The sequence below is a fragment of the Budorcas taxicolor genome, chromosome 19 (assembly GCF_023091745.1).
Source record: "Budorcas taxicolor isolate Tak-1 chromosome 19, Takin1.1, whole genome shotgun sequence".
Taxonomy (NCBI): domain Eukaryota; kingdom Metazoa; phylum Chordata; class Mammalia; order Artiodactyla; family Bovidae; genus Budorcas; species Budorcas taxicolor.
Window position 1 is genome coordinate 54,085,043 of NC_068928.1, and position 143,522 is coordinate 54,228,564.

At 48.4% G+C, this 143,522-nt stretch overlaps 1 protein-coding gene, 1 long non-coding RNA gene and 1 other non-coding gene across 7 annotated transcripts; 2 read left to right on the top strand and 1 right to left on the bottom strand.

Moving 5' to 3' along the window:
• Nucleotides 1-1,372: 1,372 nt before the first annotated feature.
• On the bottom strand, nt 1,373-49,275 carry SEC14L1 (SEC14 like lipid binding 1). Of its 2 annotated transcripts, none has more exons than XM_052657430.1 (17): nt 49,158-49,275; nt 46,711-46,803; nt 18,222-18,371; nt 17,969-18,100; nt 16,593-16,721; nt 15,628-15,862; nt 14,617-14,726; nt 12,782-12,971; nt 11,924-12,012; nt 10,785-10,855; nt 9,714-9,885; nt 9,271-9,405; nt 7,294-7,428; nt 5,076-5,327; nt 3,872-4,050; nt 3,619-3,720; nt 1,373-1,897 (listed from the first exon to the last, which is right to left on the bottom strand). In XM_052657430.1, the coding sequence occupies exons 2-17, from the start codon at nt 46,771-46,773 to the stop codon at nt 1,882-1,884; spliced, it is 2,160 nt and encodes a 719-aa protein (XP_052513390.1). In that variant the 5' UTR covers nt 46,774-46,803; nt 49,158-49,275; the 3' UTR covers nt 1,373-1,881. The 2 variants fall into 2 exon arrangements, with proteins under 2 accessions (XP_052513390.1, XP_052513391.1); XM_052657431.1 differs by lacking the exon at nt 49,158-49,275 and adding an exon at nt 47,822-47,867.
• A 44,722-nt stretch (nt 49,276-93,997) lies between these two features.
• Nucleotides 93,998-96,691, top strand: LOC128065040 (uncharacterized). Of its 4 annotated transcripts, none has more exons than XR_008201034.1 (5): nt 93,998-94,214; nt 94,425-94,547; nt 95,641-95,802; nt 95,904-96,161; nt 96,586-96,691. It is a non-coding gene; the product is annotated as an uncharacterized LOC128065040 (long non-coding RNA). The 4 variants fall into 4 exon arrangements; XR_008201032.1 differs by having other exon boundaries at nt 95,644-95,802; XR_008201033.1 differs by lacking the exon at nt 95,641-95,802 and having other exon boundaries at nt 93,998-94,296.
• On the top strand, nt 94,584-94,770 carry LOC128065740 (small Cajal body-specific RNA 16). Its single transcript, XR_008201117.1, has one exon. It is a non-coding gene; the product is annotated as a small Cajal body-specific RNA 16 (non-coding RNA).
• Nucleotides 96,692-143,522: the final 46,831 nt, after the last annotated feature.

Consider the following 143,522-nt stretch of genomic DNA (forward strand, 5'->3'; position numbering starts at 1 on the left):
TTTTGGAAAAGCAGGGGATACGTGTGTGTGTGGGCACCCGGGCGTGCTCAGTCACTTCAGTCGTGTCCAACTCCATGGCTCCATGGACTTGGAGCCCGCCAGCCTCTTCTGTCCGTGAGATTCTCCAGGAAAGAATCTTGGGAGTGGGTTGCCATGCCCTCTAGGGGATCTTCCCAACCCAGGTCTCCCGCACTGCGGGCGGATTCCTTACCACTGAGTCAATGAGGAAGAACCTGGAGTGTAAGTGCACATTATATATCCATTATACATGTATTCACACATATGTAACATCAATGCAGATCAATACATGCTAACGACTTGCTGGCCTGATACAAAAACCCACCGCCCACTGTTGATGCCTGTTTCCCAGAGGCTCTGAGGACAGGGACAGGCGGCAGGGGACAGGTGCTGCCGGCCCCATCTGCTTTTCCTGTTGCTGCAGCCGCCACCAGAAGCTGCCGCTACATTAATGGCTTGTAAAGTGGGCCCAGGAGACAGCAGAGCAGGAAGGAATCCGTGGCAAAAGTCTTCCCTCCCCTCGGGGACAAGCTGGCCGAGTCAGCAGTACTCCACTCGGTGCTGCTAACTGGAGCCTGTCTTGAATGCTGGAGGGAGGGGGAAGGCAGGCTCACAACCCAGGCCAGGCTGCGGGCATGTGGGCACCTGCAGGCCTTACCTGCTCCCGCCCTGAGGCCTGGGCAATCTGTGTGGGCACTCCCACTGAGAGCGGACCTCCCACAGGGTCAGACGCAGGCGCTGGGGACCAGGCCGCCCAGGCTTCTGAAGGCCCCTGGCCACCTGATGAAGGGACCCATTTTGTTACTAAAGAAATCTCCCAGTTTCTTCCAAAGCCTTTTTAAACTTCATCACAGATGATAAGTGAAAATGCAAAGTATCATACGTGTCTTCTTGCCTGTCAACTACGTAAACATTTTTGTACAATGAAAAATACTGGTTTGATAGTCCATGTGAAACTATCGGCATGTTCAGTTGCACCAGGTGTAATGTAGATAGAATCCATTCAGTTGCATCACGTGTAATGTAGACAGGATCCATCTGATCGTGCATTCTGGGGAGCAATCTTTAGCTAACAGTTTTAATCTAGTATATTTGTAAAAGAGAAACATGGTATCGGGTGTCCAGCCTGAGTCCTGTTTGACTTCTTGGGAGTTTGAAGAAAACTGCAGCCTGTTCTCCGTTGTGGGGCGGGGCGGGGCCACTGAGCCGTGCATACTGGGCCTCGATCCGTGCCAGCCTCTGGCTCCAGCATCCCCCCCTTCCTCTAACCTCTAGTCTAAGAACGTCATACTCTTCAAAGGAGGTTGCCATTCACAATAAGAAAAAGACTTTTTTTTAAAACAGTTCACATTTATTATTGATAATAATAAAAAAATCTTTTAAAGACTATCAGCATTGTATTACCAAGAGTGAGGTAATATGTTTACAAAACATTTACAGAATTTGATACGTAAATAATGAAATCAGGAAAGAAGGTGAATTAAGACACTAGTAACAGAGGGGAAACCAGAAGGACCGTTAGTGCTGGAGAAAGGTGGCATGACAGCAGCATCTGAAACAGGGCGCAGGGCGCTGAAGTACAGACGGGCCGCCGCATGAGCCCGCCCACCTGCCCCACAGCCCCTCCCGAGGAGACCGGGCCTTGCGCTCCGCTCCGGAGGGAACCCTGGAAGGTGTGTGCAGGGATGTGCTTTGAACTCTTAAAGTTACAGTCAACTCTGGGGATAAAATAGTGCCACTTCTGAGTCAACTTAAAAAGAACTGGTCTTCAGCCTGGGGGAAGGGGTGGCTGCAATTCAAATAGTTCTACAAACATCCCTGGGCTGAGGTGGACTGTCGAGTGAAGCGTTTTCTTGGCAGCTGTCAGCAAAATCGCCATCTGAGACAGAGAGAGACAGAGAAAGAGAAAGAGAGAGGGGACCATCTTCAGGTCCTTAGAATCTGGAAACAGGAAGCACTGACAGCAAGCAGTGTGGATCCACTAACTAGCCCTCCTGTGCTTTCTGGAAACAAGCCTCTAGGTGCCAAGGCTCGGCTGTGCTCCACACAGGCCCACGGCCCTGGGAGCGGCGGAGAGTCTCAGCGCGCCGCACCCACTGGGGCACCTACTGGAGAGCCGCGGCCAGCGGAGCGCGGCTCCGCCCCTCCCAGCCCTCCTGACCCCGCCCCCCGGCACACCGGGTCCACACAGCAATCCACCCAATGCCTCCAGGGCGGATTCATAACAATGCAACTCTGAGGCCCGGATTTCTGCACGCTGAAGATGGCGCCTGGCTCCTGGCCCAGATTCTTAAAAAGCACAGCCTCTGCCACACACACCACCACGTGACACGCCTTCATTCATCGTGGAGACTGACCCAAAGCAGCAACTGGACAGACTCACAGAAAACCTGCTTTTCCCATAAAAAGATGAGAAAATGATGGGCCAATAAAAAGGTAGACCAGGCTTGGCGATCAGAACCGTAAAGAAAAAATCAAAAGCAAACCAACTTCATAATCTGATCTGCTTCAAGGACATCGAATCCTCTCTTACTTGAACTAAGTTTCTACTCATCCCATTCCCTGCTGCCACACACCCACCCCTGGACACACAAGCTTGCGTGCACACACATCCACAGCTTCCTTTCACAAAGAAGCCGGGCTCCTCAGGCCACAGGCGGTCCTGGCACAGCCACGTGGTGAGAACGCTGGTCAGCTACAGTGAACGTGGGACCATTTCGAAAGGGCAAGTGGGCCTCGCTGCCCCTGAAACACCTCCAGTGACAGGAAGGACCACCTGGGCGCTGATGCTAACCGGCTGTGAGGGGCCCAGGGAGGCAAGTGGAGGAGCTCAGAAGTGACCCATGCAGGAAGGAAGAGCGGCACACCAGGAGGAAGAGGAAGAGGAGGCCCTTGGCCCACATTCACGGACAGAGAAAGCGTGCGCTCTAAGTACCAGATTTGAAGGGAGGAGAGAGAAAATAATGTTTAATGATGGTGGTGTTCTTCCTGGCGTCATGGGAGGTCCCCGAGAGCCCCCAGCCCCCAGCACCCACTGTACAACAGCGGGTCTGTTTGGTCCCAGAGCTGGGTCTGAGTCCTTCCAGTTAGGCGGCGACTACTCAGAGGAACAGGAACCCGGAGGGCGGCCACCGCCCTCGGAGGGAGTGCATCGACCACCGGCAGGGAGGAGGTGGGGGCCAGCTGCAGGCGGGGGACCAGTTGGCAGCTTCGGCTCCACGGAGGAAGGCGGGGCACCTCGGAAGGGTGGTGGAGGGACTTCATCCACTAAGGGACAGTGAGGAGGTGGCTGGAATCGTTTTTTTTTGCATCCACTTTGAGACAAAGTCAACCTCTTAATTGGTATATAAACTACTTTTCTTTGAAGAGAGCCCTTGTGCTCTGATTGGATTTTGTGCACACTGTATACAAAATCTATGGCTATTGAGTGAGAGTTACAACTACCTGTCGAGATAGCTTCGGGGTCAGTGACTACGTTTACCATCTGCAGAGCTATCTGCTACCTAGAGGGCCAGAGCAGTTCACACAACGTGGCCGCTCTCGGGCGGGTGGGCGGCGGTCCGAGGTGGTGGGCCGTCCCCTCCGCGCACTGGGCACTACCTGGAGATCATGGAGCTGGAGTGGGACTGGCTGGACGAGGTGGTGGCGGCACTGAGCTGCGAGAACCCGCTGTGGCTGGACTCCAGGCTGGTCATGGAGCCTCTGCAAGCAGCACGGGGAGGGGAGGCGTGAGGGCCCATGGTGGCCGCCCACTGCCTTCCGGCTGGACCCTGCCCCCTCGCTCCCCCCGAGGTCCCGCACCCCCTCGTGTGACGTCACGAGCTGCCCCGGCCTGGAACCCGGCCTCCGGTACCTGAAGTCCTCGGAGCCGATCACCTCGGTGTAGTACATGACTTTGCACTTGTGGGAGGAGACCTGCAGGGAGGCCAGCACGTCGTCCACGCGGGGCAGGCTGGTGGCAGCGCAGGCCGGCGTGCTGTGGAACTTCCACTGCAGGATGTAGAAGCCTGGCCACCGAGTCACGTGGGAGCCCTGGAGTGAGTCAGGGGCACAGCTGAGGACCCCCTGCTTCCCGGGAGCCCCCACAACAGGGACAGACACCAAGGGGACCACATCCCTGTCCACTCGGATCCAGTGTCGATTACAGACCCTCTCGGTGGGGGAAGGGGCCAGCTACCCTGGTTCGTGATCGGGGCCAGTCCCACGCTGCCTCCAGGGTTGGGCCCTGCAGCCAGGGCCCCATCTGCGGAGGAGGAAGCAGACGCCCACAGGGTGGGAGCCCCCAGGAGGGTCCTCTGCTTACCCTCGAGGGGGTGGGGTCTAAAAAGCTTTCCTAGACCAGCCAACACTCTGATGTGCTTCCAGTGACCTTACCAGCATATCCTGGGTTAAAAGGATGTCAGTCTAAAGTAGACTGACAATCTGTGAAAACTGCTCTCTCCCCTAATTGTGGAACTCAAGACTGTGTGATACAGCTTCAAATGTTCATTATTTTTAAAACTGAATATTCTCTTTCAGTGCTTCTAAGACTACCAAAACACTGACAGGCTTATCCCTGAAAAGTGTCAAGACAGCAAAATCATGCATCCTATGTGAAGGCCGGAAGCTCCCGAGAACTACCATTCTGAGCTCAGGCACTCAGAATAACTAGCCAACGTTTTAAATGAACTGATGGAACACTGCAAAGAAATGAGAATGCTTGGCAATGACAGCTAACAGTTCCCTATGTCCTTGTTTATCTCACTTCTATTCGGAGTGATTTTCTTGAAGGCGACCAATGCCACTGAGTCAAAGGTCATCTTGACAGCCGCCTGAATCCCAGCAGTACATGCACTGACTGCCCTCTCCTTCCTTCCGTTTGCTTCTGTGAAAACATCTCCAGAAATAATTCATGGCTCTAGACACAAGTCATGGATTCTGCTGAGCTGAGTTCTTCTGAGAGTCACTCGGTTTCCTGAATCACCCTAAGAGGACACATTGAACAGCCCGGCCAACACCCTAAGACTTCCTTCTCCAGACAGAAAACCCAGGCTGTGGGCAGGCTCAGGGGACCCTACCTGCACGCTCTCCCCTTCTTTGCAGATCAGGGGCGACTCCACCATGCTGTAGTCCCGGCCCAGCTGCCAGACTCTGTCTATCAGCTGTACGTTATTCCCTCCTGGGGAAGTGATGCTGTGCGCCCCCAGGGAGTCCTTCTTGGGTGGCTGTGGTGACCGCTTGGAGTGATAGATGTTAAAGACAATGTCCCCTTTGCACACATCAAAATCCCACGTGATCACTGATGAGGCGTCCACGATCTGAATGAGAATCTGGAAGGAGAGGTTGGCTGCATCAGCCCGCCACGGTGAACAGGAGCCTGTGAGCCAGTGCCGGGGCAACACATCCCCACCGCCCCCCAGCTCTCCTCTCAGCTGGGCGAGGGGGGTCCCAGCCCCCGGCCTCTTCAGCCAGGCTCCGCACTCCATCAAGCTCCATGCTCCGTTAGCTCCCCCTGCAGCCTGAGCGTCCCGCACATACGCTTTAGACGTCATTCTAAGCTAACGGGTCCTGGCTGTAAGAAAGGCCTTGATACAAAAGAGAAATAACACTCGACACCCCAGAAGTGGTTCCGAGGATTGCTCTGGGCTGAAGGGCACAGGGAAGGTCCCAGAGTAAACAGCCCAGGAGGGACAGAAAGAACCCCCTCGGGGAGGAGCGGAGGCGAGCACAGGCTGAGGGGTTGTTGCCAGCGGCCGCCAGGCTGAGTGGGAAGAGGGAGCCACGTGGCCTGGGTGGAGAAGGCCCCCGGTGTCGAGTGCCAATCTAAAAGCTGAATTTCGTGCAGCGCCCATATAGCTTCTCAGCAGGGAACGATCAAAGTTATAGTTTCCGAAGATTACTGTGAGAATTAAAACCAGCTGCAGAAAGTTATGTATTCACTAAAAAATCTCGGCAGAAGCCAACCCCACGCCCCACCTGCCCTGGGAGCCGCTTGCTGAGCGCTGCAGGCGGTGTGTCCGCTTCCCAGCCAGCAGTCTCTGGCCCTCCCCGCCGCTACTGCTCACTGCCTTGGCTCTATAGCTGCAAAGACTCTCCCAAAAGAGCAGACTCCACATGCACACGAGCCCTGTCCCAGCACAGTGGCGGCACCGACACCAGGGGCTCCACAGGCCGAGCTCCTTGGGACGCCAGGCCCCTCTGTGGACCGGCCCCTCGCACCTGCGTTCACTGCAGGGACAAGGAACTCAGTCCTCGTTTCACGAGACCCCCATCCTTGATGTGTCCCCTACTGAACCCCGAAACCAGAGCCGAAGTTTTCAGTGTTCTGACTAGAAATCCTCTCACAGATAACCCTGCGACCCACAAGAACACACCGCACACTGAGCTCCCTACCCGGGACGACGCAACCGTGACCTAAGCAGAGACAAGAACGCAGCCTCCAAGTAAGAAATTAATACAAATAATCCTTGAGACGCAGTTGTCTCCCCGCAGAGAGGCAGGGAGTAGGACACCTCAAGGCCGTCTCTGCTCATTCAAACCACAGCACCGTGTCCGCTCACCCTGGGAGGCGCGGGCAGTGGTGAGGGAGACACCCCGGCCAGGAGCATGGAGGGGCAGCACAGGGGCAGCTCGGCCAGCTTCAGCCCGGCTGGATCCCACGGCCCTGAGCCCCAGACCTCGGCCCGGAGCCCAGGATGGGCCGAGCCCACTCAGTGCACTAAGCCCACTCAGTGCACTAAGCCCACTCAGTGCACTAAGCCCACTCAGTGCAGAGACGCTCATGACACCAGAGCACACGCGTGTGTGAAAACAGGCACAGCCTTGCTCAGGCACCGCCACAGGACCGCAAGGAGAGAATGCACGCCTGTGAGCTTCTCCTCACTCCACAGACCAGGGAAACGGGCCAACTCCTTAGAAATAGTGAATAACCAAACCCAGTCAAGAAAAACAGAAAATGCCGAAAACATTAGACTGAGAAAGTACAGACCTCCCCCCAGGGGGAGACCCGCGAGGCACCCCCGTGTGTCAAGGGTCTCAGGTGAACCGGCGCGGAGACGCCTGCCTACTCTCCTCCTGGGGGCCCTGACCAAGGGCAACCAAGGTCTGCTCTGCAAGAGCCTGCTTGCCAGCATCGACAGTTACCTTCACTGCAGACCAAGTGTCAGCAAGACCCTAAAGACCAAGACGGGGAAAAGCATCTGATTCTGCTAAACGACCCCCTACTGGGGAGACCCACAGAAGAACCCCTGTGGGGAGGGGAGACCCAGGCCCCGTGGCTTCAGCTGGGCAACCTACCTCGTGCGGGGCCCCTTTGAAGACGCTGGCGGACTGGTAGATGGTTTCGGTCCAGAGCTTGAGGTCTTCGTTCTCCAGCTCCTCCGCGGTCCTGTACAGGGACTTGGGCACCAGGCCCCCCTCCGGCACCTCACACTAGAAACGTAAACACGGCCGTGAGAGCAGTGCCCACGGAGGCCGATCCCGAGAGCCGCACGCCAGCCTGACACGCACGACTCCGCGGAACCGCTTAGGAAATGGGAAACACCAGCCATGTCGTAAAGTACCCTGAACTACTTAGGCAAAATAATTGAGGAAAGCCACTTAAACACATGTGTCTCACTTTAAGTAAATGAGAACAAGCTGAAGCTGATTGGCCACAACATTCACAGTAGTACGTGTGTGGGATAGCATCCAGTTACTGAAGCTGGTTTATGTAAGAAGCGCTGGGTATTATATTGTGCTGCAAAGGAAAAACATTATGTGAAGGAGAGTTTTATTCTCTACAGCTACAGGCATTATTTCTATCATATGCAAGTATGGGCAAGATATATAATTAAGGGAGAAAATTTAGTGTCTACCTCAGGTCAAATGATCAGCCCACAACACCAGCCAAAAAACCAAAAAAGAGCGGCACCTTTTGAACTTGCTTGAAACAGGCTGAATTAGAATTTGCACATTCATGAATGTCCTAATTGACCTGGATATAACGACTTAACCCTCGAGTTCTTAAAATCCAAGCGTTTCCTGTGTTATCTGCCCTGGGAGGTGACTACAACAGGGAAGAAGCATGGCCGTCTCCGGCAGGCAGGGCAGCAGGACTCAGGGAGGCCGATGCGGTGACGGCAAGCTGGACGGCGTCAGACAGAGGCGAATGCGGCCTCCTCAACGGCAGCCCGACTGTGGCACAGAAGAGCCGAACCGAAGCCTTAAGAGCCTGAGTGGGGAGACCTCTGCTCTTGTGGGGGTAGATCTCTGCTCTTATGGGATTCTTACCATTGCTAACACAGCACCCACTCCAGCCCTGCTGCTTTCATTGCAACTGGAAGAGCAACCTGAGTCGTGCTCTGATACACTGCGTCTATGTGTCTCCACAGATCTGACCCCCAAGCTTTAATCTCAGGGGCGCTGGGTGGGGGTCCCTGGGTGGGGGTCCCTGGCTCACTAGCTCCCTGCACTGCACTGTGGTTCCATCCGCAACTCCTCAGAGTGGGACTGAAGGCCTGAGAACTGAGTTCAGCTCTAAACTCCTCTAAGAATCCCCCAAGATCCGCCCAAGTTCCCATCAGCAGCTGAACACGAGAGCCAGCCAGGGTGGCAGCACCTCCACATCGCACAGCCTTTACTGTGAAGGGGAGTGGATTCCCCGCTGGCATCACCTGCTGCGCCAGCAGGGCGAGTAGACCGTGCCAGGCTTGTTTCCTGGCCCTCACGTCAGGCCATCCTGCCCCCGGGGCCATGCGGTCTTCAAGGAGCTGAGCTTCTCTGGCCCATCATATGCCCCACTCATCCAGTACAGGAGCAGAAGTGGAGCCATCTGCCTGCTAACCCAGCCACGCAGTGTACTTCAAATCTCGCATCACGTAGAAGAGCTCCCTTAATTACCCTTTTTAAGATGTGTTCCTGACATTGTCCGTGGGGCAACCTTTTCGGAGAATCAGTTTGATTTTTTACCGTTTTAAAGAAATGCACAGCTGCTCTAGAACGGTTAAAGAATCTAATTTACGCAAAGCTGAGCGCATAAAGGAAGCTGCAATCACACTGATTCTAAAACAAGCTCTCTTTAGTATTAACAATGAAGAATGTGTATGTTATAAAAAATTACCTAAATGGCTCTGTTTAGTTTAACCCAGGATCAGACAGATGCCAGCCAAAACCCCCAAACTGAAAGACAAATAATCCAAACGAAAAGTTCTGAAAATCATTTGTGTCAACCACACCCACCTTCCCTGCCCTCGTGAGTAGTCAGACGTGTTACCTGCCTACGTAGGTACGTACCATGCACTCTCCACTCAGGAAATCTGGAATGATCTCTTTGTCAATGTAATCCAGCAGGCCTCCAGGCCCCTGGTAGTCATTTCCTGCATAAATCAGGAACTTCCTTCTGGTGTTGTCATCAATGAATGGACTAACCTACAAAGATTTGGAAAAGACCATGCAGTTATACTTGCTCTGCCGTCTGTACTTTCAGGGTGAGAATTGCATGCCGACATTGGAGGGGGCGGGATTCAACTTTGATACGCTCTTTCTGTAAAGTCTAAAGTGTATGACATGAGGACACTCGGGAAAACTTCCTTCCCTTAAATAATCTGAGACACTTTGATCTCTCCATGCTTGTCTTGTTTCTTAACTAGTTATACAACTTGGAGTCACAGACACACACAGGGACATGAACACATTCGTGCACGCCTTCTGGGCAATCACCCGCCACAGAGACCCACCAGCGTCCAGAGCACGGGAAATACGCGAGGGGCGCGCAGGATCAGCAGGCGGCCCAGCGTCTCGGGGTAGTTGGCCTCCACCACCTCGATGATGCGCAGCAGGGCCTTCACGCCCGGCCTCCACAGGTGCCGCATGTTCAGCCCCTCCAGGTCCACCAGGCAGGTCCAGGAGCTGCAGGTGAGACAAGCTCCGTTCAGTGCGCGCACACTTGGCAAACCACAGCCTAGAGTGACTGGCTTTCCTTTTTTATGTTCTATACAGTTACTAGTGTCCGTTTCCAAAAATACACTGGGTTTTAAAAATTACAGTGTAATGAACTCTACTGCTATCTGCCTGTATTAAGACGTGGGCCGCGGGTAGTAGGACCAATCCCCGAAATACCAAAGCCACCAAGGGCTAGAGAACCAGGATCAAAGGTGCAGCCGTCCATGAAGGGAGGCCACGTGCTGCCCTGGATCTGCTGAGCCCCCTCTACTGACCCAGCAGGGCGTGTGTACGGCGTTTAAATACACGTGTGACTGACCGGCGGCATCCTGGTCTTCGACAAACATGAATGAGTTAAGCACTGTGGCAGGGGTCAGGAACACAGGAGTGAACACAAGCCCTCCGAGTCCCTGCCCTCCTGGAGCTGATGTGCTGGTCAAGCATCCAGACCCTTCCCAGGAACCACCTCTGAACCACTGCACATCTTCAAAGCAGTCCACCATAACTGCAAGTTTGGTTTAAGAGCAGAGAATCATTTTTTTCTGTCCCACTTCCTCCGCACCAAAAAAAACAGCAAAAACCAAGCAACTGCGACCCTGGACTCCCAAAGACCATGAAACTACCGCAGGCCGACCCTCGCAGGCCCAGAGGACAGCAAGGCCTGGGGCAGAAACAGCAAAACCCAGCAGCGGCCCCACAGCTGACTGCAGCACACGCCCCACGTGTTTATCTGTCTCCCTGCTAGGACACCATGGAAAACAGGAACTACTCAGACTTGGTCCTAAAAACCAGAGTCTGGCTTTTTAGAATTCAGCTAGAAATACGTGACTCCTATTTCCAACTAGCTAGGAGGGAGAAGCAGCTACCTGATAGGCCGGCCGAAGACCTTCGTGTTCTCTTCACACCGCCGCAGGCCTTCTTCGTTGATGGAAAGAACCTGTGCACAAGAGCCAGAGACGTTCCCCATCAGCCTAAGGGGCTGACACGGCTGCATCCAGCTGCGTGGGTGACGGCAACCCCGTGTGCCTCAGGGAAGCGTGTAAGCCAAACGTCATCTACGTCCTGACACAGTCGTGTGCACAGAACATAGCGCGGAAGCAGCAGCTCGCTCTCATGGGGCACGAGCGACTGTCCTCTGCGGACCAGGGGGCAGCTCCCCGAGACGACAGGGGTGACCGGGCAGGCGGGGAGGGCGCGACCTGCTGACCCACGTCCAGAGCGAGTGCGTCTGGAAGAGTCGGAGGTGAGTGTCGGCTGAGTGGCAACACTGTGAAGCCTCACGCACCAGCTAAGAGAAAGGGCAGTGTGACAACCGGCCTCAAGTCTGGCTGAAGGGACCCCTTTGAGCTGGAGTAACAAGCCCTTCCCCGACAGACGCAGTCCACCCGCAGACCTGTGTGCACGTGTGCGGAAGCGCCCACGGAAGCACACGCACAGTGCTGGGCACCACAGAAGAGGCAACAAAATGCCCAGAGCGGGTAATTCGGGACGGTGGCTTCTCCATGTGCCTTTTAAGGTTCTGCTTGCTTGTCTCTACTTCAAGGCTAATATTCTTCTCCTCATGACTACCCACGCCGTGCAGGCTGCCTGGAAGGGTTCAGGAGACAGGGAAGGAGGTGCTTACAGCCCTAACAAAGGACGCTCAGAGCCAGGACCACGCTGTGCTGGTGCAAAGAGCACTGCTGAGAGGCCTGATCTGAGGCAGCCCCAGAGCAGAGCGAGGGTGGGGGCAGGACCCGAATCAGCCTGGGGGTGCAGGTCGGGGGAGACAGCGCCCGGCCCGGCCCCCGCGTCACCTGGAGCCGCTGTGCCCGTGGCTGTGTTCGTGCTTCCCCACCGCGAAAAACATTTTCTTAACTTTTGGGCCCTCTTTTGAAGTTTGTAGAATTTATGAATAGATCCTCCTTTCTAATTATGAAAGTGATACACGCTGCGGTGACAGGACCAGAGTCCTCTCCCACGCCCGCCGACAGAGAAGGAAGTGAAGCCAGCGGGCAGCACTCACGTATCTCAGCAGGGCCTCCTCGCCGAGGGCCCTCACCAGGCCTTTGGTGTCCATCTGCCCCAGCCGGAGCACGTAGAGGGGCCGGCCGTCTGCAGGGGAAGGACAAGCGGAGTGAGCACTGCTCCTGACCCGAACTGGGGGATGGACACTCCCGCGGGCCAATGGGGCCCCACGCACTCTCCCGCTCTGGGAAGCAGCAGCTGGCTTCGGCGGTATCCACAGGAGGCCCACCCGGTCTTTTCCCACCAGGATTGTCAAAGGAGAAAACAAAAGCCAACTGGCGGAGCAGGTCATTAGCAGGGCCCTGGAGACGCCCCGCCGGAGTGACGGGAGCCCCACGGAGCGCGGCCTCTGGCTCTACCCCCGCGCACTGACTGCACCTCACTCCACCTGCCACCAAAACTGAGCCAGGAAGCCTGTCCTGCCAGGTGTCATGTGCAGAGCAGTCTGATCAGATGGCCTCACATCTGATCATTCATTTAGGGATGCTGCTCTTGGTTCACGTTTTGTTCACTCCCCAGGTAGAGCTAAAAATTCTCCTGTTGTGATGTCCAAAATCTGGCTACACATTGTTGCAGACACCCTGCTCCTGAAAAAACTCAGCCTTCGAAGTTTTTAAAAATAAGTCAAACAAACATTTCCACCTGATTAAGGAACGAAGTGGAGCAAGCTGCTGGGCGGGGGGAGTGAGTGGCCAGGAAGCAGCGGCCTTGGGCCCTCCCTCTCCACTTGGCGGGGCACACCCAGGGCAGCGGTAATAAAACAGGCGCCCACTTGTTCACGCGGGGAGGGGAGGGACAGCGCACCCGAGTCCCCTGTTCGTCTCAGTGCGGGTCCCGACACCAGGCTCCTGGCTACCTTTGTCGTGATGGTGCCAGCCGCCCGCATAGTAGTCCTGCAGGACCTGGGGGGGGTGCCAGGTGTCGAGGATGTAGTCCACCTGGTGCTGCTTGCGCCAAGTCAGAGACTGACACATGGTCTCTCTGGCCTTGTCGATGTTGAAGTCCCGGGCGCGTAAGAACCGGAGAATATGCTCATCTTTCGGGATCTATTGAGAGGATATGTTTCTAAGCAATGTGAAAAGTTGCTAAGGGGAAAAAGCAAGTTACCAAGGGAATAAGACTCTAAAAAGTCTTACTTCTTACTGACAGCGAGCTGCATTATTACACTATTTAAAATTAGCCACTACCAGAAATACTTTCCTTAATGCTTTAGAAAATCTGCATTATTAGTCTGAATAATCTTTAGACTATTCCCGTTTTAGTTTCAGCAAAGGAGAGTGAAGGCGTAAGTAACTTCTTACACACCAGCTGCTTTGACTCACTGAGTAACCTGCCAGCTTCTGTGGTCTGGGCACCTTCCGGTACAGGTATTACATGCGACAGAAATGCAGGGTGCAGAGCAGTGTTGTTGGCTGACAGTGGTGCTGGTGTCCTGACACACCGGAACCTTCTTCAGGTTCCACTCCTGGCAGATGACAAGTCTGACAGGTTCCCCTCAGTAAAACACAAGGCCAAGACCGTGTCTGGGTCTCCTGTGGACCAGCTGTCCTCGTCCCCAGCCACGTGCCCACACTGCTGGTGCACAGGTGAGGGGGGCATGCGACTGGCACCCGGCTGCCCCACGTTGGGAAAATAAAGCACCGAGATGGCACGGTCTCAGAAAGGACTACCATTACATGGGAGTGGCTGGGAATGTTGGTCCCAGAACCAAGTGGCCCGGCTTCAAAGACCAACCCCAGGAGGCACTAGACGGTAAGGCCCCCAGCAAGTTACTGAAATTTGTGTGCACAACAGGGATGATAAAAATAGCACCAACTCACAGGGCTGTTTGGAGGAGTTAATAAAGATCTTAAACCAGAGTCTAAAGCATGGTCAGTGCTCAACGATGGCAGCTCTGACCACAGTGGGTGTGTTCTTGCGAATAGATACAAATGGTCCTTGGATATTGGACGCTGGAGACCAAGACCGACAGAATTAGACACGAGCCCAGCGCAGGAGGCCAGGAATTACCCAAACACACGGACCTGCCTCTGTCCTACACTGGTCCCCTGTGAGATTACAAAAAACCTAACTCCTTATGAGGCTACGTAACAAAAACCTCAAAATTAAAGCCTAGGTAATATTTTTAAGAGGACCTTTTTTTTTTAAAAGTATTGAAGTTGTAACAATACTGTTTCTGTTTCATATTTTGGTTTTTTTTGGCCACAAGGCACATGAGATCTCAGCTCCCTGACCAGTGACAAACCTGTGGCAGATGGCAAATTCTTGACCTTAACCTGGACCACCAGGGAAGTCCTGAAGCCCAAACAGTTCTAATCTCTGAATAACCTGTGAACTACTTCCAAACCTTCTGAAAAGTAAAATGAATGAATATTTGTGGTTAATTCTTACAATATTGCTTTGTAACTTGATACGTAATTGTTTTTAAGGCCATTCTCTGTAACATCTACAAATACACAGCTATTTATACACAGCAGGGCGTCCTAACTTGCTACGAAGGACTCAGATGCCGCACACGGGGTCACAGATCCACTGCCTCTTTGACTGAAGGGACATTCCCACCTACGGCCATCGGGCACATTGACTGCGAGTCACTCAAACAGGACCAGGCATCCGAGGTTGAACAACGGCACCCCTGCACATGTGCGTGGATGCACACATGCATGGATGCACACTCAAGCAGATGCTCACTTTGCCCTTGTGGGTCTCCTGGAGCCACTGGCGAAGCCGGATCAGGCAGCTCTCCTGCAGTGGGGTCAGGTCACCCAGGTATCTCTTGATGTAGTCTGCATCTAGTTTGTCTGGAATATAAATTACGGACGTTCTTAACAATAAGAACATTGGGGCTTGAAGGCTTCCAAACTGCCCCACTCAGTGACGTTCCCATGTAGTCCTGGAGTCTAAGAGATAAATGACCCATGGGGGATGGTGGACTCTAACCAGCCACCAAAGGGACCCCCAGTGGCTCTCTTTAAACCCAGGCACTGCAAAGCCACACGGTAACGTGGGCATTCCAAGACACACCCAACTGCCACCAGGTTACCTCTATTTGCCAAGTATCAACTCTATTCATGATATCACGGCTGTTATCGATATTTAATATTTAATTTAGAGGGCAAAGCTGAGCCACAGAGAAGGCAGGAAAAAATAAATGCCAATGATTCAACAGAACTTCTGAGGGCAGGATTTTCTTGTACTGTCTTACTTTACAATGGGCATGACACTGAGCAATCAAAAAGGGGGTGTGTGTGTGTGTGTCTCTGTGTGTGGGTGGTGAGACACACAAGAAAGGCGTGGAGCCTGCCATCTACAGCTGTGTCTCTCCATGAAAGTCATTTGGTTCCTCTGAGCCTTAGTTATTAACTCAGTTATAAAACAAAGACAAAAGCATTTCTTACCTAAAAGGGACTATTATTAAACGAGCAAACATTCACAAAGTGCTCAGAAGAGTGCCTGGCATCTAGGAAGCCGAAAATGGGTATGCTGATGATATAACTGTGTTAACCCCTTCCTGACCATTTAAAAAAAACTCGTTTCTTCATTCTAAGAAAAAAATAAAATGAATGTGTTATGTAAGCCAGAGGCAAGGGGACAGTGACAATATCCATTTTTTGTTCGTGTCACAGCTATGTGTCCCAAGAGGCAAGGGTTCCAGGTCAGCCTGGAGTCTTGCCCTTAGAATGAGGCCCCTTGCAGACTCACCGTCCGGGGTCCCTGCTGTGGGCTCGGGTGCCCCGCTTGGGGTGCTGAGGGGCTCACTGCTCAGCCCTTCCTTGAGCGTGGGGTCAGGCATGACGACAGTCAGTGATGCTGCTGGTTTCTTGCAGGACAAGGACGTCTCCAAAGAGGGGGCAGTGGCAGGTGGAGTCCAGCGGGGCACAAATGTGATGCCTTCTTCCTCTAATTGACGAAGGTAGTATTCGATGATTTCCTTCCCCTTGGGAGCAAAGCCAGTTTTGAGGTTAGTACTATTACACTGAGCTTTCAAGTTACTCACTCCTCATGGGTTTTGAAAACCATGATGAAAACTGACTGACTACGGAACAAATAGGAAAAAGAAAAGCCAAATGCTTTCGTGGGTTTTTTCCCCCCTTAATTTTACTTCCCCTTCTCTAGAGGTCTAGGAAACCGTGTCTCAGATGGCATTTTTATGGAACTAGTCACAAGCACTGGTCTACCACCCTGTGCACAGTATGTGCTTTGTGTCTCAATCCAAATGCTTTCCAGCACCTCTGAGAACAAGCCTTGGGAAAGTACCCCCTAATCCCATATGATAACATTTGACACCAAAATGCCATGCTGATGAGCAGCAACAGGAAAACAAGACGGAAGCTTCTTCCAGGGAAGAGGCACCTCACCTCCCAAGGCCTGGGACCCGAGAGGCCTCCCCCAAAGTGCCTCTTCAGGACAGCAGGGCCTCCCTCAGCGGGCCCCAGACTCTGGTCCCCACCTCTACCTGCAGTTCCGAGTAGGAAGCGCCTCAGCCAGCGGCTGCACACTCGCCGCTGACCTCCACCAGCAACCAGCGCAGTCTGCAGCCCCCACCCTCCCCTTTCACTCACCGGGACCCCTGACTGACCCACCCTCAGCCTCCTGAAGGGACCAGCTTGGACCATCTCAAGAGACTCCTGCCCACCCCGCTCCATGAAATCCCAAGGGACACTCACTTTTTTAATGTTGCTGGTATATTGTTTCATTGCAATTTTTTCTACTGTACTTTCAAAACCAAAGAAAGATTTAATATCTAAACTTGCTGACTGTTCAAAACAGGTCCAGTCTTCATTTTCAGGGTGAACCTGCAGGTAAAAGAGGAAGTATTTTCATTAATTATACTGACAACTGAGATATTATTTGCTCCTCAGTTCACTGGTACCAAGGGGAAGAAAAAACACTTATTTTACTAACAATGTTATTATCATGAAAACAGCAGAGGGAAAAATTACAGAGAGGTTCAGAATTATGAAAAGGCTCACATAATATTTTTAAAATATTCTAAAGATGACTATAAAAAGGAGAGCTTTATTTTCATGCTTGGTAGTGTCATTCATTTATTCATTCATTCACCACATTTATCGAGTAGTGTTCTCTATCACAAACAAAACCAAGATCCCTGCCTTGTGAAGGTTACAGTCTCGCAGAAGACGACTGGCAGCTGGCCATAAACACAATAGGTAAGAAGTTACTTCAATGCTGGAAGAGAAGCGCTATCGGAAACAACAAAGTTGGCAGCAGGGTTAAAAGGACGGGAGGGCAGTTCACAGAATTAAACAGGGTGCTCAGGGCTGGCTTTGTTGAGAAAGGCAGACCTGAGCGAAGCCCGAAGGAGGTAAGGATGGGCCTCGAGCGGAGTTCTGGGGGCAGAGGGAGCAGAGAGACCAGGGGCCCTTTGGGAAGCACGCTGACGTGATCAGAGACCGTGAGACAGCGGGCAGGCCTGCGCACGAGGCAGGCAGGACACAGAGGAGAGAGGAAGAGAAAATGCAGGGCCTTGTGAGCCACTGTGAGGCTTGAGGGTTTTTCCTCTGAGTGAACTGCAGACCCTGCAGAGCTCTGAGCCCTGAGAAAGCATGCCGTGGTCTGACACACTTTAAAAGGATCACTCTGGATTCAGTGTCAAGGATCCATTACAGGAAGGTGAGGGTGGAAGCGAGAGACCTACTGGGTTCTTCCATTACTCTGGTCAGAGAAGCTCTTGCTCTGGCTGGTGAGCAGGGAAGACAGAAGGCAGATAAACGCACACAGATCCAATCTCAGAGGGACACACATTTCAAAAGTGTTAGCGTGGGCCTGAAACGATGTGGTGTATTCCTATTAAAGAACAAACCAGGGCATCACTTGGCCACCTTAACTGTCACAACAATGTAGTCCCTTCTGCAGGACACCCCAGCTGCCACCCTGCTGATCCCACACATCAGAAACCAGTAACTTTGTGTGAGAGAGAACTGCCCTCTCAGACAAAGACACACACTGCCTAACGCAAGGGCCGGACGGCTCTCAGAAGACCACGCCCCCACCTCCCACCCCGCCGGGCGCAGCTACTCACGCTGTAGCAGCAGTGCTCGTTAATGATGACCCGATTAGAAAACGTTTCGTTATGGGCCTCAATGTGCAAAGTACGTTCCCGAGAGTTCAGTGAGTTTTTCTGGATAAAATAAACGTAATCAACTCCTGCAATCTTCAAAACAGAAAGAAAAAAGGGTTAATGAATAACACCCAAGTGCAACCAACAGAAGCAATAAGCACAAATTCATTTTGGTTTTGGGGGGATTGCCTTTTAAGGTGTCCTTTCCAGTTACCTTTTTTAGCAGCCGAGGAGCATCTATATCCAGCTTGCAGCGCCTTTCTATAACATGAATGGCCCCATCTTCACTCCTGAATTCATTCACAGTGTCACTGTCCACAAACATTGGAATCAAAGGACACGTAGGGAACCTCCTTTCATAGGCCTGTGAATACAATTTTGAAAAAAAGGAATTGAACAAAGATATAGCCTGGCAGTCTGGCACTGATGGTCTCCCTGGAATAAAGGCATCTCTTCATACATAACAACAGTTACATCACAGCTACCTTCATCTTTACACCTTAAACTTTCATTATTTGAAAAAAGAAAAAGACATTCTGTGTGCATGGACTGGAAGACTCAACACAGTAAAGATGTCAATTCTCCCCATATGGATAGACAGGTTTAACATAATTCCTTTAAAATCCCAGCAAGATTTTCTTTTGCATCTTATGGACAAGAGTACTTTAAAACTTACACCGAATGGCAAAAGAACGAAAATAGCTAAAGCAATTTTGAAAAAGAAGATTATGTTCGGAAGCTCCCCTTCCCATCTCAGTATGAATCCTCGTTCTGCGGCTACAGGAATCCAGACTGTATGCACGGGTGGAGGGAAAGACACAGAGCTCCGTGGGCGGAGCAGGGAGCCACAAACTGACCCACACAAATGTGCCCCCAACTGGTGTTCCCCCAACAAAGCTGCTAAAGCAACTCAGTGGAAGAAGGATGGCCTTTTCACAAATATTATTGGAGAAATTACACATCCACAGGGAAAAAAAAGGAACCTGATGAACCCCATACTTATAAAAACTATCTCAAAACGGATTATGAACTTAAATGTGTTTGTAACGTTGTTTTAGAAATTTATTGTCTTACTGCCTCATGCAGCTTCTAGGATCTGAGTTCTAGGACCAGGGATCAAACGTGAAATGTGGGCCCCCGGTAGTGGAAGCACAGAGTCCTAACCACTGGACACCAGGGAAGTCCCTGTAACATTCTTGAAATGACAAACTTATAGAAATGGAGAACAGGTTAGTGGTTGCCAGGGGGCGAGGGGAGTGGCTGTGACTGTAACACGGTAGCAGGAGGGGAACCTTGGGAGACGCTCTGTCTCTTGACTGTATTGTGTTGATATCCTGGATGTGATGCTGAACCATCATATTGGTTGTGATGCTGACTGACAGTCTTTTTGGATGTTACTATCGGGGGGAAAGTGAGTCAAGAGCATGTGGAATCGTTCCATAATATTTCCTGGGAATAATATGCTATTAATATCCTATAAGTCTATCATTATTTCAAAATACAAAAACTTAAAAGAAACAAGATTTGCTATATAATTTGTCCAAACTTTTAGAAAATGCACATAGGCACCAGATTTGGTTTGCTCCGTAGCCATACGTGAGGATTACTGATCTGAAGATAACTGAAGCCATCCAGTGGCTCGCAGGTGTGGATGAGCAGGAAACCCCAGGACACGGCGGTGAGAAGACACCTGAAAAAGGAAGCCCAGGGCTCGCCTCTCAGCTCTGCTCCCCATAAGGACAGGCACCGAGGTGACCGACAGATGCCACTCCCCTCTGAGGCTGCAGGAGAAACAGGACGGGGGAACCGAGACATCCCACCTGAAAACTAATGACAACCAAGCACAGATCTGAGGAAGAACCTTACCGTGCTGAAAAGATTAATCAGTGTGGAAGCGGCACACACTGCCCTGATTTTACCTCTGAAACAGTGGGAGCAGTTTCGGAGCACCATCATGCTAAAAAGTCGGCCTTCCTGGACAAGTTCCACAAGCGGTCCCAAGAGACCCCATGAAACACCAGCGCAACTGGGCAGCTCCCCCACCCAGGGTGCTCAGGACCATCTCATTCCAAGTGACTCGGTTTTCTGTATGTGTCTCATCTTCTCTCCGTCACATTATCAAGGTTCCCCAGTCTGAAACATGTATGCCGCACTCCTGCTGTCCACGTTATTTACAAGGCACCAAGCTAGGCAACAAGCAAGGGAGGGGAAGAGGAAGCAGACAGTTCGGGAAATGGAGTCAGGGAAACACACAAGTGTCCTAAGAATAGGCAAGCACTCTAAGGGCGCAAGGACAAAAGAGTTAACAGCTTGGAGGGGTGGAGGCTCCGGAAGGCTTCAAGGGAGAGGAGGCATGAACACTGGGCCTTAGCGTGGAAAGGTCTGTGCATGGTCAGTGATGAGGGGAGAGCACTTTCAGGACAGAGAACCCAGGAGTGGGACTTTGAGGAAACCTCGGGGTGAGCAGGGACCCACAGCCAGCAGAGGAGGGAACTGGTGACCTGCACTGTGACACCGAGACTGTCACGCTCTTGCTCAGCACCAACCACGTGGCCGGGCCCCCAGGGTGGATGCATGTATGTGTGTGTGTGTGTTTGGGGGGCGGGGACCAGGACCAACAGAAGGCCCTGCCTTCCTGGAGCTGCCCTCCTCGTGGGAAAGGAGCGGATGCCACCATGTGACCAGATGGTCTGGAAGGGAGGCAGAACTCACGTGGTGACCAACTGTATTTGCTTTTTAAACGTTTTTACTTTGGGACTTGAAAATACATTCTTCATACATACTTGAAAATACATTCCTCATACATACTTGAAAATACATTCTTCATACATACTTGAAAATACATTCTTCATACATACTTGAAAATACATTCTTCATACATACTTATCTACTCCCCTTCATTCAAATATATTCTGAATCCCATAACTGCTAGTGTGGGATATAAATCACAGGAAAATTCTCTTCATGCCTTTTATAATAAACAACATTTAAGAAGTTTATTCAACTGCTGAGATCATACCTCAGATAATTTAGGCCTCAATGAGGCCCTAAAATTTGTTAGTATTAGGCATTGCACACACAACTCTAGAGAAAAAAAACGCTGAGTATCCTTTGTTCTACACACTAACATTGTCTAAACTGACTTCTAAATTTTCCTACATTAAAAAAAAAGGCTTTTTACATTTCAGCACTATGACATGTCAAGAAACTGAGAGCGCAAGGGCTTCAAAAAGAAAACAGTTCTTCTTAAGTGACATAAAGGGTAGAGTAAGTGCTTGGGCAAGAAGCAACCTAAACTTGGTCCTCTACCACTTAAGTACCTGATATAACATTTGCAAAATACCCACAACATCCTTTAAATTCCTGAAATAGAGTGGTCAGCATAAGGCATTACCCACACAGGCTAGCCCTGAATTTAAAAGAGAAAAAACTTTCCATCCCCTGTAAATCTATCCCTCCACATGGACTCGTATTCGCTGAGACATCCATTTTCACCTCGGTATGCCCCAGCCAGACGGTGTTTGAGGTGTCCAGGCCAAAGAGCCACTAGCACAAGAATCGGCATGTTCCTCTCCAAAGCTCGGTCCGTGTGGAAAGTGGTTACTAAGCATCTGTCCTCCTCCCTCCACTCGGCTACAGGGCAGAGACCAAGTCCTACTTCTCTCTGATTATCCAGAAGGACCTTACTCAATGTCTGAAACAGAGTCACTGTTCAATAAACATTTTTTGAAATACGGAATAAGAGCTTCCTAAATAAATCAATGGATCCAGCTTTGTGTTTCTGTGCTCACTTACCCTGGCTTATCTTTAGGAGGTATGTGAGGTTATTGAATTTTGTGTACTGTTAGCACAGAAAACTCTAACTTTCTAGAGGATTAAGGGAAAGGAAGACTGAAAGAAGCTGGCAAAATTTTAGTCTCTGAAATTGCTCAGGATATCAGCAGTATTCTTGCCTGGGAAATACATCCCATGGACAGAGGAGCTGAGCGGACTACGGTCCATGGAGTGGCAAAGAGTAGGACACGACTTAGTGACTAAACCACCACCACCCTAGCTTTTCAGCACAAACTAAAACCTATAAAGTTTCTGAAGCCTCTGAAAATTAGAAGCATTCTAATTCTATTAAAATATTTTATTAAAAGCATTTACGTTCTAGCTCTATCTGGAAGGGCCTGGAAGATATGACACCTCAGCCGCAATAAGCACACTTGGCATCCAGTTCCTGTTTTCCAAATACCACTCCCTACTAAAAAGGAAGCTGTGCTCCTCGGAGAAGAGGCTGATTACAAGTCTGGAGCAAATAAAGGTCACGGTGAGTCTGAAGCATTTCTTACCAGAAACCAAGAAAGTGCTCAGTGACTGATGGGGAACCTGCCCGAATGGGTTCCCCTTATCAATCCTCGGACAACTGGAGCACCAGAAAGAAAAAAGGTGATAAAGCATTATAAACCATATAGAAATACTCAAGCAAAACGGGCAGGGAAGCAAATTTAACAGAAAAAGATCATCCAATAATCACAGAAGGAATGACATAATTAGAAAAACCACATTCTGCAACCATCAATTTATAATAACAGACTCACACAAGGATCATCAAGGGATTCTACAGAAAGGGAGTTGATGGAAGACACCACAGCCTCAAAGTGTGATCCTGCTGGTTGTGAGTGACACAGGCACAAGAGAGCCACTGTCATGGAAAGATCTAGAAGACACCACCTTTACCAAATGACTGTCTGGGACCAACCTGACAATCTGTGGGATGCAATGGAAGCACACACAAGCATGAGTCTTCATGATGCAAACGGCGACCTGAAGCTAATCAGGAGCAACAAGGCAGACCTGACCTGTGGAAGATTCTGCACGACAATCAAGACCTTTAAAAGAGAAAAACTGTCCATTTCCCTGGTGAGTCCAGTGCTTAAGACTCCGCCCTCCAGTGCAGGGTGTGGGTTCAATCTCTGGTCAGGGAACCAACATCCCATATACCATGGGAGTGGCCAAAAATTTGAAAAAAGGAAAACTGTCAATGTCTTGATGAACAAAGCAAGCAGGGGCGTGTCTGGCATTAAGACAACTGAGGAGACAGGATTATCGAACGCAATGCTGCCCTGGCTCCTGGAGTGGGGTAAACATCGCTCTAGCAAATAGTTAAGGAAACGTGACCACATTAATAGTATTAACTGCATATTAACGAGTATTATTCTATCAGTGTCTGATTTCTCAGTTGTGATAATGCCAGTTACATAGGAGAACATCTATTCTTCAGTATTTAGGGCAAAAGTGTTAAGATATACACAGCTTACTTTCAAGTGGTTCTATAGGAGACAAAAATGGTGTATGTGTGGGAAAGAACAAAGTAAAACAAATGTGTTAGTTTAGGTGAAATGTGTACAGGTACTCACTACCCTTTATCAACTTTTTTAATAGAAATTTTTCAAAATAGAAATTTGGGAAAAATATTAACAGGGAAAATTCACATGAAAACCAACGGTGCCTCTGCACATAACTAAGTGCAACACTGTCACATGTTACCCATGAAACTGTTTACGAGGTCAGGTGCGCCCACAGCCCCAGCCCAAGGCAGAGGCCAGGTGTGCAGTCCAGGGGGCCCTCCTCCCACGGGGCCGCCTCCCCTGGGGGCTTGCTGTCGCTCGGGCTTGCTGTCGCTCGGGCTTGCTGTCGCTCGGAGGTGAGACACAGGCCCAGGGAACTCAAGCTTCTGGTTTCTAAATCCCGATTTTACAAAATGACCCTATTTTTAAAACCCTGTTTGAGACTAAGAGCCCACACCTGCAGACCTTCAATTTTATTTCTGCAGGAGGAAATCTTCAGAAGTGAGGAAGAACCCCACGTTTTAACCACCACCAGGTTCCAATCACTGCATCAGAAAGAAGAGCCAAGGGAACTTTCAAATGCCTTTTTCTTTTTTTTGCCAACTATCTGCAGTGCTATCAAGTCATTTCCTAATCACACTCAATATTTATCTAATACAAAAACCAAGAAAGGCTGAAGGAAAGTAACTCTTCCAGAAGTAATTGCTTCAGAGGGAGAGGCATGTTCTCTGATGTTTCCTCTTAAAAGGAAAAATTACTTTTGGAAGAAAAATAACCACTGTAGTCATTTGCTGCCTCTCTCTAACACAGCGGTCGTTTCGACAGTAAACGCAGCCCTACGGCCTTTTCCACTCGCCTCTGGGAGGAGGGCTGCTTCTCAGTGACAGCTCCCCTCCTACCTTCCGACACCCACCCTTCCTCTTTCAAAAGGGATTTCTGAGCCTGCAATTTGGGAGCTTGGCAACAGTACTTTCAGCTTTTAACCAACCTTTGCATGCAACTGTGACATACTAAAAGCTAGTCCTGTGCTAAAGAAAGCCATATTTCAGTGAAGACATTTCAACCTGTAAATTAATAAGCTTAACACTGCGTTCTGCCAGGAAAACCCATCTGAAAGAAATTCCATTTAAAGATTAACCCACCTTTAAATTGAACTCTGTTCACACTCAATTTAGCCAACAAACTAAGCCAGCTGCTTTCCATGGAGAAACTTGGCTATCCTATGGCACCAGACATGACCTTCATAAACAGGTCGGGTTTACACTGGAAGAATCAGTGAGTGAAAAAGTTAACTGTCGCTTTACTCTCTTAGAAACTGAAGTCATGAAGTGAACTGTTAGTTGCTCAGCTGCGTCTGACTCTATGCAACCCTGTGGACTGCAGCACACCAGGCTCCTCTGTCCATGGGATTTTCTGAGCAAGAATACTGGAAGTGGGTTGCCATTTCCTACTCTAGGGGATATTCTCGACCCAGGGATTGAACCCGGGTTGCTGGTGCTCAAAAAAATATACAACCCATCAAGAAAATGTGACAAACTGACCCTAGTCCCTCAGAGTTATATTTCTATTAATTCTGCCTCTCAAATTACACATATGTAAAGAGGGCCTGTATATGCAGCCCTATGCCAAGGTTCTAGAGAACACACAAGAAGGAGACATAGGAACATGTGCCTGTACACAAGGCAGCAGGGGCCCCCAAGAAGAGGCGAGCAACACGGGGTGGGCTGACAACGCCCTGGCCAGGTGGCTCCAGAGGCTTCGCGGAGGCAGTAGTCTGCAGGGGGTCTTGAAGGGCAGGCAGCTTTAGAGAAGTAACCTGCAGAGAAGGGGACATTCCGGGTTGGGGGGAACAGGAGTAGAACCAAAAGTCAGCCAAGCTGGATGAGTCTGTGGCTGTAACTCAAACGCAGGATGTCCCTCTAAGCCAACTGCAGATATGAAAAGTGACAACGAACCAGGGAACCCAGGGGCCCTGTGCGGTCACAATTCAGCCCTGGGTGGGCCCTCACACTCTACCTGGAAACTGAGGTTCCAAATCAGATGCTACTTGTGAATAACTGCTCATACTTAACAAGATAGTAACAAAACCAAAATCTGTGGATATCTGTGCCCTTTGAAGGAAAGGAAAAGTTATAATTCAGTTAGTCATAACATACTTCATTCGTACAATTACTTACTGACAACCCAACCAGATTAGCTATCTTCAAAGCAGTACAAGAGTAGCAAACGAACCATGGTAAAATGGCACACACAACTCTATTAGGTAAGTTTTCTATTTATCCCAAGTCACTTCCCTCCATTCCCAGTCTTCAGATGGACCAATATATCAAGTCACAGCAACAGGACTGGAACCTGCTAATAAGATCAAACAAGAAAATATAATGAATACACTAAAACTACAAAGATACATATAAAAGTTTAATCTGCCCCAAGCTATTTCCCTCTCAGTTCAGTTCAGTTCAGTTGCTCAGTTGCATCTGACTCTTTGTGACCCCATGAATCGCCAGGGGGCATGCCAGGCCTCCCTGTCCATCACCAACTCCCGGAGTATACTCAAACTCACGTCCATTGAGTCAGTGATGCCATCCAGCCATCTCATCCTCGGTCGTCCCCTTCTCCTCCTGCTCCCAATCCCTCCTAGCATCAGAGTCTTTTCCAATGAGTCAACTCTTCACACGAGGTGGCCAAAGTATTGGAGTTTCAGCCTCAGTATCAGTCCTTCCAATGAACACCCAGGACTGGTCTCCTTTAGGATGGACTGGTTGGATCTCCTTGCAGTTCAAGGGACTTGCAAGAGTCTTCTCCATCACCATAGTTCAAAAGCATCAATTCTTCAGCGGTCAGCTTTCTTCACAGTCCAACTCACATCCAAACATGACCACTGGAAAAACCATAGCCTTGACTAGATGGACCTTTGTTGGCAAAGTAATATCTGTGCTTTTTAATATGGTATCTAGGTTGGTCATAACTTTTCCTCCAAGGAGTAAGCATCTTTTAATTTCATGGCTGCAATCACCATCTGCAGTGATTCTGGAGCCCAAAAAAATAAAGTCTGACACTGTTTCCACTGTTTCCCCATCTATTTGCCATGAAGTGATGGGACCAGATGCCATGATCTTAGTTTTCTGAATGTTGAGCTTTAAGCCAACTTTTTCACTCTCTTCTTTTACTTTCATCAAGAGGCTCTTTAGTTCCTCTTCACTATTTGCCATAAGGGTGGTGTCATCTGCATATCTGAGGTTATTGATATTTCTCCCGGCAATCTTGATTCCAGCTTGTGTTTCTTCCAGCCCAGCGTTTCTCACAACGTACTCTGCATATAAGTTAAATAAGCAGGGTGACAACATACAGCCTTGACGTACTCCTTTTCCTATTTGGAACCAGTCTGTTGTTCCATGTCCAGTTCTAACTGTTGCTTCCTGACCTACATAGTTCCCTCTAAGATCAAACATATCTGAAGCTTAAATTATGAATTCATCTTACACAACCTCAGATTCCATGATCCCAGTAACACACTTTTTCCAGAAGTAGTATTTAGTCAGAGAAAGATTTCAGTTCAACCCATGGTGCCACAGGTCCAAGGAAAGGGCATTTAAGAGACTCACGCAACCTAACAAAGGAAGCTGATTTCTTTGCTAGAGCCTTCTCACTGAAATGTGATTGTGTGACGACTGCGGAAGGCACAATTATGGCTGAAAGAACAGATGGTGAGAGCACAGCTCACACACAGAATGCACCAAAACGCTCGCAACTACAAATATTTTAGACAATTTTTTTTTAAACCAGGAACACATCCTTTTCTCCCAACACCTACCCTCACAGTTAGCACACAGTGATTTAACCAGCTCTGTTTACTTTTGATAAAGGAGCCATTTCATCGTGTATTACTCTACACAACAGAGGGGGACGGGCAGGCCCTGGAAGAAACGCTGAGGGATTTTGCATCAGCACATCACAGTTCCTTTTACTCACGTCTACCCCTTTGCTCCAAGAGTTCTAAACATGAAATGTTTTTGTTAAAGGAGAAGAACTTTTGTTAACACGCTTTAACAGACTGACAGAGCTACTGGATTTTCAAATAAAACTCAAAGGATAATCAGTATGCTTGACTAGCTGCATCTTGCGCATGTTAATTTAGATTAGAAACTATGGCCCATACTTGTCCAAACTGCTTCGTGTTTCTGAAAGATCTCAAGACTGACATTTCAGACAACAGCCTGGGGGCTCCATACTTCCAGCGGGCTTATTATCTTGAAGACAACCATGCATGACATTTCTGATCAGCTATCTGGAGTCATCTGTCCTTAAAGCACTGTCACTTGGTGCAGAATGCCAGAGGTTCCCAAATTTGGGTTCATGGCACCCTTGGAATTTCGACAACTTTTTCACAGTGCCCAAGGCCAAAGGAAATACCACTTATTAGATTATGGGGTCCAAACAACTTAAAAAGCATCTGGGTCTTAATAACTTAGTAACCACTTGAAAAATAGTACACTTCTTAAGTTGAAGGAGAAAACGTTTCTGCTTCAGCCCTAAATAGCGAGACAGATTTGAGGACGTGTGCGCGCTCCTCTCAGACTCACGCTGCCGCTGTTCTGAGCTCCTGCTGCACATAGTCGGTGTGCACGGCAACCACCGCGGCCCCAGCCGCACAAAATTCAGCACCATCGAAGGGAGCGCAGTGTGATCCCGAAGCCATGAGCTACCCTGAACCAAGAGTTTGCAGTGTTTATGAAATGTGGAGTATCACGGTGCTTCCTCAAAGACGGAAACTGTCCTATAGCCCACAGGTGCTCTGGGGTGCCTCAGAACACACTTTGGGAACTGTGGCTCCAAGGGCTCTAAAATTTATTCATTCGTTCACAAATTCCTCTGCCTATAAATACATTATTCAAAATACAAACAGGGACTTCTTTGGTGGTCCAGTGGTTAAGAAATCACCTTGCAAAGCAAAGGGACAAGGGTTCGACCCCTGATCAGGGAACCAAGATCCCATATGCGGCAGAGCAACTAAGACCACGCGCCATGACTGCCGAGCCTGTGCGCCACCATGAGCGCCCAGGTGCCACAGCTAAGACCAAGGCAGCCAGGTAAAGCAGTGACTGTATTTTTAAAATGAAAACAAATGAGCTTCAATCCAACTGATTATCCTCTACTATCAAACCTTCTATCAAATACAAATGGTCCAGTGTTCAAGTTAAATTTCCAACTTCTGCATAAAGGCCTTCAAAAATCTAAGAGGGGTGAGCAAACTTTTCACATAAGTGAAGGGCCAAACAGTAAATATTTTCAGCTTTCTGGGCCAGACAGTGTCTGTGACAAATATTCAACTCTGCCTTTTGAGGACAGAAGCAGCCATAGACAATATGTGAACAAACTGAATAGAGCTCGGTTCCAATAAAGTTGTATTTATAGCGACTGAAATCTGAATTTCATATACTTTTCACATGCCGTGAAACAGTCGAGAATTTCTCCCAACCACTAAAAAACATAAAGACCTATTTTAGCTGGTGTACAAAAGCAGACGCCGGGAAAACTGATGCTGGGAAAGACTGAAGGAAGGAGGAGAAGGGGACGACAGAGGCTGAGACGGCTGGATGGCATCATCGATGCGATGGACATGAGTCTGAGTAATCTCCGGGAGTTGGTGATGGACAGGGAAGCCTGGCGTGCTACAGTCCGTGGGGTCACAAAGAGTCAGACATGACTGAGCAACTGAACTGAACAAAAACAGACAGCAGGCTGTTGTGTGCCCACTCCTGATCTAAGTGATTAACTGTAACGGGTTCCATTTAATTATTTTCCCACGCCAACCAGTCAAAACAGTGAAGGATAAAAATTTGAAATAAAACAGAAAGGGTTAAGGCCAATGGACTATCACTTGTACTTAACTGCTCTCTGTTACACAAAGGAGTCTCAACAAATGCACTTCTAACTTACACACACAAATCTGACTAGGTACACTTAACCCAAGAGAGAAGTGGGGAGGAGAGGAGAGCATGAATGTGAATAAGGAGGGTAACCCCGCCGTTCTACTCAATGAGCAGATGCGCTCTAGAGCCACCTCTTCCATAATCTGCAGCCGCCAACCACACATGGCTATTTACACTTAATTAAATATGAAACAACATTGAAATTCAGTCCTTCAGTCTCACTAGACACATTTCAAGTTCAAGAAGTTGCTCTGATCTTCTTGGCTGACTCACAATGCTAACTTAACTATGGTGATGGTCTCACAGGTATACACATGTCAAAACTCATCCAATTATATATCTTTAAAAGATATAGTTTATTATTTGTCATTTACATCTCAATAAAGTGGGGAAAAAACAATAAAAACATAAATCCATATAGTTTTAATTGGCAGGCCAACTCTGGGAAGCATTTCTAATAGTGACCAGTATTTCCTGATAAAGAAGCTTGATTTGCCGTCATCAGCACAGCAGGAAAACTCAAGGTTAAATGAAAAGGAAAGCAGCACCAAGACATTATTCATAATTGCCAAAAACAGGAAGCAACCAAGATGTCCTACGAAAGGTGAATGGATAAACAGTCTGTGCGTGGTATATCCACACAATGGAGTCTTATTCAGCAATAAAGAGAAATGAACTATCGAGCCACAAAAAGAGGTGGGAGAAACTTAAACGATTACAGCTTTGAAAGAAGCTTATGTGACAAGGCTGCAGACTGTATGATCCCAACTCTCTGATAACTGGAAAAGGCAACACTACCGAGAATAAAAAGACCAAGGGCTGCCAAGTGCTGGGGAGAGAAGGTAGGGATGAAGGATGGGCACAGAGGAGTTTTAGGGCAGAGAAACCACTCCAAGGACACTGTCCTGGTGGACATGGGACGTTAGACATTTGTCAAAACCCAAAGGCCTGTAAAACACACAGTGAATCCTAATGGAGATGATAGATTTTAGTTAGTAACAACATATAAACACTGGCTCACCGATGAAAGAAACACACCACATAAGATGTTAATATAGGGGAAGCTGTAGAGGGGTGTACAGAAATTCCATACTACCTGCTCAATTTTCTGTAATATAGACCTAAAACTGCTCTAAAAATTATAATCTATTAAATATGAAGAGAAAAAGGAGTCGAGTAACACCTTGGCCAAAGGGAATAGCCTATGAACTACCTGAGCTATTGGAAAATTAAAAAGTTCTTCTAAGAAGAACCTAGAGAAATTCATAACATCCTTTACTCAACATTCTCTCCCATGACAGGCACTGCAGAGCAGGCACCTGGGATGCAGGCGGGAAAGACCACGGCCGTCTCCACCGAGAGCTCTCACGAAGGGGCAACAAGGCAGGAGCAGCCCCCATGCCGCTCGCCCAGGGGCGCCTTCACAGCCACGGCAAGCGGGTTCACAAAGGATAACGCACGCGCCAGGCCGACTCTTGCTGCAAAATGAGCTTCTCCCCACTTTAAAACGAGGAATCAGAGGTTGAGAGAAGTCAAGCCCCGGAATCTGAACCCAGAGCAGCGTCACGTCTCAGGGGATGGGCCCTGGGAGAGGAGACCCAGCTCCAGTCCCAGAGAGGGCCTTCCTTGGGAAGCTTACTCGGCATCATTGAGTAACTCATCTTCTTCATCTTCCATTTCGTCTTAGTTTCTTCATTTTTGATGTGCAGAATTGTAGAAGATTAAGAAAAAGAAAACGGAAGAGTGTTTGGCAGCCCTGACAAAGAGTTCGTACAATACTCAAAGAGAGAGGAAAAGGGTGTCTGATCAATAAGCAAAGACACTGCCACCCACAGTCCAGGAACTGATTAACTTGGCACAGAAAGAGGAAGAGAATCCAATGTGAATGGCTCAAAAAAAAAAATTTACTCTCAAAATCCTTGCTCACCAGGCTAAAATGACAATTTTATCTTCCATGAGACTTGGCTGGAAACCATTTTAAGTTTATAATTAGCCCACTAAAAAAAAAAGAAAAAAAAGGAACCAGGTGTGAGTATCATAGAGGTCTGCTTCTATAAGGAAAAAGAAAAAGTCAACAGAAATAAAAATAGAAATGATACCACTTCAACTTAGGGACTGAGAGTAAAATACTCCCTCTGTAGTATGAAGAAAATACAAGAAATATATTGATTTAGTTATATAACTCATTAATTCTACACTAAACTCAGTTGCTAGAAGCAGATATGGCCCTGAAGATTAACACGATCAAAGCTGAAAGAGAACTTTCATAAAATAAGTGGGGGGAGAGGGACTGCTGAGGAAACAAGGCGTTCCCTGAAATGTTTTGGTTACAGGGAGCCCTGAATCAGGCTTAACGCTAATGCTAGTAACATGTTCCACAGAATGAAGAAACACAACACACTTGGATGGGAAAGAACTCCCGTCAGGAAACCAATGGCTCAGCTCCCATCTCGGCCTGAATGAATGTAAACATTAGACTATTCCCACAGCCCTGGAGAGTCACCTACTGTTTGAAGGACAAAGCCCTCGCCGCCGGGCAACCTTGTATAACTGTCTAACCAAGTGCACCAGCACACATGGCCTCAAACTGTTTTAAACTCACAGCTCCTAGCAACTTCCGAGCCACTCCCTCCCCACCGCCCGCCACCCAACTGTCTGGTACTGGACTGAGCCAGCCCGCAGCGTCCCTTCCCTCCTTGCCTCCAGCACTGTCACTTCAGGACAAGACACTAACCAGGGAGCCAGAAGGCAGAGCCTGGGCTCACGTGTCAGCAGGCCCTCATTTGAATCTCAGTGGTACCACCTACAAGCGCCAGCCTTCTGTTACAGAAAAGAGGAAGACTGGCTGCGAGCCCAGGGGGGAAGCTTACTGCCTGGCTGGGAACCGGGTCAGTACAGATCAGGCAGGAGGGAGGAGGCGGCGGGGGGAGGAGGACTGGGAGGAGCCTCAAAGCAAAGGAGGCAAAGTGGCTTTGTCCAAAGTCAGAGAAGCCCAGGGTCCGCGGCTGTCCTGCTGACAAGCGAGATCCGGGTTTGCGTGGAGGTGACCCAAGCTGCAGGTGGTCTGGGCGTGTGTGCGGCCACGCAGAACCGTGGCACCTGCACCACGGACAGTGGGCGAGGCAGTCAGGGCAAACTGCTTGCCAGGTCACTTGGCAAGCAGTTTAAATCTCAGTTTCCTCATTTGTAAAGTGGAATAAGAGAAGCACCTACCTCTAAAGTTAAGTCCCAGTTGTAAGTCCTGGGGATGTAATATCCGGCTTGGTGACTCTACTTAACAACACTGTATTGTATACACCTGAAAGTTGCTAAGAGATCTTAAAAGTTATCATCACAAGGGAAAAAAATGTGTAACTGTGAGGTGATGGATGTCAACTTTTATGGTAATCATTTCACAATGTACATAAAGTACTACACCTCAAACAAACACTAAGAGTTTCCCAGGTGGCGCTAGTACGAACCCGCCTTTCAATGCAAAAGACGTAAGAGACACGGGTTCAATCCCGGGTCGGAAAGATCTCCTGGAGAAGGAAATGGCAACCCACTCCAGGATTCATGCTTGGGAAATCCCACGGACAGAGGAGCCTGGCGGGCTACAATCCATAGGATCGCAGAGTCAGACATGACTGAAGTGACTTAACACACACACAAACACACACAATGTTTATGTCAATTACATCTCAACAAAGCGGGCAGAGTGCCGAGAAGAGCCTACCCACATAAGCGTGAGCCATGAGTGACACAGAAGCACACTGAACCCCATACAAGCTCATCCTTAATCCTGGAGCTTTTAGATGTTCTTTAAGTGTTTCTTACACGGTGGTTCAGCTCTGGGACCCACAGGGGGCCTAGCAACCAGATCTCCCCAGTGGGCTGTACACTGGGTTCAGCTGCCCACAGGGTGCCCACGGCCCTGCACGGAGGCCTGTCCTACCACTCCCCTCCAGGAGAAAAGAAGACCCCTGAAGGCAGAACTTGTTTGGAAATTGCTTCCCGTCCCTCTGTGGCTCCAGCCCTACTTTGCCTCTGGTTATACAACTAACACTCTCTAATGAAACAGACTAAAAAGTTTTAAGCTTTAAGTTCAAAACATAATACAGTTGATTTGAGGACTTCACAATCGAAAATTTCCATCATGAAAAAGAAACGTGACCACGAGAATCACAAAGTTCACAGAAGGACGTTTCCCCGCCCCCACCATTCTCCCGCAGGGTGATGAAGCCGAGTGTCAGTTCCCACAGCTCTAAGTCAGACGCGGAAGTTGAAGACACTGCCATCCCAAGTTTCCACTCTTAGCCTCACCAGTCAATACTCAGTTAAAACAACTGTCAAAGAGCTATCACTCATGACCCACCGTGTGGAAGGGCTGCCCACTACTCCTGAGAATGGCTGAGCCAACATGCCACTCAACTGGATGTTTATCCCCCTCTCCAACCTCTGGTTGGTTTCAACCTTGGTTGCGTATCAAACAAAACCCAGTTTAAGGAGCTGATGGATCTGGAATTCATGAAAGTATAGCCAAACCTCTAACTCAAAGAGAAATGGCTTGAGTAATCCCTTTTAAAAGATGGACCTTTGGACCAGTTATTTTTCATTATAATGTTACTTAAAATATGTACAAACTAGGCAAAAACTCATACCATTATAAAACTCAAACTAACACAATATACGTTTAACGAGAAGGATGACAATTTGTTGAAGACGAAGTCCTCCTTCAACATGGGACTGAGCAGCAGGGCACAGCTGCCTTCAAACCTGGCAGGCCCTCACCAAGAGATGCTGGCAGGCCCTCACCAAGGGACGCTGGCAGGCCCTCACCAAGGGACGCCTTTGGTGATTCACCACTCCTACCACTTCTATTTAAGTCTTTATTTGTACAGCCCCCTGTCTGCAGAGGAACTTAGCGTACACTTGGCTCAAACACATCATTTACATATTAATTCCATCTCTATTCTTTTTGTATTTGCTTTCAACCATTAAACCAGTATTGTTAGGCAAACAACCACAGTCAAAAAATGGGCACAAGACCTCAAGAAACCTAATTTTCTTCAAAGACATATAGATGGGCGACAGGCACAGAAAAAGATGTTCAACATTGCTAATTATTAGAGAAATGCACATCAGAACCACAATGATATCACCTCACACCAGTCAGAACTGGCCTTCATTAAAAAGTCTACAAATAACAAATGCTGGAGAGGCTGTGGAGAAAAGGAAACTTCCCTGCACTGTCGGTAGGAATGTAAGCCGGTGCAGCCACAATGAAAAACAGGATGGAGGTTCCTTAAGAAACCAGAGTCGCTGTATGATCCAGCAAGCCTATTCCTGGGCATGTATCTGGAGAAAACTATAATCTGAAAAGATTCATACACTTCTAATGTTCACGGCAGCACTATTTACAATAACCAAGACATGGAAGCAACCTAAATGTCCATCAACAGATGAACAGATGCAGAAGCTAACGGTATATCAAAATGAAAAGCACAACATTAACCAATTCCAGTTAGAAAATTAAAGGATACCAGTCAGAAAACACAGAGGTACACACATCTTTCAGTAGATCTTTATACTTAAGATATCTGTCACTGTCAATAAATCTTGAAGGACAAATGTTTCACAGGCCACAATTACTTGAGCCCTAGGCAAACAAGAATGTCTGGAGTGTTACGAAGGGTTTCTCTTCTCTTAGTTTTTTCAATTTACAAGTCAAGTGACTGATTCATGATCCAACAGAACCCAAAACATGCCAGGACTTTCCGAAACTATTTCTAATCCATAAAACTTTCTAATAGCAAACTGAGTGTATGTGACAATAAAAATAGCAGTTCTGCATATTCTCCTTCAAATGAAGCTGGATTTGGCAGAGCGCTGTTTCACTTTTCCAGAGTGTAAAAAATGAGTCCGTGGACTTCAGAAGAGCATTTGGTGTTCCAGGGACTTGCAGCTGTCAGCTTTTATAGATGCCATGTGTTTGCCCACATAAAAGAATGTAATGAGCTATGGAAATATTATCCGGCCTCATGAACCAGAATAAAAGCGCCTTCGTCAGTAGGCTGATAGCAGGAGTCAGCCTACTCCATCAGGAAAGTATCTATCAAGCACTGTTTATTAAACGCCTATTACACAAGTTGGGCCTCACGGACAAGTTGGGCCTCACGGACCGTGAAGTGCTCGTTTCTCTTTTCTCTACCACATCCCTTCCTTTATGGTGGGAGCCCCCCCACAGTGCATCCCCCCAGCTCATCATTCTACACCTGCTCTCAGATGCTGTTCTTTCTTTGTTATGAACTAACGGCAAAGGCAACCGTGAGATGCAAACTAGAGCTGTATCTTGAACAGGTGGAATAAAATACAGTGATTAAATTCAAAGACAAAAAAAAAAATCTATAGAGACGTGCAAGTATTTTGGCTGATATAATAAGTCAGCTAGACTTTAAACAGTAAACACAACAGCCGAACAGTGGAAACAGCTCAACTGTCCACCAAAGAAAGAATGGATACACAAACCGTAGTGTGTATGTGTGTACACACACACACACGTAAGATTACTCAACTTTTAAAAGGAAAAAAAATTTGACATGTTACAACATGAAGGAGCTGTGAGGACAATACGCTAAGTGAAATAAGCAAGTCACAGAAGGATAAATATTGTGTACTTTCTCATATAAGAGGTACCTAGACAGAAAGTAGAAAGGGGTGGGGATGGGGAGTCAGTGTCTAATGGGGGCAGAGTCTCCATTTGGGAAGACGAGAATGTTCTGCAGATGAATGGTGGTGATGGGCATACAACCTGTGAACGTCCTTGAAAGTGAAAGTCACTCAGTCGTGTCCGACTCTTTGCAACCCCATGGACTATATAGTCCATGGAATTCTCCAGGCCAGAATACTAGAGTGGGTTGCCTTTCCTTTCTCCAGGGGATCTTCCCAACCCAGGGATCGAACCTAGGTCTCCTGTGCTACAGGCGGATGCTTTACCAGCTGAGCCGCAAAGGGAAGCCCGAGAATACTAGAGTAGGTAGCCTATCCCTTCTCCAGGGGACCTTCCTGACCCAGGAATCGAACTGGGGTCTCCTGCATTGCAGGCAGATTCTTTACCAACTGAGCTATCAGGGAAGCCAAACTGTACACTTGGAAATAGTTAAGATGGTAAACCTGATGTATATTTTACCACATGATAAAAAGATTATAAGTCTTTTTTTATACTCCACCTGAAAATTAGCAAATAAAGCCACACAAATAATTCAGTTAAGACAGGCACATGCTTGTTAACGTAGTTTTGGAATCACTAAATACACTCGCAAAGAACAGTTTGGAGAAGCACATACAGCAAACAGTCTTTTAGTGCACGCCAAATCCTTCTAAAGAGTATAACCAACGAGTCTCTACTACACAACCTGTTAAAAAAATCTATCCTTTCCAAGATTTTCAAGTAAGGAAAAGCTATAACTGAAACCAATTTTCTTTCTTCCTACTCCATTCGGTACAAATCAAATTAAGGACATCCGAACCAGTGGTCCTCCAACCCGTGCAGGCATCAGAACCGGGGCTTGTGAAACCCGACTGCTGGGCCTGCCCCAGAAATCCTGACGCAGCCGAAAATGAGAATTTCGAACCGTCACAATTTACATCCCAGACCAACTCTATGTTAAATGAAATAAAGATAGGATGTGTTTGGGGAAGAGCTTTCTAAATATCAATAGCATAAATACTGCAATACAACTATCTCTTAAATTACTTCTTAAAATATATACCTTGCAACTTTTAGTTCTGAACTTGGTTTTTAAGACAGATATAGGCACTAAACTAGGAAAAGAAACACATTTTATGATTAGAATTACCTAATGTTACAGAGTAACTAATTCAATTAAGAAAAAGGGTCATGTAATAACCAACCTCCAGGTTTAAACCTATAGAGATAGAAAAAAGAAAATTAGAATACCATTCTATCAGAGTCAAGAATTTTTAAATGAATTATATGTTCTATAGGAGAACCACGGAAAGGAAGTTTTTTGGTCGCAAAGAGTCAGACATGACTTAGTGGCTGAACAAATTCATCACTATGGGAAAAAAGCCACTCAAACACTAAGTAATACATAAAACCAGGACACATTTTTCAGACAACGATAGTAATTATAAGCTTCTGTTCACTGAACATAAACTCGATTTTACTCAAAAACCAAACTGCATCAGATTCCTTCAAAACACAGTATGAGTAGTAAGTTCAACCAAAAGAATATGTTCCAACGCGACCTTCTGTTAAAATTTTCACTCCCGGAAGCAGAAGTAATGGCAGAAGCGAGAGTGTGCATCTCAGGACTGGCTTATTCTTCAGACAAATCAATTTCTGAGGCTTCTCTGCAGGCTCAGGAGAAAAAGCAAAACATTCTGGTTCCCCCACTGAAGATGCTTGTGTGAAAGGAGAGGTGACAAGCTGCAGGGACCAGCCAGGTGACAGGAGGACAACACAGCACAGGGTGGGAACTCCTCCGAGAACTGATCTGATCGGTGAGGGAAGGAGGGAGAAAGGCCCTCCAGCACAAAGCCAGCAACAGACGCACGCTTGGTGAACGGCCAGTGACCCCAGAGACGCGACCAGGGAGCACGTGGGGGCCTTGCCTGTGGAGACGAGGCTACGAGGAGGCTTAGAAGCCAGGACGGAGCTAAGGATCTGAATTCATCTTGAAGGTGGGGTGCAGCTACTTGAGAATTTTAAACTAGCAAGCAATGCGGTCAGACGTCCAACTGGGAGACTCGGTGTCAGCAACCCTGAGAAAAAGCGAGTGGGGCAGACAGGGTTGGGATTCAGGGTCCAGAGGACGTGAAGGAAGCTGTGATGGAGGCTGAGCCCACACCATCAGAGGGGACGACTCAGACCCAAGCCAACAGACACCCTGGACGGGCAAGGGTCCGGCCATCACTGGGGTTGGAGGGGTGGGGGCTTTCAGGGGTGCCTGGGCTCCGGGTCTGAGAGTCGGCACATTGCGGTGGCATTCCTCAGAAGCCGCAGTTCAGAAGAAAGGCAGAGCTTTTCAGAGGAATGTCATTGTTTTTAACGTGCTTGCGTGTGTTCCGTTGGGTGTGCTCTTTGTGTGGGCACAAGGAAGGGTGGGTACTGTTCAGACCTACTAAGTCTGCCTTGGAATGGCCAGGTGGGGCTCTCCAAGCACAGAGCTGGCTAGACGCCTGGAAGCGCCTGTGTGTAGGCTGAGGGTGAGCCCTGAGAGCTTTGGTTTATAAACTGACAGTTGAAGCCATGGGTTTAGATGAGGCTGGCCAGGAAGGGATGTCAGGTAAAAGAGCTGGATAATACAGCATCAACCACAAGTTAAAACTGTGACATCCAGAAAACACAAAGCTAGTTGGATAACTAGGGGGTCTTGAAATAGCAAAACAAGTTATCATTAGAGGAAGAGCCCATCTGTACCCAAGGCAGCAAGGAGGTGAGTCGAGTAAGAAAAAGAGCAAGGGTGACCAGAGGGAGGGGCAGAGAGCCAGGAGGAAGAGAACCACTGCCAGTCACCCAGCCAAACACACGAGACGCTCGGGCACCGGACGCTTCTCACTCACTCAGACTCACACTACGCGTGTGAACAGTGCACTGGGAATATTCTAATGCAAGCCGTGTAGGAGAGAGCTATGAAATGAACATGGCAGATTTCTGAATGGAAAAAGGATTCAGCACACATCACGATATATACAGCAATTATCTTACAGGGTGATAGTTACATAAATCTACAACAACAACAAATAAAACAAGGCCAGTACTCTCAAGATCAACTGTACCTTTCAAGGGAATTGTTACTGCAATACATGTCTTCTGCTGCAACATGTAAAATTATCCCACTAGAAGCATATAAAACTGTTTTCACTCATACAGACTAAAAATCAAGAAAGATCAATGATCACACCTGCCCATCAAAAATTCTCTCTTCAGCGAATCTCTGAGCACTTCCCAAACCAGACTGACATCCCCATCCAGGGCTGTAAAGCAAGAAGGATGAACAAAGGACAGGCCAGGGTGTCCGGGACCCCTCCTTGCACCTTGGTGGTCCCCAAGCTCTTACCATGGACACTACATAGGGAGCCTCTTAGTCGGATCTGCCAATAAATGAACTCCCTTCAACTGCTCTTTATGAACAGTAGGATCAACGAAGTGGGTTTGGAAAGACCCAGTTTAATTTGAGAAAAAATGCTTTGCATCCTATTTGCAACTTAAAATTACAAAGGATAATCGCTGGCTTCAATATCTATCAGCAATATCAGCAAATGTTTAGACAAAGCTGCTAAAAAGTAGCTGAACTGACTGACTTGAGGTCTGTGACTCCTCCCGGTGCCAACTGGCTGTAATGAACAATTAAATCAGCAAAATGTTAAGGTAATTGAAAAGGACAAATGACCCAGTTTCTGTAACAAAGCGATGACACGAGAGGAGACAAAGGGAGAGGAGGATGTGAGGGAACAGGGGAGGCTGAAGAAATATAAGAACTGAACGCTAAGGTTTATCTGAAGGAGAATCCAAAGAAGGTTAAAAAAAAAAAAAAAGACATTGCGTTAGCAGAGAAAGTCTGAACAAGGATTTGGCGCTGGATGATGTCAAGGAATTATTAGTCCTTCTCTCGGGTGTGATAATGACACTGTGGTTACTTTTAAAAAGAAAAAGGTCCTGGCACTTCCCCGGTGGTCCAGCGTAGGGGACGTGGGTTCGATCCCCGAATGGGGAACTAAGACCCCACAAGTGCACCAGAACTAGAGAGAAGCCCAAGTGCCACAATGAGAGACCTGACGCAGCTAAGCCCATACATTAAAAAAAAAAGAAAGTCTTTACAGTGCAACGTATGTTTCAGGATGAGTTAACAAGATGCCTGAAATCTGCTTTTTATATACAGCAGCAGGAGGAAAGCGGAAAGAATAAATGAAACAAACTGGCAAAACGTTGATGCTTTCGGAGCTACGCCATGGGCAAGCGGGCATTTATCAAACCTTGCTTTCTACTTCTGCATACTTGAAGTTTCCATAATACAAGGTTTACCCTTTTTTTTTTTTTTTTTCCCTTGACAAAAACAGGTAAATCAAGAAGGCAAGGAGCTGAATCAGATCCTGCTTTATTTCTTGAAATATCCCCTTCTGAACCACGGCTGTCTTCACTCCAGCACATTAAAAGTAATTCAGGAGGCATCATGTGTTGGGAGAGTGGGTTTAGGAGAAGAGAAAAAGCCTGATTCTGTACAAAATAGTGTGTGATGGAAGCACAATATGATTGCTCATCGTCAAAGCTAAGTAAATTTGACCACATTCCAGGTTTTACTAAATGGAACAGAATTTACACTATGGCATTCAAAAACTTGATAAATGAAAAGAGTACAATCTCCCTCACTATTAATAAACTGACCAGGATCCTTAATGTAGCAACAGAAAAACTGGATTGTTTCTCTCCATTGAACAAAACTTTTTAAGCTGGTGACCCCCAAATGCAGACTTCTTATTCCTTTGAGTAAATATAAATTCTATTGCATACTAGGCTGACTGAAGATATAAGTATATCTCCAATAATGAAAAAGATGTATTTCAATAACACACCTAATTATCAGAAACTTGGAAAGCATAAAAAGGCTCAGGGATAAAATCTAGGATGAGAGGCAGAGAACATGCTTCGAAAAGAAAAACAAAAGATGGGACGAAAGTATTTCATAACTAAAATAAAGGTACAAACCAAATAGGTCAGCGGAAGGAAACAAAGTCAGGAAGAGGGTCAGGGGCTCCTGGGATCTTCGGGCGAGGAGGGGCGGATGGGCACATGGGGCTTCAGGGGGCAGCCACCTGCCTCGGAGCAAGAAGACAAAGCCAGATGGGCTCCGGCAGGACAGAGGGACAGCCCGGAGACGGCTGCAGGCGGGGGGGGGGGGGTGGGCGGGCTCTACCTTTCAGATTTCTGCGCACCTCGCCCTCACCCTAGAAAGAGCAGACTGGACTGCATTTGGTGTACAGCCCCCCTTAGACAGCACTGCGATGCACAAGCCACCCAGGGTCCCCCACATGTCTCCCCAACTGTCCTGATGCATAAACTGAATGGATGAAGAAAGGTTTACATATAAATACAAAGGTCTATTTTAAAGAGACACACATTCATAGTTCACATGTCAACAAATGACTCTGCTGATTCATTTCACCTTGCATTTGGGCGTGGGACAGGGGCTGGCTTTCAGAAAGGGAGGGGAGAGGCCATGGATGTTTCCAGGCCCTGCCTCTCCCACTGGCACATCTATGGTCTGCTTAGTTCTACAGACCTCCCAACAGTCTACACGAGTGACCAGTCTAGTCACTAGGTTACAGAGCAAGTCTGAGACAGGGCCCAACTCTGCACCCAGAATCATAGCAAATCTTCTTTCATCCTCTAGTCTTGGTAGGAAGACATGAGATATCTGAGGAAAGAGGAAAGGAAGGAAAAAAACCAGAGAATAAAACAAACCAAAGGAAAGCAAGAAAATGAGAGGAACAGAGGTAAATGCTGCTGTGGGAGCCACTCGGTCAGCAAGTGCACGCTGCAAAAGAGGGTTTCTTGGTTACTCAACCTGTAAAAGCATACCACTTAAACTACTACAAAATCTGTCAAATGGGTTCTGCATAATTTATGAAGGTGTTAAAAAAAAAGCCAACTTCATCACAAAAGGGCTTTGCTCTTCCAGGAGGCATTGGTTAATTGAAGGCTCACAGCACGCTACTTCTCTTCTATGGAGAAAACACAGAGCCCTTGTCTGAAGACAGATCACAGATCTGAGCTTCAACCATCAGACCTACCTCCCAAGTCCTCACACGGAGAGCTCAAGGGAACAAATGGACAGCAGCCGATCAAACATATCTGAGTGCCTACGCGTGCCTGGTACCAACACTGGAGGGAACAAGGGAAAAACAAAGTCTTTCCCCTTGAGGAACACATACAATAGTTAGAGAGCAATACTCGGGCACCTTAGAGAATAAAAGAAACTAACCACCTACCACTGTCTGCACCATGAAGGAGTCAGAGGAAAGGGCGAGAAACACGAAGGGCTTCTTAGCTGCCATCAGGCCAAGGGGTGGGCCAGCTAAGATCAAGATTAGATGGGGTGAACATCTAAGGCAAGGAAGGAAGTGTTGAAAGGAAGCGGGTGGGGGGCCGGAAAAGACACAGTGGCAAACAGGGACAGCACAGAATAGATGGAAACATTCACGCTGGGAAGTCGGCGCAATTATGAAATAAGCTTGAACAGGGAAGGCAGGATACGAAGGGCCTTGGAGAAAATGCAAACCGGTTTACAACAGATGTGACTGATAAGAGCGATCACTTCCCCAGAGGGCTGACAGGCGGAACCGTGTCCAGCAGGAGGACACAGGCCCAAAGGGATGAGCCAGGCCCAAAGGGATGAGCGTGTGAGTGAGGAGGCAGCGCTCAGCAGAGGGAGGCAGACAGCTGTGACTCGAGGGCACCATCTGGAAGGTGTGTCGGCTAGGGATCCAGACGGCCAACAGGGTCTGGGAGCCCACGACAGGATGGAGAGAACAGGGAACTCGGGGAGTGGACGTGAGCAGAGCTGTCGGGTGACAGGAAGCCCATAGAGAAACAGGGCTTGGGACTTCCCTGGTGGTCCAGCTGCTGAGATTCCGCGCTCCCAACGGGGGAGGCCCGGGGTTCAATCCCTGGTCAAGGCACGGGATCCCACATGCTGCAACTAAGAGTTCATATGCCGCAACTAATGATCCTGCGTGCTGCAAGGACCCAGGCAGCCAAAGAAATTAATAAATAAAACGGGGCTGCACAAGATTAGCAGCGGGGCCTCTGCCATCACGTGTTCCAGCAGTCCAGGGGCAGCTGTCCCAGCCGAGAAAAGCATCAGAGACCTGTCCTTGCCTCCTCGCCGCCGTGACCACAGAGGCATGGCTCCCTCGGCCTCACCTGCACCCTGACCCCCCTTTACACCCCACACTGACCTCTGCTCCATGGACTCACTCTCCTCTGCATCATGCGTGAAAGGCCATGAAGGCCAGGAGGAAGGAAGCCGGACCTGAAAATGTTTACGCTCTGAAATCAGTGTTTTATCTCAGAACTTTCCAAATGAAACACTCAAATCCAAGCATCTCAGCACCACACCTGCCGCCCAAGTCCGTTCTCGGAGGTAACCTCACTAGGCCAGGGGAGACCACAGATATACCAGAGGGCACAAGCGACCGGAATGTCCTTCACAGATTAAGCTCTCCTCCCACAGGTTGGGCAGAGCAGCCCCAGAAAACATTTCTGGTTGAGCCTGGAAAGGTCACTCTTCAAGGACAAAACCCTCCACAAACATTCCAGGACACACATTCTAAAAAAAAGAACGGCAAACGTTACCCCAACTCCCTGCGGAAGCTCTCTCTTCTCTGAGCCTCAGACTCCTCACCCTCAAAGCGGGCTCAGCCGGGGCACTTCTCAACTCACCCAAGCACCAACCATTGTTTCTGGGCTCACATCTAACAACAGAATGCCCCTCAGATGCCACAAATGCCTGCTGAAACACCTGCACTGCAGTTTTGCTTGTTTACCATTAACTCTTAGATGATTTCTTAATTCTATCAAGTATACTGACCCCCAAACAATTGGTAGATTGTCATTAAATCAATCAAAATAATTAACTTACTTGATACCTACCGTGTACCGACTACTGACACAGGCACTTCCCACCTCATATTCTGGCAGTTCTAAATTACAACAGAACTCTTGGTTAAGACAGATAGAGGCTTTAAGTGGACGGCATGGCGCTTCCTTCCACGGTCGTCACAGGACCCTATAAGTCAGGACTTGGATCCCTGTGAATGCCACAAACTGGCTACCTGACGAACACGTCTGTCACTGCCACTTGCTGTGGCTACCGAAGCACAGTCACTTTCGGAGGGTCTCAAAAATAGTTCTGTTCAAATTATAGTTCTGTTCTTGCATTAACTGAACGCGTCTTCGCTCACTCTGAATAAACTGAAAAGAATATTTTAGAGTAACTCTTTTGTACTTCTGTTTTTCCTCAATAAGAGAAAAGTAAAGCAAGGAAAACGCTGAGGATTTTATTACATCGTACAATTACAGTGAGAAAAGCACAAGGGACACCACAAAAATCACTAGACTTTACATTCTAGTTTCTACCTACATCTGGAGGGAAAAGGGTAATATATTTCATTTTCAGATTAAAAAATAATTTCTTCCAAGTCAAAAAATTCTACTACTGCTTAAAACAGAAGCGAGTGAAAAACCAGTTAATTTTAAAAGATTGAGGAGTGGCTGAGAAGTTCAATTTCAAATTCTTTTGTAAATCCCTGCATAAATATGACAAGGCAAACTACAGCATTTTGAAAACAGTAAAGAAAGGAAAATAAGGAAGCTGAACATTAGGCAAGCAAGATACCTCTTTATTATCGAGTGTTTGCCTAAGAGACTAGCCTTTGCCTCAAATGATCAGGGTTGCAGCAATATTTAAAAATCGTCCTTAACATAATAGAAAACGTAAGGCAACAGTCCCATGCCTGTCCCCTCCACCCTGGGGCATCTCCCAGGCTCACTGTCCTCCACTGCCCCACACTTATCTCCTAGCACCACCAGCCCCTGCCAACCATAAAGGGACAGGTGACCAAGCCCCACAAGGAATCCACAGGCCAGCCAGCATCCTGGGACCGGATTGGGCGGCGGGGAGGATCAGATCAAGTATCTCTAGAATCTGAACTATGAAATGCGAAAAGAATTGTTCACTTAGAAACTGAAAGAAGGCAACAAGAAATGCCACAAAGTCAAACTGGGGCCAGAATTCTGACCAGCTGAAAAAGCATGTGAGCAGTCAGTGGCAAAGGCAGAGTCCCGGGGTGAAGGGTGAAGTTCCGGGGACAACTGCTGCTGGGAACACCCTCCCTTCCCCCAAGCCAGGTTCCTGGAGTTCAGCCCATGCAGGCTCACATTCCTGGATTTCTGCATGATCCCATCACACACAGCATGTGTTCCAACAACAATATCCCCTCCTCTTAGGCCACAGTGGGATCTCTGCTCTTTATGACCAAACAACCCACCCAGCAAACAGGAAGCAAGTCTTCCTGGTAAGCCATTAACATAAAACACTGAACAGTCCTAGTACTGAAGGAAAATACAGAAGTAAAAAATACACCCCCCCACACACAAACCTCACACCTGACAGAAAAGGGGCACCAGGGAACTTTCTGAGGTAAAGGAGGGAATGGGTCTGCATCTTGACAGAGATCCATGTCACTCCCTGTCAACACTGATCAAACTGTAAACCTAATGTGATCATTTCACGGTCTGTAAATTATACCTCAATTTAAGAAACAGACGCCCTAAATCTAAATTGTTCCCTTGAGAGGACCTGAGTTTTGTTTTCCAAAACTAAATTGATCTGGATAAATCTCACAAATGATGCTCAGCAGCCAGCCAGATGCAAAAACACTTGAGTTTTTGTACACAGAACAGACACAGAAAGTCATCTCTGATCAGAGTCAAAATAGGGGCTAACTACAAGGGACCAGGAGGAGCTGAGGGTCTCTCATTGGGCTGAAAGGTTCTGGTTCAGACTGGCACTTTCATCAGGGTGTATTTCATGACCAAGGTATCCTCCAGTCATATATTACACCGTAACGGTAACACAAAAGAGACAGGGAAGAAAAAGGACTCGTTGTTGTTCAGTTGCTAAGTCGTGTCCAACGCTTAGCGAAAAGAATTGTTCACTTAGAAACTGAAAGAAGGCAGCAAGAAATGTCACAAAGTCAAACTGGGGCCAGAGCCAGAGTTCTGACCAGCTGAAAAAGCACATGAGCTGAAGCCATGGGGAAGGATGCCTTACAGTAATCTACAAGAGACTGGAAAAAGTTTGTCTGGGGTTTTTTTTTTTTGGCCTCTAATGAAATTATTATTTCGAGCCAATCTCTTTAGGTAAATAACAAAGAAAATTAAGACTTTTAATTACCCCATTTGTGGAATTCTAATATGACTCAAGAATTTAATATTAGTGGAGGAAGCTCATTTCAGCACAGTCCTTAGAATCCTGTAAATTAAGCTCCATCCTTCAGTGCTCAGCTTCATATAGTGAATTCACCCTCAATCTAAACGAGCAGCAGAAGAAAAAAAAAACACTCTTCACATCCCTTTTCTACTTAAACAAACAAAAAAGGAGCAAAATTCAGAGGAAGAATTATTTAGTCACAATCCCACTTCTGTATTTTCAAAAGGAGAATTGACTTAAATTCACACACAACCCTGAGATAAATTTTTTTTAAAAAATGCAGATTTTGATTTTCAGAGACTTATAGTTTAAAAACAACTTCACAAACTTGCAAAAGTTCATAAGCATAAAAACAGAGTATGTAAAAGTGGAGCAACAGATAATCAAATTTGGACACCTAAGAAGATAAGATGCAAGAGAGTAAACTGCAAAGTACTTACAGCCATAATTAGTTCAAAGGGGTGTTTATACACCCTCACTGGTGACTGGTATTTTTGCACCATGATTGCAATAAAACAGCAATCCTTTCACACCTGCAAAACACAAATATTTGTGATAAATAACCATGATATGGAAAAAATTTGCATTTACACAACATACTACAGTCTAAGGAACCTCAATAGATCACAGTTCTATGCACACAAAAGTCAAAAGATGATGCTTAATTATACAAGGGCAAGGGAAGGCAGGAAGACAGGAAGAAAAGGTGAAGAAAGTCCAAGTGGAGCGAGGAAAGGAGCACTGGTCTGAGGGCTGGAGGACTCAATTACCTTACCAGCCTCACCACGTCTCCTGGGGCTGCCCTGGGTCCTTTCCAGCAAGTGAAATGCCGAGATTCAATTATTCTAATAACCCGTACAATTAGTTCTTGAATCATTTTCTCTTCAACTTCCATAAGAAGCCAAATAAAAATGGTGGCACTTCAAGATATTAAGCCCAGAACACACAAAAATACAAGTGGAAAAAAAAAGATACTACTGTGTCTTAATTTATGGGATACTCCTCAGAAGCTATTTTCAAAGGAAACTTGTCAATCTCCATTTTCTAACTGCACAGGCTACAACTTCAGGGATCAGTCTTCAAATGGCAGACACTCCAAGCCCTCTGGCTAGAGGCTCCACTGACTTTTTCAGCCTCAAATAGCTGTAATATCAGGATGCAATCAACTAGGTGTTCAAGCCTACTTCACCCATCAAGAATCCTTCTCCAGGGGCACATTCAAAGGCTGGCTTCAGCCTAAACTGGATTTTTCTGAAAAACACACTTTTATTTGGAGCCCTCTATGGGACTTCACTTCCCTATTTAAAAGGGAGAAAGAAAAATAAATCCAAAGAGCCTACCTGTCCTGCTGAGGATAATCATTAAGAAAGTTATTTTATGCTAAGTACAATAAGAGGATATTCAAAAGTAGAAAACGGAATATCCTCAAGGAGCCCAAAGTCTAGCTCTAATAAAAGAAAAAATTACAACGGTATATTTTATTTCATGATTCCTACCCATATTAATTACATTTAAACAGATCTACAACTTCCTCTGGTATGATTCACATACCTCTCAGAAAGACCAGGTTCTGGCAGCAAACAGCTACATCTGGCAGCTAAAGAAAAACTGCTAAAGAGTAACTCGGGGTGACCTCAAGCAAGTCATTTGACTTTCCCGGGACTCAGATCCACCTCTGTGAAGTGAGGTTCAGAGTGAGATAACACTGTAAGACTTCCAGCTCTAAAAACAGGAGTGAAGTGAAGTGGCTCAGTCGTGTCCGACTCTTTGCGACCCCATGGACTGTAGCCTACCACGCTCCTCCATCCATGGGATTTTCCAGGCAAGAGTACTGGAGTGGGTTGCCATTTCCTTCTCCAGAGGATGTTCCTGACCCAGGTTTCAAACCCGGGTCTCCCTCATTGTGGGCACATGCTTTACCGTCTGAGCCACCGGGGAAATCTTAAAATCAGGAGACTGAGAGCCAGAACTCCTGAATCCACCACAATCAACTGGAATGCCGTCATTAATCTTGATTCTGGGACTGCCAGGTCCTGGTGCGCCGGGATAGAGTTCTGTTTAGTTTTGCCAACCTGATAATGCTGGTACACAGCAGGAATTCGATAATCTTTTAAATTTTTAACTAGGAAAATTTAATTTTAGGGTATCTTCCACAGAAAGAGAGGATACTTACTGGGTATGTAAAGGGGTTGTAGAGATGGGGAGAGAAAAAAAAAAAAAAAGAGGAATGCGCGGTTAAGACTCCCGTAACACCCATTCGGGATTCCACTGCCTGGCAGAACCCGAAGCGACTACGCTCAAGAACCTGGTAATTCCCGAGCTTCTGAACTCCTGCCAGTTCCCAGCTTCGGATGCTCTGGTCCAAACCAACGTCCTATGTGGGAATCCGGAGTTACAACGGCCAAGCGGCACCGTGGACCGGAGCAGCCCTCTGCTGCATGACAATCGGTGCTTTAAAATTAGCCAATGGCCGGACTCAACGAGTCCACCCCAAACAGGCTGGAGGGGCGGCCGGGCCGTCGGCTCCATCTGGCGGAGGGCGGGGGTGGGGAGGGTCCCGGCGCGGCGGTTTCTCGGGCCCCCAGCCCCAGGGAGACCCGGGGAGATGCACCATGGGGGGCAGGCTGGGAACCCAAACTCCGCTTCCCCCAGGAAAAGGGGGGTCTCCGGGGCGGGAAGACAGGGGGTGATGGGGGCGGGGAGGGGGCGACTGTAGGAGCCTCACGAGACGGGGCGAAAGGAAGGCCCGCTCCCGATCCGTGCGGCGGAGCTGAGGCAAGCCGAGCGGGGCCGAGGGGCCGGGGAAGGGTGGGCTAGGCCGGGAGGCCGCCCGCAGGGGCCGGGACGGGGGGTGCGCTCGGAGCCCGCCGCGGAGACGCGCGCCTACCTCTCGTCAGAAAAGCCGGGCCGGGGAGGCGGGGCGGCCGAGGGCGCTCATGCCTGCGGCTCAGGGGCGCCGTCGCCGTTCCACTGCCGGCCGGCCGCAGCTCCGCCGCCGGTTCCGGGGAGTGGGCCGGGGGGGTCGGCGGGGGCGGGAGCGGGAGGGGCCCGACGAGGCTCGAGTGGTTGTTACGGGTGACGGGGAGGGCGGGGCCGGGAGGCCGGAAGGGGAGCGCGTGCGCGAAGGCGGCCTAGGGGCGGAGGCGGGCGCGAGGACGGTTGCTAGGGAGGTGGGGAGGGCTGACAACGGGGACCCAGCCGAACTGCGCAGGCGCCGACTCCGGGCCGGGCGGACGTGGGCGGTGCTCGGAGCCGGCGTTCGCCCAGAAGCGCCGAGGGCCAAAGGCGCCTGGCCCCGCCCAGGGTTGCGTCAGGGGGCGTGTCTTGGGTAAGGGGCGGGGCCCACAAGTAGCCCCTCGGAAGTGGCCGAAACCAAAAAAAAACCAAACCGGTGGTGAGCCGAGACCCTGGGGAGTTCCGCTGACTTGAAACTGGAAAGTCTGAGAGGCTTCAGAACAGCTGGGGCCTTCCGGCTTTGCTGGCGCCCACGGCCCTGGCTAGGCCCCCTGCCCGGAGGCCCTGCCCTCGGTCTGATCGGCGCAGGAGGCTCTCCGAGCTTCCTCGTTTTTTGTTGACTTCTGCAGTGCCCTGACCACATTCTCGCCGAGTAATGCAGATGAGGCAAATGCCAGGGCTGGGGAGGGGCTGGGTGGGACCCAGCAGCATCTTGTCAACACGTCCAGGCTGTGCAATGGAACTAAGCCAAGCGGATCTGGCGTTTCAGCGAGAGCTCCAACTTCGAAGCACAAGTGTGATACACATTGAGACCTTTGGGGATTCTTAAGAAGAGCTAATCACTAGAGACGGACCGCACGCACGTCCACCCACACAACAAGGCTGGTTTTATAGCCAACATACAGTTTCTCCATCAATGTCACTGTTGTTCCGTTCCCATGAGTCACCCTGGGTGGCTGTGCATTTGACGCTGCCAGGGCAGAGCACATATTTGGAACTGTTTTAGAATTCCGTTCAGGGCCAGTTTACCAGTCACACAAGAAAATCATTCATTACTTGATCACACCTTGTTTTTCAACTCAAACCATCATTCTCCAACATGATCACCTACCCTGCTTACTAGACTCATCTAGGAACTGGCTTTTGCCTGTTTGTAAACATCACATCCATCTTCAAAAGATGCTGGGAAAAGAGACAGCCCAGTAAACAATAGCACTTATGAAATGGTCTCACCCCAGAATTGACCTCATCTGATAAGGCTCTAGATGCAACCAGAAATTTACAGGAAATAGAGAACAGAGCAACATGTTAAATGACACCAAGGGGGAAATTATCAGCCAAGCATTCATCATGGGAAATGCTGCATGACAAATATATTGTTGATCAAAGTACAATGGAAAAATAGGATAAAGGCCACACTATAGATCAAAAGAGACTGAGGAATTTATTAAGTCATACACTTATAGTTTGTGTGCTTTCTATGTATATTTATACTTCAGTGAAACTTTTTTTACACATAAAATTACTTTCTTGAAAAATCCAAATTGTAGAAATCTTCACGTGGACTTCCCCGGTGGCCCAGTGGTTAAGAATCCACCTGCTAAAGCAAGGGACACAGGTTCAATCCCTGGTCGGGCTAGATCCCACAAGCCTGACCTAGATCACATGCCCACCCTTGAACCAGTCTTTTGATCCAGAGAGCTCAGTGTCCAGTTCTGGGTCACACAATCCCAACAGCGAAACCAGGGATAAGTCTCCAGTGAAACCTGGTGCACGTACAGTGACAGAACGTGGTTTAAAAAAAGAAAAAAGATACATGAACTGTATCTTTAAGCAGTATCATCAAGATACATGAACAGATTCCCAAGGTGAATAGACTCGGGAAGGGAGCAACACTCCTCTAGATGCATAAGGTATGGTGTGTTTGATTGTTTTAAAATCAGTTCCATTGGGCAGATATCCAAAATCTATAAGAAACAGCAGTGAACACCACGCTGCAGAGTTAAGCAAAAAGATCCAGTCCTTTTAACACACGTGCACAGAGTTCTTATTATATGTCAGACGCTGGGTGAGGCGTAAAGGTGAGCAGAGGAAAAGTATATCGGGATCAGGTTTGGCTGCCAGTGACCAAAAGCCAAAGTAAAAGTGCCTTGACAAGATAAGTCTGTGTCCCTTGCACATGAATCAAATCCAGGAAAGTCCAGGGTGGGAATGACACCTCCCTGATCACTGTCAACTGCCGACTCCCTCAAGACCACCTGAATGTGGATGCAGGTGGCCTCTGGTCTCGTCATCAGGGACATAGGTTCCTTCTGTCTTGCTGCTTTCCCATCATGATGATGTGTCCTCTACCTGACGTGAGCAGGAGGAGAGGATGAAGACCAAACGTGCTTCCTTGAAAGATGCTTCCTTGGAAGTAGGGTGTGTGCATGCAGTAGTGTGTGTGTGTGTGTGTGTGTGTGTGTGCAGTAGTGTGTCTGTGTGTGCATGTGTGTGTGACAAGCAGAGCAAAGGACAGGCCTGGCACAGCAGCAGGGCCCCACCAAAGACCATCCTGCTGCTCCTATCTTCCAGTGCACACCGGCTCTCTTCCTCAGACAGACTCTTTAAGGTCATATTATGAGAGTCTCTGAAACGCCTTGACTGAGTCCCTAGCTTGAGGAGCATCTGTGTCCCTCTTACTTGTTGGATGGAAGCCCTGATGGGTGCTTTGTATAGGCCATTTATCAGATGCCTTTGGAATGGAGACAGAGGATGGCCGAGCTCTGGCATCCACAACGAGACACTCTGGTTCCCTTGGGTAACTCAGCTGAGTCCCCACTAGGAGCCTGAGTCTGAAATTGCCATTCCTGGTGGTCACCTCTGGCTGACAACAGGATGTGGCATCCACAACCTGGACACAGACCCTCTGGCCCGTTACATCTTCCCCAACAGGACTAACCTGAGCTGGGGACATGGTTACTGGTCCCTCTGACCACATCTTCTCCACCCATCTTAGTGCTCTATCAAGAGTCATCTCAAGTAAAGATCAGGAAGTTGTTGACACCTAAGAGGATCGGGGGTATGGATTAAAGGAAGGGTCATTGCAGAAAGGACACTGGGAGGCAAGTGATTGTCTTGGCTAACATTTCAGCCTGCTGAGCCCAACCTCTTGCCCACAACAGTGAAATAAACAGGAGGTAAGTCTGAACGAATCCTTTGAACGTTACTAAATCTCAAGGTCAGTGAAATATTTAGGCTGTGCTGAGAGCACTTAGGCTTCCCTGGTGGCTGAGTGGTAAAGAATGCCCCTGCTAAGGCAGGAGGTGCAGGTTTGATCCCTGGGTCAGGAAGGTCCCCTGAAGAAGGAAATGGCAACCCACTCCCAGTATTCTTGCCTGGGAAATCCCACGGACGAAGGAGTCTGGTGGGTTACAGTACACGGGGTCGCGAAAGAGTTGGACACGACTTGGTGACTAAACAGCAACAAGAGCACTGAGTTCTGATTCTCTGGTGGCCCTACCCACCTCGGCATACACGATTTCTACTTTGGTCAGATCCTGGGACGTGTCGGGTCTCTTCCACTTCTGGAAGAGATCACTTTCTCATTTGGCAGTAAAAGGGTAAAAGACAATCTTGCAAGGCATGACAGTTTCTCCTGACGTGGACCATCTGGCAAAGTTTCTGGCCTGGAAAAGTACAAAAAATATAGGTTACCCTACAGGCACAGTTTCTTCATTGAGCACTGGCAGTCATCCCATGGTTTTGAGCTAATATCATTGCATCACTCCCAACCTGGGAAAACTTCAAGCCAAGAAGACAGATCTGCAAAAGCTATCATCCAGCTTTACATTTTTCTAAAATATTTCATTTCAATCTGGAAAGGCAAAGCTCTCCATATCTTAATTGGCTTCCCCCTCCTCCAAGTCTTCCCTCTTCCAAGACACTCTCCAGGCTACTGGCAAATTTCTCTTTCAAACACACACTCACACACACACAGACTCTCACTCATTTGCTCAAAATCTAACACTGGCAATAGAGATAGATTTCAGCTTCAAAGCCTGCCATCCGAGATCTTATGTAAATCTTTCTTTTGTTCAGAATGACTTTACTTTCATCTCCCCTTTATCTGCTCACTTATTCATTCCTTTGTTAACTCAGCAAACATTTATTCAGCCCCGTAATTTATTCAGACACCTTAGTTAGCACAGGAGTGTGGGAAGATCCTCTCTATAAAAACAGATTTTCCTTCAAGGGGCTCAGCCTACTGCATGGGACTGACAAGTAAACAGTGACAACACAGCCTGTTAAGTAAGCTCTGTTCAGTTCAATTCAGTCACTCAGTCGTGTCCAGCTCTTTGCGACCCCATGGACTGCAGTACACCAGGCTTCCCTGTCCATCACCAACCCCTGGAGCTTACGCAAACTCACGTCCATCGAGTAAGCTCTGTAAACGCCCCCCCCCCCCCCCCCAAAAGCCTTTCCTTTTGCCTTTTCTCCTCTGTGTCTGTGTACCTGGCACTTCCATCATAAGGCACTGATGGAGCGTCCCTGGTGGTCCAGTGGTTAAGACTCTATACTTCCAATGCAGAGGTCTCAGGTTTCATCCTTGGTTGGGAAACTAAGATCCCACATGCCTTGCATGGCAGCCGGTGGTGGGGGGTGGTGGTAGGAAAAGGGCACTTGTAAAAGAATTGAGTCTTTCTCTACCCTCCACTTGTAAGTTGCTTGGTTCTTGGAATCACATCCACTCATGTTCTTCTGCCTCTGCACTTGGCATTTTCCAGAACCCTGTTAAATACTGGTTGGGTTGAAGTGATGAGTCTTAAATTAAGCCTTTATTCTGAGAGCGTTAAACATGTCTCTCTGGCCGCTGCACTGAGCTGATGCCTCCTTGGGAGCGATGCTCTCAACCCCTCCCCCTGTTGAGCTGTCTCCTGTGTCACCCAGTGAGGACATGGAGCTTAGAGAAGCAGCCCAGCTGAAGAAAATTGCTTAGCCGTGTGCCCTGGACAACCTAGCGCTCATCCGATGAGATTTAGGACAAGAAAGGATGACCTGAGGCCTTGTAGCTTCCGGCTCAGAGGAGTAAAAATAGGCACCCCAATCAGACTTCTTTTGGGTTTCTTTCAAAAAATATTGTCCTTGCTTCTCCTATCCGGGTGCAGCTGTGTGGTGCTTTCATAGACCAGATGGGGACTTAGATTAGCAAGTCAGCCACTTGCCCCCGGCTACTCCACTTTGGGTCAGCTGGGGTGGATTGGGGTCACCTCACAGAAAGGAGCGCTAACAAGGGACAGACCAAAGGCCACAGAACAAGGTGGGACCTGGTGAGGATAAGATGCAGAGCACCCAAGTCTGATTAGGAAATCATTTTCCCCAGGGCTAAACAGGGAAGAGAGTATTTCCACCTTCAGTTCTGTGGGTGGAGACTGGACCGCACAGGGAAGAGACAGACAGGGGCTGTCAGGACCCAGAACTCCCCAGTTCCTCCTTGACGTGGATAATAGACAGGGCCACTTCAGACCCCCAAATCTCCTGCCCCCTGATGGCTTTTTGTCCAGGGTTTGTGCTTGCCTGCTAAGTCACTTCAGTCATGTCCAACTCTTTGCAACCCTATCGACTATGGCCACCAGGCTCCTCTGTCCATGGGATTCTCCAGCAAGAATACTGGAGTGGATTACCATGCCTTCCTCCTGGGAATCTTCCCGGCCCAGGAGTGGAACTCCGGTCTTTTATGTCTCCTGCATTGGCAGGCAGATTCTTTACCACTAGCGCCACCTATCTGCGGGGGGAGTATTTATTCAGGGATGTATTCCACAGCCAAGTATCTTACAGCTCTGCCTCCAGGTTATTCTGCTGAGAATCACCCTTCTGCTCATTTCACAGCTGCAGAAAATCCATCTCCACACACTTCCCGCCATGGCAGATCCTGTGTGCCATCTCAGTAGCCCAAAACAACTTTTCTAAAGGGGAAAAAGAAGCACTTTTTTTTTTAATGGGAAGTTGATGCAGTTTGATGTCAGAAAACTATCTCACAGGGTTGCTAAGCCTGGATAAGAAAATGTTTGTGAAAACATTTTGGAAATGATTAGGCTATTTGCAAACACTGCCCACAGCCGGCATCGTTCACAGCTCTGCTTCTGAAATATTCTCTAGGCACAGATTATTATTCTCCTACCTACCACTGTGATTGCTTACTAGCATCGTCCTCTACTATTTAGAGAAATCCCTCCCCATCTTTGGGCTTCCATGGTGGCTTAAACAGTAAAGAATCTGCCTGCAATGCAGGAGACCTGGGTTTGATCCCTGGGTCAGGAAGATCCCTTGGAAAAGGGAATGGTTACCCACTCCAGTATTCCTGCTTGGAAAATTCCATGGAGAGGAGCCTGGTGAGCTACAGTCTGTGGGGTCACAAAGAATCGGACCTGACTAAATGACTAACACTTTTTTAACACACTTCCCCATCTTCAGTTTCCCCAAATAGAAAAATAATAGGAAGAGTATTGTTCAAAAGAATAGTCCTCTCTTGAATTGCTGTAAACACAGACATGCTGAGAGATACAGGGGTCTTTCTTGGGAAACCACTTGCTAAAATTACCTCGGACTTGAAGAGATCGGGGGATGCATGCAGAGATGATCATCTTGCTTGGCTGGATGCAACAGCCCCATGCCACCCTCCAGCCTCACAGAGCTCACTGGACCAAATGCCAAAGTGTGAACGCATCACTGATGCTAACAGGGATGTGCCTGCCAGCCCTGCTCCCGCTGTTACCTCTGACAGGCACTGTGCTCCTGCCAAGGCATGACCCTTGGCTGCCTCCGGGACACCAGCTGGCCTTCTGCTGCTCCCCAGAAAGGTGCAACCACTAGGACGCCAAACCAGGAGCCTGCTTGCCCTGGGACACAAGCGACACCTCTGAACTTCACACAGCAGGTTCAGCACATGGACTCAGGAGGCACCTGGCACTGGAGTGATGGTTTTCTGGGGCTGTCATAACAAACTGCCACGGAGTGGGGGGCTTAAAACGATAGAAATGTATTTTCTCCCAGATCTGGAGGACGGAAGTTCTGGAGGAAAGTCAAGGTCCAGCTAGAGCTGTGTCCCTCCTGAGGCTCCAGGGCAGCTGTGTCCTGCCTCTCCCGGCTTCTCAGGGCCCCGGGCACCCTGTGCCTTAGCGCTGCATCTGTGTCTTCCTGTCTCTGTCTGCCTTTTCCCTGCATTTCTCCCAATGTCAAGCCTGTCTCTCCTTTCTCTCTGAGGACTCTAGTCATTGGATTCAAGTGTTGAAAGTGTTAGTTGCTCAGTCATGTCCAACTCTCTGCGCCCTCTCTGCGAGGGCTATGGACTGTAGCCCTCCAGGCTCCTCTGTCCATAGAATTCTCCAGGCAAGAATTCTGGAGTGGGTTGCCATACCCTCCTCCAGGGGATCTTCTCAATCCAGGGAGAGAACTGGGTCTCCCACATTGTAGGCAGATTCTTTATCGTCTGAGCTACTAGGTCCCCCCGAAATCCAGGATGATTGCCTCTCCCCTCCAGACCCTCAACTGTGTCTGCCAAGACCCTATTTCCAAATCAGGGCATCTCCCAGCTACCTGGGGTCGGGACTTGGACACATCTGTTGGGGGCACCCCCATTCCACCCTGTGTAGTTAGCTAGAACGGAAGTCTACTTGGAGGGACGGGGGCACTTACTGCTCGCTCCCCTTCCACCATCATTTTAGCCCAAAGGTGAGAAGAAGGTGTTTGCAACCCACAGAGTGGGGGGGCACCAGGACCCCAAGGGCGCGTGCTCTTGCCTGATCCCAACAGCTGTGGCCTCTAAGGAAAGTGAGGCCAAAGGAAGGACAAGGCAGAACTACTGTCCAGTTTAGGGCCCAGGCCCTGATAGAGTCAGAGAACAAAGACCCTGCTGTCCTTGGCCCTCAGGGGCAGCCTCTATGTCAGCCAGGCCTTGCTCAGAGACTCACCATGTTCATCTGCAAAGGAGCTCACTTCCTGGGACCCGTTTGGCAACACAAAGGACTTTTCTGCAGACCAGCCTCTGGACAGTTCAGGGGAGCCTCCTAGGAACCCCTGTGATCCTGGCGACCTAGGCTTATTCCACACCCAGGGGAACTGAGGTAGTAGAAGGGTTGCTTGCTTAATTAATCTCTACAGAGAATTCTGATCTTTGGAGCCAGGGGGCGGTACCTCTCATGTGCTCTGGTAACTGAATATGGTGCCCTATTTAATTTACCCTGCATTGGGTTTCCTTGAGGGTTCATGCAGCAAAGAATCTACCTGCAATGCAGGAGACCCAGGTTTGATCCCTGGGTCAGGAAGATCCCCCAGAGAAGGGAATGGTTACCCACTCCAGCATTCTTGTCTGGGGAATTCCATGGAAAGAGGAGCTTGGTGGGCTACAGTAACTGAATATGGTGCTCTATTTAATGTAGTACTGTTTAATAACGGCTTCCTTTGCTGTGCTAAGCACTTAACATGCGACATCACAGGTCCTCATAAGAGCCCATTTTGCAGGTGCGAACACCAAGGCACACACATGGTAAGTAACTTCCAGAGCAGACTGTGACCCTAACACTGATTCCAAAGCTCACAGGAGTATTTCCCTTGCATTAACCTCTCTGCTTCACCCCCAGTTCTTGTGTTTTTGCTCTTTCTTCCAGCTCACCAGGATCAAAATCTGAATGCCCAGGTGTCTTGGTGAAAAGCCCATCACCCCTAAGCATGCAGGCATGTGGATGCCCAGGTGTAGTCCGACTGGCCATGTGGGAGCATGTGATGGACAGAGGCACCTGTGTATCCCAGGACATTCTACTGTGCCCATGAACCAGGAATGTATCTGGCCTGAAGGTATTTCCATATGGCCTCTGTAGCAGTCAAATAGGCTTGACTCATAAATTCTTTAAATAGCCAGTGGCAATAACCTGTATGACTTTTTAACGTTCCATTTATTCTTCCATCCACTCATTGTTCTGAGATTTATAATCATCAAACTCCCGAGTTCCTAGAACATGACGTAATGGAGGCAAAAAAAAAAAAAAACCCTTGATAAAGTTCAATGCTGAATGAAATTAAAGGTACCCTTAACTTGGTGAAAAAAATGGAAAGTTTTTTTCCCTGTCTTTTTCTTTAAATCTACTTATTTTCATGCATCGAGCAGCAAAGACTTTGAGGTCAATTTGGGTCTCGATACAAAGCAAAGCTTATTCTCTGATAGAAGACATTGAGCCCTCTGTCTTAATTTCTGTGTCGCTTGCATTAGACAGTTTAGCTACTGTGCAACAGCCTGAAAGGAACCGATGACTTCTCTGCAGCTGGTTCAGACTTGCTACAAGCAATGCTGAGAAAGTTATGGACGCAGGAAAACCCGAGGTTACCACAAGTTGCTCATCATATCCCTGCCCTCAGATTTTCAATGCAGGAATCCAAGTCATCTTCAGGACCATTTCATTCATCTTGTCCAAGTCCTTAAATGTTTAAGAAGACATGACTGGATTAAGAAGATCACATAATATTACTCAATAAAATAAAATATTACTCAACCATATAAAAGAATGAGATAATGCCATTTGCAGCCACATGGATGGACCTAGAGATTATCATATTAAATGAAGTAAGTCAGACAGAGAAAGACAAATATCATATTGTTAGGTAGAATAGGGAAAAAGAGTCCAAAATGGCGGTGGCTAAAAGACAAGGAAGGGAAAAGCCCGCGAAAATGGAACAAAAGAAGGTCCGAGGACCAGAGTGAGGACCTCAGGTAAAACAAAGAACACTCCTGGCTGGCCCAATTTACATAGGACAGGCCCAGGGAGAGAAAAACATACAAAAAGAGGAGCCGAAGCTAGCTCTCTCTCTCTCTCTCTCTCTCTTCCCCGCCCCCCGCCCCGTGCACTGGGGCGCTCCTCCTCGTGTCTTTGGATCGACGTGCCCTCACGTCTCGAAGATGGATTTTCCTGCTACCTTCTGAATAAAATAGAGCTGTAACACTGAGCTGTAACACTGATTTGTCTAAGAGCTATAAGATGGTCCATTCGAGACCTGAGAGCTATAACACGGTCTATCCAAGACCTGAGAGCCATGACACCCCAAGGGGGCTTTAATGTCCGTCACTCCAAATCTTTGTTGTGACGAGGCAAAGAACCGAGGAACATACACTCGTGTGACAATATGATATCACTTATGTGTAAATTCTAAAATAATGGCACAAATGAACTTATCTACAAAATAGAAACAGACTCATAGACATAGGGAACAGGCTTGTGGTCACCAAGGGGGTGGGAAAGGGATAGATTAGAAGTTTGGGGTTAGCAGATACAAGCTATTATATATAGAATGGATAAACAATAAAGTCCTACTATACAGCACAGGGAACTGCCTTCAATACCCTGTGATTAAATCATAATGGAAAATAATATGAAAAAGAATATACATACATACATATATAATATATATATAACTGGATCACTTTGCTACTTTGCTAAACAGCAGAGATTACACAACATTGTAAATCACCTGTACTTCAATAAAATAAATTTTAAAAATTTTAGATGTTTAAGAAGTCTACATCAAATACCTTCTGATAAAAGCTTAGGACTTTTCATAGTTAAGGACAAAACTTAATTTTGAGCCATGACACCTAAGAAAAAAACTTTATTAGCAAAGTAAGTAGCCCCAGTCAGTGGTCTGGCTGGCGTGACCTAAGTGATGGATGCACCCGAGGAAATCCCAGCCCTATAATGACTGGCTGGGACCTGTTCAGTTCTTGATGTCCCCAGGAAAAAACAATATCCTGAAGCAGAAAGAGAAGAAGGCTTTTGTTCCTGCTTAGGCCATGATTGCTCTCCATGAAGGAGCAGAAATCTTTCATAAACAGAAGAGACCCATCAACATCAGTTTAGTTCAGTCGCTCAGTCGTGTCCGACTCTTTGCAACCCCATGAATCGCAGCACGCCGGCCTCCCTGTCCATCACCAGCTCCCGGAGCTCACTCAGGCTCACATCCATCGAGTCAGTGATGCCATCCAGCCATCTCATCCTCTGTCATCCCCTTCTCCTCCTGCCCCCAATACTTCCCAGCATCAGAGTCTTTTCCAATGAGTCAACTCTTCGTATGAGGTAGCCAAAGTACTGGAGTTTCAGCTTTAGCATCATTCCTTCCAAAGAAATCCCAGGGTTGATCTCCTTCAGAATGGACTGGTTGGACCTCCTTGCAGTCCAAGTGACTCTCAAGAGTCTTCTCCAACACCACAGTTCAAAAGCATCAATTCTTCGGTGCTCAGCCTTCTTCACAGTCCAACTCTCACATCCATACATGACCACAGGAAAAACCATAGCCTTGACTAGACGGACCTTAGTCGGCAAAGTAATGTCTCTGCTTTTTAATATGCTATCTAGGTTGGTCATAATTTTTCTTCCAAGGAGTAAGCGTCTCTCAATTTCATGGCTGCAGTCACCATCTGCAGTGATTTTGGAGCCCCCAAAAATAAAGTCTGACACTGTTTCCACTGTTTCCCCATCTATTTCCCAAAAAAGATGGGACCGGATGCCATGATCTTCGTTTTCTGAATGTTGAGCTTTAAGCCAACTTTTTCACTCTCGACTTTCAATTTCATCAAGAGGCTTTTTAGTTCCTCTTCACTTTCTGTCATAAGGGTGATGTCATCTGCATACCTGAGGTTATTGATATTTCTCCCAGCAATCTTGATTCCAGCTTGTGTTTCTTCCAGCCCAGCGTTTCTCAGGATGTACTCTGCATAGAAGTTAAATAACCAGGGTGACAATATACAGCCTTTTCCTATTTGAAACCAGTCTGTTGTTCCATGTCCAGTTCTAACTGTTGCTTCCAGACCTGCATACAGATTTCTCAAGAGGCAGGTCAGGTGGTCTGGTATTCCCATCTCTTTCAGAATTTTCCACAGTTTCTTGTGATCCACACAGTCAAAGGCTTTGGCATAGTCAATAAAGCAGAAATAGATGTTTTTCTGGAACTCTCTTGCTTTTTCCATGATCCAGCGGATGTTGGCAATTTGATCTCTGGTTCCTCTGCCTTTTCTAAAACCAGCTTGAACATCTGGAAGTTCATGGTTCACGTATTGCTGAAGCCTGGCTTGGAGAATTTTGAGCATTACTTTACTAGCGTGTGAAATGAGTACAATTGAGCAATAGTCTGAGCATTCTTTGGCATTGCCTTTCTTTGGAATTGGAATGAAAACTGACTTTTCCAGTCCTGTGGCCACTGCTGAGTTTTCCAAATTTGCTGGCATATTGAGTGCAGCACTTCCACAGCATCATCTTTCAGGATTTGAAATAGCTCAATTGGAATTCCATTACCTCCACTAGCTTTGTTCGTAGTGATGCTTTCTAAGGCCCACTTGACTTCACATTCCAGGATGTCTGGCTCTAGATGAGTGATCACACCATCGTGATTATCTGGGTCATGAAATCTATTTTGTACAGTTCTTCTGTGTATTCTTGCCACCTCTTCTTAATATTTTCTGCTTCTGTTAGGTCCATATCATTTCTGTCCTTTATCGAGCCCATCTTTGCATGAAATGTTCCCTTGGTGTCTCTAATTTTCTTGAAGAGATCTCTAGTCTTTCCCATTCTGTTGTTTTCCTCTATTTCTTTGCGTTGATCACTGAGGAAGGCTTTCTTATCTCTTCTTGCTATTCTTTGGAACTCTGCATTCAGATGCTTATATCTTTCCTTTTCTCCTTTGCTTTTCACCTCTCTTCTTTTCACAGCTATTTGTAAGGCCTCCCCAGACAGCCATTTTGCTTTTTTGCATTTCTTTTCCATGGGGATGGTCTTGATCCTTGTCTCCTGTTCAATGTCACAAACCTCATTCCATAGTTCATCAGGCACACTGTTTATCAGATCTAGGCCCTTAAATCTATTTCTCACTTCCACTGTATAATCATAAGGGATTTGATTTAGGTCATACCTGAATGGTCTAGCAGTTTTCCCTACTTTCTTCAATTTAAGTCTGAATTTGGCAATAAGGAGTTCATGATCTGAGCCACAGTCAGCTCCTGGTCTTGTTTTTGTTGACTGTATAGAGCTTCTCCATCTTTGGCTGTAAAGAATATAATCAATCTGATTTCGGTGTTGACCATCTGGTGATGTCCATGTGTAGAGTCTTCTCTTGTGTTGTTGGAAGAGGGTGTTTGCTATGACCAGTGCATTTTCTTGGCAAAACTCTAGTAGTCATCAACATAGCGCCTGCCAAATTCCTCAACTGTGGTTCTAACCACAAGAAGGGTAATTTATTTCATTTATTTATTTAGTACTTGGCTGTGCTGGGTCTTCTTTGCTGCTCGAGGGCTTTCTCTAGTGGCAGAGAGTGGGGGTTGTGGTGTGCGGGCTCCTCATTGCTTGGCTCCTCTTGCTGTGGGCACAGGCTCTGGGGCTCAGACTCTAGTTGTGGTTCATGGGTTTAGTTGCCCTGCAACAAGTGGGATCCTTCTGGACTAGGAATTGAACTTGTGTCCCCTGCATTGTCAGGCAGATTCGTAACCACTGGACCACTAGGGAAGTCCAAGTGTAATTTAAACATTTTAAATATCAATGAGATTTTTAAAAAATTATAAAATAGTATATGTTACAGCAGACTGTCTACACAGCATCTGCTAACCATGTCTTCCTTCCCAAAGCCCGGTTCTGTTCAGGTATCCACTGTCCTCCACGTGCAGGGGGCTTCAGCGGAAGTTGGCTTTTGCCCCAGCTCCAGCAGGTAGACCAGGCAAATCTAAGGCAGTCCTTCTCCCAGGGACTGGGTTAGGAGTGGGCTTGTAACCCAGTTCTGACCAGTGAGCCCCCAAGGAAGTCTGTCAGGGGTTTTGGGAAGGACTTCTGCATTCTAAAAAGGAGACATTGAAACAAAATGGGCCCATTTCTGTGTCTGGACACTGCTGTGTGCACTCTGATTCTTGGGACTGTGACAGCTGCGCTGTGCCCACAAGGGGAAGCAGCCTTTGATGAGGCGGAGGTGGGGGGGGGGGGGGGCCACAGAAAGGAGAGATGGAGGGAGCAGAGCAGGTCACTGGTGAATGTACCTCTTGCCTGGGGCTCCCTTCCTGCTAGGTTTCCCATCACTTGCACTTGTCAGTGTCTGCATTGTGCAATCCAGCTTGAGGAAGGGTTTTCTGTTCCTTGCAGCTAAAAGTAACTTGAGTCCATGCTCATTTTAGAAATATGTTTAAATGCAAAAACGCATAAAGAAGAAAATAAAAATCCCCAGTCATCCCATCATCTGGTAAGAACCTCAATTTATGTTTTGTTGCTTTCCCATCATTTGTTGGGGGTGCTAATTGTGATGTATAGCTACAAAAGACACACAATTTGCTTTTTGTAAAAAATTCAAATTGCACAGTTGTTGAATACAGCAATAGCTGCTGTAACCCCAGCCCCTCAGTGACAGACTCTTGGCAGTTTGTCATCTATTATGGAAATTTCCCCCACTATGTCAGTGTTTTCTAATGTAAGTGCTGTTCCAGTAGAATGAATTGCCCATCTAACCTTTTGAGCACAGATGCAGGTAAATTGCAGAGTGTCTCAGACTTGCAGAACATCTGGGCTCTGAGAGTGGGAAGCAAAGCGGAGGAAAAGGAAAAGGAAAGGACCTCCCTTCTCCTCCTTTCTGCAAGCAGAGCTGGTCTGGGCAAAGGGAAAAAGTGGAGAGATCTTGAGCCTTGAGCACAAAGGATCTGGATTCAAATTCCTGATTCACTGTTGAAGGCTTTGGGACCTTAGGCAAGTTGCTTAACCATTCTGAGCCTAGTTCCTCAGCTGTGGGCTTCCCTGGTGGCTCAGCGGTAAAGAATCCACCTGTAATGTAGGAGATGCTGGTTTGATCCCCAGGTCAGGAAGATCCCTTGAGAAGGAAATAGCAACCTGCTCCAGTATTCTTGCCTGGGAAATCCCATGGACAGAGAAGCCTGGTGGGCTACAGTCCATGGGGTCACAAAATGGCTGGACACGACTAAGTGACTAAACAACAAGGCCTGACACAGTTGTAAGGGTTGAAAATAAGGCACTTGGTACAGACACAGTAAATGGTAGCCATTATTCGAAATATTTGCCAACTTTCCATATCTCTTTCTAGACTCTTCTACTACATCAGAACATTTCTTCCCACCCCCTACCACTCTCCCCACCCCCATCTCATCATCCTCTTATCCCTCTACCCTCCCATCCCATCTTAGCTCCATCTGTATTAGCCAGGGGGTTAACTGGGGACAACAGTATCCACTCCAGTTAGTTCAAGCCAAAGGGGGTTTCTGAAGGGCTGGAGAGTGCATGGAATTGTTGGGGGGACCAGAGCTGCAGGTACCAGGCAGGCTTCCAGGAACAACAGTCTCCCCGCGTCACCCTGGCTCAGCGAGAGAGCTGCCACCTCTCCAGGATCAGGAAGCTGCCGACTTGGCTGGGTCTCCAGAACCAGGCTCTCTCTGCCACAATCCATGCCAGCAAAATGAGGCACTGCTTCCTGTCTCCGTCTCCACGCGTCAGTTCTGAGTCAACCTCTCCTGCAGGAGCACGTGATTAGATGAATCTAAATCGTCCATTTGAACCCCAGGTTTTACATTTCTGCGTGGGAAAGGAGATACCTGCAGTCTGGTGATCTGATTACGATCAGAATGGGGAGAGGAGGTTCAAAACTGGGGGGCAGCTGAGATTCTGGGCAGGCCAAGGACGCATGCTCAGAAGTCCTCTGCTTCTGTCCTCATCCGTCAGAGATAGCACTGGGGGATGCCCCGGTTATTAATACATTCCCCTGCCTGAGCTCAAATGTGAGTGGCAAAGCCGCGTGATTCAACAGTCCCTAGGGGCACAGTTTAATGAGTACTTCACATTGCCCTTTTAAGAAGATGCTTAGGGTGTGGGGTTCAGAACATGTTCCCCCATAATACAGCCCCTTGGTATAGTAAATATTTTAATTTGAAGGCATTTGAGAAAATGGCAGAAGCAGGAAGTTCACGCTGATCTTCCCGTACTTCTCCCCAAGACAGGTCATAACACCCTTATGGAAGTGGTACCCTCTATATATACCCAGAGGAAAGGAGCATCCTTCTCTACAAAGACAAAGGGATGCCAGGAAGGATCCAAACAGGACTTGCCAAGTTTCCACCACTCACTTTATACTCTGACCTGTCATATTGCTTCATAGGAGCTTCCCAGATGGCTCAGATAGTAAAGAATCCTCCTGCCAACGCAGGAGACATGGGTTTGATCCCTGGGTCAGGAAGATCTCCAAGAGAAGGAAAAGGCAACTCACCCCAGTATTCTTCCCTGGGAAATCCCATGGATGGAGGAGCCTGGCAAGATACACATGGGGTTGCAGAGAGTTGGACACAACTTAGTGACTAAACAATAACGACAACTTCCTACACAGGTGTCCACCCCATCAAACCTAGCAAAAAAATACTCAGGTTTAACTGGTTTTTTTGGGTCTTCATTTCCATATGAAGTCTCTCATGCTACATAAAATTTGCATTACATATATCTGTGTGCTTTTCTATATGTTCATCCATCTTTGTCAGTTTAATTTTCAGGGCCAGCAAGGAACTCAAAGAGAGTCAAAGAAAACATTTTCTTTCCCTACGTATGTCACCTCTAATCTCCGGTTCATGAAATCTCAGACAGTATAACAAATGAGCTGAAATTGTATCCAGTGCAATAAAAGAAAACATTATAAGTAAGGGCAAATGCAGCCTGAGGGTCAGAGCAGTATGTAAGAGTCCCCACAATCATAGTCCTGAAATTTTTCCTGCTTTTTTTTTTTTTTTTTTTGGCTGCATGGCTATGTCATGTCCGACTCTTTTTGACCCCATGAGTGAACTGTAGCCCATCAGGCTCCTCCACCCACGGGATTTCCAGGCAAGAATACTGGAGTGGGTTGCCATTTCCTACTCCAGGGGATCTTCTTGACCCAGGAATTGAACCCGAGTCTCTCTTGCATCTCCTGCATTGGAGGCGGATTCTTTACCACTGAGCCACCACTGTGGCATATGAGATCTAACCCTGACCAGCAGGACCAGGGATCAGACCCTTGGCACCTACATTGGAAGTGCGGAGTCTTAACCACTGGACTGCCACAGAAGTCCTGTTCCTGCTGTTTTGAGCTACTGCCTTTTCTGTGGAAAACCAGATCAGAACATACCTGTGCTGGCTCTGATTTTTCTAATAATCCCAGCCTTTGCTCCTGGAGCAAGGGGAGCTGTGGGTGTGAGCACAGGCTGGCTTATGTAATTCAGGGATTGCACACATGATCAGAGTATGAACTGCTGGAGTGTAAGAACCCTTCGAGGCAAGCCAGACCATAGCCCTCGTCTTATAAACGAAGACGTCATTCATTGTCTGAGACTGTAGATGCTATTTTGAGTTCACTCATCACAAACAATTTCATCAAATATTGACTCTTTATCTGATAGGCAGATAAAAGACATGTTGCCTGTTGTCCTACCAGAGAGCTGTTATCCTCGACAACAACACAGTCTGCTTTTCCAGGGGATTGTTGTTATTTAGTCGCTAAGTTGTGTCCAATTCTTTTGTGATCCCATGGACTGTAGCCCATGAGGATCCTTTCTCCATGGGATTTCCCAGGCAAGAATACTGGAGTGGGTTGCCATTTCCTCCTCCAGGGGATCTCCTGGACCTAGGGATGGAAACTGCGTCTCCTGTATTGGCAGTCAGATTCGCTGAGCTACTAAGGAAGCCCCTCCAAGGGAATAGCAGCTCCTTTATGAGGTTTTCCTCCAGCTAATGACATGATTTGAAACTCTTCCTTTTAGCTCCTGAAAGAAGCAGGTATTTGTTCCGTGTAGGACAGAAGCCTTGAAATCACTTACAACTTCTAAGGAAAGGCAACTTACTGATTTTCTGGACTATTTGTCTTCCCCATCACTACATTCAGAGGTAGTTCTTGGGACCCTGCCTATAAAGCCAGCAAAGCCAGAGCTGCCATCCTCTTGTTGAAGATGGTGGGATGGTTACTGGAAGGTACTAGTTATTTCTTTCTTGTTCTAACCCCCCTGGGATTACACTGCCAGTCAAAGCCTGTGCTCCCTGCATAATAAGATAGGAATGCTGTGCAGAGGCGATGCTAATGGCAGCTAAATATAGACGGCAGCTTCTAGGTGCTTGAGTGCCTGCACGCACATTAGAACAATTACGGGAAGGAGGCTTCAGGGCTGCCTAATTATAACCTTGACTTTAGGAAAGCGTGAACTTAGGCCAGGGCTCTCCTGCTGTTCAGTGGCATCCATTCCTGGACCTTGGCTGAAAATGCTCTCTCCTTTATTATCTTTGGACTTGGTGGTGCCCGGGGTGGTATTACATAACAGGAAAGTGTGCATGGTCACTCAGAATGTGTGAGGCTCAAAGGACAGTCCTATATGGGTGGAGATTAATAGGCCTCATTCGTGAGTCACATTCCTCGTCCTCTCCATCCCTTATAATTAGGGCGTCAGACATCCCTGTTGGCCTGAGACAGTCTCAGATGATGCCTAGTGACTCAAGGGAATTATCGGTAACATTCCTTTTCATTCTCAGAAGCGACCTGGTGGTGATACATTTCTAGTTTAATTTAATTTTTTAATTAAAGTAGAGTTGATGTACAATGCTGTGTTCATTTCAGGTGTACAGCAAAGTGATTCAGTTACATACACACATATATATTCTTTGTCAGATTCTTTTCCATTATAGGTCATTATAAGGAATGCTGCTGCTGCTGCTAAGTCGCTTCAGTCGTATATGACTCTGTGTGACCCCATAGGTATAACCTGTGCTATACAGTAGGTCCTTCTTCATCTATGGGTGATAAGTTTTAAGATCACTGACTTGCAAAATCTCAAGGAGAAGAGGGAGACAACACCTCTTTGTAGGCGTGAATTCCCCCTCACCACTCCCCCCTAGCCCTCGCCACCGAGAGCCAGCCTGGGTAAGGGGGCTTTATTTTATTTTATTTTTTTAATGTTTGTTTATTTGGCTGCACCAGGTCCTAGCTGAGGCATGTGGGATCTTCAGTTGTGAGGAGCAGGCTCTTAGGTCTAGCATGTAGGATCTAGTTCCCTGATCAGGGATCGAACCCAGGCCGCCTGCCCTGGGAGCATGTAGTCTTAGCCACTGTACCACCAGGGAAGTCCCTAAGAAGACTGTAGAGTGAAGAATGAATAGGGAGAAGAAGCACTTCCAAACCCTTCTAAAGCAGCACTTCCAAACCCTGTCTACTGTTCCCATTCTCAATGGCCCTAAGCAGCCACACACTCCTAGCTTCTGGGGTGATCAAAATAAGCCAGAGGGAACTGTTGACCAGGGCAATATGGTCACACTGGGAAAATCAAATGGTGCCTGCCATCCATCTGACCTTGGAACTGATCAAGATGAAACAGTTGCCTTGCTGTTGGCCTCCGAGCCTTAGGCCTTTAGGTCATAGTTCAAGAGAATGTCAGAACCATGCTTATGCAGGGGTGTTGGCCATCTCTGGGGATGGTCTTGTTTGTAGGGTCTTCTTCTTGTGCTGGGTCATTTTAAAGCCCATTGTAAAAAGCCAGACCATTCTCTTAAAAAAAATTTAATTAATTAATTTGCCCTTTCGAGGTCTTAGTTGCAGCACTTGGGATCTTTGATCTTCATCAAGGCATGTGGGATCCAGTTCCCTAACTAGGGATTGAACCCACGCCCTCTGTGTTGGGACCACGGAGTCGTGGCCACTGGACCACCAGGAAGTCCCTCGTTCCCTTTTCTACATAGATTCTCACCGAGAGTGATGAGAATGAAGGGGGAAGGACTGGATGATAGCCTTAAAGGATCTCAAAGATCTGACACCCCAAATTAAACCCTTTTCCCCCAACTCCACTGGTATGAAGGGCTTTCTTGCCCTCAGCCCTTCTGCATGTTTCTTCCTGCTGGAGATGGCCAGGGCCAATAGGGGACCGCGTTTTCTCGGGCAATCTGTTGGTGACAGGCCAACTCCATGGGGAAAATTCTCATCCAGGGCTTGATCTTGAAGTTGCTCTCTATTTCATCATCTTGGTCTAAAAGCTGTAGAGCACATCGATCACCATTAGGCTGTCAAAACATTCATTCAGCCGGTGAGAATAGCTTATCAGGGATTTTAAAATTACCCATCTTTTGCAAAGATGTTGGTTGGGTTGCTGTATGCACCCAAAAAGTGCCTTTGCATACAGATTATTTCAGTAGCATTTACTGCAGAGAATGAAGACTGGAGACTATGCAGTAGGTGCTACTCAACAGACCCAGAGATAAACAGTTCTGGCAGATGAGAGAATGCTCAAGGTTTAATTTTTTAAAGATGGGGTGTTGGGGGCTTCTCTGGTGGCTCAGCTGGTAAACAATCTGCCTGCAATGCAGGAGACCCTGGTTTGATTCCTGGGTCCGGAATATCCTCTGGAGAAGGGAGAGGCTACCTACTCCAGCATTCTTGGCCTTCCCTGGTGGCTCAGACAGTAAAGAATCCACCTGCAATGAGGAAGACCTGAGTTCAATCCCTGGGTTGGGAAGATCCCCTGGAGGAGGTCATGGCAACCCACTCCAGTATTCTTGCCTGGAGAATCCCCATAGACAAAGGAGCTTGAAGGCTATAGTCCGTGGGGTCGCAAAGAGTTGGACATGACTGAGCGAGCCTGGAATCACGGTCCAAAAACTCCTCCTACCTGCCAATCACGATGATGTGATCACTTACCTACAGCCAGACATCCGGGAATGTGAAGTCAAGTGGACCTTAGGAAGCACCACTATGAACAAAGCTAGTGGAGGTAATGGAATTCCTGTTGAGCTATTTCAAATCCTAAAAGATGATGCTGTGAAAGTGCTGCACTCAATATGCCAGCAAATTTGGAAAACTCAGCAGTGGCCACAGGATTGGAAAAGTCAGTTTTCATTCCAATCCCAGAGAAAGGTAATGCCAAAGAATGCTCAAACTATTGCACAATTGTACTCATCTCACACGCTAGTAAAGTAATGCTCAAAATTCTCCCAGCCAGGCTTCAACAAGTATGTGAACTGTGAACTTCCAGATGTTCAAGCTGGTTTTAGAAAAGGCAGAGGAACCAGAGATCAAATTGCCAACATCCACTGGATCATGGAAAAAGCAAGAGAGTTCCAGAAAAACATCTATTTCTGCTTTATTGACTATGCCAAATCCTTTGACTGTGTGGATCACAATAAACTGTGGAAAATTCTGAAAGAGATGGGAATACCAGACCACCTGACCTGCCTCTTGAGAAATCTACATGCAGGTCTGGAAGCAACAGTTAGAACTGGATGTGGAACAACAGACTGGTTCCAAATAGGAAAAGGAGTACGTCAAGGCTGTATATTGTCACCCTGGTTATTTAACTTATATGCAGAGTACATGAGAAACACTGGACTGGAAGAAACACAAGCTGGAATCAAGATTGCCAGGAGAAATATAATAACCTCAGATATGCAGATGACACCACCCTTATAGAAGAAAGCAAAGAAGAACTAAAGAGCCTCTTGATGAAAGTGAAAGAGGCGAGTGAAAAGTTGGCTTAAAGCTCAACATTCAGAAAACTAAGATCATGGCATCTGGTCCCATCACTTCATGACAAATAGATGGAGAAACAGTGGAAATGGTGGCAGACTTTATTTTTCTGAGCTCCAAAATCACTGCAGATGGTGATTGCAGCTATGAAATTAAAAGACGCTTACTCCTTGGAAGAAAAGTTATGACCAACTTAGACAGTATATTAAAAAGCAGAGACATTACTTTGCCAACAAAAGTCCATCTAGTCAAGGCTATGGTTTTTCCAGTAGTCATGTATGGATGTGAGAGTTGGACTAAAAAGAAAGCTGAGTGCTGAAGAATTGGTGCTTTTGAACTGTGGTGTTGGAGAAGACTCTTGAAAGACCCTTGGACTGCAAGAAGATCCAACCAGTCCATCCTAAAGGAAATCAGTCCTGACTCTTCATTGGAAGGACTGATGTTGAAGCTGAAACTCCAATATTTTGACCACCTGATGCGAAGAGCTGACTCATTTGAAAAGACCCTGATGCTGGTAAAGATTGAAGGCAGGAGGAGGAGGGGATGACAGAGAATGAGATGGCTGGGTGGCATCACTGACTCAATGGACATGAGTTTGAGTATACTCCGGGAGTTGGTGATGGACAGGGAGGCCTGGCGTGCTGCAGTCCATGGGGTCCCAAAGAGTCTGACACGACTGAGCGACTGAACTGAACTGAACCTGCGAATCAGCCCCTATCACACCCACAGCATTCAATGAAATGGGATGAGGAATTCTTTAGTCGGCTACTGGGTATCCTGCCAGGCAGCTCCTCAGAGGAATGGAAGGAGTTTGCAGAAAAGTCTGTGAAATTGTTCAAACATGCTGTTACTGATAAAAACATGCTTTCAAATCCCAAGTCAAATGCCCTGACTTTTAAGCAGATTTATACGTATGCTGGGCTTCCCAGGTAGCAGTAGTGTTGAAGAACCCACTTGCCAGTGCAGGAGACATAAGAAACTTGGATTCGATCCCTGGGTCAGGAAGATCCCCAGGAGTAGGGCAGGGCAACCCACTCCAGCATTCTTACTTGGAAAATCTCAAGGACAAAGGATGCTGGGGGGCTACAGTCCATAGGGTCACAAGGAGTTGAGCACGACTGAAGTCCTTGGCACACACAGCATGCCTGCCTATGCTAGTTCTCAGATTCTTAAAACACAATATGGAAACGATGATAAAAATATGATACTTTAGTTTTGCTGTGTGCCAAGAGCCCAGGGCTGAAAACATGGCCCATGGTGCTGCCAGAGAGCTCGTTGTCCCAGGAGCACATGCCTCTCTAGGATTTTGATTCTCTCCCATCTGAAAGGTCTCTCCCCATCTCTGCTCTCTGAAATCCCAGCTCATCCCTCAGATGCAAAGGTCAGAATTCATTCCTCCTTCCTCTGGGTTCTGATCTGGTTTTGCTCACACTATTACTGAAGCTCTCGTAAGATTTCGCTTGCACATGGATCTCTCACACAAACTTCCTCCAGCAGCCAGAGCCCAAAACAGCCATGCGAGTTTCTGTAGCATTTCAGAATGTGTACAAGTCCAGACTTTTCAGTCCTTCCTCTCCATTTTCTTTGCCACACAATGAACTGACTTCAAAACCAGCCTTGATAAGGAGGATTTTCAATATAAGTGTTCTTGCTTGATTTGGCCAAATACTCTTAAGAGTCTTGGAAAACATCTCCTACTATCACTCCCGGTGCTGATTTTGTTCCTTTCCGTTTAGCAGACAGTGGGTTGTAAAAGCAAGAGAACGTGCAGCTTTGGCTGCAGTAACTCACCAGGGTAAGACTTCCCTGGTGGTCCAGTGGTTCAGAATTAGCCTGCCAATTCAGGGGACACGGGTTCGATCCCTGGTCCGGGGAGATCCCACATGCTGCAGAGCAACTAAGCCTGTGCGCCACAACTACTGAGCCTGTGCTCTAGAGCCTGGGAGCCGCAACTGCCGAAGCCGGAGCGCCTAGAGCCCGTGCTCCGCAACAAGAGAAGCCGCTAATGGGAAGTCCCTGCACCATAACTAGAAAGTACCCCTCGCTCTCTGCAGCTAGAAAAAGCCTGAGCAGCAATGAAGATCCAGCCCAGCCAAACATAAATAAATAAAATTTTAAAAGAAAAAACAATTCATAAGGTAGTCAGAGCAAAATGTCCCTTTTCTTGGAGGTGGGTAACATCAGGAAAGGGCTTTAGCCACCTGAAGTAAAGGCCCCAAGATCCTCTTCTCCCCCAGTACCCACCCTGCAGCCAAGAGCAAGGATCTGTCTGATCCCCAAAGGGCCTGAAACAAGTGGAGTCATTGGTGAAAACACCTGAACCCAACTAAGCTGCCACCAGCAAACCCAAAGGACAAACAGAAACTGCAGGCGTGCTCAGACTGATTGCTCCCAGTGTAAAAACCCCACAACTGTGTTTACCAGTTGAAACTGGTGGAGGATCCGACCCAGACAGGAGCTGCCAGGGGGCAGTTTTCTGGAGTGAATGATTAAAAGAAGTGGCTGAAAGTCTGCTCAATATTCTGTAATAAATGGGAAAAGATGTTTAAAAGAAAGGATACATATATACATATAACTGAATCTCCTTGCTGTACACCTGAAACTAACACAATATAGTGCATCAACTATACCCCAATATAAAGCAAAAAAATTTTTAATTTAAAATATTAAAAAAAAATAAATGGCTAAAGATAAAACAAGAGCACAGCTCTGCACCTGGGGACTGAGAGGACCCACATTCCCATGGTTCACAGCCAGAAGATGTTCTGAGTTCCTCATCTCTTGTTTCAAGTTTGTGCCTGACCCCTGAATCATGGTGGGGGGGTTGGGAGGAGGGACTCCTAGGATCCCTGGGATATTGTTTTTTATCATAGATATCCAGGTGGTCACCCAAATTGTTGTTGCTGTTCACTTGCTAAGTCATGTCCGACTCTTTGCAATCCCAAGGACTCCAGCACGCCAGGCGGCCCTGTCTTTCACTATCTTCCACAGTTTACTCAAACTCATATCCATGAAGCCGGTGATGCCATCCAACTACCTCATCCTCTGTTGTCCCCTTCTCCTCCTGCCCTCAATCTTTCCCAGCATCAGGGTCTTTTCCAATGAATCAGCTCTTCCCATCAGGTATCCAAAATATTGGAGTTTCAGCTTCAGCATCAGTCCTTCCAATGAATATGAATATTCAGGGTTGATTTCCTCTAGGATTGACTGGTTTGATCTCCTTGCAGTCCAAGGGACTCTCAAGAGTCTTCTCCAGCACCACAATTCAAAAGCATCAATTCTTCAGCACTCAGCCTGCTTTATGGTCCAGTTCTCACATCCATACATGACCACTGGAAAGACCATAGTACAAATAGTGTTGTCAAAAAGGGTGTCACTTGGGTGGAGGTGGCATGCTGACCCTTGCATCTCCTTCCATGGGGCAACCTTTGCTGATCTTGTTTGCACCTACACTTAGCAACTGGAATCTCTCTCCTGAGACCAGAAGACATGTGCCTGGGAGCATGTTAGGCCTCTGAGTAGGATAAGAGGTTGTGTTTATTAGAGCAACTACGGCAGAAGGTGGGAACACTAAGAACTTGTGTCTCATGTGTTAACTCCTTGGGAAGAGCTAGACCTTAAGGATCCTCAGTTTTGAATTGTTATTTGCCCCAAAGGCAGTGATAACCTCACTGGCAGTATTTCAGGGGTGGGTGAGCAGAGAGACAAACTGGGTTGGCATTTCTTAACTTGTTCTTTATCGAGATTGTGACTGCAGATGTGTTTTGGGGTTCATTCACCCTGTGACCTAGAAAGTACACAAGAGAGGAGAGCTGGCAAGGAGGGCAAAAGGGTGACTTGGAAGAAACCTGAGTTGACTTCACACCCTCTGTCGTCTTGTGGGCAGAGGTGGCGCTGCCCCTCACAGACCCCAGAAAGTGACCAGGCAACCCCCCAGGGAAAGGAATGTTAAGGTACCATGGGTAAGCTACCAATAGTCCATTCCCAAAATGTAATTCGCTTGTTTCACATATTTTCAAAATTCTATAATAAAGCATCCTTTTACTTCAAATTTTCAACCTTAAAGTTCAATCAGAACTTTAAGCAGAAAAGCTGTTTTTCTGGATAAGAAGATTGCTCAGCATGCCTGGAAGCAAGGGTGGTGATCTGCTCAAGGCTTAACTGTTTTTTGATTTTTCCTTCTAATTTTATAGTTTTTTCTTTTGTTTTTAAATTGAAGTAGGCATCCCTGGTGGCTCAGATGGTAAAGAGTCTGCCTGCAATGCGGGAGACTAGGGTTTGATCCTTGGGTTGGGAAGTTCCCATGGAGAAGGGAATGGCAACTCACTCTAGTATTCTTGCCCGGAGATCTCCATGGACAGATGAGCTTGACAGGGTTACAGTCCATGGGGTCGCAAAGAGTCAGACACACGACTGAGCAACTAACACTTTAGCTTTATAGTTGATTTGCAATGTTTCAGGTGTACAGCAAGGTGATCTAGTTACACACACACACACATACCCTCTTGTGCTTTTTGACTTATCCTTTCAAACGTTGAAGGCTCAGGTACACTATTACCAGCTAAGACGGTCCTGGCAGGTAGACTGACCACACCTTGGAAAGACACCATCCCTATAGACAACTGAGATTTAATTCTTCCCATCTCAGAATCAGTAGCTGTATTCCCAGGAAAACTTATGAAGATAATAGATAAGGAAGCTAACATTCTTAACTTTGTATTGTATGCTTGTGGATGGCAGAAGGAGGGCTCCCAAAGACATCTACTTCTAAAACCAGAACCCGTGAATTTGTTAGCTCATGTGGCAAAGGGGAATAAAAGTTGCAGATGAAATTAAAGGTGCTAATCAGATGACCTTAAAAAAAGGAGATTAGCCTGGATTATCCAGATGACCCAGTGTAATCACAAGGGGTCTGCCTTCAGCTCGATTTCAGCTCAGTGACACCCCAGTCACACTTCTGACCTCCAGGACTGCAAAACAATACATTTGTGTTACTTTAGGCAGCTATAAGTTTGTGGTAACTTATCATAGCAGCCACAGGAAATGAACACAGTGCCCCTCCTTTTAAGTTTTTTCTTTGCATATCTATTTTCAACCCCCTCCCACAAACAGACCCTACTGTACATAATATTATGAATGAATATTTTCAGATAATCTTTTATTGAACGACAGCATCCAAACAGAGAATCACAGATACGCAGCGTGCAGCTGACAATCACAGAGAGAAGACACCTGTGTGACCACAGCTCCAGTCAAGAACTGTAACACGACAGCCCGCCGGAAGCTCCCTTGTCCTGCTCCCTCCCCAAACGCGGGGCTTCTGGACTTCTCCACATGGCCCAGTTTTCCTGTTCATGAACTTTCTAAATGAAACCACATTAGTATGTACACAGTGCTCTCTTTTCTATTGTGGTCAGACTTACACATGGGATGTTCCAGGTGGCTCAGTGATAAAGAATCCACCTGCCAAGTAGCAGACACAGGTTTGATCTCTGGGTCAGAAAGATCTCCTGGAGAAGGAAATGGCAACCCTCTCCGGTTTTCATGCCTGGGAAATCCCATGGGCGGAACAGCCTGGCTGGCTACAGTCCATGGGGTCACAGTAGAGCTGGACAGGACTTAGTGACTAAGTGAGCAACAAACTTGCACATAGTGAAAAGCACAAATTTTAGGTCTGTTTTCACATATGTAGATGCTCAACAGCCGTGTGGATCGAGATAAAGAACACTTTGCGTTCCCCAAACTCCCTTTCCTCTGCCCGGTGTGTATGCTTGTGTGCGTGCTCAGTTGCTCAGTTGGGTCCAGCTGTTTTTGACTCCATAGCCTGTAGCCCACCAGGCTCCTCTGTCCACGGCATTTCCTAGACAAGAACACTGGAGTGAGGTGCCACTTCCTACTCCAGGGGCCCCGTGCATGTACCCCTCTCCCAAATAACCACTTTCCTGACCTCTATCACCATAGCATTATTAATACTTTCGCCTGACTTAGGGCTCTGTGGCTGTAAAGGTCGGGAAGATCTATTGGAGAAGGGATAGGCTACCCACTCTAGAGCTGTAAATGGCACCATACAGTATGCTAAAACCTGCTTTCTTCCTTGCTCATCAAAATATCATAAGTAACTTTCTGATGTACAGCTGGACCATAATTAGTTTAATCTGTTTTCCCCTTTTGTCAATGGTTGCTTCCAGTTTGGGGATAATTTTTAGAATTAATTATCAAAGACGCATCAGGTTTCTTTTACTCAAGGAAGTAGGTGGACCAGGGATGAAAATTCACACACACACTGAGTTCTAGCTGGATCTTCACAAGTTGTGATCACTGGACCCACTTCTCTAACAGATCCTTGCAAGACCCAGGCTTTCCAGAGGACACTGAAGACTGTCCCTGTTGAAACAATTGTTTTCTTTTTTTTTTTCCCTTGCTACTCCATGAGGCATGCAGGATCCTAATTCCCTAACCAGGGTTTGAATCTGTGTTCCCTGTAGTGGAAGCACTGGACACCAGGGACGTCCCTGAAACAATTGTTCGTTTTTTTTTCTTCAGTTCCCCAATACGGCCACTTCCTCTCCCTGCAACCCAGCAACCAAGAAGGTATTTCCTCTCGGAGTTCAGTCAACTGTCTAATTCCTCCAGCTGACAAGCCACTGTTCAGAACCTCATGTTCTAGACAGGAACACTTCCCTGTATTCCTTGGAAGATAAAGAACGTTCCTCAGCAAAAACTGAGTAAACAAGTCCACACCTCTATTCTGGGTAACATGGCAAAAGTTAAAACCGAAGCAGTTGGCCTGAAGTTGGTTCCAGCTATTATACTGTTTGCACAGACATCACGGAATCGAGAAACACAGGGGAGCCCAGAGTATTCCAAGGAAAATGTTTGTAGGCTGACAAATTATGACGCCACTTTCCAAAAATGTGCATATTAGGATATTGGCATTTTCTGCGTTTAGCTAATGTAGCGGATAAGAGCCTACTCAACTGGAGTGCAACTGGGGACTCTGATGGCTGGAAATGATTAGGTACTAAGCACTTGTGGATTATTTCAGTTCTTTTTAGAATATATGGAACAGTATAGGCTTCCAATGCCAGGCACGAAAAGCAAATGGTACAGAAGGGAGACAGAACATAGACTTTCAGGGATTTTCCTGGTAATCCCGTGTTTAAGACTCCACACGTCCACTGAAGGGAGCGCAGGTTCAATCCCTGGTCGAGGAACTAAGATCCCGCATGCCATGTGCCCAAATAAATAAGTAAATAAATAGATTTAAAATAAAATTCTGTTATTATCTTTACATTTGGTTGGCTTAAAAACCAAACAAACGAGACTCTTCGCTTCACATGGTTGTGAGAGTTGCACACGACCCACATTCAAGCTCCAAGTTCACCAGCTGCGAGGCTTTCCCTGTGTCCCAGGCCTTGTCTCTACAAAGCAGAGAAAAGAACCTTTCAGTTTCAGAGACCTGTTCCCAGGAGGAAATGAAATCCCAGTGCTACAGCGAGCCCAGCACCAGGTGTGGGCTAAATGGTCGTTCGTTACTGTTTGCGACCCCATGGACTGTAGCCTGCCAGGCTCCTCTGTCCATGGGATTTCCCAGGCAGGAATACTGGAGTGGGCTGCCATTTCCTTCTCCAGGGTATCTTCCTGACCCAGGGATCAAACCCCTGTCTCCTGGGTCTCCTGCATTACAGGCAGATTCTTTACCTCTGAGCCAGTGAGGAAGCCCTAAGTGGTCCTTAGGTGGAAGCTGTCTTAGGTTTGTGGCTTTTGGTATCTTCCCCTGTGGGTCTACAGTGCAGTTGGTTGAATAAATTAGATTCTTTATTTCTGCTCCAGAATCTGAAGTCATTAAAACCCCACACAGAGCAGCTGTTTCCCCCTACTTGGTAAGCAATCCCCTGACAGTAAATGCACGCCTAGGGGAACAAATGAACCCTGTAGGTGACACACGAGCTGCTGACCTTTTGCAGAGTGGAACTGTTACCAAGCAAGGACTCACAGGTGAGTCAGCTGCTGGGAGGTGAGGGCATAGCATGGGGACACTCAGAACAAGGGCCCTGAGCCTGACCCCACCTGCCTCTAGAGCGGATCTGAGTCATTTCAATTTCCTCTTACTTGGGAAGAGGGAAGTAAACGGTGATTTCCTTGATTTGTACCAAAATTAGAGAAGAAAAAGGTTGGTGAAGGGATCCAGAATAAGAGTTTGTCATTGTTTTATTTTCTGAATTCTCCCTTATATGCCTAAGCAGAACTTCCCTCAAAGAATTCAATAGTCACAAATCCCCTCCCCAGGCTCCGATCACAGCTTGGGAAGACTGACTCCTCTTTCTGGAGAAGAGATGTCCACACCCAAATGAGAATTTCCCGAAAGTTAAGTTGCTTCAGTCTCATCCGATTCTTTGCAACCCCGTGGACTGTAGCCCTCCAGGCTCCTCTGTCCATGGGATTCTCCAGGCTCCTCTGTCCATGGGATTCTCCAGGCAAGAATACTGGAGTGGGTTGCCTTTCCCTTCTCCAGGGGATCTTCCTGACCCAGGGATCAAAACCACATCTCAAACCCACATGTCTCCTGCTTTGGCAGGTGGGTTCTTTACCACTAGTATTACCCGGAAAGCTCCAAAACTACCATAGCTCTCGTCTGTTCTCCTAAAGGCCCATTTGTCTTTCCGAAAAAGTCCTTTTTTCCCCATAACTGTCCTTCCCCTCTCCTGCCCCTTCCCTTTGAAGATGGTTTGCTGTCTTTGTCCGGTCTCTAAGCTGTGTCCGCCTCTTTGCGACCCCATGGACTGCAGCGCGCCAGGCTTCCCTGTCCTTTGCTACCTCCTGGAGTTTGCTCAGACCCATGTCCTTTGAATCGGCATCCAACCATCCCACCCTCTGGTTTACAAGCCCCCAGTTCTAACTACCTCCCTGAGTCACATTTTTCGTGACCTTCTGCATACCTGGGTGAATTTTAAAAATATGCCTTTTCTCTCAATAAATTGTCTTTGATTTGCAGGACCCCGAGCAATAAACATAAGAGCGTAGAAGAAACATTTTCCATCCCTGACACTGGAGTTCATGTCTTTACTGTTACCTGTTAAAAACAATTACTCAATAACCCTTGTTAGACATGGTTAAGAGAACTGATTCCAGACTATCACGGTGGGTATGAGACCACGGCAAGGGGATTTTACAGTGGAGGAGAGAGACTAGGCTCAATTAGGAATACAGTGTGGGCAAGTGGGAGTGTATGGAAAATTACTAAGAGCAAAAACTATGTCAGGTACAGGGGGGGTTCTGGCTGAACTGACTTAACAGGTTTCTTACTGAAGGCAGGCCCGGTGGGGGTGGGGTCAGACATCACCTAGGGGTTGGTGAAGGGTCAAGAATCTGATCACGGTATCAAGATGTGGGGTGGGGGTGGTTCTGGTTAAAGTAACTCAGCAAGACTTTTGTTAAAACTAGATTTTACAGGGAGGTGCAGCCTAGGGGATGGTCCAGGGCCTGAGGAAAGTTTGGTCAAATGAAGAATCTTTGTCAAAACTTACCCTTGGGGGCTTCCCCCGTGGTCCAGTGGTTAAGACTTCATGTTCCCGATGCAGGGGACGTGGGTTTGATCCCTGGTCGGGCAACTGGATCCCACAGACCACAACTGAGAGCCCACATGCTGCAATTAAGACCTGGTGCAAATGAATAATTGTTTTAGAAGTGAAATCCATTGTTTTTTTAAAAAAATTACCTTCGTTTAGTCCTTTTTTTTTTTTAAGTATTTATTCATCTAGCCAGGTCGTGTTTCTGTTGCAGCACGTGGGATCTTTCATTGCAGCCAGCAGGCTTGTCTCTAACTGTGGCGTGTGGGCTTAGTTGCCCTGCAGCATGTGAGATCTTAGCTTCCAGACCAGGGATAGAACTCATGTTTCTTGCATTGGAAGGCAGATTCTTAACTACTAAACCACCGGGGAAGTCCCCTCATTTAGTCCTTTTGAGGCTTAATTGGAATGTTCTCTAATAAAAAGATATTATCTAATGAAAAGAGAAAAGTAGATATTATATTGTGAAAAGAGGATAGTAAGCATAATTTATTACAGGCCTAGTAGGTCCCAAGTGCTTTGCAGATGTCACCTTGAGCCTCTCATGTTCCTAGGAGGGCATGGATTCAGTGAGGGCTGGCGACTGCCCAGGATCCCAGGCTAGTGTCCGCCTGTCACTCACAAATGTGGGCTGCACACTCAGGCACTGTGCCAGGCACTGGCTATAGAGGGGCAGACAAGACAGTCACCACCACTCTGGGACAGACTGGCTGGCTGAGAGAAGACCCCTTCTAAAAGTAAAACACACAAAAATGAGGCCTTCAAGGAGAGCTCACGGGGTCCCCACCTTTGGAGGAGAGGGGAGGGGACACTGGTGGGGCCGGCACTGAGAGGAGAATCACAAGGAGCATTGGGTGGAGGAAGGTGGAGCGAAAGGCACACCGGGGGCCAGAACAGCAAGAGCAGAGGCCACACGCAGGACGGAACTACAGTGGTTCCGTGGTCCAAAGGCAGTGCCACCCAGCTCCAAAGTCCACGCGACCCCACTGAGGCCTCTTTGCACCTGTAACCCAATAGAACTGGGCCTTTTGGCTGCCTGGTGTCAAGTTCAGTTGCTCAGTCATGTTGGACTCTTTGCAACCCCATGGACTGCAGCATGCCAGGCTTGCCTGTCGTTCACTATCTCCTGGAGTTTGCTCAAACTCCTGTCCATTGAGTCAGTGATGCCATCCTCAACTAACCAGCACTGAACGAGGACACTTTCATTTTGCTCCTAGGACAAAAACGTAACCAGATGGGCCTTCTTGATCAAGTCAGGTGTTTAACCAAAATGAGTATGATGCTCAGGCCAAAAAGACAAAAAGAGGGACTTTTTTTTTTTTTTAATTTGGTCTGAACCAGACTTGAGACAGAGGCTTTTAGTCTGATACAATTCATGCCCTCATTCTCAGGAGAGATTAGTGTTCCTGATGAAATTCATAAGGCTAGCTATCTGGGAAGCCAGTTATCTACCCACCCACCTGACTGTCTGGACCTTTAGCCAGTGATTCTTATTTAGCCTTATGATGATATTTTCTTAGAAAATATACCTACCTAGAAATGAGCTTCTTTTTTTAAAAAATTGAAGCACAGGACTTCCCTGGTGGTCCAGTGGTTAAGAATCCTTCTGCCAATGCGGAAGCCACAGGTTCCCAGATCCCTGGTCTGGAAAGATTCTGCATGCGGTGGGGCAACTACGCCCATGCACCACAACTATTGAGCCTGTTCACCCTAGAACCCGTGCTCCACAGCAAGAGAAGCCACCGTGATGAGAAGCCTGGACCCTGAGCTAGAGAGTAGCCCCTGCTCGCCACAATTAGAGAAAGCCCTTGTGCAGCAGTTCAGTTCAGTTCAGTTCAGTTGCTCACTTGTGTCCGACTCTTTGCGACCCCATGGCCTGTAGCACGCCAGGCCTCCCTGTCCATCACCAACTCCTGGAGTTTACCCAGACTCATATCCATCGAGTCGATGATGCCATCCAACCATCTCATCCTCTGTCATCCCCTTCTCGTCCTGCCTTCAATCTTTCCCGGCATCGGGGTCTTTTCAAATGAGTGAGCTCTTTGCATCAGGTGGCCAAAGTACTGGAGTTTCAGCTTCAACATCAGTCCTTCCAATGAACACTCAGGGCTGATCTCCTTTAGGAAATGAAGACCCAGTGCAGCCAAAAAGAAATTAATTAAAAAACTAAAAAGATAGAAAAAAGTAAAATTGGGGTATGGTTGATTTACAATTGTAAGTTGTATTAATCACTGCTGTACAGCAAAGTGATTTAGTTATATTTACATTCTTTTTTAAATATTTGTTTTCCATATGGTTTATCACAGGATATTGAATACAGTTCTCTGTGCTATGCAGTAGAATCTTATTCATCCGTTCTATATATAAAAGCTTGCGTCTGCTAACCTCAGCCTCCCACTCCGTCCTCCCTCAACCTGCTTCCCCTTGGCAGCCACCAGTGTGTTCTCTATGTGAGTGACTCTGTTTCTTTTTTTGAAATTAATGATTGACGCGGGCTTTCCTTGCTGCACTGCCTGCAGGCTGGCTCTCGTTGCGGTTCGCGGAGGCTATTCTTTGTTGCAGTGCACCAGCTTCTCACTGTGGTGGCTTCTCTGTTGCAGAGCATGGGCTCTAGGCATGGGGGCTCCCAGTAGTTGCAGCTCACGGGCTTAGCTGCCCCATGGCGTCTTCCCAGACCAGGGATTGAACCCGTGTCCCCTGCATTGGCAAGCGGATTCTTAACCACTGGGCCACCAGGGAAGCCCTCTTTCTTGTTTCATAGATATGTTCATTTGTGTCGTATTTTAGATTCCACATTGATATCATATGGTCTTTGTCTTTCTCTTTCTGACCTACTTCACTTAGTATGATAATCTCTCAGTTCAGTTCAGTTCAGTTCATTTCAGTCGCTCAGTCGTGTCCGACTCTGCGACCCCGTGAATCACAGCACGCCAGGCCTCCCTGTCCATCACCAACTCCAGGAGTTCACTCAGGTTCATGTCCATCGAGTCAGTGATGCCATCCAGCCATCTCATCCTCTGTCATCCCCTTCTCCTCCTGCCCTCAATCCCTCCCAGCATCAGAGTCTTTTCCAATGAGTCAACTCTTTGCATGAAAGCTCTAGTTGCAACCAAAAAATCAACTTCTGATTTGCCCTACAGGGGCCTCTCCCCTTGCCTACAAGATTGTAATAAAACTTTAACAGATACTTGTAACTAGATTGTTTTAAGTTTTCTTTCTGTCATCTAAAAAAAAAAATTAGGGACTTTCCCGGTGGTCCAGTGGCTAAGACTCTGTGCTTCCAATGCAGGGGGCCCGGATTTGAAGATCCCTGATCAGGGAGCTAGGTCTCATGTTCCTCGACTGAAGATCCTGCATGCTGCAACTAAGACCTGGCGCAGGCCAACAATAAATAAAATAAATAAGTACTTAAAAATTAGAATGCATAGATTACTTAATGTGGTTGACCTGCTTGTGTCAAGTTATGCTAAGAGGCTACTGTAAATGTAGGAAGAATCAGCAAGAGGTTCAAAGAAAGCTCAGCCAAAGAAATAGCGAGACAACTATAGGGGAACATTAAAAACTAAGAGTGGTTTTGCACATGCGCAATAGTGTAACCTCTGAATGGTGAAAACAGAGATGATATAAGATGCTTGTGCTGGGAGCAAGGGCAGAGGCGAGGCGGTGAGAGCCCAGCCTGAATCCACCAGGAAGAAAGGCAACAGGCCAGGATGAAGAAGGTGAGTCAAAAAGAGCAGCAAACCCGTTATTCAGAAACAGGGAGAGAAAGGACTTCCCTGGTGGTCCAGTGGTTAGGACTCGGCACTCCCGGTACAGGGGGCTGGGTTCAAACCCTGGTCAGGGAACTAGAGCCATGTGCTGCAGCCAAGACCCCGAGCAGCCAAGTAAATAAATACATGTTTAAACAATAATAAGATAATTTTTGCAATATGCCAGGTACTGGATAAATATTAAAAAAAAAAAAAAAACAGGAAGGAACAGGCTGAGGGAATTCCTTGGTAGTACAGTGGTTAGGACTCCACACTTTCACTGCAAAGGGTGTGAGTTCATCCCTGGTGGGAGAACCAAGATGCCACAAGTCACGAGATGTGGTAAAAAAAAGAAACAGGGAGATAAGTGAACTTGGAAGGAAAATCACTGCAGATGGTGACTACAGCCATGAAATTAAAAGACGCTTACTCCTTGGAAGGAAAGTTATGACCAACCTAGACAGCATATTAAAAAGCAGAGAGATTACTTTGCCAACAAAGGTCCGTCTAGTCAAGGCTATCTGTGGGTTTTCCTTTGGTCATGTATGGATGTGAGAGTTGGACTGTGAAGAAAGCTGAGCACCGAGGAATTGATGCTTTTGAACTGTAGTGTTGGAGAAGACTCTTGAAAGTCCCTTGGACTGCAAGGAGATCCAATCAGTCCATCCTAAAGGAGGCTAGTCCTGGGTGTTCATTGGAAGGACTGATGCTGAGGCTGAAACTCGAATACTTTGGCCACCTCATGCAAAGAGCTGACTCATTAGAAAAGACCCTGATGCTGGGAGGGAATGGGGGCAGGAGGAGAAGGGGACGACAGAGGATGAGACGGCTGGATGGCATCACCAACTCGATGCACATGAGTTTGGGTGAACTCTGGGAGTTGGTGATGCACAGGGAGGCCTGGCGTGCTGCGATTCATTGGGTCGCAAAGAGTCGGACACAACTGAGCGACTGAACTGAACTGAAGCCAAGTGGAAAGGGCTGTGGGAAGCAGGCAACTGCTGTTCAGTGTCATCATTTCCATCCTATGAATTTTTAAACTAGTGCTTTATTGAGCACACGCACACACACAAAACTGAACTAAAAACAAACACCCAGCAGTGCTGATATAAACCTAACATGACCAGAGGAAGTGAGGCCTTTGTTTCATTTTGACTTCTTAATATCTTCTTTTCTTTCTCCCTATTAACTTACAAAGAGGTAATCAACTCTGTAATTGGGAACAAAGACAGCACAATAGTGAAGGGGATTTTTGGAAGCTTTGCCCATAGCTCATTACCGTAATTCATCAAGACAGAAAGTGACAACCTAATAAACTTTGCAAGTGGCCACAAATGTTGGAAATTTGACTCAGAGGGGACAGCCCACACAGGTGGAATTCTAAAGGAATTCTGTCCCATGAGCAGGCGGCTTACGTAGCTGCTGATGGAAGTCAGTTATGAAAAGCCCACATCCTTGGATGAACCTATAGCCTGTTACATAGAGTGAAGCGAGTCAGAAAGAGAAGAACATTGTACATTAACACATATATAAGGAATCTAGAAAAATGGTATTAAGTGGTATTCTATTCTCAGGGAAAGAATGGAGTCAGATAAAGAAAACAGACTTGTGGACATAATGGGGGGAAAGAAGTGGGACAAAGGGAGAAAGTGGCATCGATATACATACACTGCTGCTGCTGCTGCTAAGTCGCTTCAGTTGTGTCCGGCTCTGTGTGACCCCATAGACGGCAGCCCACCAGGCTCCCCCGTCCCTGGGATTCTCCAGGCAAGAGCACTGGAGTGGGGTGCCATGCCCTCCTCCAGGGGATCTTCCCAACCTAGGGATCAAACTCGTGAGAGGATCTCTCACGCCTTCTGTATCAGCAGGCACGTTCTTTACCACTTTTGCCAACTGGCAATTATGGCTGATTTGCGTTGTTGGAAGGAAGAAATCAACACAACATTATAAGGCAATTTTCCTCTAATTAAAAGATAAATTTTAAAAGACCCCACATCTTGGTTTTGTTAACAAGGAATTTGTTGTTGAAAGAAAACAGTAGTCCTATTTTAACTCGATACAGTAATCTCAATGTCCGACTGCCGGAGGCTGCCGACCTAAAGCGGCGTTGTGTAACCATCACCCAACTGCACAGCTGACAGGCAGAAGGGACACGTGAGCTTCCAATGACTTTCTCAGCTCCACTTGAATTAAATTTGCAATAAAGACCTCCTTTTCTGCTGTAGCTGCAAAACTGATTGGAAAAAAAAAAATCAGAATGACTAATTGTTTTCAACGCATTCATTATGTGTATCCACGGACAGCCACAACCAGCCTGTACACTTGTAACTATCATAAAGGGATGTGCTTTTTCTCGTTTTCTGGATGGTCAAGTGAAAGTGTGTGTGAAAGTGTTAGTCCCTGAGTCGTGTCTGACTCTTTGCGACCTCGAGGGCTGTAGCCTGCCAGGCTTCTCTGTCCTTTGAATTCTCCAGGCAAGAATATTGGAGTGGGTAGCCATTCCCTTCTCCAAGGGGAATCTTCCAATCCAGGCATCAAACCCAGGTCTTTGGCGTTGCAGGTAAATTCTTTACCATCTGAGCCACTTTAATTGAATGATTTAAATGACACACTTCTACACTTTGGTCAAGAGACAAGCACACCATTCCTATGAGGTGGAAACAGGCAAAAAACAATCACAGAGCGCTCAAGCTATGGTGTAAGCTGCACAAGTGACCTGGGACCAGGATCCTTGCTGGTAAGACGGGCAGGTGTTCAGGCAGCCTCTGACTTCATCTACAAGGGGAATGGCAAAGGGTGTTCATTTGTGAAGAAGGTCATTTGTCCCAGGAACTTTACTCATCACATCTAAACATTTTTCCATGTCACTCATCTCAGGACACCAAAGTTCAAGTTCAACAGAGCCAAGAGCGAAAGACTCCTCTAACTGCCAAGGCAAAGATAACTCTCCCTGATCTGGGATCAGCTTAACAGGCAAATTTGTTAGTACGAGAACAAGAAATACGTCTAAAATTAACTACTTTATTGGGTGCAGGGGAGCAGGAAAGGTCCCTAAAAAATGAAAACAGAACGTGTGAGCTACTGATACCCATCAGAGTAAAAGCCAAAGTCTCACAATTTCCTGCAAGATCCTGCAAGACCTGGTCCCCAGCTCCCTGCAGTCCTGCTCATAAACCCTTCTTGCCCACTGTCCATTGTACTGGTGGCTTTGGCTTCTTCCACACTGGCTGTTCCTCTGCCTGGGATGTTCTTCCAGGGTGTCCCGTGATCCACTCACTTCTTTTCGGATTTTGTTAAAGATTAAGGATTCAGGCCCTTCCTGAACACCGTAACTAAAATTGCAGGGACCTCCCTAGCGGTCCTGTGCTTAAGACTCCTTCCTTCCACTGCAGGGGGCATGCATTCAGTCCTTGGCCGGGGAACTAAGATCCAACAGGCTGAGCAGTATGGGGACGGGTGGGGAATAAATAAAAACAATAAGTGAAATTGCAAACCTCACCCTCCACTCCTTCCTAGCCCGGAGTTCTCCCCATCCCCCACGCCCCCTTCACAATCACGTGACCCCAGGACTCTAATGATTTCACTATCTCCCCTGCACTAGAATGTCAGCTCCGCGAAGATGAGTTACCTCGGTCTTGCTTTCTGTCCTGGCCTGACTCAGCCAGCAGTGAGTGTTCCATATTTGTTCAATCCATCAGAAAACTGTCACCAGGTTCATAAACCAGAGAACGTGTAGTACTCTACTTAAAATTACACTTTCAGAGTTGTAACTTTTTTTTTCCAGGTCAACAGCATTTTTCCAGCAGATATTAATCAGCCATCTGAACCACACGGGCTCTGTACAAACTTCTTTTGGCCTTGATTTGTACCTTGCAATGTCAAATATGAGCAATGTTCTGGCCAGAGATACTTCTGAACCCTTAACACCCTATCTGGGACTTCAAATTCTGGTATGTGTTGCACTGGATTCCTCATCAAAGAAAATCTTTCATGCTGAGTAGAACCACCTGTTGTCACTGGGAATGACTCTGGCCAGAAAGCTTCATTGCGAAGTGCTCTGATCCCCAAGCGCCAAGTGTTCAGCTGGCTTGTGACATGATAAATGCTTCCCGGGGACTCTGTGCAGCTGGGACACCCTGGCAGATTTCTAAGAAAGAGCCTAACCATGCAGGTTAATTCTTCTGCATAACTTTCTGATGAAATAAAATCTTGACTAAATTCCAAAAAAAGAAAAAAGAAAAAAAAACCCACCAACCCCAAAAATAAAGTAAATAAATAAATGAAACAAAGAAACTCCCACAAAATAAAAAAAACCTCTATACCAAATTACAAAAGAGAGCACAGTCTGGTGTGTGATTCCACCCTCTAGTGGACGAAGAAAGAAGCTCAAAATCTTGACTTGATTGAACTACTCTTTAGCTCATTTTTTATTGTTTTCTGCTATAGTCCTATGACTTTCCTGGTGGCTCAGACGGTAAAGCATCTGTCTACGATGCGGGAGACCCGGGTTCGATCCCTGGGTTGGGAAGATCCCTTGGAGAAGGAAATGGCAATCCACTCCAGTACTCTTGCCTAGAAAATCCCATGGACAGAGGAGCCTGGTGGGCTACTGTCCATGGGGTCGCAAAGAGTCGGACACGACTGAACGACCTAATGTAATGTATAGTCCTTTTGGGTCCCAGGGCCATTTTTAACATAAGAAAAATGACTTCTTAGAGTCCACATGTTTAATTGTGCATTGCTACTATTATTCAATCCCTGGGTCAGGAAGATCCCTTGGAGAAGGAAAAAGGCGTTCCACTCCAGTATTCTAGCCTGGGAAATCCCATGGACAGAGGAGCCTGGTGGACTACAGTCCATGGGGTCGCAAAAGAGACATGACTTAATGACCAAACAACAACTATTAAAGTAGCATCTTTTTGGAAAGACTGGAGACCTGCCTGCTTCAACCCTCTTACATAATCCAGAGGAACAAACATCATAAATGGTAAGGCTCATCCACAGGGCGGAGCAGCCTGTTATATATAAACACATGTATTCTTTGGGGAAAATAAGCGCGCTGTCACCACGCCTCGACCAGCGGAGGCCAACCCCACAGAGGGGCTGGAACGGAGTGATCAGGAGACAGCTGGGGGACATTCCAGCAGCCATGTGCAGGAGTGCCATCAGCCACACGGAGTGTTCTCACGAGTCTCCTCCTGTGGGTTCAAAGGTTCCCTCCACCACCTGCTCAGGTGCCCAGCACACTTGTCGCGTAGGAGAACTAGCGAAGACTGATGTCGTGGGAATCCCTTGGTAGTACAGTGGTCAGGATTCGGCGCTTTTGATCTAGGGGGGCCTCAGCCTGCAGCGGCTTGAAGCAGGGTTTCAATTCCCAGGCAGAGGCTGAAGTCAGGCCACAGAAGTGAGAGCACTGAATCCTAGCCTCTAGACCACCAGGAGGGCTGCCGTGGTGGCTCAGATGGTAAAGATTCACCTGCAATATAGGAGACCGGGGTTCAATTCCTGGGTCAGGAAGATCCCCTGGAGAAGGGAATGGCTACCCACTCCAGTGTTCTTCCCTGGAGAATTCCATGGAGAGGGGCCTGGTGGGCTACAGTCCATGGGATCACAAAGAGCTGGGCACAACTGAGCGACTAACACACACACACACACACACACACACACACACACACAGACCACAAGGAACCAGCGGGCCAGTGACAAGGCCCTGGCCTGTACGGCTTTGCAGAAATAAATTCCCACAAAGACAGAAAGAAGTAATGAAACTGTAAAGTATTTATTAGGAGGAAAAGAGTACATGCGGATGGCCACACTGGCAGGCTCAGAGAGAGGGAGTCGCGCCCTTGTGGTAGTTTGAATCGCTTTCATGGGGCATTTCTTCCAGGTTTCCTTTGTCCAATCACCGTGTTTTGCCTTGTCTGTATTTGGCACATCTCAGGGTCCTCCCATGTGTGTGCATCTCTCAACCAGGATGGATTCTACAAAGAGGCCCAGGGGTAGGTTGGCATCACTTACTGTGGGGAAGCGCCTTTCTCCCTTTTTGACCTCCAAGGAGCCTTTCTGCGCATGTGTAGTCAGGAAAGTCTCCTTGACTTCAAGAATGAGGATTGTGTGGTCTTTTATCTCTTATCTGGGGCAGGGCCCAGCCTCCTCTCTTGCTGTTACGGAGCTTCTGTCCACAGGGAATGAATTGCAGCTGCTCACCCTGGGGCCTATCTCCTGTCTCTCTCTCACTGCCAGGATCCAGATTCGACCCTGGTCAGGGAACTAAGATCCTGCAAGCCACACAACATGATTGAAAAGGAAAAGAAAAAATGAAGACTGTTGTCTAGAGGTGCAGTCACAGACAAAAGCTGAAGTTTCAGTGTTAAGAACCCACATCCAGGGGCTTCCCTGGTGGCACAGTGGTAAAAAATCCACCTGCCAATACAGGAAACATAGGTTCCATCCCTGGTCTGGGAAGATCCCACATGCCGTGGGTCCACTAAGCCCATGCGTCGCAACTGCTGGGCCTGTGCTCTGGAGCCTTGGAATCACAATTACTGAGCCCAAGCTCCACAGCTACGGGAGCCCATGCTCTGCAACGAGACAAGCCACCAGTGAGAAGCCCTTGCACCGTAACAAAGAGTGGCCCCCACTCGCCACAACTAGAGAAAAGCCTGCGCAGCAACAAAGACCCAGTAGAGTAAAGAATAAATATAAATAAGCAAAAAATCATATATTAAAGAAAGAACCCACATCCAGGTAGCACTTCAGCAGATGGAAATAGGACAGGACACAAAGACGTGTTTGTTTAATGTCCAGTGTTCTAGAGACTGTTCCACTGGAGGGCCGTCTGTCCTGTCTCCCTGGGAATAATGCAGAATGAGTTACGTGTCACTAGTCGTTCCCGGAAACTCTATTTCCCTGTAGCGTTTCTAGCACTGGGTCTCATGCAAACCTTTCCCCTAAACCATAACTTCCCCCAAGGCCGGGATGTGTGTCTGACTCTATGGATCCAGGACCTGAGAGCTGGAAGGGTCCTGGGGGTGTCCCACAGTGGCACCCTCTGCTTTCTGGGCTGTGAAAGTGTTAGTTGCTCAGTCCTGTCCAACTCTTTACGACCCCATAGGCTGTAGCCCGCCAGGCTCCTCTGTCTATGTGATTTTCCAGGCAAGAAGACTGGAGTGGGTAGCTATTCCCTTCTCCAGGGGTCTTCCTGACCCAGGGATTGAACCTGGGTCTCCTGCCTTGCAGGCAGATTCTGTACCATCTGAGGTAACTGCAGTCCACAGAACTTATAGGAAACCTCTGGAACCAGGCCAGTATAAGGCCTCATGGGGCTGTCTCGGTTCCCCCAGAGCATCTCCTACTTTATCTAGTTTCTTTTTTCCACAAATTCATATTATTTTTTATTATTTATTCTTTAAAATTTTTGTTTTAGATATGTTTAAGTTTTAAAAATTGTTTAAAGATTTTAATTTCTAGTAGGAAAACTTATCTGATGAACACCCTAATGGCAAACCACTGTAAGAATGTTTCAGTTGCATTTGGGGCAGAGGAGTAGGAATTATCTTCGAAGTACCCCAGCTTTCTTCATAAGAAGGTCAGAGATATGCCGGTTTGTATTATTGTGACATCCATTAGGTGGTCCAAGTTGCTTTTCCTTCAGCAGGGGCTTTATTTGTCAGAAAGGTATGATGCCTAGAGAAAACAAACAAACAAACAAACAAAAAGGCCCCAAAAGATAAAAGGAAATTAAAAGAAGGGCTTTCTGCTTGACCTCCAAATTTGGCTGACAATTTCCCGATGAGATCCATAACCTTTGGGTTGCTCCGATATTTTGACATCTTTGCTGGGTTCTGAGCCATATCCCAGAAGGTCACAGTAACTTCTGGATCCTCCATGGCTACAAGAAAATCTCTGGATCACCATTGAGCCCAAGCATTCCTGCTATTCTAGGCAAACTCCCTCCCATTCCAGGCATTTCTCCAGGAAAATTACCAGGCGCCCCCACCAGGAAAGCCACCAGGGAAAGAGCCACACTGAGCTCCTGATTGTCATCTGGCTTCTCCCTCCCTCTGGGCTCTCTTGTGTTCTTCCCCATCAGTTCTCATTTTCAGATTTTTTGCTTCTAGCCATCCTACTAGATATGAATGGCATCTCCTTGTGGTTTTGATGTGTATTCCCCTGATGTCTAAAGATGCTGACCATCTCTCTCTTTTTTTATTTTTTTAAACTATCTATTTACTAATTTTTGGCTGTGCTGGATCTTTGTCGTGTCACACGGGTTTCTCTAGTTGCAGCAAGCAGGGGATACTCTTCCTTGCCGTGCACGGGCTTCTCATTGGGGCAGCTTCTCTTGTCGTGGAGCACGGGCCCCTGAGCACCGGGCTTCCTTCGTTGTGGCATAAGGGCTATGGCAGCCCACTTCAGTGCTCTTGCCTGGAGAATCCCAGGGACGGGGGAGCCTGGTGGGCTGCCGTCTATGGGGTCACACAGAGTCGGACACGACTGAAGTGACACAGCAGCAAGGGCTCTAGAGCTCGGGCTCAGTAGTTGTGGCACGTGGGCTTAGTTGCTCTGAGGCACATGGGACCTTCCTGGACCAGGGATTGAATCCATGTCCCCGGCATTGGCAGGTGGATTCCCAACCACTGGACCACCAGGGAAGCCCCAATATTGACCATCTTTTCATGTGACCATCAGTTATTTGAATGTCTTCTTTGTCCATTTGTCCATTTTTTATTTGAATTATTTGTCCATTTTTTAATGGTTGTTGTTGGTTTGTTTTTTTTGTCTGTTTGTTGTTGGGTTTTAAAAAGTTTATCTTTTTAAAGGATGGGGAACACATGTACACCCGTGGCAGATTCAAAAAAAGAAAAAAAAATAAAATAAAAACTTTATCTGTATTAACTACTGGATTTCTGAAAAATATTGCATCTAAAAACAGAGATTTACTGATAAATGAAGGCTGGGACCTGCTGCAGCCTTTTTATGTCACATACAGAGAAATAGAGGCCCATGAGTTAAACTACACTGTAAGTAGCAAAACAGAGTCTGTCTGACGGCTTCCTCACCTCCTCCCCCCTCACTCAGCACCTGGAGTGGGCAGCACGCAGGTGCGGGCTCTGTGAGGAACTACACGTGCAAAAACAAACCCTGTCCTTCAAGACTTGCAGGATGATGAGGCTGGTGGAGCTGGGAGTTGAGGGGGCAGGGTGAGAAGTTCCCTGTAATTGAGGAAGAGAGAGCGTGGTGGCACACAAGGCTAGATTCTGAAGGATTTGAAAGCCAGTACGTTGGGGGGTTTTAGCCTGGAGACTCCCCAAGTCACAAATTCAAGCACCCTCCTGGGACCGCAGGTGGTATAAATGTGAACAACCGGTGTAAAGCAGTAGGGAGTGGAGGGGGACTGTGGCTAACCAGAATGCCAGCCCAGCCTAACGGCAGATTCCAAGATTGCTGGTTACAGCATACTCGGAGTGACGTCAGTTTGGGGGGGGGGGGGGGGGTTCCAGGTAGGTTTAGGGGGGAGACACAGTGTCCTGAGGCCAATGGTCTGGGAAGAGGCTCCTGTTTGTTGAACCTGCCCAGTTGTGGGCACAGAGAGGGCCAATGGCTTCCTGGCTGATCAAACTTGGAAGAGTAATTCACCTTCTCTGCAGCATGGCTCTTTTCACCTGGAAAACAGGAGTGATCATTGTATCTATCCCCGGCCTCGGGATGCGGCTCCATTCCGGAAACCTGGCTGGCCTCTTGCTTCACTTGCTCTAGGGCCCTCCCCTCCAAGCTAGGGCGCTCCTCTCCAACATCTCGCGGCTGCGGCCCCTTTAAGGCGGCCATGGAGGACCCAGTTTCAGAGCTAAGGAGATCTTCTAGCTGCCGTCTCTGTGGTGAGCCGTCACTTACGGCCGGAAGTGCGTGTTCGGACCTGCTTTTGACTTTAGATTGGGAAGGCAGGGCCGCCACGTGTTCCGTGGTGTCAGAGTTGCTGTGCTCACTCGCTCCCACCCGCTGGCCGAACCCCAAACCCGCAGAATGACGCTGATCTGCGGCGCCAGTTCCCGCCCTGGGGCGCTGACGAAGCTGCCGGCAACCGGACTTCAGGAATCATTCCCAGCATAGAAATTGGGTGTTGGACGGAAGAGGCCAAACTCAGGCACCAGGGTCGGGGTGAGGGGCTACAGTAGGAGGCGCTGCACCCCTTAGGAAAGTCTTGGATCCCAGGCTGGAAGGGCAGCATGAGGTTTAGGGGGTGTGTAAACATCCATGAAACTTACTCCAGCCGTCGCCCCTGACCTCGGGCGTGGGGTAGCTCCTCCCGGCCGCCGCCCCTGACCTCAGACGTGGGGTTTATTCTAGAGCACGTGGATCTCTCCCCAGGGTTTTATGAGAAGATGAGAGCTCTCTGGCCCCCGGCGGTTGGGTGAAGGCATTGCAATCTTTGCTAATCCTCTGCGGCGAGCCTAGAGCATATTCGGAGTGACGTCAGTTTGGGGGATCCAGGTAGGTCAAGGGTGGAGACGCAGGGTCCTGAGGCCAATGGTCTGGGGAGAGGCTCCTGTGTTGTTGAACCTGCCCAGTTGTGGGTGCAACTTTGTACCAGGCAGCCCGACCCTGACCTAAAGTAAATTCCTAGGAGAACTTTTTCCTGGGTTTTGAATTTGCAGTAACAGGTGTGAACATTCTAGCAGCAGTTTGATGATCATGTATGATACTGCAAACAGAACGTTCATTGAAAGAAAAATACCTATGAACAGTGTTCATGTATATTTGTTTTATTCAATACTTTTTGATACTTTGGCCAGGCACCGAGCTAAGTGTTAGGGACACAGAGATGTTACAGACCTTTTTCTCAGGAAACTACAGCCTAGTTGGGGAAATAACCCTAAAGAGAGTATAATTCAAGCTGATATTAATGCTCTGAAGGAAAGCACAGTCTTACAAGAATGCGTGTCTCAAAGAACCTGATGGAGACTGGAAGGTTTTCCTGAGGATGAGACCCTGAGTGGGCTCTGAAGGATGTGTAGGAGTTTGGTGGGAAGGCCAGGGGGCAGCATGTGCAAAGGTCCAGTGGCCTAGCTAGTATTGGCTAGTGGAGGAACTGAAAAAAGGCCACTGTAGCCCAGAACGTAAAGTGGAAAATGACATGAAAAGAAGCTGAAAAGGTGGGGGAGGGACAGGCCACACAGGGCCTGTGGCTCATTTGAGGATTTGGAGCTTTGTCCTGAGGATTATAGGAGGTCAGTGTGGGTTTTAAACAAGATGATGTGCTAAAAACTGTTATTTCAAAAGAGCCCTGTGTACAGAACAGCAGTCAAGCAGAACTCTCTGTGATGCTGGAAATGGCCTATATCTGTGCTGTTCAGTAGGGTGGCCACAATCCTGGAGTGAAATTTTGTTTTATTTATTTATTTTTTTGGCTGCACGGGGTCTTTGTTGTGGCGCCTGGGCTTAGTTGGTCCGTGGCACGTGGGACTCTTCCTGGACCAAGGATCGAGGCCGTGTCCCCTGCACTGGCAGGTGGATTCTTAGCCACTGGAGCACCAGGGAAGCCCCTGAAATGTTCATTTAAATGTAAATGGCTGTGTGTGCCTAGCAGCTGCTTCGTGGAACAGTGCAGGTCTAGAAGTTACTGGAAGAGCAGTGCCACCCTTACTGGAATTGTGACACCTGAGCCCTTTCACTTCCTGGACAGAGGCCGAGACGAGTTCCACTTGGAGAGAATCCTCCTGTTGGTCTTTGCTGGGGATCTCACACAGTAACTATGAGTGGAACTGCTTTTCATTTTTATTTCCTTGGTGTGGTTCAGCCTACTCCGTGAAGCATCATTCCTCCTTCTGTCTTTGCCTGTTTCGTCAGCACACTGATGGAGAAGCGATCCTTCATCATGTTGAAGTACCTACAGCAGTCAAAGTGTTACATCTCTGCTTTGGAGGGAACGTCAAGAAAAGCGTGGTCCCTGGACATCCGGGGTTTGGGGTGCAGAGAGGTAGACAGCAGGAAGTGCCGGACCCCAGCAAGACGAGTTTCCAGTGGGACCTGGCAGGATGTAACCCTGTGAGGAAGTGAAGGCCATTTCCAGCTGATGAAACATGACAGAAGGCGGGAAGCATGAAAGTGAGAGGACTGGGGAGCTGAAGAGTTGGGGCCAAACTGGGGGACTGCCCAGTGAGAGAGAACGGGAGGAGAATGAAGGGATAGGCAGGCTGGTATTGAGTTATGGGGGTTGTCAGAGGGCAGTTTACTGTGCCTGGTGTGGGCAGGTTTCTGAGGGCCCCACGTGGTGGTGGGTGGATGCCCTGGTGTGCTTGGGGTGGTGGTGGGGGTTGTTGGGAAGTCACTGGGATGGAGCCCGTAGACTTGGAAGGAGAGGGGTGGCTGGGTCGCTGCAGGGTGGGCACCAGCCACATCATGTTCTGGGTGGAAGGTAGATTTTAGGTTTTGAAGGGTATTTTATCGTATTAAGACAGTTGTAAATTCTCTGAATGTTCAGACTTGCTGAAGTTGAACGAAGAACTGATGTACTGTACTTTCTTTGCAGGTGAGTTCACTGGAGGAGGTGTGTGCTTGCCGAGTGAACACCTGCTGAGTTTGTTTCTGCCTGGTTCTCTGTGCCTGAAATATAGTGGTTGTGTTTTAGCATTTTCTGAGTTTGTCTGATTTCATTCTTATCTACATAATTTTTGAATGCTGACCTGCTTAAGATCCTGTTTTGTTTGAATATAAATGAAAGGAGTCGGACCCCGAGGAGACTTTTCATACACGTCATGGCTTCTGCGCTCATTGACCACCCACTGAGTGTGTGCCCTTGGCCTCCAGGGGGCGCAGTGAGCAGCTCAGTTTCCGACGGAAGAGTAGCTCAAGGTCACACACCCTCCGGACTGCTAATCGCCTGGACCTGCGACTTAGTCCCTGAGCACCCCACTCTCACCCAGGCTTCTCAGTGAGCGAGGAACCCCCACCCTCAGCACACACCCAGGGCGCATACACATTGCAGGACCTGGGGGCTTGTGTTAACAGAGGTTGGGGGCTCTGCTGGCACTGGGTGGGGCCATACTTCCCAACAGAGATTCTCCCAAGACCCAGTGTCTTCGAATATTTCTCCTGTTGATGTGGAGAAGGAACACCAGCCGGTGTTTTGAGCTGTGATGGTGGTAGTGCCATCATCAGACGGTCGGGCCATCTTTCTGTTGTGCTCATAAGTTTTTTTGTGGCACAGAAAGGTCCCTAGTCCGGGCCAAGCTATAATCCAGGGCTTGCTGTCAGTGGTTGTGCACCTGACTCCAGGCTCAGGCAAATGCTCGCGATACACATGTTGTCACATGAGTTTTATAGAGTTAACTTGGCATTCAAGGCCCTCCAGAGCCTCCTCCACCAGCCTTGTCAAGCTTACCCCATGTCACCACCTCTGTCCCCACACGGCTTGCAGAAGTCACGATCCAGAGGAGGAGACAAGCCCGGGAGTGCTTGGCGGGCTGCCTGATGCTTAGCTGGGTGATTTCCGCTCATCTCTTCCAGTGTAGTGGTTCAGAGAGGCCCAGGAGAACCTGCCAAAGCCCTGTCACCTCTCTGAGTGGCCCTGTCTGTCCTCACTCCGAGGTCAGAGGGCTCGAGCAGTCCCAGGGTTCAGCAGACAGAGGCTGCCTTCCAAACCCCCCCAGCAGGACCCTTCCTTTGGGGCCCCAGAGTTTGAACGCTGCAGCACCATGGGTAGTGTGCCCCTTTGTACCTGACACCCCCAGCACACCGCCTTTGCGGGGAGGAGAGCATCCTGCCCTGGCTTTGACGGCTGTACCTTGGCCCGCTGCCGTGTCCCCACTGCCTCACAGCAGGGGAGTACTTCGGACAGGCCAGGTTTCTTGTGGCTGATCTCATCTGACCCCACAGCAGTCATGTGAAGCAGGGAGCCCGATTAGTCATCTCCACTGTGCAGATGAAAGAACTGAGGCCTTGAGGTTAGGGAGATAGAACTGGCAGAGGCAGACCCTGAACCCAAAGTGGACGCTCTTAACGCTACACACCCAAACCCCACTCCAGAAACGTAGTCCAAGTAGGGCTGTCGAGTTTAGCAAATCACAACAGGCTGCCCAAGTTAAGTTTGAATTTCAGATAAACGAAAAAAAATTTTTATAGTATATCCTAAATATTGCATGGGGTATACTAAGACTAAAACATTCTGTTGTTGGTTTGGAATTCAGATCTCACCAGGCGTTCTGTGTTTTATCTGGCAACCCTACCCAAGGCAAAAGCCTCTGCACAGCCCTGGGAGGGGAAGTGGGCGTGGGGCTGGGACGGTACCACCAGCGAAACAGGATGTATAGAGCAACGGCTGGGAAGTTTGAGTCCTCAGGAGTGGAAACCTCTTGGAAAACAGGCCTTTCAGTCCCCAGGGCTGTTCACAAGTCTCCCCAAGCAAAGATGGGGCAGGGTGTGGCCTGCAGTTCCTGAAGAATTGCTCACACGTGCAGGGAAGGTGGCCTCGGGGATGGTGGGGGCCGAGGTGGGGCAGAGGCGTCCAGGTGTGCTGCGTTACAGGCGCCTTGTGGTCCACTGTGTAGTATGGGCTTCAAGGAGTCAGCCTGGGCTCTGCAGCCGTGGCAGCTGGCACACCAAGGAGCTGGGGCCAGAACAGAGTCCTGTGGTGGCCCTGAGGACTCTTGACAGTATTGGAGGTAACGCAAGCCACACAAAACATTTTAGATTGGGGATAGCCATGTTGGAAAAGTGAAACGTGAAATTACTTGTAATAATTTATTTAACTCAGTATGCCAACAATGGGCTTCCCAATTGGCGCTAGTGGTAAAGAACCCGCCTGCCGATACAGGAGACATAGGATACTTGGGTTCAATCCCTGTGTCAGAAAGATCCCCTGGAGGAGGGCATGGCACCCCACGCCAGTATTGCCTGGGGAATGCTGTGGACAGAGGAATGTGGTGTCTCCTTTGTCCATGGGGTTGCAAAGAGTTGGACACAACTTAAGCTACTTAGCACACACACACACATGCACGCGCCACAAATAGTTTCAACGTGCAGTTGTACAAAAATTATTAGTGAGACATTTTACTCTTATAAAAAACTGGATCTTCAGAACCCAGTGTGTATTTTACACTCGTGGCTCCTCTGGGTTTGCCCCAGCCCCACCCTGAGTCCCAGTGGTCACGTGCGGCTGCCACCACAGAAGGGGCACGTCTGAGACCCGCAGGCGGTCAAGCCTTTGCCCTGATTCTCAGGTGTCCAGGGAGGGAGGGAGGGAGTGAGCTCACACTGTGGAGGCTGGCTTTCCTGTCTTTGGGGCCATCTGATCTTCAGTGGCCCCTCAGGGTATTACTGTGCTGCTCTTCTGCCCGAGGTCACCGGACAAATGCTAGTGGGTGTCCTCAACTGCCTGACTGCCATCACGGTCTGCAGGGATCTGGGATGTCTTCAGGGTCATTCCAGGGGCAGGACCCCCAACCAGCCATTGCTCCCGCCTTCCACCCTCTGTCTGGTCAGCTTGCTCAGGGTTCTGGCTGCCAGGAAAGCTGGCCAGTTCCAGTCAAGGCCAGCCCTGCCCTCCCAGTCAGCCTCTCCAGGTTGCTTCCAGGACGGGACGTGAGCCTGGCTGAAAACGTATCTGGAGTTTTTGTGAAAGGAGCCACTGGGGACCGAGGCCCCCAAGTGCCCGATCTAAGCCCTTGCCAGAGAGGCAGGGGCAGCCCCACAGCCCAGGTGCTTACAAGTGTCCCGGGGACAGCTGGTGCATCACTATTAAACCTATTCATTTCGCCGGGCGCTTGAAGGGCCCTTCTGATTGCTGTGACTCTGCAGGGCGGCCGGAACCAATTTCCTAAGGATGATAGATTTCTGCTCATTTGCTGCTCTCAAGCTGTGGTTGCTTCCGTGTACAGGAGCAAAACGCTTTCAAGAGGCCTTCTCCTGGGACTAACCTCTGGGGGAGGGGGCTTTGGAAGGGGAGGTGTCCTCGGCCTCCTCTGCGTGGTGGTAGGGGTGACTGGCCCCCAAGGCACAAGGGATGCCAGGCCTGGGGAGAGGAGCGGAGGGATGGGCAGGCTAGGGCAGAGGATGAGGCTGGAAGGGGGTGAGGAGGAGGTGGGAGTGGAGGGTGGGCTGCTAGCCTGTAGCTCCTGCTTGGATGTCCTCTGAACGGTCCGAATCACCTGGAGATTTAAACATCCTGATGCAGACTTCCCTGGTGGTCCAGTGGTTAAGACTCCAGGGGAGGGGACCCAGGTTTGATCCCTGGCCAGGGAACTAAGATTCCCATGTACCACACAAAGGGCCTGATGTAAATAAATAAAATATTAAAAAAAATGAGAGACTTCTCTGGACTTCCCTGGTGGTCCAGTGGTTAAGACTCCATGCTTCCAAAGCCAGGGCCTTGGTTTCTACCCCTGGTTAAGGAATTAGATTCTGCATGCTGCAGCCAAGACCTAGTGCAGTCCAATAAGTAAACAATAAAAAAATAAATATTCTGCCAGCAGGCACCACCGACAAGAGAGACAGATTTTTGAAGGGTCCGGGGTGTGGCCTGGGATCCGGCTCTTTCAACATTGCACAGGTCATTCTAACACCCTGGATCGAGGCGCTCTGTGCCCTGCAGGTGTGAACAGACCAAGACAATCCTCTGTCTAGAGAAACTGCCCAAGACTCGCAAATGGGCCAGGAGACACTGGGCGGGCCAGGTGCGGCCCATCCCCAGGGGTTGCCCGGACCTTTGTCTTTTCTTTTGAAGAGGCTGTTCTGCAGCTCAGAAGGGGGAGAAATTGGGCTGTAGAAAATGGAAACAGTTCCTGTCCACAACGATGCAAATGGATCTCGTCCCACACAGATAGGATTGGCTTCTGTCGTCTGGAAGAGACGATCTCAAACATTACCTTTTATTGCCCCATCGACCAGTTCTGCATCTGTTAGCAAGTTCTGTCTAGCGTTCCAGATTGCCTGTCTACATGGCTGATTTTCAGATTTTCCTTTCAGCTGGTCTTAACATCTTATCAGCTCCCTCATTAATTAATGAGCTGGAAACAATGACTTACATATGTCCATTTTATGTGTGAAAGTGCTGTGTTCAACTTTTGAGAATTATAATTTAGCCCCTCTCGGGGGGAGTGGGGTGCGCCTTCCTGCCCCCTCGGCCTCTCTGGGCCCTCCTGCTGTGTCCACCACCTGGTGCTGGCTACACCTCCCCGTCTCCCCAGCTCGGCTCAGATGTAGCCACAGGACGCTGTTTGTAGTTGTTGTTTAGTCACTAAGTTGCATTCAGCTCTTTTGCAACCCCATGGTCTGTAGCCGGCAAGGCTCCTCTGTCCACGGGATTTCCCAGGCAAGAATACTGGAGTGGGTTGCCATTTCCTTCTCCAGGGAATCTTCCCAACCCAGGAATTGAACCTGTGTCTCCTGCATCAGCAAGCAGATTCTTTGCCACTTTTGGCCACAGCCTGCAGCAATGTGGGATCCTTGTTCCCCAACCAGGGCTTGAACCCGTGCTCCCTACGTTGGAAGAGTGGAGTTGTAACCTCTGGACCACCAGGGAAGTCCCCATAGTAGTTATAAATAACTTTGAAATGTCTCCCACATGGAGTTAGATCCCCTTTTCCATTCTTGATACGGTTTTTTACCTTTTTTCTTGGCTAAAGTTTTTCAAAGGAAAAACGTGTTTTATTGATGCTCTCTGTTTTCTATTTCATGAGTTTTTGCGTTTGCCTTTGTTGTTTATCTCACTTTCTTAAGCTTTACTCTGCTGTCTTTTCCCCCTGGCTCCTTGAATTGCCTGCTTGACTCATGTTTTTCACCTTCCTTATTTTTAGAGATTTCCGGCGCCCTTTAAGTACCATGTTAGCTGCATCTCCCGTGTCTTGATGTCCTACTGGACAGCTGCACGCTGCTCCAGACTTCCAAGGCCCTTCTCCAGCTGCTGCCAGCACTTCTGCCAGCTCCACCCGCCAGAGCGGGCATCCAGGTTTGAGAACGGCGGAGCTGCACACTCCGTAAATCACAGCCGTGGAGATCACAGCACCACTTCCGCAGCATCCGATCGTCAGTAGAAGTCACGGGGTCAGCCAGATTCAAGAGAAAGGGGAATAGACCCGACCTCTTGTCAGAGAGCGACAAAGAATTTTCTGTTCTTTTCCATCCACCATCACAATGACCATATGGCCTATTTAATCTATCTATATAAAGTTCAAAACAGACAAGACGAATCTACAGCAATAGATATGTGAATAGTGGTTGGCTGGGGCTGGGGCTGGACTGAAAAAGAGTACAAGGGGATTTTCTTGGGTGCTGGCAAGACTGCAGTGATTGAGGGGTGTCAGTTACGTGGATGTGTATGTATTTGTCAGAATTCACCATACTGGACACTTAAGAGCTGTGGGTTTTAGTGCATAACATTGTGCCTTAATAAAGAAACAGGCAACAGCAAATACTACAGAGTTGTCTTAGTCTTAGTTCTGCTCCCCACTCTACACAACACACACACACACGCACTCACACCAGAGCCAGAGGCAGAGGCTTGAGAAGTAATCTTCCCAAGCTTATTTGGGAAGTAATACTTATTTGGGAAGTAATCCCAGTGGGCAAGAGTGAGGGATGTGGAGAACAGGAGAGGAGGGAAAACCAGTTCAAGACGCATCATCAGTTTTACCACTGCTGGTGGTGACTGGTGTCTGGTTTGACCAGGACCTTCTCAGGAGCCTTATGAAATGCGTCTCAGAACTGTCTGCCCGGAAGGACAAACAGGAAGCACTATTTCACTGGCTCGTGTCCCCCATGGGTCCAAGCTGACTTCTTGACATTAACTCCCTGGTACTTCTGGGTTGTTATGAAGTACCAAGGAGTTGCTTGTTGCACTTGGGTGTGACAGCCAGCTCCCAGACGGCCCCAGTGACTCTTGCTCCTGTTTCCACAGCTCTGGGTGGTGCCAGTGTGTTCTTGCACTTGTAGACACAGCACCACATATCTGCCATCAGTCTGATGCACCTACCAAATCCTGGGAGACAGCTCAGCTGCGCTGCGGGAGGTTACTCCTTATCAGGTAGCTTCCGTGAACCTCTGATGAGCTAGCCTCCTGCTCTCTTGAGCTCAGATGCTTCCAGATGACGGAGTATCTGCTGAGACCAGTGGGTCTGATACTATCCATCATCTGCACATTATCACATCTCATTTGCCTCCAGGAGTTGGGAGTGGAAATTTATTGAGACAGAAGGGAACTTTCTGCGGGGAGCTAATGCCACTATATGGGTGTAATCACTCCATATAGTGATAGAGGTTTGGTTAAACAGTGTACAAATTTGTCAAGACACAGTGAGTGTGTACTTCAGATCTGGGCATTTCATTGTGTGTAAATTTTATCTCAAAAGTAAAAAAATATAAAGAAATAGCTCTAGCTACTGATATGTATGCTGAGTTCTTCAGGAGAAGTGTATAGATGACAGCAATTTACTTTGAAATGCATCAAAAATTAAGATGCATGGGCTGCCTCAGGCAAGTCACTGAACTTCTGTTTCAGGTTCAGTCTCTCCATGTGTGCTAGGGGTCGAGTTAGGCCCACCTTGAAGGTAGGGTTAAATGGAATCCGGTTTGTAAAACAGTCTGTGGCTGGTACAAATGCATTCTTGATAAATAGTTTTTATTCCTCTACATAGGTAGGTAAAGATACTTGCCCAGAAATACTTGATTTTGGTCTGGAGCACCATTCAGGACAATGACTGTAGGGATTTGAACTGAGAAGACGTCTCATCAAGTACCGTATTTCTGATGTAGTTATTCAGAGATCCTCTACGTCCACTGTTTCTCAGCTTCTTTGATTCTCAGCGGAGCTTGAAAAGACAACCTACCCCATCTCACCATGTGTTGCAACAGGTCGGTGTCCCCGAATTCTTCACCACGTTTGGCCTCCCGTCTTTCTTTCAGAACAGCAGCCACAGGACGAGTAGCCTGCACATGTTTTATAAACTCCTTCTCCCTCCTGTCGATTTCTTGGCAAGTGTCTGATTCCATTATGATATGGAGAATCAACTTCGGGCTGCGGGAGGCTCACTGAGTTTGCTGTGATGCCAGGGCATCTATTCATCATCCTCTCCCATGCTGCTTCCAGCCTTTTCACCAGCACAACAAACACTTAATGGATCCTGGCTCCCGCGAGGCCTCAGATTTCACCACCAGGAGGCTCTGGAGTGGGTCTGCTGCTTCCTGCTTTGGTGAAAAAAAAAAAACCCCTAAACCTGGCAGAGGGGTAATCGTAAAGTTTTATTCTTCCATCTCCTTCTTCTCATTTGTAAGGGCTTGCAGACACACATGACTTATTTATATTCTGACTCTGAAAGAAGCTTGCACTGCAAATGCCTGCTGGGTAATTGAAATGACAGTCTTCAAAAATTTTCTACTTCCTGTCAGCATGCATTCATTTATCGACAGTGATAGTCCTGAAGGATATACTGCTCTTGTGAGCACTTGCGGAGGCTTCCCAAGGGTCTTTAGCAGCCATTTTGACTTTATTTACAGTGGCTGTCTCTTCCGGTGACTTCACGGTGATGTCCTGGGTGGTACCCGGTGGTGCAGAAGAGCCCTTCCGGATAGAGAATGATGGAAACATTGTAATAGGAGAGAATCTTTGTATTCTGAGTTCATCACTAAAGGGATGTTGCCGTTATGCCTTAAATTACACATAATAGCCCATCTTTGGGAACTCTGCCTCCTAGGTAATGAGCTCTAAAGTAAAATAACCTTTGTTTAGGGGCTTCCCCAGTGGTGCTGGTGGTAAAGAACCCTCCTGCCAGTGCAGGAGACATAAGAGATGTGGGTTCGATCCCTGGGTTGGGAAGATGCCCTGGAGGAGGGCATGGCAACCCACTCCAGGATTCTTGCCTAGAGAACGCCATGGACAGAGGAGCCTGGCGGGCTAAAATGCATGGGGTCGCAAAGAGGCGGACACGATTGAAGCAGCTTAGCACACATGCACGCACCTCAGTTTAGCTCATAGGCAACATTCCAACCAGGACCACCTGTCAGTGACTGCAGGGAGGAAGAAATGCACACCTCCCCTCCAGAAGCTGCCTGGAAATGTTTGACTTCACTCTCTCCCCTTTCAGTATAGAAGAAGCCTGAATTCTGACTCAAGATGGTTCTTTGTGATGCAAGGACGCTATCTTCTTGGTCTGCCAGCTTCCTGAATAAAGTCACTATTCTTTGCCCCAACAACTCGTCTCTCGATTTATTGGTCTGTCATTTGGCAAGCAGTATGAGCTTAGACTCAGTAATATCATCTTTCAGCATACTTTTTCTTCATGGTTTTCCCATTCTGTTTCCTTTATGGGACCTCTAATAATTTGCCCAGGACAGAAGCCAGTGTAGCAGAGAGCTGAGCACACAGAGTCAGACAGCCCTGACTGCAAATCCTGGGTCTACAACTGTGGCCGGTGAAATCTTTGCTTCTAATTCTTTACTCCCTCTCAGTATCAGAATGAGAAATTGTTGCCCTTTGGGCATATGGCTCTTTGGTTCTTCTTCACTTTCTGCCATAAGGGTGGTATCATCTGCATATCTGAAGTTATTGTATTTCTCCCAGCAATCTTGATTTCAGCTTGTGCTTCATCCAGCCCCACATTTCACCTGATGTACCCTGCATATAAGTTAAATAAGCAGGGTGACGATATACAGCCTTGATGTACTCCTTTTCCTATTTGGAACCAGTCTGTTGTTCCATGTCCAGTTCTAATTGTTGCTTCCTGACCTGCATACAGATTTCTCAAGAGGCAGGTCAGGTGGTCTGGTATTCCCATCTCTTTCAGAATTTTCCACAGTTTCTTGTGATCCACACAGTCAAAGGCTTTGGCATAGTCAATAAAGCAGAAATAGATGTTTTTCTGGGAACTCTCATGCTTTTTCCATGATCCAGAGGATGTTGGCAATTTGATCTCTGGTTCCTCTGCCCTTCTAAAACCAGTTTGAACATCTGGAAGTTCACAGTTCACATATTGCTGAAGCCTGGCTGGGAGAATTTTGAGCATTACTTTTCTAGCATGTGAGATGAGTGCAATTGTGCGGTAGTTTGAGCATTTTTTGGCATTGCCTTTCTTAGGGCTTGGAATGAAAACTGACCTTCTCCAGTCTTGTGGCCACTGCTGAGTTTTCCAAATTTGCTGACATATTGAGTGCAGCACTTTCACAGCATCATCTTTTAGGATTTGAAAGAGCTCAACTGGAATTCCATTAACTCCACTATGCAAGGACTGATGTTGAAGCTGAACCTCCAATACTTTGGCCACCTGGTGGGAAGAGCTGACTCATTTGAAAAGACCCTGATGCTGGGAAAGATTAAGGGCAGGAGGAGAAGGGGATGACAGAGGATGAGATGGTTGGATGGCATCACCAACTCGGTGGACATGGGTTTGGGTGAACTCCAGGAGTTGGTGGTGCATAGGGAGGCCTGGTGTGCTGCAGTTCATGGGGTCGCAAAGAGTTGGACACAACTGAGCAACTGAACTGAACTGAACTGAACTGGGCATGTGGCTTTGCAGCCCATCCTGCTAGCGTGAGCAGAGTACATGAGATGTGGGAGCCTGGTCCAGCTGAGGGCTTTAGGGTGCGGTGTGTTTGGTTTACATGTCCCCCAAATCCCTGAGGAGAAGACTCAGGGAGTCTGGTTCCAGAAGGATGCAGGAGGAGCCAAGCCAAAGCCATCGTGCTGCCTGGAGATGATCCCAGCTGACCCAGAGAGCTGTTCGAAAAATAAACATTGGCGGGGTGACTCACGTTCCTTTACAGGACCAGAGAGTAAATAGTCTGGACTTTGTAGGCCATTGGTCTCTGATGCAACTCCTCAACCCCACCATTGTGATATGGGAGCAGCCACAGACAGTACATAAACAAATAAGCCATGCTGGACCTAATAGAATTCATTTGTTTATTTGGCTGCACTGGGTCTTAGTCGTGATTCGAAGAATCTTCAATCTGAGCTGTGGTATGTGGGATCTAGTTCCTTGACCAGGGATCAAACCCGGGCCACCTGCATTGGGAGCTCAGAGTCTTAGCCACTGGACCACCAGGGAAGTCTCAGGACATTGAAATTTAAATTTCCCGTGATTCTCGTCACAATGTATTTTGATTTTGAGGGTGTTTTTTTTTTTTTTTTTTTAACTATTTAAAAATGTAAAGACCATTCCCAGCCATGGGCCATGGAAAGACAGGTGGTGGGCTAGGTCTGGCCCACTGGCCATGATTTGATTGCCCCCTAAACCTCAACTTTTTGATCACAAGATGGAGGGAACAATAAAGTATTTCCCTCTGGGGAAATGAAATGATGTATAGGGGTGGATTTGATGGTAAGTATTTAATCTATGATGGTTAATCAGTATTAATTATGAGCAGTCGTTATGACTTTACTCTACAGTTCTGTAATTCTATAGAGGGCGAGAGAAGTGCTCTTTGCTTCAACCCAAGCCAAGAGAGGGAGTGATTCCCTTGCAAGCAAATCTTCAACAAGTGGGGCTCCAAGGGGACCCTACAAGGAGAAGCCGCGGGCAGCTCACTCCCAGCCAGGCTCCTGTGGATCTGCGATCTTCTCAGCTCCTATCTCAAGACAGACTGGGGCACAGAGGAGGTGTGCCCAGGGGAGCTTGGTCTGTGTCCTCTAGGGTTCCGGGTGTAAAACATAGAAACAGATGTCTGCTTCCACCTGGAGCACTCGAGGGCAGGAATGTGGCCGGAGCAGCTGGTGAAGGCTGGGCAAGTGGGGACTGTGATGAGATGGCCCAGGAAGAAAGGATAGAGGATCCCGCAACCTGTGTCTTCACAGGTCTTAGAAGGCGCTCTAGAGGTTCTCAGTGGCTCCTGCAGTTCCGTGTCAATGACAGTGACTCGAGAAGAGACGGGAGTCAGGGCTTGTCCAGGCTGCCCTCGAGTGGACCACTGGGAAAGGACACGTGGATGTTCCTTTCAGATGGGGATGGAGATGATGTCCAGAGTGAGTCTGAACAGCACCCTAGGAAACTCAGGGGGCGGGGGAATGGTGGTCTCCATGGAGACCACCTTGAGAGCAGAAGCTGCCTGGGGCAGATGGACTAAAGACGGAGTCGATGGGCAGTGAGTCCCTTCCACTCCTGTCTCAGAGACTTGGCTGGGCTGGGCAGGAGCTGGGACCCTTGAGAGCTTTGAGCTCAATGTGAGATAGTGATTTAAAGCCAAAAGGATTTGTAATAACTGAAAGTGATGGGGAAACAACAGGATCTGCCTGGGCCCTCGGTAGGAGACAGAAAGCAGAATTTGATAAAGTGCAGCTGACGGCATTGATTAGAGAAAACATAAAACCGTTTTATGTTTATACCCCCGAGTCTGAGATGCTCAATAAACCAGCTACGCAATTGATTCCAGGCCTCATATTTTCTCTCCACCCCAGCTCCTCTACCCTGGGGGAAATGTTACAAGCCAGTTTCACCTTTTTGACAAAGGAAGATGAAAGGAGAGCTCTGTTGGATGGCTATTTGCAAGGACACACTGAGGCCTAGTGTACACCTTTTATCACTGGAACCCCCCTGAATTAGGTGTAACCTCAGTTCCTTTTCACTCTGAAGATTTGACCTCAGGTTATGCATGATCCATGTAGCTTATAAAACCAGGCGTGCGTGCATGTTAAGTTGATTCAGTTGTGTCTGACTCTTTGCAGCCCTATGGACTACAGCCTGCCAGGCTCCTCTGTCCATGGGATTCTCCAGGCAAGAATACTGGAGTGAGTTGCCGTGCCCTCCTCCAGGGGGTCTTCCTGACCCAGGGATCAAACCTGCGTCTCTTGCATCTCTTGCATTGGCAGGTGGGTTCTTTACCACTAACGCCACCTGGGAAGCCCGTAAAACCATGGAAATACAGCTAAAAGAGAGCATTTATGCTTCTGAGCTCTAAGAAACCAAATGTTTGCTTCCTTTCTGGGTCTTTTCCCCTACTTTTTCTCTTAAAATTTCCCAGTTTGAACTTTATCTTCTCTACCAGTACAGTTTAAAGACCTAGAACTTGAGGTACAGCCTTAACTAATGGAGATCTGAGGCTCCCCTAGCCTGCTTAAAATGCAAATTAAGTCACAAAAAAATAAAGCCATATTCTTTGTATGTCTTAATATAGAGACATGTTCTTTATGTATTAATATATGTCTTAGGATCTTAACATATGTCCTTATATTATTTAAATGTCTTAAGAATTTGTTGACTTGAATTTATAGCCATCACACCTAGAAAGCTTTCTCAACTTTGAGAATCTAAAAGTATACACCCAGGGGCTTGGGGAAGAATGGCTATGTGTGTGTGCGTGGCTGAATCCCTACCTGAAACTATCAAAACATTGTTAATCAGCTATACTCCAATACAAAATAAAAAGTTTATTAAGAAAACAAAAATATCCACTCAGGATTTTCTTCTAGTGTTTCAGTGCTTTCCTTTTTTACATTGATATCTCTGATCCAAATTGGATTAATTTGTGTGTTAGGAGGGAGATGAGAGGCATGGCTTTAAAACAAATATGTGGGGACTTCCCTGACAGTCCAGTGGTTAGGGCTCCATACTCTCATTGCTGAGGGCCTGGGGTTCAATCCCAGGTCAGGGAACTCAGATCCCACTAGCTGCATGGTGCAACCAAGAAAATTAAAAAAATAAAGCATGTCGTTTTTTAAAAAATTAAAAATAAAATAAATGTGTGCTCGCCTGAATCATGTAAGGCCTCAGTTACCAACTTCCCACCTCTGTTTAACACCTGACAGGCAATGTTCACGTGGGTGATGCCCCCCTGTGAGCCTGTGCAGGACCGAGCAGGTGGCTGGAGGCTCAGGAGCACAGGTGGGACACAGACACGGAGGGAAAGTCGTTCTCACAAAGTCAGTGGAGGAGGCTGGAGGGCGGCATTTTCCAAGGCAAGCAGCAGAAAGAGCAGAGCAGGTGTTAAGAGCTGAACTCGGTGGCCTAGCCTGAGCTAGGAAGTGGGAACAGGAAGCAGGACCCTATGGATAACAGAGTGGTTTGGAGGGTGAAGGGGAGAATGGAGAAACTTAGCGTAGCAGCAGTTTGGCTAAATATCACACAGAAGGACAGTCCCAACAGCTAGAATTTCCTCTGCTGCAGCCGGGATCTCATCAGCTTTGGGGGATAACTGGTTGCAGAAGCAAAAGGATCAGCTTTGGGGTGTCAGTCCTAGCCTAGCTTAGGGGACCTTGACCAGGTTAATTACCCTCCCTTAAAAGCCTCTACTTCCTCCTTTATACACCAGAAACAATTCCTGTCTCCGGGGCTGTTCTGAGGATTAGGCGAGAACATCTGTAAAGCTCGCAGGACAGTGCCTGATTCCCTGGGAGAGGTTATATGTTTATTAATTTTTCTTTTTCCCCGCCCCACTTTCTTTTGATTCCGCAAGAGGGACGCAGTGGCTAAGGATGCAAAGATATACACATTTCCCCAGGTGGAAAGGGTTTAAAGGCCTTCCAGATCGCTTCTCGGCCTTTTGGGTAAGATCGAGTATACAAGGGCTTCCAGGTGGTTGTTTTTAGGTCTGGAGATGGTGGTGAGAACGGCAGGGGTGGGTGCTTTGGGCTATGAAGCAGAACTTCTTCATAATGCCCAGCCTGGAGGGGAGCAGAACCCTAACCACACACTGTACCTCCTCTCCTAGGTTCTGCATGTCTGTAGCTGGTATTTATTGTCTGCAGATTCCAACTGGCCTGGAACTAGAGGAAAGAAACATGGGGGTCTGAAATTGCTGCCAGTACTGTGGGGGCTTCAGGAACCAACTTGGTACCAGTTGGTTGGAGAAATATAATTCCCACGTGAGACCCATCTCCTGACTCTAAAATAGAAACACACCGGCAAAGCCAACCTGTAAAGGAGGGAGGAGGCTTACTGGAGCATCTTCTTGGCTCTCAAGTGGTACCCAGTTGGTGACATGTGGATCTGAGTCATCACCAGCAGCAGATGTCAATTTCCACAGGGGTCAATTTCCATGAGTCTTGAAGTCATCTGGTAGCTGTGAGAACACAAGTCACCTCTTCTTTCATGTTATTTTGTGACTACTGCTTGAAAAAGACAGAGACAACGAGAGAAACTGACAGATGGGGGTGCAGGGACGAGAGAGATAGAGAGAGACAGACGGTATGCATGAAGGAAGGAATCTCAATAAAAGAATCCCAAGTCTAGTTTTTGTCTCTCTAGAAGTTCTCATTTTTCAAGCTGCCACGGGGATGTTGGTGCTCATGTGCAAACTCAATTCTCCATAATCCTGCAGCGCTATGGCCCAGTGACAGCCTGAGTCTGGGGACACGTCACCCATTTGTTCTTCTGACCCTGCCACACACCCACCATCCATCAGTCATGGCTGCAGGGAGCAGAGTGTTTCCATGCTCCCCAGATGTGCGATCTCTCTCCCTCTGCTGGAGATGGCCTCTGCAGACTGGAGGCAGTGGGACTGGCCCCAGGTGGGCCCCTTTGCCTCCTGCATCCCTTTGCCTTGGGCAGTTCTCCAAGGTCCCTGCAGCTCAGACCATCCTGAGGCTGACTGCCTTAGAATGACCTCCCAGTGACACCCATCAAGTTGTTCTGGAAATCTCCTTTATTCTGTGCTTCAAGGGTTCCAAGGAAGAGGAGCTTTCTAAGCAGAGGGGTCAGGCTGGTCTTGCAGTTATGTTGGTGATGGGGGTGAAACATGGATGCAGCCTTGGAGATGAGGGGGCCAGCGGTGCCTGAAGAGGGAGTGGGCTCGCGGGAGTGTCAGTGGGCAAAGGACACTTGGGGCCCTCAGCTCCTTGCTCACCCCCCTCGCTCGCCTCCCCACTGCTTCCTGCCAAACCTCATTGGTCCCCCACCAGGTCTGCACGCTGACCCCGTGACAGCTTGTGCTGGGGTCACGTGGTGGGATGGAAGGGGGTATTATCAGTCCAAAACACGCCAGCCGCCGGCGTGTTTTATGGGATTCCGAAAGCATGGCAAGTGGAAGAAAAATCTTCCCCTAAGCTTCCCTCAGAAGATAGAGGGGGGAAAAATGAGGAATGGGAGAGATGAAAAGACTTTTTTCTTGCCCAAATAGGAGCCACACTTCAGATGAAAATAACGTGTCTTGAAGGGGGTGATAAGATAGGAGAGAAAATTGCTCTCAAAGCGTTTAAGGCGGTGCCTCCCTCTTATCTTCCATGCCCCTACCCGGGGGAAGACGGTGTTTTCAGCTGATTGAAAAGAACCCAGTAGGTGGAACAAAAGCTGGTCTCTGAGAACATTAGCCCATTGTTTAAGTGTTTAATTTCAAGCCTTCAACACTTTCTTTTTTTAAAAAAACAAATCCATGAGGCAACTGTAGGGAGAAAACAAGAGCTGCCTGCCAATTAGCGCTATCTTGCTTGCTTGTCCAACCGCTCCATCTTTTGTTAAAGCCGTAAATGCATTTTTCCAAGCCACTTGGCTTCTCGGATGCTGTATATTTAATCTGCCTGGAACATTCCACAGATCGGGCGCTTTTCAAAGCATTTCATTAGAGCTGTGACTGCCCCATGAGGGTGCACACCCAGCCCCTCCCAGACAGTGCAGTCAGTGCTCAGCTTAACAGGCAGCCTTCTCGGCTGGCTTTGGTCACAGAAAATGTGTCACTTGTGGTTATGGGTTGACTTGCGTCCCCTCCAGATTCACATAATGAAGTTCTAACCCCCATGGCCTCAGCATGTAATTTGGAAGTAGAGTCGTTGCAGATATAATTAGTTAAAGTGAAGTGAAAGTCTCTCGGTCGTGTCTGACTCTTTACAACCCCACGGACTATACAGTCCATGGAATTCTCCAGGCCAGAACACTGGGGTTGGTATCCTTTCCCTTCTCCAGGGAATCTTCACAACCCAGGGATCGAACCCAGAGTCTCCTGCATTGCAGGTGGATTCTTTACCAGCTGAGCCACCAGGGAAGACCAAGAATACTGGAGTGGGTGGGCTACCCCTTCTGCAGGGAATCTTCCTGACCCAGGAATTGAACGAGGGTCTCCTGCATTGCAGGGAGATAATTAATTAAGATGAGGTCTTTAGGGTGGGCCCTAATTCAATATGACCGGCGTCCTTATAAAAGGGGAAATTTGGTCACAGAGACACACATGGAGGAGAGATGGCATTCCAAAAGCCACGGAGCAGACTTCCCTGGTGGTTCAGTGGATAAGAATCTACCTGCCAACACAGGGAACGCGGGTGCAATCCCTGGTCCGGGAAGATTCCATGTGTGATGGAGCAAGGAAGCTTGTGCATCGCAACTACTGAGCCAGAGCCTGTGCTCCAAGCACAGCAACAAACAGTAGCCGCTGCTCGCTGGAACTAGAGAACATCTAGAGAGCAGCAGCGAAGACCCAGGGCAGCCATAAATAAATAAACAAGCACACATATGAAAAGGAAAAATGTCAAGGGCATGCCTTTAAAAACAGAACAAAGAGTCAAGGAGAGGAGCCTGAGACACTTTCTCCCACCAGCCTCAGAAGCAACCAGTGCTGCTGACACCTTGGTTTCAGACTTCTGACCTCCAGAACTGGGCAAGAATAAACCCCCATTGTTTAAGCCACCAGTCTGTGGCGCTTTGTTACAGCAGACACAAGGAGCTCAGACATGGTAGGAAAAGCCCCTTCATGGTCCAGAGGGTGCGGGAGGCTGCCTCAGTTTCGCCATGTGGCTGAGCACAGACCTGGTTTAGGGGATGGCGTCAGCTTTATTCACTCTTGTTTCTCAGGCCTCTCCTCTTTTGCCCTCACTCACCTGACTCACTCCTGGGACCACCAGTCTGGGAGGACACTGAGGCCCGGTCCTGCTCCTTCAGTAGCCCCTCCTGTGGACCATCAGGTCCTGCTGTGACCGCCCTAGAGCTGCCGCAGGTCTCAGGCGTCCTTGCCTGGATGGCACACGCTGACCTTCAGGCTGTCATCTTCCCCAAGGCTCTTGGGCCCACATGGGTAAAACATTTACTTAACATTCTAAGAGGCAGACCACCCAACCTTCCTGGCTTTCTAGGATGTGTTTTTATTCACTGAGGACAATTGTCTGGACACTTGTCCTTTAGAGGCCTGCCAGGACCAGTCGGGTACTGAGAACATCTTCTGAGCCCCTTCTGATCACGAGAAACAGGCTAAGGGGCTGGATGCTAGAACGTGCTCGATGCAGCAGGTGCCTGACCACCTGCTCCTGCCAGAAGCGGGGGCAGGGGGAGATGTGACTGAACTGGGGACACTTCGTGGGGCAGGGACCACTCTGTAGCCTTTTTGTTTTTTGGCCTTACTGGGTGGCATGTGGGATGCTAGTTCCCCAACCAGGGATTGAATTCATGACCCCTGCAGTGGAACTGTGGAGTCTTAACCATTGGACTGCCAGGGAAGTCCCTCTGTAGTCTTTTAAAGATGGGAAATGATGGAGCTGCTTGTGGGAAGTGATTTCCAGAGTGAACAAGGCTAGATGTGACCACTGTTTTGAGGTGGGAGCCAGAAAACTAAGTGGAGAGGCCAAAGTGAAAAGGAGTCCCCCTAAAACCGGCTTCTTCTGTTTATGATTCCAACACTTGTTCCCCTAAAGACTGCTGCTGCTGCTGCTAAGTCGCTTCAGTAGTGTCCGACTCTGTGCGACCCCATAGACGGCAGCCTGCCAGGCTCCCCTGTCCCTGGGATTCTCCAGGCAAGAACACTGGAGTGGGTTGCCATTTCCTTCCCCAGTGCATGAACGTGAAAAGTGAAAGTGAAGTCGCTCAGTCGTGTCCAACTCTTAGCGACCCCATGGACTGCAGCCCACCAGGCTCCTCCATCCATGGGATTTTCCAGGCAAGAATACTGAAGTGGGGTGCCATTGCCTTCTCCACTCCTAAAGACTGGGGAGTATCAAAGAAAAGGGGGCCCCTTGCGGGGTCCTCCTGGGTACAAAAACCTTTCTGTGTCCCCCGTTTCTTGTTTGTATGAAAAAGGCTTCAGACTCCTCAACCTTCCCTGAGTTCAAAGGACAGATTGAAACAGTTACTAACTGGGGAAGGGAGTGGATGCAGAGATAAAGGAGGAGCAGCCAAGAAAAAATAATGCAGCGGTAAAGCAGGGTCCTTCACAATATACTCCCAGTTCTTTGACAGGAGCTGAGTCCCCCTCCCAGGTGGAGGATGGTAACTTCAGGCTGAGCATAAACACGTGGACCCCAGACTGATCGGAACTGGAAGGCTGATGATGGCGATTCCTGGATTTCCTCTTCACCAACCAATCAGAGGAGGGTCACGGACCTGCAACCCACCTCCCAGATTTTGCCTATAAAACCTCTTCCCTGAAAGCCAGCGGGGAGTTAGGGCTTCCTGAGCACTAGCTGAGCCAGCCCCCGCAGTAAACATTTCTCTGCTCCAAGTGCTGACATTTCAGTTTGTTTAACCTCACTGTGTGTCAGACACAGTGGACAGCGTGGGGCTCAGGTGAGGGCTGGAGTGGAGGACATGAGTGGAGACCTGTCCTCCACTCCAAGGTAAAAAGGGAACCTGGGTAACAAGTGCTACATCTCTGAGGGTTACTGGGGGCTCAAATATGTCTCCCCCCGCCCCCATTCATGTCCTAACTCTTGGTACCTGTGAATGTGACCTAGGAAATAGGCATTGCATATGTAATCATGTTAAAATGAAGATAAACTTTAAAAATTTGTTTTTATTTTGGCTGTGCGGTATAGCTTTCAGGATGTCAGTTCCCTAACCAGGGATCGAACCTGGGTCACAACAGTGAAAACATCGAGTCTTAACCACTGTACCACCAGGGAACTCCCAAGATGAAGATATACTTGATTAAGGTAGGTTGTTGTTGTCGTTCAGTAATGTCCAACTCTTTGTGACCCCATGGACTGCAGCATGCCGGGCTTCCCTATCCTTCACTATTTCCCAGAATTTGCTCAAAGTCTATGGAATCAGTGATGCCATCCAACCATCTCTTCCTCTGTGGCCTCCTCTCCTGTTGTCTTTAATCTTTCCCAGCACCAGGGTCTTTTCCAATGAGAAGGGTCTTCGTATCAGGTGGCCAAAGTATTGGAGCTTCAGCATCAGTCCTTCCAGTGAGTATTCAGGGTTGGCTTCCTTTAGTACTAACTGGTTTGATCTCCTTGCAGTCCAAGAGAGTTGGACCATAAAGAAGACTGACCACTGAAGAACTGATGCTTTCAAACTGTGGTGGTGGAGAAGACTCCTGGACAGCAAAGAGATTAAATCAGTCAACCCTAAAGGAAATCAATCCTGAATAGTCATTGGAAAGACTGACGCTGAAGCTCAAGCTCCAATACTTCAGCCACTTGATGCAAAGAGCTGACTCATCAAAAAAGACCCTGATGAACACATGTAAGAATTAAAGATTTTAAAATTAAAAAAAAATGAAAAAATAAAAATAAAATAGGTTGACACATTGTTTATAATAAAAAAAACAAAAAACAAAAATAAAAAATAAAATGCAAGCAAAAAAAAAGAAAAAAAAAACTAAGTCACTTTGCTATACACCTAAAACTAACACAGCATTGTAAATCAACTATCCCTCAATTATTTTAAAAAATGCACTCTTTATGATTTTGCATGTTTTCCTAGTGAAACACATTTTTTTAAGATTCTTTTATATTTGAGTAACACTTGTTTCTGCCTTATTAAATTTTTCTCCTCACAAAAAAAAAAAAAAAAAAAACAACCCTGATGCTGGGAAAGATTGAGGGCCAGAAGAAAAGGGGATGATAGAGGATGAGATGGTTGGATGGTATCACCCACTCAATGGACATGAGTTTGAGCTAACACCAAGATATAGTGAAGGACAGGGAAGCCTAGAAGGCTACAGTCCATAGGGTTGCAAGAGATGGGCACAACTGAGCAACTGAGCAACTGAACAACCGTTCTAGAACACTCCTGGCTGCCGGGTGTGGCTCAGCTGGTAAAGAATCCGCCTGCAATGCGGGAGACCTGGGTTTGATCCCTGGGTTGGGAAGATCCCCTGGAGAAGGGAAAGGCTACGCACCCACTCCAGTATTCTGGCCTGGAGAATTCCATGGACTATACAGTCCATGGGGTCACAAAGAGTCAGACACGACTGAGTGACTTTCTCTTCACCAGGTCTGGGAAGCCACTGCTGTTGCTGCTGCTGCTGCTAAGTCACTTCAGTCGTGTCCGACTCTGTGCGACCCCATAGACGGCAGCCCACCAGGCTCCCCCGTCCGTGCGATTCTCCAAGCAAGAACCCTGGAGTGGGGTGCCATTGCTTTCTCCGGGGAAGCCGCTAGATGGCAGTAAAGACCGAGTTTGGACCCAGTCTAACAGAGAAGGGGTGGAAGGGAGGAGGGAACCCAGAGGAGCCCAGGAAGAGGGGGTGCAGCTTGAGTCAGCAGTGCTGGTGAGGGACCCAGGAAGGGGACCAGAGGCCCAAGGTATGGGGAGTGTGGGCTGGGAGCCCCATGGCTGGACCCACAGAAGCCTCCTCCTTGGAAGGACGTCCCTTGGGGAGTCCGTCTGGCCTCTCAGTTTTGAAGCAGGCTGCTTTCCAGGGCCCCAGACCTTCCTCATGGGGCCTCCAGGGCCAGAGGTTGATGGTCAGATGGGGCCCATCTGTGTGTCAGGCCAGGGGGACCCAGGAAGTTGGGGGGGGGGGCGCATCAGAGCAGAGCAGAGGCTGGGAGAAAGCTGGTGCCACCACCTGTCAGCTGGTGACCCAGCCAGCCTACTAAACCTCTCCTCAGCTGTGAACTGGGGGTCCGGATGGTATCTACCTGGTCTGCTTACATGAGATAGTGCCAGGCATTCAGTCCAGCCCAGAGCACACGCCATTGTCAGCAATACCAACTCTGTCATCCTTGTTGTTCTTAATGGTATAGGGTGACCTCAGAAAGGTGGGATGGGGGAAAAAAAGACAAAACCAAACCAAATTTGACTCTTCTGCCTGCATGGGCAGTCTGGACATGGAAGCCCAGCTTTGAATGGCATCGTGGTCCACCCAGCCTTGTCTTAGACATCTTCCCAGGGTGACCCCTTCCTATGGGTCTCTTGGGATATCTGCACAGATATACCTAAGCTCCTTGCCAACTCAGGAGCCACCCCATGTGCCAGGTCCCTATTGGGCCTGACTTCTATCTGCCATTATCTGTGATGGTCAAGGGCGATTCAGGAGTTGTGTCCTGAAGGAGGGGTCCGCAGGGGAAAACCAAGGGAGCAAGCCCCAAACTGGACATCAGTCTCAGGGCCAGGCTCACCGTGGGAGCCTCACCTGGAGTCTATTGAGAAAGGATTGAGGTGGGGCGGAAGATCTAAGAGGCCATGTGTGTGAAGGGGCCACTGGCAGGGGAGAAACTCCAGACAGTGGTGCATGCCAGCCTTCAGGTCCTTCTGCAGCTGGTTTGGTGAATGAGGCTGAACGATGAGTGCCCAGAGGGGAGAGTGCAGACTGGAGCACCTTCACCAGGCTCGTGGGAGCATTTGTCTGGTTCTCTGGAGGGAAGTGGGGGATGCTTATGGGTTGGGCAGGGGCCTGTGTGTCCCTCCCATGAGTCCCTCTGTGCAGAGGGTTCACTGTCTGTAAACAGAGAGAAAAGGTATCAGTAAGTGAAGTTCTCCTGCTCACTTCGGGCACTGTATTCTCTATTCACGTCACGAACATCACACAGGATCCTTCCGGATCCGTTAGCTCCTCCAGATCTTTGGGAACCTCTGGCGGATCTTCATTCATCAGCGAGTCTGGCCACATTCTGTCTCCTTGAAATCACAGCCATCCTGCAAGATGCTTCGTGGGCTCTTTGGACCTGGTGTTGACAGTGATGAAGAGGCACCCGGGAAGTTTAATGAAGATGTTTTTAGTTCTTAAAAAATAAATGCAACAGTGACAGCTAGCGTCTGTGGAGTGTGTGTGATGAACTAAGCATTTTGTGTGCATTGCTGTTGCTGCTGTTTAGCTGCTGAGTCGTGTACGACTCTTTTGCAACCTCATGGACTGTTGCTCCCCAGCCTCCTCTATCCATGGAATTCTCCAGGCAAGAATACTGGAGTGGGTAGCCATTTCCTTCTCCAGGGGAATCTTCCCTGTCCAGGGATTGAACTCGGGTCTCCTGCATTGCAGGTGAATTCTTTCCCAACGGAGTCACTAGGGAAGCAATGGTCCCCAAAGATGTCCTCCATCTCCTGGAACCGGTGAATATGTCAGTTTCATGGTGTGCAGTAAGGGGTTAATCTTGCCCAGAGAGAGGCTCCAGGGAGGTCAGCTGAGCCCTTGAAAGGTCCTGCCTGATCAGAGTGTTTCGTTTACCTGGGCTCCTTGGCCAGCCAGGTAATCCTTGCTAATGATGTGATTTGGTAGTGGGGGGTCAGGGCTTGGAGAGCTTGGGCCATGTGGTATCCGCTTGAGTTTTGGAGGGGTTTCAGACTAAAGTCAACCATGTGTCTACGTGACTGAAACCCACTGAAGACTCTGGGCACCAAGGCTCTGGGGAGCATTCCTGATTGGCAATATTTCATCCGTGTTTTTGCACATTGTTGCCAGGAGAATCGAGAGCTGGCCACACGACTCCCCTGGAAGAGAACACCTGGAAACTTGCACCTGGTCTCCATGGGTGCTGCCCCGGGTATCTCTTTCCACTGCTGATTTTAATCTGTGTCCTTTCACTGCAATAAACCATAAGTATGAGAATAATAGATTCCCCCCCACACACACATTCTATGAGTCTTTCTAGTGAATTATCAAAACTGAAGAAGCTCTTGGGGGTTTCCAAAGTTTGGACATGGCAAAAGGGACTTTGCAGGTATGATTAAAGTGAGAGATCTTAAAATAGGGAGCTTATTCGAAATGCTTAACAAGGGGTGGGGAGGCCTAACCTCATGAGCCTTTAAAAGTAGAGATGTTTTTCTAGCTGAAGTCAGAAGAGGAAGCAGAGACATTTGAAGTGTGGTGGTCCCTCCACCTGCCATTGGTAGCAGGAGCCCATGGAAGGCATGAGACAGAATGTCAACATCATTTGGGAGCAAAGACTGGCCCCAGCTGACAGCCAGCAAGGAAGGGGGAACCTGGGTCCTACAGCTCCACAGAACTGAACTTGGTAATTACCCGAATGACCTTGGAGACAGAATCTTCTCAGCATTTGCTGATTACAGCCCAGCCTGGCCGACACCTTGATTTTGCCCTTGTAAAACTTGGAGCCGAGAAACCAGCAGACCAACTGGACTTCTACCCTGTAAGCTAATTAATTTGTGTTGTTGTAAGCAGCTAAATTTGTGGCAATTGGTTACAGCTGCACCAGGAAATGGATGCATTCACCCTTCATGTGTTCTTTCCATTTCTGTTTTCCAGACCAAATTGCCTGATCTCTGGCCCCCTTGCAGCAGTGTGTCCCATCCTGGGTGTCTCCAGGGTTCGTTGCTCTCAGCCCTGGCTCCAAGGTTGAGGCCTGAGTGCCCAAGTTCAAAAGTATTTCTGACATTTTCAGTATGAAACAGGGTCTTGGAAGCCTGGAGGATGAGGCAGGGAAGATGTGTTTGGCTCAACAAAAGCTATTTTGAATTTCAACACAAAGATTCCAAATCTAGAAACCTTCTCCAGCACACAGACTGCATGGAAAATTAAAGTTGCTTAAATATAATTATCTGGCTTTATGCTGAGTTAAAGAAACCAGACACAAAAGAGTCCATTCTCTGTGATTCCACTTCGGTAACATTCTAGAAGAGGCAAAACTAATCTATGTGACAGAAATCAGAATAGTGTTAGTCTTGGGGTGTGAGTTGGGGGGTAGGGGTTGACTGGGGAAGGACAGGAGGGAACTCTCTGGGGTGACAGAAGTGTTCTAAATTTTGATAGGAGTGTGGGATCCACTGGGATACATATTTGTCAAAAATCCTCCAATTGTGGTACTTCAGATATGTTCATTTCAACATATGTAAATTATACTTTGATTGGAAATTAGAAATAAAATTAGAATAATTGCTTAGAAAAATAATTGAGTAATGCAAATAAGCCTTTCTCATTTACAGGAGAGGAGCTGCAGCTTTGCAGATAAAAGACTTCTCTCTAGAACTTTGTGCATGTGACCCCAGCCCATTTTTAATTTTATTTTAAAAGGCATTAAAAATTGTGTTAGTCTCCTTTGCTACATGGATTTTAAATACATGCGTGTGTTAGTAGCTCAGTCATGTCCAACTCTTCGCAATCACATGGACTGTAGTCCACTAGGCTCCTCTGTGCATGGGATTCTCCAGGCAAGAATACTGGAGTGGATTGCCATTTCCTCTTCCAGGGGATCTTCCTGACCTAGGGATCGAACCCAGGTCTCCTGCATTTCAGGGATATTCTTCACTGTCTGAGCCACTGGGGAAGGCACATGGAATGCAATAAATCTCATTTTATTTTACTTATTTTAAAATATTTGTTTATGTTTGGTGGTGCTGGGTCTTCATCGCTGTGCACGTGCTTTCTCTCATTGCGATGCGAGGGCTTCTCACTGAGGCGGCTTCTCTCGCTGCTAAGCATGGACTGTTGGTGCCGTTGAGGCTTGTGGGCTCCGCCCCCCAGCAACAAGTGGGATCTTCCCAGACCAGGAACAGAACTGGTGTCCCTTGCATTGCTAGGCAGATTCTTAACCACTGAGCCAGCAATGGAACCTCATTTTAGATTTTATCAATCTGAAACACCCTTTAACAGGCAAACTTGGCTCTGAAGTTCAGCGGTGGTGGATGCAAGGCCGGCCCCGGGAGCCACGATGGGCCGCCCTTCCTCTCCCTCCCGCCGGCGGGGGACGTCCCTAATGGAAGGCGCCTCCCAGATCCCGGGGACCAATGACAGCACACTTCGCCAGCTAAAGCCGCCCCACCCCAGCCACGTAGAAGGACCTGTCAGCCCGCGACGCCTTGGCCTGGCGACCTATCCGAACCCCCGTCCATCTAGCCTGACCATCCCTCGCAATGAACGTATAAAAACCACCCCCAACACGGTCCGGGCGCGGGCTTCCTCCACCTGCCTCGTTCGGTCGGGAACCCGCCCGGGAGCGCTTCCCCATTAAAGCCTGTCAGACACACTTTTTGGTGTCCTGGTCGCGTTTACCTAACAGTCGACAGACACTGGCCTATTTCTGCTATTCTCCACCCATGTGGGTTCTAATTGTATAAGAGGGTTATCAGTGTGTGATAGGCTGGGAAAGGACGGGGATTCTTGTTGGGTAGTCTGCCAGAAGTAGGGGCCGAGCTCAGGACCTGGAGGTGACCATCGGATGGGCTCCAGGCCCATCCCACAGCCCCACCTGCATTTGTATCCAGGGGAGGCTGCTGCTGCTGCTGCTGCTAAGGTGCTTCAGTCATGTCCGGCTCTGTGCCACCCCATAGATGGAAGCCCACCAGGTTCCCGCATCCCCGGGGTTCTCCAGGCAAGAACACTGGAGTGGGTTGCCATTTCCTTCTCCAATGCATGAAAGTGAAAAGTGAAAGGGAAGTCGCTCAGTCGTGTCCGACTCTTAGCGACCTCATGGACTGCAGCCTACCAGGCTCCTCCATCCACGGGATTTTCCAGGCAACAGTACTGGAGTGGGGTGCCACCGCCTTCTCCACCAGGGGAGGCTGTGAGTGTCTTAACCAAGCGTGTTGAGAAAACATTCCCTCGGGCACTGAGGTGCGACTCTTCTATTCTACATCCCCCAGACTTGGTCTGGCCTTGAAATTTGCTTTGGCCAACAGACTGTGGCAGAGCTGGCACGTGATAGGTGCCGTGTGCTCAGTCACGTCTGACTCTTTGTGACCCCACGGACTGCAGCCTGCCAGGCTCCTCTGTCCATGAAATTTCCCAGGCAAGGATACTGGAGCGGGTTGCAATTTCCTACTCCAGGGGGATCTTCCTGCCCCAGGGATTGAACTCGTGTCTCCTGCGTTGGCAGGTAGATTCTTTACTGCTGTACTACCTGGGAGGCTTCATGGCACATGATGAGTTTTGGCAAACCATGCGCTTTGAGGGGAACATGCTCCAAAAAACTGCCCTCAATTCAGATACCAGCCGCAAATTCTGGGTCCCAGGATCACACTCACTTCAGCTGGTTGTGAATTTGGGGTTCCCCACAACCACCTTCAGTTTGGATAATTCACTTAGAAAGACTCACGGAGCTCAAGAAGGTGCTATATTTACTATTACAGTAGTATTTCAGTGGGTGGATGCAAATTAGAACCAACGAAAGGGCAAGGTGAAGAACAGGTCAGGGTTCAAACGTGAAGCTTCCCATCCTCCCCATGGCATCCTCCCCCTGGACAGCATTACCATCTCCCAGTTACAATATGTGACAGTACTCGAATCTTGCCAACCGGGGAAGCTCACACCACCACAGTGTCCTGAGGTTTTACTGGGGTTCAATTACATACTGCTATATGGCTGATCTTCAGTTTTGTTTCTTGAGAAGTTGCAACTGATGCGGCATGTCCCAAAACCCTTTCATAAATCATGTTGTTTTAAATTCTAGGCAATGGCACCCCACTCCAGTACTCTTGCCTGGAAAATCCCATGGACGGAGGAGCCTGGAAGGCTGCAGTCCATGGGGTCGCTGAGGGTCGGACATGACCGAGCGACTTCACTTTCACTTTTCACTTTCACGCATTGGAGAAGGAAATGGCAACCCACTCCAGTGTTCTTGCCTGGAGAATCCCAGGGACGGGGGAGCCTGGTGGGCTGCCATCTATGGGGTCGCACAGAGTCGGACACGACTGAAGCGACTTAGCAGCAGTAGCAGTAAGGCCCATCAGGCAGAACACAGCAGCAGCCTAGACGTCACTTCCAGTAGCTGAGGGCAGAGGCCACATCTCCCTTTGGTTAATATTAATCCTTCACTCAGACATCATATAATTTCCAAGCCTAGACCTTTCGAGACCTTGCAGCTTCCACTGGTGCCCTCTTGGAAAACCCTTTGTTGTTCGTTGTTCAGTTGCTAACTTTGTGACACCATGGACTGCAGCACACCAGGCGTCCATGTCCTTCACTATCTGCCGGAGTTTACTCAAACAAGTCCATTGAGTCAGTGGACATGACTAGTGGAGCCCAGACTAGTCTCCTTGAGGATGGGATGCCCCATGGAGGGAGATGTCACCTGACAGCCAGCGCCAACCCCTCAACAGAGTGCATAAAGGCCAACAGGCTGTCCAGCCTCAGTCTCCAGATGACTGCAGCCATGTAAGTAGAACTAGGCTAGGTTGCCAGATAAAATACAGGAGTCCCCGTTATATTTGAATTTTATATAATCAGTGAATGCTTTGTGTAGCATAAATGGTTGCTTGGGACATATTCTGAAAAATTATTTGTGGCTTCTTTGAAATTAACATTTAACGGTGCATTATGTATTTTTATTTGCCAGATCTGACCATCCCACCTTGAGGAAGACTGTAAAAGCCCTGCCCAGTGGTGCCCAGCCTGAACTGTTGACTCAGGGAGTTAGGAGCAAATAAAAGAGTCTTGTTTTAAGCCCCTAAGTTTTGGGGTGCTTTGTTTCATAGCAGCAGATAATAGATGTGACATCTCCAATAGTGAGTCTGAAACAGGGCTCTCAAACGTCTCCGGGCATTAGAATCACCCAGAGAGGCTGTCAGCAAGCAGTCTGGGGGGGAAAAAAAGAAAAACTAATAGCATTTCAGGTTTAACCTAGATAGAATGTTTTTAATGTAAAATCAAGTGGTTTTCATTTTGTAAAATCGTAGACATCTTTACTTGGAAAATCTTTGTTTCCTTAGGAAACTACCTTCTGTTGAGCAGTGATTAAACCATAGCAATTATACGAGCTAATAACAAATAGTTTTAAAAATGCACTTTGCTGGGCCCACCCCCAGAGTTTCTGATTCAGTGGTTCTGGGTTGGGGTCCAGGAATCTTCATTTCTGATAAGTTCTCTGGTGAAACTGATGCTGCTGGTCTAGGGTCCATACTGTGAGAAGCAGGGGTCAATTTGACTCAAGGCTCAGTGGTAAAGAATCCACCTGCCAATGCAGAAGACGCAGGTTCGATTCCTGGGAAAGGGAAGATCCCCTGGAAAAGGAAATGGCAACCCACTCCAGTATTTTTGCCTGGGAAATTCCGTGGACAGAGGAACCTGGCAGGCTACAGACCATGGGACTGCAAAAGAGTCAGGCACAACTCAGGGACTCAACAATAAAAATGATAGTTTCACGGCCAGTGATTGGTTCAGGAATGACCATGTGACTCCATTCTGACCAATGAGTGCTGAGAGAAAGTCTGCTGAAAACTTCTAGGAAAGACCTTCATGGCTCTTTTCTTCCTTTGGATGATGTTCTCTGAATTCAATGCCTGGAGCTGGCTCAGCCATCTGGCAGCCCTGAGGGGACCCAGCCTGGGGCCCTGGCCAACACCCTGGGGAAGGCAGAGCAGGGAGAGAGAGAAGCTGGGTCCTGTGTCCCTGCTGATCAGCTGACAGCAGCCTGCTCCCTGCCCCTCCCCAACAGCTCCTGCTCCGCAGACAGCAAACTTCTTACCAGTAAAACCAAATTGATTCAGGGTCTCTATCACCTCAGCTAAAAGTGTGTGTGTTAGCCGCTCAGTCACGCCCGACTCTTTGCAACCCCATGGAGCCCATCAGGCTCCTCTGTCCGTGGGATTTTCCAGGCAAGAATACTGGAGTGGGTTGCCATTCCCTTCTCCAGGGGATCTTCCCAACCAAGGAATTGAACTCAGGTGTCCAGCACTGCAGGCAGATTCTTTACTCTCTGAGCTACCAGGGAAGCCACTAGCTGCTGCTGCTGCTGCTGCTAAGTCGCATCAGTCGTGTCCGACTCTGTGCGACCCCATAGACAGCAGCCCAACAGGCTCCTCTGTCCCTGGGATTCTCCAGGCAAGAATACTGGAGTGGGTTGCCATTTCCTTCTCCAATGCATGAAAGTGAAAAGTAAAAGTGAAGTTGCTCGGTCGTGTCTGACTCTTAGTGACCCCATGGACTGCAGCCTACCAGGCTCCTCCATCCATGGGATTCTCCAGGCAAGAGTACTGGAGTGGGTTGTCATTGCCTTCTCCGAAGCCACTAGCTAAAAGTACCTAAACCGATTTGCCAACAAGCGATTGCCAAATGCCATGATAGATGCTAGAATGGAAATAGACTCAAAACCCACCTAACACAGACCCTTTAGGGGCTTTTGAAGCTTTTCATGGACCAAGCCAGTGGTGCTGTTGGGGTGCAGATGCTGGGATGTGAGGTTGGGAGAGGACGCGAACCTTGCTCCTTGTGCCCAGGTTTCAAGGTTAGAGCATCAAGGTAAAGGAACCGCTTAACAGCCGATGTCAGGATTGCCATGTGCATCATCGATATTCAACTCTATTTGTGGGGAGGAGAGCTGGTGAGGGGGATTCTGCAAGCTCTTTTCAGCTTCCCTGGAGTGGGGTGGAGGAAGTGGGGCTGCTTCCTAAAAAATTTCATGTGGGGAGACTACAGTCTTCGAGGAGAATTAAAAGGGATTTACGCTCCTGGGTTTGGCTAAAGGAGACAAATAAACCCTCGGTTATTGGATTAACATCACAGAGGCCATGACTGATTCAACTTTCCTTTTGGGTGCTTCGTGAACAGGACAGTAGAATCTCAGAAATCCTTGGCCACCATCCAAACCCTACCTTGGGGCTGGTAAAGCCTTTTGTCTCTTTGGGGCATGGTCTAAAAATAAAAGATAAAGTCCAAAGTCCTCAGCACAAACCATTTAGATGCCACATTGTGACTGATGCCCTTTTTTTTCTGGCAAATATAGTTTCCAGAACAAACCAAAGGAAGAAGGGAGAACCAGATGATGGAGCTGGGTGCCTACAAGTCAACTTGAGGCTCAGTCCTTCAAGGTCAGAGCCTCTGAAGCAGGGCTCTGGGAAATGGGCAAAACAGGAAGTCATCTGTGACCATAGAGGTAATTTGTGTGAAAGCCAGACTTGGAAGGAGTCACTGGTATGACTTCTTTAGAAAAAGAAAACGGAGTTAAGGTTTCCCTGGTGGTCCAGTGATTAAGAATCCGCCTGCAGGGTACATGGGTTCGATCCCTGGTCCAGGAGGATCCCACATGCTGCAGAGTGCCTAAGCCCGTCTGCCTCAACTAGAGACTCCGTGCGCTGCAAAGAAAGATCCCGAATGACACAACAAAGATCCTGTGTGCCAAAACTAAGACCCGATGCAACCAAATAAATATCAAAAAACAAAATGTCAGAAGGATTAAATGAGCTAATGCGTCTTAAAGACTTGGAACAGGGCTTGTTGCGTAGTACGTGTTATATAGGTATTTGCTGTAATTATAATGACTTCTGCTTATAATCAGATACTTTTTTAGAGAAACATACTTCCTTCTTTCTTCCTTTCCTCAGGCTTGGAGCATGTGCCGTGCGAGGGTTGGGGGTGGGGAGGGTCCGGTGGGGACAGCCTAGGACCGTGGGTGGGGGTCAGAGCCTGCCCCTCCTAGGCTGGCTCCTTGGATGTGATGGGAAAGAATCTACCCCGGTCACAGAGATCCTCATCCAATCTAGAAGTTCTGCAAAGAGGCCTTCAACGTGCTGTCAACAGATCGTTGCTAGGAAAGGCGTAGCATAGCATCTGACCGGAGACAAAGTGACACCTGAGGATGGGGTTAGTCCCAGGGGAGGTGTAGCTTTCAGGTATTCAGGGAGCTCTGTCCGGTGAAAAGCACCCCAATAAAGCTTTCCTCCCCTAACACCCAGGGCCCTGGGGAGGAGTAGGAGAGTCAGCAGGGGACAGGAAGGCTGTGCTTATACCCGCTGCCTCCCACCCCCTTTCAGGAATCAGGGTCACCTGGATGCCCGGTCTCCAGATGCTTTGCCTGTGTGGCTTTGCCACAAGGGGGAGTGCCAAGCACCACAAGGAGCTTCCATGCTCCACCTGTAAAAGAAAAAGGAAAACCATTAGCATCTTCTCCTGGAGAGGGGCTTCAGAGGCAGTGGGTTATTTCTAAGCCAGGTGGTGCAGACAAGACAAATGAGGAGCTGAGGGGTGTTTGGAGTAATTTCTCTGCCTGGCCTGTGGGCAGGGCCTGAAGGTGGAAGCCTGGCCTTCTGCAAAGACACTCAGTCTCCCTGAGAGAGGCCGATCTGGGCAGGTGCAGGAGGCTGGGAGGCAGGAGGCAGAGATTTGGTTGTCCAAAGGGGCCCCAGAGGGACGGTGGGTGGGGGTCAGAGCCTGCCCCTCCTAGGCAAACAGCCTGGGTGCTGCAGCTTCTGGGGTTAACAGAGAACTTAGGCCCCAAAGTTCTGCTGAGAACTGAGGCCTGTCTGCTGGGGTCTCCAGAGCCTTCTGCCATGCAGCCGCTAAATATCACAGTATTGACAGAGTGCCTGGCCCTGCAGGCATCGTGGGTGCTCTCATTGCCCACAGGATGCCTGCTGGTGTCCAGGGTGGAATGTTTCTGCCAGGGCTCTCCAAGGTGAAACTCAATCTTACCCCTGCTATCAGATCCCCAGTCTCCGGCCCAGAGCTTGTAAACACACACAGGCACATGCATGCACACTCTTGCACACACATATACACATCCATGGGCTTCCCAGGTGGTGCTAGTGGTAAAGAACACCCCTGCCAATGCAGGAGATGTTAAGAGACGTGGGTTCGATCCCTGGGTAGGGAAGATCCCCTGGAGGAGGGCATTGCAACCCACTCCCGTATTCTTGCCTGGAGAATCCCGAGCACAGAGGGTTACAGACCATAGCGTCTCAAAGAGTTGGACACGACTGAAGCGGCTTAGCACGAGCACACACATACGCACCTCTACCGCCTGGAGATAATGTGATGAGACAGCCCAAGACGAACAGAAAAATGTAGAGGCTGACAGAAGCCAAACCTCCAGGCTGCTGGCTACCTATAAACAGCTCCCCTGAGTGTGACTGAGGCAGAAACCCAGGGATTTGCCTGCTGACATCCTGTGGACATGCCACTAATGTCGTTTGCTTCTAAGTGGGGCCGGCTGTGCTTTTCTGGTGACTCAGCACCGGTGGGGGGAGCGGGGAGCCGGGCAGGGAAGGGGCCGACCTGCGCTGGACCAGGCTGAACTGGCTGGAGATTCCAGCCCCCCAGGCCGACCCCCTGAGATGTTGGAGAGGCAGGGTGCCAGTCCCCCTCAGCTGGCTGCAGAACTGTGATCTCAGCCTGGCTCTGCTCTGTTCATGACCTTTTGACCTTGACCGTGGAGCTAGAAGATTCCTGTTTCTGCCCTGAGTGCTCTGGGGCCACCCCCGCCCCCGCTCACAGGGTGAGGAGATGCTGGGCTGCCCAGCATCTTGGGTGCAGGCTTTAGATAACAGCCTCCTCTGGCTACTGGCTGAAGGGCTTCCCATGCTGGCTTCCACTGTCCCCTCAAATTCTGCATCTGAACCACACCCTGCGCTGCGTGTCTCTCCTGCCCCTTCCTGCTGCCCAAATTCCTTCCATCCTCTGATCCCTCAGAGTCCTGTCCTCAACTCCGCAAACTTTTTTTTTTAGGTATGTGTCTTTTTAAAATAATGAATCAATTAAGTTTTGGCTGTGCTGGGTCTTGTTGCTATGCTTGGGCTTTGTCTAGTTGCTGTGGCTCCTCTCGTTGCAGAGCGCGGGCTCTGGGGTGCGCGGGCTCAGTCATTGCGGCACGTGGACCCAGTTGCCCCAAGGCCTGTGGGATCTTCCCAGACCAGGGCTCGAACCCGTGTCCCCTGCACTGGCAGGAGGATTCTTAGCCATCAGACCACTAGGAAAGTCCCCCCCTTTTTTTTAAAATGAGCCTTTTTTTTTCTCACAAAATGGCCTTTCTGCCCACCGCCTCCTGGGAGGGCCTGTTGGTGAGGAGTTAAGGAGAGGCTTTTCTTCTGTGCTTCTCCACCAGAGTCTGTCTGCAGAGGTTTGTAGGAAGGAGGCCTCCAGCAGGATTTCAGGTAGAGGAGGGAGTGAAGAGGGAGCAGGGAGATGGGAAAAAAAAACAAACAAGGAGGGGGCAAAAGGGAGGGAGGCCAGGAGAGAAGCCCCTCCCAGTGGGATGTGGGTTCCGGGAGGAATCCTGATGACCCCGCAGGGAATGGAGGGAACGTTTTCATTGTCCTACCCCAGCAATTCAGTGAGAGACCTGATGCCCCTGGAAGGGACAACCTGGACCCGCCCTGTAGACGGCCTTAAGCCCCTCTCACTGAGGTCCCCCTTGGCCCTCAAGATGAAGCCTGGATTCCCTGAAGCCCTGCCTGTCCCAGGATGGCCCTCTGTGTGAGGCTGTTGCCCTGAGTTCAGTACTGCAGCCAGAGTGACACACACAGAGAAAACAGAGTCAGGACATTAACACAGGCTTCTCTGAATCCCAAGCCTGGACTCCACTGCAGTGGGACTTCCTCTCACTATTTGACCATGGTTGCACGTGTGTGTGCTCGGTCATGTCCACCTCTGTGCAACCCCATGGACTGTAGCCCGCCAGGCTCCTCCGTCCATGGGATTCTCCAGGCAAGGATACTGGAGTGGAGTGCCATTTCCTCCTCCAATTTCCCTGTGGTTGGGTCTCCTGGTACTTGGATCCTGTGTCTTTGTCTAACTTACGTCCTTGTTTTGCTGGAGCACATCCAGCAGTACCTTCCACAGAAGGGGTAATTGGGAGGTGATGTCTTGGTGACTCTGAACTCCTTCTGTATCGAGGGTTCTACTCTTCCCAGTCCTCATACTGGCTCCCTCCATGATCCAAAGAGACAAAATCATCTGGAACCAAACCCCAGGCCAGAGCCGGGTGAGTTCCAGGTATCACAAGAGGAGGATAAACTCTGGGTCGTCAGCCTCCAGAGGAGCCTGCCCCCTGCATCTGCCCAGGGCTCAGCTGCTCTGACCTTGCAGGGCTTGTTTTCCCAACCAGCCTGCCTGAGAGCTAAGGCCTGGTCTCGTGGTCTGTAACCTCTAAGGGACCATCTGAAAGGGCTCCTGCCTTCGGTACCAGCCTGGGAGGCCCAGCCTCAGCGGCCACAGGCTTTCCCCAAACCCTGATTTTTTTTTTTTTTGTAAAAGAGAACGTACGTCCTGACCCCATGTAGCCTACTTCCTTCTCCAGACCTGTGTCTATTGTGTATCAGAAGGCAGTTCAGAGGGCTTCCCCAGTGGTTCAGTGGGAAAGAATCTACCTGCAAGGCAGGAGCCGCAGGAGGCTCGAGTTCAATCCCTGGGTTAGGAAAATCCCCTGGGGGCGGAAATGGCGGCCCACTCCAGTCTGCTTGCCTGAAGAATCCCATGGACAGAGGAGCTTGGTGGGCTGCAGTTCATAGAGTCGCAGAGAGTCAGATACGACTGAGCAACTTAGCATTCATGAACACAAGGCAGTTCAGGTGGGAAAGGCCCTGAGCTCAGAGTTAGGAGCCGGATTTGAACCTCAAACTACCGTAAGCAAATCGCTCAGCTCCATTTTACAGATGAGGAAGTGAAGCTCAGAGATCGAGAAATACTTTCCCATGGTCATGTTCAAATGAGAACATATACGAAGGGTTTATATAGTATCTCAACCCCACACACAGTTTGGGACTGTTAGGACTCTTGAAGGAAATAAAGCCACTTCCGGGGGGCCAGTCTCTTGGTTAATTTGCCAGGTTGCTGAGGTTTTCAGGGTCCATCTTACCCGTGTGCAGGTGCAGAATTGAGCGACTTTCTTAAAGCCAGAGGGATGCAGAGTTTCCAGGGGCTCATTTTAAAGCAGAAGGAATGAAAGTGTTCAGAGCAGTGGTTCAACCTTGGCTGAACATTAGACTTAGCTGGGGAGCTTTTAAAAAAAGATCTTGCTGCCTAGGCTGTACCCCAGGACCATTAAATCAGGATCTCTGAAGTGAGGTCCTGCCATCAGTATTGTTTAACGCTCCCAGATAATTTCAACAGTAGCCAGAGTTGGAAAATCTTGCCTCAGAGATTCCCATAAAGGGGCGATTCTCAACCCTGGGCCTTCAGATCCTCCTCTTGGGAGAACCCTGATGCCCGACCTCACCACAGAGGCCTGGATTGACTTGCTTTGGGGAAAAGTAGCCCAAGTGATTCAGAAATGCAGGCAGGTAGAGAAAGTTTGCTCTAACACTGTTTTCATCCTTCTCTGAGACCACCAGGAATTAGAAGGAAGAGGCTGAGAGTGGGTATCTTGTGATCCCCGGAGCTTTGGGACGTGACGTTTGCTTTGCCTGGAGGAGCCAAGGGGAGCCGGTGCTGCCTTTCGACTGCTTGTCCTGCCTCCACAGCTGCTGCTGGCATTTCTTCCCAAACCATTTCCCCATCATTGTTCCTATCGGTGCAGCAGGCCCTGCAAACCCCAAGGTGATGGAAGGCAGCTTTTCAGCTCAACTGGAAAACTCCATTGGCAAAGTGGATGGGGCCTGGGCTGGAGGGTGTTACTTCCTGAACACGTGCCTGTAGAAGAAACTTAAGGTGGTTTCTTTGCCCACCATAGTCAAGAGGTCCGCCTTAGTCAAGAGGTTCCTTGGTGGCTCCTTGGTAAAGAATCCACCTCCCAGTGCAGGAGACACAGGTCCAACCTCTGATCAGGGAAGATCGCACATCCTGTGGAGCTACTAAGCCCGTGAGCCACAACTCTGAGCCCGTGCCTTAGAGCCTGGGAGCCACAGGGACTGAAGCCCACACACCCTGGAACTCGTGACCCCCAGGAGAAGCCACCACGGTGAGAAGCCTGCGTGCTGCAGCTAGAGAATAGCCCACGCAGCAACAAAGACCCAGGTCAGCCAAAAATAAAAGTCAATGTTTGAAGAGGTAAGCCTGGAATCTGGTTCCCTCAGAGACTACACACAGACTATCCCACCCTGAAGAATAAACCACGATGGGGGGATTGTTACTGGAAGTGGCATGTGCCTTTTCCCTGGAGAGAAATGAAACAATCTGAGTTTGTCCTTCTACAGAGAACTTGCCCATTGGGACACGGCTTCCTTACTGCCTAACGGTGTACAGAGCACTCTCATGAGGAGGTATAAACGCAGTCGCTTCCTGGTCCACAGAGGACCGAGGCTGGCCAAAAAGCAACAGGATATGGCTTTCACTTCCTGACCATCAGGACGATACCCTGTGCTCACCCTCCTTGCGAGCTGTTGGATTTACTCTGATGCATTAACAGCCTCAGTGCCAGGCATGGTTGAGTTACCAGAATTCCTGAATGAAGACTGCAGTCCTTGCCTTTAGGACCTTCCCCCCGGTGCCCTGTCAGTGGGAACCAGGACCAGGCTGGGCTTAGAGGCAGGTGGATTCTAGGTTGGTGTTTTCACTCACCCCGTCCTTCACCTGGACTTTGGATGGGGGTTTTCTCACCCCCATATAGGATAATTGCTAATTATCAATTATCAAATAGGATAATTGCTTTACTTCAACAGATTTTGTGAGGCTCAAACATGATAATGTGAATGAACTGACTTTGAGAAGCATTTCCAAGGCGTATAAACACAAGGGATTACAGGGCGAGGTCCCTCTGGCTTGGTGGTGCTGTGAAGTTGTGTGCACAGCTCACGATCCCCCATGGAATGGGGGACTGTGGAATTCACTGCCTTTGGAGGCTCAATTTGCTGTGCATGCGCAGTGAAGAGAAACGGGGCGGGGGTGGGGGGCGGCCTTTGCCTTTTATGGTAGTCTGGGAACTTGAAACACTCAAACCCATCCTTCCCGAAAGGCTTTTTATAGTCATTCAGAAGCCGATGTCTGGGCAGAGTCCACATATCACAGGTATGCGGCTAGACAGGGCTCATTAAGTCATGAGCTAATGCAGGGGCTAATTAAATGTTTTTGACACTTGTTACCATCTGCTGAGGTTGGAGTAAAGTCTGAAAGTTCTGTGGGTTTTATTAAAGCCTTCGAGTCCCCACCACCCCTTTGGGCTGAGGTCCTGTGTGGTTTCCGCCCCAGGAACTAAGCAAACACTATCAGAAGACAGATTCGATCCTTAACTGATTTCCATTTTAAGATACAAGCTTTGGGGATTATTACGAAATTACTTCAGTTAATTAAAAAAGGGAAAAGCTTTGAAGTAATTTACTAGTGTTTATGCATTTGGTCCCAGAGTGGTCTCTGTGGATATACTAACTTCTGGCTTTCCCTGTCACTGACTGCAACAAGGAGAATCTGGGAGATTAATTATTGACATTGATTTTTTTGAGTCATCAGAGGAATCCCTCAGTAACTCTGAAGAGTCTTGGTCAGATGGGTTCAGAAAACGGATTGAAGAAATGGCCCTTCTTCTTCTCCTCCAGTAAACATGTGAAGAGACCGTTCCCATGGTTGAAGGGAGGTGGATATCTCATTATGCCACCTCCCTCTCTCCCTTTTCCCCAGATGCAGCCTAAACCTTCTATTAATTGATTTTCATGTTTACACTTGGTTCTAGGAGAAAGGGAAAACTTTCATTCAGAAAGAGTGCCTTGTCACTTATGGTGGAGTGTCTACGTTTTCCTTAATGATTAGTACAGGCTCTTGACATATACCAGATATGATCCTTTGTCAGATATATGTATCGCACATACTTCCTTTTGCTCTGTGGGTTGTGCCTCCCTAATAAGCAACCAACACCTGCCAAAAGAGAACCAGGCATTAGAGACGACTGATAAAGAATATTCATAGGGACTTCCCTGCTGGTGCAGTACTTAAGAACCCACCTTCCAATGCAGGAGACTCAAGTTTGATCCCTGGTCCGGAAACTAAGATCCCACGTGCCGGGGAGCAAATAAGCCCATGTGCCACAACTAGAGAGTTCACGTCCCACGATGAAAGGGCCACGTGATGCAACAAAGATCTCACGTGCCACAGCTAAGGTGGATGCGGACACACGCACACACAGACTGCTTATAAAGTAGTGTTACCAACATAACGAACCTGGGTCTGATCCACTGCTCTGTCTAACTACCAAGTCACAGGAAATATGGGGGATGAAGGAACATGGTAAACCAAACCATGGAGTGTAAGATTTGGCTCACAGGACTCTCTACAGGACAAGTGAGCCTCCTCTTCAACAAATAAGATGCAAGGAAAACAGGTAGATTTAAAGAAACTGAAGAACCATACCAACCAATTACAATATCTGAAGCTCATATGGATCCTGATCATAGTAAAACTGTGTAGTAGTTAAGACATTCGGAGACATTTGAACACTGACTGGATATTTGATGTTGTGAATGAACCAGGCTTTTTTCTTTAAAGTGTGATAATGGTATTGTGCTTTTAAGAATACTTCCCTTTCAGAGAGGCCTACAGAAATACCTATGGAAATACCTATTAAAATTTTGCTTAAATATAATCTTATGGGAAAGGAGATTAGTCTATCCTTGCCCCCCTCACCATAGACTGAAGCTGATCTTTTTCTCTTCTTCTTTTTTTTTTTTGGCCATGGCAGGCAGCATGCAGGACCTTAGTTCTCCAACCAAGGATTGAATCCATGCCCCCAGCGGTGGTATAGAATGGAGTTCTAACCACTAGACTGCCAGGGAAGTCCCAGGGGAAGACTGAAACTGAATTTATCAAGGGTTGTTAATTATTGAAGCTAGGTGATGAGTCCATGGAGATTCATTCTATTATCCTTCTGTGTAATCATTTGAAACTTTCTACAGTGAAAAGGATTTTTCAGCTAGGGTTTGCTGCAAGTTAGGGTGCCAGATGAAGCATCACTAAAGTCTTAAAAGCAGCAGGTCCCTCTTCACCCCGTGATTTGATTTTTTGGCTTCACATGCCACTGACCCTTGAGAACTAACCCCACTGTGCTGTCCCACCATTCATAGTTCCCTTCATTGCATGAGGATGCTGTGAAAGCTTCCTGTTGCCTAGCAATGGCTGGCAGGAAATCAATCCCCCGCTCTGTAACACAGTGGTCGAATATCGATTATCTGGGTGATTTGGAAATTTGACTTTCTGGACGGACACATTTTTTTTCCTGGGTAATTGATCAGAACTGTGGCAGAGGTGAGCAACAGATATTCCACAGAGGGGCTGAGATCAGATAAAAAGACTGGCAAAGAAAGAGAGAGTGGTTGGGGCAGGGGTGGAGAGCAACCAACTGATGTCAGTGACGTCTGAGTCTGCTCTCTAAGACATTCCAGGGGGGCCTGCTCTCAGTTCAGCCCCTCTGCAGCTGGACAGCACCTTTGCAGCTGGACAGCACCTTGGGAGGCCAGGTGTTTTGAGGGTGGGCCTCTAAGAACACATTCCTTCATGTGTTAGGATGGTCCCTGTTATAGCTGGCTAGTTCAGCTGCTTAATACACGACGTTAAGGAGGCCACAGCCCCAGCCTGGAGCCTGACATTGACCAGTTGGCTTGACCAGCTGAACTAGCTTTGTTCTACTTATAACTGTATTGATATGTATTAAGGGGTGGCTTTTTGCTGGATATTTAATGGGTCTGACTCCATGTAAGACCCTCACTCCTGGAAAAGCTGCCCTAAGTTCATGGTCTTCTTTGCGGATGATCAGCAATGGTTATTACTGTGGTTCAGTTGCTCAGTCGCGTCCTACTCTTTGTGACCCCATGGACTGCGACATGCCAGGCTTCCCTGTCCTTCACTGTTTCCCAGCATTTGCTCAAACTCACGTCCACTGAGTCGGTGATACCATCCAACCATCTTGTCCTCTGTCATCGCCCTCTCCTTTTGCCTTCAATCTTTCCCAGCATCAAGGTCTTTTCCAATGAGCTGGCTCTTCACATCAGGTGGCCGAAGTATTAGAGCTTCAGCAATGGTAACTGCTGCCAATTTCATCTTCAGAAGACTATGATGGGAAAGGAAGCCTGTCCCCTTAAATTAGTCAATTATTCTTCCTTTCCAACCAGTTGCAAAACTCAGTGGCATACAACAATAGGCAATCACTTCCCACTCATCCATCGGTAGATCAATGGGGGCTGGGGCTGATCTTGTTTGGGCTCAGCGGGAATCAGCTCCACCATGTGAGTGGGGTCCAGACTTGCTCCATGTACACCTGCCCTCACTGGACTTGGAGTTATTCAGGGCACATTCTAGTCATAGGTGAAGGCAGATGGGCAATAGGGCAAGCCTATTCACACTGACATACTTCAACCTACTGCTTATATTATGTCTGCTAAGGTTTCATGGGTCAAAGCAAGTCTCAACGTCAAGCTCAGTATCAGTGTGGCAGGGAAGTATGCTCTGCCTGTGGTGTACAGTGAATATTTGGTGACCAGTAATTTATCACACCCTACACCTGAAAGGTGATCTGTACTCTAGCTTGACTAGTCCTGAGAGAGACACTGGTGGGAGGGGAAACATTGAGTGCACATTCCAGTTAGGAACCGCATAGGCAGGGTCTGGCTCTGGCCCACCTGCCCTCCGCGGGTCCCTGAACGTGAAAAGAAGTGGGGAAAGGGTGCAGGACCCTGGGATCTGCTGGCTGCCAGCACAGGGGCTCTGAGAACCCCTGGAGGCTGGGAAAATGTGTCTGCAGCTTTTCCTGAGCTGAGCAGCTTTGCAGCATGAGAAGTTCTCCTGTGTGTGCCTATTCATGCATCTCTCCCTCTATTTATAGACTCCTGAGAGGGACAGGGATAAGTAAGGCCTCCATCATCACCAGGCAAAGAAGGCAAAGGGACTGTCAAGCCTGCCAAAGACGTGTCGAAGATGCAGTCATGTTTGCACAAAAATCCCTGGCGGGCAATAAAGGCTGGGAAGAGCAAAGAGACTGAAATTAAAACACAGGCTGGCTAGTTACTAAATACAATGTTTTCTGGGAGGTGTTAGCAGCTGCTTCAATTCCAGAGCATGAAATAGCATGTAACTCTGTCTTAGTAGCAACTACACAGGGCTCTGGCTGGGAACTGACACAGAGTAACCGGAAAGGCAAATGCATCCACAAACCCACAGATTCCTGGACTGGTGCAAATAGCAGGTGAGTCCAGAGAGCCCTTGGGTGGTTCCCATGGCTGAACCCCAGAGAGTGGGAGATGCCCACCTTCCTCCTTCCTGGCAGAAAGTGACAATACATTACCTCAGCCCTGGCACACAGGAGAACTCTTTCTCTGCCTCCTACCTGCCACCATAGTTTCCCCCCCGCTTCTTTTAAATACAGGATCAGGGAGAAGATGACAGCATTTCTGGAAATAGTAGGGAAGGCTCCCTGCAGAATGTAACAATGAATTAAATCTTGAAAGATATTTAGGCCAAGAGGAATGCATAAGGACATTCTGCTAACGAAAAAGCAGGAGACAAGAAGTCAAAAAATAACAGTATGTTGTCTGTATCAGTCAATAATTGCTGCAATAGTGCCGTGTAACAAACATTCTAAAAAGTAGGTGAGGGTGGGCTGTATTCCATGTACGTTCATTCATCTGAGGACGCAGGCACAGCAGCTACCACAGGAAGCCTTTCTGGCAACGGCGGAAGTGCAAGAGGCAAGCTCCAGTGCACCTTTGCCTACGTCAAGGCTGCTCCATCCCACCGATCAATGCAAGTCACTTGGTCAAGACTTGCCCTTGGTGGGAAGAACTGCAGATGACATCATAAAAGGTCCGGGTACAGGGAGGGATGATGAACTGGGGCCAATACTAACATCTCCCACATCTGAGGGGCATCCACAAACAATCAATTTGCAGGAGTGTTGCACGCAAGATGGGGTGGGGAGGAGAAGGCATTGAAGAGACAGGCAAAGTGGACAACTGGAGCTTTGGGGTGCCGTGCAAGGAGCTTGGGCTTTTTCAGTGGGCAATGGGGGGCCAGTCTTAGCTTCCACTGCAATAGACTGGGGTGTTCAACAGCAGACATTTATTTCTTGCAGTTCTGGAAGCGTGGACGTCTAAGATAAAGGTGCTGGGTGATTCTGTTTCCAGTAAGAGTCCTGGCTTGCAGATGGCCACGTTTTCACCGTGTCTTCACAAGGTGTATGTGTGGGGGGAACTGGAGTCACTTCTTTTAAGGGCCCTAATCCCACCATGATCACATCTAATCCCAAGCCCTACCCTTGTGACCTCATCTAAACCCAAGCACCTTCCCAAAGCTCCATCTCCAAATACCATCCCATCACATTAGGGCTTAAGACTTCAATATACGAAGTGGAGAGTGGGATGCAATTCAGCCCGAGCAGAGCCTGTGAAGGATTTTGCGCTGCAGGGTGGCATGACCAGGTTTGGGTTTTGAAGTGTATTTTTGTTTTGACGGCGCAGGAGAGATCTGAAGTGTTAAGATTGATCGTGGTAGCGTGTGTGTGCATCTCTCCCTCTGTTGGTTTGAACAGGTTTGAACCATCCTGTGATCATAGGAAAGGATAGGAAGGCAGGGAAGACAATTCTGAGAATCGTGTAGGCAAGAATGCCAAGATAGATCAGGCGATGTGAGCTGCCAGGGCAGACCTCCTTGGCTTCCATCTTGGGGGCTGTGAGCCCCAACACCCCCCGCCCCCAACCCCCGAGACTTCAGGATGAGATGCTGGTCTGAGGAGGAGTAACAGGAATGTGGATTCTAGTGTGAACCTGCCCAGGCATCACAGATGTCTTCCTTGGGAGCCACTGGAAGAGGGGACCATGGGGACCTTCTGTGGTTTATTCACTGCTGGACCTTTGGTGTCTCAAACTGTGCCTGATACCCCATAAGCACCCGGGAAATGAGTGGATGGTTGAGATCTGCCTAGGCATTTGAGTCTGGAATTCGGGGAGAATGCCGGCCTAGAGACATGACTTGGGGGTCATCCAGATTTAGGTGGTCACTACAACATCTGGGAACAAATACCCTCGCCCCCAACTCTCCCAGTTTCCCACCCCTCTAAGACACACAGCGCTAAATATATGCTTTTAATTTGGGGCATATCTTGCTTTCTAAGTCTTCTTTGGGCTTCCCTGGTGTCTCAGATCATAAAGAATCTGCCTACAATACAGGAGACCTGGGTTCAATCCCTGGGTCTGGAAGATCCCCTGGAGAAGGGAATGGCAACCCCCTCCAATATTCTTGCCTGGAGAATTCCATGGACAGAGGGGTCTGGCAGGTCACAATCCTTGGGATCACAGAGTTAGATATGACTGAACAACTCACACACTCAAGCTGAGTTGGGGAATTATTTTCAGACCACCCTGAGTCCTTACAAAGATTCCTTCCGGAATCAATACCCAAGGCCATTTAAATATTGTCGATACCAAGCCAGCTCCCCCTGCTCCCTGCTCATCTCCCTTGCTCAGCTCCAAATGATGTTTAATTTTTCTATAAATTAACTCCCACAGTGTCACACCACATTACCACACCTTGGAACATTCCTATTTCAATCTGTGAGCAGCTGACATGCCAAGTGATGCCACGATTTTCTCCGGGGATGTTTTCCTGTAATGTAGCTGATTAAAATATAGCTGACTGCAGGAGAAGCAGCCGCGCTCCAGCCGGCCTCGGGTGAGCCAGCGAAACCCAGAGATAATGAATAATAGTTTGTGGCAAAACTGATAATGCACCTGCTATTATATTGACTGGGGCTTCGGCTTCAGTTAATCGTGCTAAATTGCTAGGCCAAAGCTCTGTTCCACTGGAGGCCCGCCTGCTACCTTCGTCTTCTGAAAATGTCCATTTGTCTGAAGTTGGGTTCCTGTTTCTTCCTCCTGTAACCCCATTCAAATGAGATGGCTATTTTTGCTGGCGGCTGCCCGTGGGAGTGTGAGTTTGGAATTTGCATGAAAGCTATGAACTCCATCTGCCGGCCTGTGTGCACACCTTCTTCTTGGGGCACATTCCATGTGTGCTGGGCACTGGGTGTCATGCCTTCCAGAAGCACATTGTCCAGGGGAGAAGACAGATACCCCACCCATCCTTTCTGTGCTGCCTGTTAAGGGCTGTGTGTGGGGCTCAGCTCTCTGTCTAGTGTTAGTCGTTCAGTGGTGTCCGACTCATTGCAACTCCACGGACTGTAGCCTGCCAGGCGCCTCTGTCCATAGGATTCTCCAGGCAAGAATACTGGAATGGGTTGCCATTCCCTTCTCCAGGGCATCGTCCCGATCCAGGGATCAAACCTGAGTCTCCTACATGGCAGGCGGACTCTTTACTGTCTGAGTCACCAGGGAAGCCCCAAGTCTGTCTAGAAGTCGGTTCAAATCCTGCCTCCCTTACTTTTTAGCCATGAAACTCAATCCTTCACCCCTTGTCTGTAAAGTGGTGAGGGTCTCGTGGCATTAAACGGGCCACAGAAGTTGTGTTGAGTACTGTGCTTGAGATAAAGCGAGCTCCTGCCCAATGGGCTTTGTGGTCACAACCAAGGCTGGTGCAAAGGGCCACCGGGCAAAGAGGAAGGAGGGAGCAGCTCTGGGAAGGTCAGGGCAGCGTCACAGAGGAGGTGACTGGGACTTCAGTTTGTAGGAGGGGAGAGGTCGAAAGAGCTGCTGGTGCAAGCACTTGGCATGGCCAGAGAGGGCAGGGTGAGGCCTGTCCTCCGACTTCAGCCAAGGCTGGTGGCGGGCCTCGCCGTCTGCCAGGTGCAGCCCTGACTCCATCAAGTCTCGCTCGGAGCAGCCTCAAAGACAGAGGCGCCATCACCCCTGGAGCCAGGCCTCCACCCCGGCCCTGGAGTTGTGGCCTCCTGCCCTGCGGTGGGTAAGTCTGGGAGTAGTCCTTGTGGCTCCTAGGAGTCCTCAGAGGCTGCGCTTTCAATACATCTTTCACCAGCTTGTCCTTCCCTCCCGCTTTCTGGGATCGCATCATAACAACCCACTCATGTCCTTGCCTCAGGTTCTGTTCTCAGGGAACCCAACCAAGGGAGAGGCTGTCCCCCCACCATCGAGTTGACCCTTCCCCCAGCCGAATCTAGAGAAGAGGAAACTTGGGCACAATCACCCCCCTCCCCTGGCCGGTGACACCAACACTGGGACATAAGGATGGGGCGAACCACCTCCAAACAGAAGCCTGGCTGGGGGCTGGGAGCCTCCAGAGTGGTAACTGGGGTTTCTGCCGCTACTGTGGCCCACCCTCTGTCTCACTACAGTTCTCCACGGGGCTGGGAAGGTGGTGGAGGGGCCTCGGCTCCACCCACCAGAAGCTGCCCACCCCCGCCCAGTCCTGGAACTGCCCACGTGCAGCTAGACTGGCTGACTCGCCCAGTGCAGACTCTGGTTCAATTTCAAGTGTGTCAGTTGTCAAGTGCCACAGAAACGGTGTGTGACAACCCCATACATCCCACCATCCCACGTGGAACAGTCGCTTTGGCTCCCGAGGCATCTACAGCCAGCAGGTAGGGTGGTTCTGGGGCTGTGGGTTGGGCTTGGCCCACTGCAGGCCCTTGCAGGCATCTGCTGTTGGCTGGGCTGAGTGGTCCAGGACAGACACGGCAGGGTCCACATCACTGCCATCCTCCATGGGCCAGCCAGGGCTGGTGCTCACCCTGGTGGTGGGGAGAGGAGGTCCCAGGAGAAAGGGGAGGTTGTGGCTTGGACCTGGCAATGCTACACTTCTGCCTCATTTTTGTGGCCAAAGCAAGTCACATGGTCAGTCCAGATTCAAGGGGTGGGGAATAGTCTTTGTACTATCACAAAGGGTGTGGGGAGAGGGGAAGGTGGGAGGATTGGGGTCGTTCTTACAATCAGTCCAGAGGCAGCCTGTTGCCGGGAGAGAACCAGGTCCATGCTCCTTTCTTCTCCTTCTCACTGTGCAGATTTGGGCTGGTGCTAAACCTCTCGTCTCAGCTTCATCATCTGCAAAAGGAGATTAAGCCCACCAGGAGGCTTCTTGTGTATAATAGATTAGAGATGACTCATCCAACCACATTTACTGAGCGTGTACTATGTGCTAAGCATTTTCTAGAAACTGGGACCATCAGTGAGTTGGATGAACATGCCTGTCCTCATGGAGTTTACATTCCAGCAGCAGGAGACAGACTGTGAACAAGAGGCAAGATAAGTATGTGAAAGAGAATTTAAGAGGTGCTAGGTGTGGTGGGTGGCAAAGTAAGGCAGGGAGGAGGTGGGGGAAGTCTGGTGTGTGTGGGAGTAGGATGCAATCAGAGCAGGCTTCACTGAGGAAGTGACATTTGATCCCAGGTGTCAAGGTGATGAGGAAGTTAGCGTTCCAGGCAGAGGGAGCAGAGCAGAGCAGGGGCCCTGAGGCAGAAGTGTGGCTGGTGGGTTTGAAGAAGAGGAAGGAGCAGAGTGAGTGAGGAGATGAGGGCACTTAGGTGGTGGGGCCAGATGGTGCCAGGCTTGGAAGCCCTGCAAGGACTTTACTCGGTGAAACGGGAGCCCAGGGAGAACCTGGAGCGTCTGACTGCGATGTTTGAGAAGGTCCTTGTGCTTCCCCTTTAGAGAATGCACCATGGGAACAGTACTGCTAAAAACCAAAGAAGCAAGACCAGTTGGGGGCAACATCACAGTCCATGTGGTGGGGGCTGGATGGGAGCAGCAGGGGGAAGTGGAATGATGGTCCTACTCTGGGTCTATTTTTTTTTTTAATGCTTATGTTTATTTATTTGTTTGGCTAGGTCTTAGTTGTGGCATGTGGGATCGAACTCCCCTGACCAGGGATCGAGCCTGGGCCCCTTGCATGGGGAGCACAGAGCCTCAGCCACTGAACCACCAAGGAAGTCCCATCTGGGTCTGTTTGGAAGGCCCCGGGTCCCACCTCCACCGTTTACTAGTT

Excerpts from the sequence above, each read along its gene's own strand:
- SEC14L1 (XM_052657430.1), bottom strand. The coding sequence starts at position 46,773 with ATGGTGCAAAAATACCAGTCACCAGTGAGGGTGTATAAACACCCCTTT. Across the intron at positions 12,013-12,781 it reads CTGGCACCATCACGACAAAG|ACGGCCGGCCCCTCTACGTG; the intron begins GTAGCCAGGAGC and ends CTTCCCCTGCAG. Across the intron at positions 4,051-5,075 it reads AAGAAGGGGAGAGCGTGCAG|GGCTCCCACGTGACTCGGTG; the intron begins GTAGGGTCCCCT and ends GACTCACTCCAG.